Genomic DNA, 144,179 nt, shown 5'->3' with positions numbered 1-144,179 from the left:
TAACAAGTAAATGAATGAGTGAGTCCAGGTGAGTCCAATATCGCTGATGTGCGTGATGAGGGAAGGCAGGTGTGCGTAATGGATGATAGGAATGCGTGATGCAGGGCAGCCTGGCGCCCTCAAGCGCCGGGGGGGGGAGCAGACGTGACCAGGGCCCACAGGGTTGCTCCGCATTGACGCAGTGACACTTATAGTATTAACATGCATTAATATGTTATTTATACTATGGCATTGTTGAATACTTATTTCTGATTGGCTTGAAGGGTATTCTAGAGCATGCATTATTTAAATATACCACGGCTGTCAGCCAATCAGCATTCAGGGCTCGAACCACCCAGTTTATAATTCCCTATAACTCATGGTATATTTCCAAGGTAGACTTCACTGGCTATAGCTCATTATAATGTTCTATTTTTTAACTGCTTTTGAAAGCAAAAGTAGAATTGACAACATTATTGGCATTGTTCAATTGAATTTTCATAATGGCAAGTTAGTTTAGCTTACTAAACCGTCAGTCCTAAGAAGTATGTTTGTTTGGTTACCGTGGCAACCAATGTAGCTATCTAGTAAGCTTGCTAGCTACTTCAGTGGATGTTAAACACATTTATACCGGAAAATGAACACATTTCTACCGGCAAATGTGTTAAATTATAGCCATGTTATAAAAGGGATAATCAACTCTGGTGTTACGGTTTTCTTCCGTCGAAGGAGAGTCGGACCAAAATGCAGCGTGGTAAGTTAGATACATGTTTAATGATGAAGAAACACGATAATACAAAAACAACAAACGGAACGTGAAAACCTATACAGCCTATCTGGTGAACACTAACACAGAGACAGGAACAATCACCCACAAACACACAGTGAAACCCGGGCTACCTAAATATGGTTCCCAATCAGAGACAACGATAATCACCTGACTCTGATTGAGAACCGCCTCAGGCAGCCATAGACTTTCCTAGACAACCCTACTCAGCCACAATCCCAATACCTACTAAAACCCCAATACACACCACAAAATAAACCCATGTCACACCCTGGCCTGACCAAATAAATAAAGAAAACACAAAATACTAAGACCAGGGCGTGACATCTGGGCTCTATGCGTTCTCTGGAAAATAATGCAACTCCGTGGAATGTTAGTTCCACTCCGCTAGCGTGTTGCGGAACACATCTTCCACGTCGTTCATTATTTTCAATAGAACACATAACCCCTCGTTGATTATCCCTTACTTTTTCTGCATTGTGTATCTTATGTACAGTGCCTTCACAAAGTATTCATACCCCTGACTTATTCCGCACTGTGGGACCTTATAGAGGGGAACAATGAATAGAGCCAAATAGTGGCAAATCCTTGATGAGAACCTGCTTCAGAGTGAATAATCTTAGACTGGGGCAAAGATTTACAATCCAACAATACAATGACCCCAAGCATTCAGCCAAATGGAATGGCTTTAGAACAAGAATGTGAATGTCCTTGAGTGGCCCAGCCAAAGCCCAGACTCGAATCCCATTGAAAATCTGTGGAAAGACTTGAGGCTTGCTGTTCCCCGCCATCTCACATCTAACTTAACAGAGCTTGAGAAAATATGCAAGGGAGAATTAAATAAAATCCCCAAATCCGGATGTGCAAAACTGATACAGATATAACCCAAGACGACTCAAAGCTGTAATCGCCGCCAAAGGTGCTTCTACAAAGTATTGACTCAGGGATGTGAATACTTATCTAAATGAGATATTTCTGCATTTAATTTTGAATACATTTGAAAACAATTCTATAAACATGTTTTAATTGAGTCATTATGGGGGTTTGTGTGTAGATGAGAAAACAAATCTATGTAATCCATTTAGAATTCATGCTGTATCACAACAAAATGTGGAAAAAGTTAAGGGGTCTGAATACTTTCCAAATGCACTGTAAGTCAAGGGGTAGGAATACTTTCCAAATGCACTGTAAGTCAAGGGGTATGAATACTTTCTGTGATACCCTGTTAAAACCATGTATTAGAAACATTACGTTTTATGTTGTTTTACAAAGTATCAAACGTTTGTGTTGCTTTCATGTTTAATCTTCAGAGAAACGACCTGACAATCATTTAAGAGGCACTGTTGGTTTGAATTATTTTGTGTGCTGTCCACTTAATTAGTTTGACCTGGATGTGAACTCAGTAACCTGATTTGGTTTAGCGAGATTACAAATTGCATTTTGCAAAACGGTTGTTGCTTAATCTTACTTACCTGTTACTTACCTGTTACAAGTCTGAAAAACGTCTAGTTAAACATTTATCTATCAAACTTACCTGACATTGCTTGCTGCTTTGGAGAATATAGCTAGCCATCAATGCAACAAGAGCTAGACTAGGTTTCGCTGGCTCGGGGTTTGCAGAGGACGGCTTTGTTTGGACATTCCTTCTGTTGCATACAGGGCATTTTCCACCATGGATTACATTTCAAATGTCAATGACATGAATATTTAGTGCAAGCTGTTATATTTGATTATTAACAAATCTATGTTTCAATTTGCAACCTATTTCTGTCTACACTAAACTTAATTTCCCCCTTTGGTTAAACCTAATCAATAACTTAAATACAAACTAATATACTGTACCAGTCAAAAGTTTGGACACACCTACTCATGCAAGGGTTTTTCTTTATTTTTATTATTTTTTACATTGTAGAATAATAGTGGAGACATCAACACTATGAAATAACACATATGGAATCATGTAGAAATCAAACAATATTTTTTATTTTTCAAAGTAGCCACCCTTTGCCTTGATGACAGCTTTGCATACGCTTGGCATTCTCTCAACCAGCTTCACTTGGAATGCTTTTCCCACATATACTGAGCACTTGTTGGTTGCTTTACCTTCACTCTGCGGTCCACCTCATCCCAAACCATCTCAATTGGGTTGAGGTTAGGTGATTGTTGAGGCCAGGTCATCTGATGCAGCACTCTATCACTCTCCTTCTTGGTCAAATAGCCCTTACACAGCCTGGAGGTGTGTTGGGTCCAGTGGTGTAAAGTACTTAAGTAAAAAATACTTTAAAGTACTACTTAAGTAGTTTTGGGGGGTATCTGTACTTTACTGTACTTTAGATTTATGTCTGAGTGTTGGGGTGTACCCCTGGCTAACCATACATTTTAAAAACAAGAAAATGGTGCTGTCTGCTTTGCTTAATAGAAGTAATTTGAAATTATTTATACTTTTACTTTTGATACCTAAGTATATTTAGAACCAAATACTTTTAGACTATTACTCAAGTCATATTTTACTGGGTGACTTCCACTTTTACTTGAATAACTTTCTATTAAGGTATCTATACTTTTACTCAAGTATGACAATTGGATACTCTTTCCACCACTGGTTGGGTCATTGTCCTGTTGAAAAACAACGGTGTATCACTGTAGAATGCTGTGGTATCTATGCTAATGAAGTGTGCCTTGAATTTGAAATAAATCACTGACAGTGTCACCAGCAAAGCACCCCCACACCATCACACCTCCTCCATGCTTCACGGTGGGAACCACACATGCGGAGATCATCCGTTCACCTATTCTACATCTCACAAGGAACCAAAATTGTCAAACCATAGGACAGATTTCCACCGGTACAATGCCCATTGCTCGTGTTTCTTGGCCCAAGCAAGTGTCTTCTTCTTATTGGTGTCCTTTAGTAGTGGTTTCTTTGCAGCAATTTTTGCGACTTCAAGTTCTTGAAATTTTCCGGATTGACTGACCTTTATGTGTTAAAGTAATGATGGACTGTTGTTTCTCTTTGCTTATTTGAGCTGTTCTTTCCATAACATGGACTTGGTCTTTTACCAAATAGGTTTCTGTTTACCACCCTTACCTTGTCACAACACAACTGATTGGCTCAAACGCATTAAGAAGGAAAGAAATTCCACAAATTAACTTTAAACATGGCACACCTGTTAATTGAATTGCATTCCAGTTGACTACCTCATGCAGCTGGTTGAGAGAATGCCAAGAGTGTGCAAAACTGTAATCAAGGCAAAGGGTGGCTACTTTGAAGAATCTCAAATATAATATATATTTTGATTGGTTTAACACTTTTTTTGTTTACTACATGATTCCATATGTGTTATTTAATAGTGTTGATGTCTTCACTATTATTCTACAATGTAGAAAATATAAAAAATAAAGAAAAATCCTGGAATGAGTAGGTGTGTCCAAACATTTGACTGGTACTGATATGGCCAAATTATATATAGCCTGTCAAGAACCAGGTATGTTGCATGAATTCACAATGGAAATACAATTGATAAAAGTATTGAATTATTTGGCTTACTCTCAAAATGTTTAGAGCTGTGGCCAACCTGGGCTTCTGGATGCAACTGAAGAGTTCAGAGACAGAGTGGGCATCTCTAACCCCAGGCTAAGCAACTTATTGGCTGACCAAGTCAGGTAACCCTGGCAACCTGGTAATTAACACAGAGGCGTGAGGGCTCAGACTTAAGCGGGGGATGGTAGCCTACCTCACCAGGACAGGCTACAACCTTTCTGCCTCAGAAAGGGTGAGAGGGCTGAGAGAGTAATGGGGAGGGGAATTGGATAGCTCATGTATTATTTCCTAAGTTCCATCACTTATTATGGTAAATAAACCTGTGTGTCTCTGCCACTTACTGTAAATATACCACTGCAATATTATCACAAGAGCTTTGCTGACATTCATTTACATCTGACAATGACAAGGACTCCTGAGTGGCGCAGTGGTCAAAGGCATCATCCGGGTTTGGCCAGGGTAGGCAGTCATTGTAAATAAGAATTTGTTCTTAACTGACTTGGCTAGTTAAATAAAACATGTTTTTTTACAAATATAAAAAAGGAGGAGCATTCCGTTTATTTGACTATTGGTTTAATCAAATAGATCCAGTTGGGTTCCCATCAACGCACCATCTGACCTGACATTGTCTCATTGGTCATAAACAGCTCGGTTGCAATCAGTGAAAATGTCATGGCCAAATATTTGCTGCTCTTTAACCCTGTGTGGTTTGGTGCTGTGCTCTCTGTTATTGTTGTCCTGATCCCGGTCAGTGTCAGAACATTTGCACTGGTGTCCTTGATGAGCAGTCCCTTGATAAGACGCTGGCGGAAGAGAGAGAGAGGCAGCGAGGCCTTTTGGGATAATAGGAGGAACGTGGTGAAGGAGGAGGCAAACAAAGACTGACTGGTCATTTACATGCTTCTCCCACTACACACATCGCCATCCATCTCTTCTTCAGACATTATACAACTAGCTGACCAAGTGCTCTACTTCCCTTGGGATATCATACCATACTCAATACTCACATATTCTGAGGTATCATTTTTAAATGTGCTACGTTCCTTGCTTGTGAAGGCTCATGTTGGTTACATCATGGTTGGTTGGTTGAGAGTCAAGAGAATGAATTGGGAGATGTATTATTCATCGCTTTATTATCTCATCTGCAGCTGGCATATTAGGATAGCCTCCCGCAATGTTCCTCCTGGGCTTAGGCAAGCTCCCCCAAATCCCCCGTCCGCTTAATTATCCTTCATGCTAACCAGAAATCAATGCGCTTGCAAATATTTGGTGTGTGTGTGTGCTTTTGCGTGCATGTTTGAGTGTGTGTGTGTATGAGAGAGAGAGAGAGAGAGAGAGAGAGAGAGAGAGAGAGAGAGAGAGAGAAAAATACTGTATGTGTAAGAGAGAGAGAGAAGAGAGTGTGTTTGTTTTACAGAAGCACTCTTTTTAATATGCTGTAAATGGAAATATCAAATTAGCTGAGGAGGAAGAGATTGTGTGGATTATGCCAAGAGATTTTGCATAATGCGGGCCCAACTCCTGGGCTATGTGTAATTCTCTTTGGCGTCCTTGAAATTGCTACTGTGAAAAATGCAGCAGCTGCAATAGTGTACTGAGTGTCTGTAGATATGCTGGATCCAATATGCACAATGTCCCCTTTCTCTGAAACAAGATTGCATTGGGGGTCCAAGGGATGTGTGTATAATAGCTGGGGGGTGGGGTGGGGGGTGGAAACATTATTGAGCCAAAACATATTCAGATGGTGAAAGACATCAGAAGAGGATGTTTCATCCATTGCCCTTAATTCCATATGAGTGTGTTAGAGAGGGTGCTGTTGGACTCCTCCCTGCCCGTCCTATGTGTTCATTGATTTGGGCTGAATTTGTGGTCCATCTCAAGACAGTACCAATAGGAGGATGGACTGCTTCATACTGCGTCATAAAAACAACTAAAGCCCATGGGAGCTGTTTGGTTGAGTGTCAAGAGGGGTGCAATCATTAGTCCAAATGTTTTGCAATGAAAACAAGTTTCTATTGGACAGATTCAGGTAGGTCCCTCCCTGTTTCATTACATTTGCTTCTGTTTGGTTCCCAGTGAATACATCCCAGCTGCCTTGAGTAATCAGGTGTGCTTGCTATTACAGTGCATTCGGGAAAATATTCAGACCCCAATTACTTTTTCCACATTTTGTTACGTTACGGTCTTATTCTAAAAAATATTAAATCGTTTCCCCCTCATCAATCTACACACAATATCCCATAATGACAAAGCAAAAACGTTCATTTTTAGAAGTGTTAGCAAATGCATTAAAAATATAAACTGAAATCACATTTACATAAGTATTCAGACCCTTTACTCAGTACTTTGTTGAAGAACCTTTGGCAGTGATTACAGCCTTGAGTCTTCTTGAGTATGACGCTACAAGCTTGGCACACCTGTATTTGGGGAGTTTCTCCCATTCTTCTCTGCAGATCCTCTCAGCTCTGTCAGGTTGGGTGGTTAGCGTAGCTGCACGGCTGGTTTCAGGTCTCTACAGAGATGTTCGATCAGATACAAGTTTGGGCTCTGGCTGGGCTCCTCAAGGACATTCAGAGACTTGTCCCGAAGCCACTCCTGAGTTGTCTTGGCTGTGTGCTTAGGGTCATTGTCTTGTTGGAAGATTAACCTTCACCCAAGTCTGAGGTCCTGAGCGCTAGGGAGCAGGTTTTCATCAAGGATCTCTCTGTACCTTGCTCCGTTCATCTTTCCCTCAATCCTGAATAGTCTCCCAGTCCCTGCTGCTGAAAAACATCCCCACAGCATGATGTGGCCATCACCATGCTTCACAGTAGGGGTGATGCCAGGTTTCCTCAGGATGTGACGCTTGGCATTCAGTCCAAAGAGTTCAATCTTGTTTTCATCAGACCAGAGAATCTTGTTTCTCATGGTTTGAGAGTCCTTTAGGTGCCTAATCCTTCCAATGGAAGCTCTAACACCAAAACTGTAAAAGCTACTGACACCAAAACAAGTTTAAAACATGCAAACTGATCATCTACAGTGTGTTTGAGAAAATATTTTTGATACAACTTATACTTTTCACACTACCACCATATTTGCATAAATCCCAATGCATTTCAATGGCCACAGAATTGAATGGTAAAACTTTGCAATGAAACTGGCCTTTAGCCATTCAAGAAAGAAACGCCATTCAAACTTTAAAATGTGCAGACCGGTCTGGAATAGGGTGCATGTATATACAGTTGATGTCAGAAGTTTACATACACCTTAGCCAAATACATTTATAAACTCAGTTTTTCACAATTCCTGACATTTAATCAGAGTAAAAATTCCCTGTCAGTTATGATCAACGCTTTATTTTAAGAATGTGAAATGTCAGAATAATAGTAGAGAGAATCATTTATTTCAGCTTTTATTTTTTTCATCCCATTCCCAGTGGGTCAGAAGTTTACATACACTCAATTAGTATTTGGTAGCATTGCCTTAAAATTGTTTAACTTGGGTCAAACGTTTCAGGTAGCCTTCCACAACCTTCCCACAATAAATTGGGTGAATTTTGGCCCACTGTGATGCCCACTCCAATACTTTGACTTTGTTGTCCTTAAGCCATTGTGCCACAACTTTGGGAGTATGCTTGGGGTCATTGTCCATTTGGAAGACCTATTTGCAACCAAGCTTTAACTTCTTGACTGATGTCTTGAGATGTTGCTTCCATATATCTACATCATTTTAGCCCCTCATGATGCCATCTATTTTATGTGCACCAGTCCCTCCTTCAGCAAAGCACCCCCACAACATGATGCTGCCACCCCTGTGCTTCACAGTTGGTATGGTGTTCTTCGGCTTGCAAGCCTCGCCCTATTTTCCTCCAAACATAAGGATGGTGCTTACGACCAAACAGTTCTATTTTCGTTTTATCAGACCAGAGGACATTTCTTCAAAAAGTACGATCTTTGTCCCCATATGCAGTTGCAAACCATAGTCTGGCTTTTTATGGCGGTTTTGGAGCAGTGGCTTCTTCCCTGCTGAGCGGCCTTTCAGGTTTTGTTGTTATAGGACTTGTTTTACAGTGGATATAGATACTTTTGTACCTGTTTCCTCCAGCATCTTCACAAGGTCCTTTGCTGTTGTTCTGGGATTGATTTGCACCAAAGTACGTTCATCTCTAGGAGACAGAATGCATCTCCTTCCTGAGTGGTATGACGGCTGTGTGGTCCCATGGTGTAAATACTATTATACTATTGTTTGTACAGATGAACATGGTACCTTCAGGCGTTTGGAAATTGCTCCCAAGGATGAACCAGACCTGTGGAGGTCTACAATGTTTTTTCTGAGATCTTGGCTGATTTCTTTTGATTTTCCCATGATGTCAAGCAAAGAGGCACTAAGTTTGAAGGTAGGCCTTGAAATACATCCACAGGTACACATCCAATTGACTCAGATGATGTCAATTAGCCTATCAGAAGCTTCTAAAGCAATGACATAATTTTCTGGAATTTTCCAAGCTGTATAAAGGCAGAGTCAACTTCTAGTGTATGTTAACTTCTCACCCACTGGAATTGCGATACGGTGAAATAATCTGTCTGTAAACAATTGTTGGAAAAATTACTTATGTCATGCACAAAGTAGATGTTCTAACTGACTTTCCAAAACTATAGTTTCTTAACAAGTAATTTGTGGAGTGGTTGAGAAACAAGTTTTAATGACTGCACTCTAAGTGTATGTAAACTTCCGACTTCAACTGTAGCTTTTTTCATACCATTTATACTTTTTTGAACAATAACCGAATTAAATGTACATAAATGTTTCTTAGGCTTGAATGGGAAGTATTGGGATTCGCCACCTAAAATGACATAACCAAATCTAACTGCCTGTAGCACAGGACCTGAAACATGAGGGGTTCAAACTGTAGAACCCAGTTCCTACATTAAAAATGGATTATCAAACAAAACTATGCTACATTTTATCTCGGGGACCCTCAGAATGACAAATCAGAGGCCAGTTATCAAACCAGTTGCCGTGATAAAAGTGTTTTGTTGTTGTGCACTCTCCTCAAACAATAGCATGGTCTTTTTTGTATGTAAAAGCTACTTTACATTGGACAGTAAAAGTTAGATCAACAAGAATTTAAGCTTTCTGCCCAAAAAAGACATGTCTATGTCCTGGAAAGTTGGCTGTTGTTTACAATGTCATTCTAGTCACATTAGCAACAACCGTCCCAGTTTAGGGACACCGATCCCGTAAAGGTTTTAAAGATACAAAACACCAAACCAACTTTGACATGACTCAACTTAGATTGGTTTTTAAGAGATTGTTGATGGTATGTGTACTTGTTGAACTATAACCGTGTTACATTTGTATAAAAGCTCCATAGACTTCAAAAGGCAAAATTTGGATTTGCCACTGCTCTTGAAGTATTTATGCTACAAACAACAAAACGCGTTAAAATGTGCAGACTCACTCAACTTAGATAGCTTCAACACAGTTTTTAGACACCATTCATGCTACTTCATAAACTATAAAACTTATTGTATCCCTAATGGGAGATTTCTATAAACCTTGCTGTCTGTCTCTGACATTTGCAAGATTGTTTCAATATTAAAATTCGACCTCCAGCTTGTGCATAGTAATGAACGTGTCGGGAGTCGGGATGAGACAGGCAGGCAGGCAGCTTTTCTCAGCCAGTCGAAATCATGAATCAGCATCATTTTTATTGATATATACAAAAAAAATATCAATAGAAAACAGGTCAAACGAAACAAACTGCCACTAGTTTGCAGTCTTTCCAGCATCAGTTTGAAGTGTTTGAAGTCAGTTTGAAGTCTTTCCATACGAGAGAGAGCACATTTTCTATGCCAGGAGAAATTGCGCACCATTAGCTCATTGTTATGGATGTATCCAAATAAATGTCACTAGAAAACAGCTTAAGCAAATGCAAGGGCAGCTACTTTGTTGTTAAATGCCCCTGAAGCTGGCCCCTGAAGCTGGTGTTTGGAGGATATATTGGCACGGATTGTCGGCCCTTGACGAACCCGTGCCAATATATCCTCCAAACACCAGCTTCGGGGGCATTATCACTTAAATAGTACTCACTCTATCCCACTATAACCCACTATTTTAACTCCACACCAACAAGCCACCCCAAAACATCTCCCTAGAAAGGCATTTCACTGTACTTGTGCATGTGACATTAAACTTGAAACTATAACTAACCCATAGGCCAATGAAAACCCCATTACTACCGTTATTACTACCACTACCATTGCTACTGCTGTCACTACCACTATTTCACAACCAATACCACTATCTATCACAACTATTTAACACCCCCCCCCACACACACAGACACACACACACACACACACACACACACACACACACACACAGGAATGACATTGCACCGGTTATAAGACATTGCTAGCATGGTGTCTACCACTGCACTGGTTCAAGGTGATCATTAAACTCCCAGCGGTTCCCATTCATTGATACAAAGACATAAAAAAGTTCCAGGGTTACGTGCTGCTGTATAAATACAACTCTGCTGTTCTCTGCTACTGTGGTTGCCACCACTCTCTATCCATCCATCCACAGCGTGGTGATGATGGGATGGATGAGAAAGGGGTGAAGTAGGTGTGTTAGCACTACCGGGAAAGAGAGGTCATCTGACCTGGCTGGCACAGCCCACAGATACAGTAAGAGGATTAGCTCGAGCAGATCCTCTGATGTCACTGTCTAGCAACAGAGGACTTAAGGACTTACACCCCCGCTATTACCCTCTCTGGCACTAAATAGGGAAGGGAGTTAGAAACTAGATGCGGGAAACTATATCCTGGCGGTGTTATGAAGGTGATCATTTCAGGGGCACAATTTAATTCCACCCCACTGAGCCTAGTGGTGACATGCTTGTGGTGCACAAGCTCAGTTGCCCACCACATTCCCTGACTGTCCAGTCGTGGCCATAAGTTTTGAGAATGACACAAATGTGAATTTTCACAAAGTCTGCTGCCTCAGTTTGTATGATGGCAATTTGCATATACTCCAGAATGTTATGAAGAGTGATCAGATGAACTGCAATTAATTGCAAAGTCCCTCTATGCCATGCAAATTAATTGAATCCACCAAAAAACAACTCCACTGCATTTCAGCCCTGCCACAAAAGGACCAGCTGACATCAGGGATTCTCTCATTAACACAGGTGTGAGTGTTGATGAAGACAAGGCTGGTGATCACTGTGGCATGCTGAATGAGTTCAAATACCAGACTGGAAGCTTCAAAAGGAGGGTGGTGCTTGGAATCATTGTTCTTCCTCTGTCAATCATGGTTACCTGCAAGGAAACACGTGCCGTTATCATTGCTTTGCACAATAAACGCGTCACAGGCAAGGATATTGCTGCCAGTAAGATTGCACCTAAATCAACCATTTATCAGATCATCAAGAACTTCAAGGAGAGCGGTTCAATTGTCGTGAAGAAGGATTCAGGGCGCCCAAGAAAGTCCAGCAAGCGCCAGGACCGTCTCCTAAAGTTGATTCAGCTGCGGGATCAGGGCACCACCAGTACAGAGCTTGCTCAGGAATGGCAGCAGGCAGGTGTGAGTGCATCTGCACGCACAGTGAGGTGAAGACTTTTTGAGGATGGCCTGGTGTCAAGAAGGGCAGCAAAGATGCCACTTCTCTCCAGGAAAAACATCAGGGACACACTGATATTCTGCAAAAGGTACAGGGATTGGACTGCTGAGGACTAGGGTAAAGTCATTTTCTCTGATGAATCCCCTTTCCGATTGTTTGGGGCATTCGGAAAAAAGCTTGTCCACAGAAGACAAGGTGAGCGCTACCATCAGTCATGAATAAAGAATGGGACCAACACATCCTCCGAGAGCAACTTCTCCCAACCATCCAGGAACAGTTTGGTGACGAACAATGCCTTTTCCAGCGTGATGGAGCACCTTGCCATAAGGCAAAAGTGATAACTAAGTGGCTCGGGGAAGAAAACGTCGATATTTTGGGCCAAGAAAATATTTTTAGACAAGAAACTCCCCAGACCTTAATCCCATTGAGAACTTGTGGTCAATCCTCAAGAGGCGGGTGGACAAACAAAACCCCACAAATTCTGACAAGCTCCAATCATTGATTATACAAGAATGGGCTGCCACCCAGAAGTTAATTGACGGCATGCCAGGGCAGATTGCAGAGGTCTTGAAAAAGAAGGGTCAACACTGCAAATATTGACTCTTTGCATCAACTTCATGTAATTGTCAATAAAAACATTTGACACTTATGAAATGCTTGTAATTATACTTCAGTATTCCATAGTAACATCTGACAAAAATATCTAAAGACGCAGCAAAAATATTTGTGTGGAAATTAATATTTGTGTCATTCTCAATACTTTTGGCCACGACGGTACTGTACTGTATGAGAGCCAGCAGCACACCGACAAACCCATTACAGAAAAAACAGGATTTCATGTGGAAAATCCCAATTTCACATGTTTGCACATGTAAAATTGTATTTGGTTTTGGAACACTTCACATGTGATGATGTTTCACCATGATGTTTCACATGCTGGATTTTTAGATGTGCTCACAAAACATTTCAGATATGGATAACATTTTTCACATGTGAATATTTTTCACATGAGATTTCACAAACAAAAATGATCCGTTAGGATGTCCCCGGAACGTCACGAAATAGTCGCAGTGTCTTCAACTTACATATTTGACACATTTTGACCTACAGTGCCTTCAGAAATGATTCATACCCCTTGACTTATTCCATATTTTGTTGTGTTACAGCCTAACTGGGTGTCACTACAAAGTGTAATTAATAACTTTACCATTCGCAAAGGGATATTCAATGTCTACTTTTCTTATTTTTTTTACCCATCTACCAATAGGTGCCCTTCTACCCATCTACCAATACAGTATGTGCGAGACATTGCAAAACCTCCTTGGTCTTTGTGGTTGAATCTGTGTCCAAAGTGTAATTAATAACTTCATCATGCTCAAAGGGATATTCAATGTCTGCTTTTTATAACGTATGTACCAATAGGTGCCCTTCTTTGTGAGGCATTGGAAAACCTCCCTAGTCTTTGTGGTTGAATCGTTGTTTGAAATACACTGCTCGACATAGGGACCGTACAGATAATTGTATGTGTGGGGTACAGATACGAGGTAGTCATTCAAAAATCATGTTAAACACTATTATTGAACACAGAGTGAGTCCATGCAAGTTATGTGACTTGTTAAGCACATTTTTACTCCTAAACTTATTTCTGTCTTAGACCACTGAGCCACTCGAGAGGCTTTCTGAAGGCAATGTACACGATTACATTGTGTATGTTTATTCATACAGTAATTCTTATTCACTATGTCCTCACCTGGGATTTGTACTCACGACCGCTTGGTTCACAGCATTCTGTTCTTCCTGCTACACCACCATGTCTGTGCCAATGATTGATTTCACCTGTATTTCTACACTTTGGATTTCAAAGTACATCTCAGTTTTGGGGCAGTCCCGTTAGATTCCTTATATACTGCCTACAGACACGTTATATAGGCATAGCTCATAGCGTTGGTTCTGGTATGTGTCTGGCACTGTATCCTATCTTCGCTTACAGAACAGATTCTGGGCATTCTGCCAGATGGTCCTAAAGAGGGGGTCATGTCGCCCCCACTCATTGGCAGGAACCAATGGATTATTTTTGACAATAAGACAAGATTAACATTTTCAAGGCTCTCTTCGCAAGATAAAATTTTCCATCACATTACATCCTCTTATCACTTGGGTGATAATAATCATGATATTTTACGGTAAGCATTACATTTGAGCTTTTATATCAAAATACATCATCATAATAAATCGTAATAAAGGTTATACTTAATTTAACGGGAGTTAATCTAATTTCATTCATAATCATAATACTGAAGATAAAATCTACAATCAAAGTAGTAATCAACGCATAAAACCACAGACACTTTCAAACTCTTCATTCTGGGTTGTACAATCCAACTTGCAAAACTATGGTTATAACTATGGTCATACAGTTACACATATGCTTCATTAAACAATTAAATTTATGGATTCTAGCAAAGACATTTCAGCCTGCCGCTTTTGTTGCGAGTGGCATGTTAATGACAGATCGGTATCTCAATGCATTTCTAGTCTAAAGTACTATACATTTCGCAGTGTGCAGACCTCCACAATCAACCTGATACCCCGAATACACAATTTGTGATAAATCAATTACGGGCACGGTTGACAACCCCCCTTCCTCCCGGCACTCTTTCTTCTGGCGTCCCAGTGGCACATGTTCAAAGTGGATGGCTATTGATAATGTCCCGATTTCTCTCACCTGAGCCGCCACTGTCCTTTACGGTCCATTATGTCTTGCCCATTTTCCTACCAGTACACCAGCAGCATGAGAGAAGTTTGGACGGGATCTCTCTCCATGCTCACTCCACATGGACTCATGTCACACTCCTGAGAGAAAAGGAATGAGAGAAAAGGCAGTTGATAGCTTCGACTGGATGCTGTGTACAGGTTGTTGGCTCAGACGCAGGTCTCACGGTAGAAGTGGTGAAGGACCATAGTGAACACCATTGTCGCCATTACTTCAGCCGGTTAGAGGGGGTGGTTCACACTGTTCTCGGTCAAATGATCCCTTCCATGCATCTAGATACCATCTGTGGTCACCTACGCCATAACCTCGAGAGAGGACAGACCAAAACAACAGTTTGCAAATTATTACTTTCCCTGTACCTCAGACATTATTTTAAGATATTTCAAACATTTCAAAAATGTTATGTATCAGGTTTACATTGGGGTTTTCAGTACATTTCTTGTCAAGAGACTACATGTCCAAAACTACCATCTTAAGTGAGATTTCATGACTTGTAAAACCATGACCAGAGAGAGACTGTCAAGGAATACAGCAAAGAGCTGCTGTTTTTATGTGTGAGTTCATGACTAAGTTTTTACTCAACATCATCACAAAAAATAAAACACATTTCTCCCTACTTCCACTCGCGCTGCAGCTGTAATGAATGAGTAGCCAAGTCTATCAATGGCCCTGCATTTGTATTATTCTTAGCAGCTCGTCATGTCTATTTTAATATCAATGAATATTTGACTTTCTCTGGTCATAGGAGAAACATTAATTTGTACATGAGTCAGATGAGGTGCGACTCAAGTTGCCATCAGGTGGAAGACGGTGTCCCCTCTCTGGTCCGTCTCACGGGATGAAAGGAAGGAGAAAGCAGGGACCATGAGAGGCAGACCCTCTGCTGCTCTCTCCTTCCCCTGATACTAATGCTGTTCAAAACAGCTGTGAACTCTGAAGTCGGAAGTTGGAGATTTTCGTGTGTTCAAGACAACTGGGGGGGAAAAACGATATCCGACTGGGAAAAATCTTTTGGCACAGTCATTCAACTCGGAATTCCAAATCGGAAACTCTTTTCTAGAGCTCCAAATATCCGACCTGAAGTTCACTAATGTCATGATTTGACTTCATGTTCCAAGTTGACTTGAAAGTATCATGACCATCAGATGCAGGTACCATCAGTCCAAATAAAAAATATCATATATTCAATTTATGCTCAGCTGTGCCTCACTTGAGTTTTGAAATATAATATGGTCTGAGAAGAACAGTATTGCCAGGCATCTAGGCAGTACGCTGTGATGTATTAGGCCTACTGCACAAACCTCATTCCTACAGAACTGGTTTTAGTAGGTTAATGTTACATTTTTGAAGTCATGTTTGAAAAAAAATATGAATGGTAGAGCTCTGCTTGCTTTTTGACTGCGAAAGGGATCTTGCCTCAGAAAATGTTGGTGACCATTGTTGGTGACCATTGTCCAGTGTCAAAGTTAGAAAAGGGGAAACCAGATGGGACTTTCATTGGATAACCTTGCTTTGACAAAACAGCCAAGCATATGACACTAACTTCTACACTATATCTTCTACACCCTCTAATACGCTTTACCCCGTGCTGCGCACACCACACAGATGGCACTCAAAGAGTGAAGTCTGCCTAACAATTAAATAATGCTCGGACGGGGTTTGCACATTGCCATCTCAGCGTTTTCCCGCTAGTAAGGTTAAGCGAAGCCTGCTCATTGTGTATAGTGTGGTCCTCTCAGAGTCTGACTAAAAGACATTCACCTGGGATTATCCCTAGACCCATTAGTTAATAACCTTCACAATAAACCGCTCTTAAGCCCACCACTCCCACCATGGGACATGGTTGCGTCCAAAATAGCACCCTATTCCCTACATAGTACACTTCTTTTGACCAGAGTCATATGGGCCCTTGTCCCCATTTGCGACACAACCCATATTTCCCCTCCACAATCAATCAGCATTTAGTGCTCGGAGTTTGGTGGGTGGTTGATCAGTCGTATGTGCATTAAATTGGTCATGTAAGCTGTAAGATCTGCTCTGCCTAATCACACAATCATGTGGATGCAGATTGTGAGCATTTTCAGTGACTAAAATAACATACAGTATTTCTGTTTAGGTTTCAACTTTAAAGTGTTAATTGCTTAAGTCTAATTTAAAACCATTTTGTTTTTTTCCGTGTTTAGAACGTGGCTGGAATTCAATAGAACCGTCCATGGATATGTTTACTCAGTATCTTGGTTTACAAACTACATATTCTGGAAAGCGTAAACAACTACCTTTGAGGGTAATCACCTGGTAGATGCCTTACAAAACCACTGTTAAAGCACAGACAGACCTACTGGCCCATATGAAGAAAAAAAAACACATTTAAAATATATTTGTTGCAAAAAAAAAAAAAATGGGGATGCCTGTTAAATATATAAAATTGGCCAGATTTTTTTAATGCTATTTGATATAGATTTGAAATACATTCCAACATGTATTAAGGAATGTATAAAAATTGATATCACAATATATGTTAAATGAATTGGAAAATGTATTTAATGTATTTCAAAATACATTCTGAAATACATTAAAAAAACGATTTACTGATATATTTGATAAATATATTTTAAAATGTATTTGGAAATATTTTGTGAAATATACATGCATTTACAGTTTTTCCCAATTGTTTTCACACTAAGAATTGGAACTTGAAACGCAATCACCGAAACCTGAAACTCATGTTCCAAATCCCTTAACCAAGTCTGCAAAATTGCAAGCCCAATTCCTGCTTTACACTCAGTTTTCAATTCTATATCACACATTTTATGCAAAACACTACACACAGTTCTCTACATTAGTCACAACATTCAAAATTAAAATATCTTTAGACCCTTTGGAAAGCAACGCCAATCACAATGCCAAGCTCTATATACCAATTGCCAACACCCACTCCTCACAGGTGTAAATACTAGTTGCTAAATTGTTCACTTAGAAATCAGAGCATTAGCACTATAAAAGGCCACATATGAGCTCACTTGTTTTGGAGGAAAATGGAATTCAATGGTGAAGCAAGAGCTAGAGGTGGAGTGAGAAAGAGGAGGACAGGGACGAGGAAGGACAGGGACGAGGAAGGACAGGGACGAGGAAGGACAGGGACGAGGAAGGACAGTCTCAGATGAGATCAGGGCCACATTGGTTGGCCATGCTCAACCATGGATTGAGTATGAGGGAGGCTGGGCAGAGAGTTCAGGCATACCTTATCCACTACATGGTTGCATCTATCATCCGTACATTCAGTACTGTAATGTGTTTATATCAGCACTGTATAAACACATTACAGTACTTTAATCTAGTGTACTGTGCCTCACCATATTGACTGCTCTAGGTCTATGTCACATCTTGTTATCTGTTTCAGAGAGTCTTGGAGCTGGATGCCGCTGCAATTCAGCACGTTTATATTTACATTGATGAGGCTGGCTTCAACCTAGCCAAAAGAATGGGACGGGCACGGAACATTATTGGCCACCATGCCATTGTGAATGTCCCTGGACAGCGTGGAGGGAATATCACCATGTGTGCAGTAGTTAGCCAGCAAGGAGTCCTCCATCACCATGCCAACCTTGGTCCCTACAACACCGCCCTTCTCATCACATTCCTGGACACACTACATGGCATCCTCATTCCAGCCGAGCAGGGGGGTGAACCAGAGCAGCCCAGGTATGTTGTCATCTGGGACAACGTGAGTTTCCACCGTGCTGCTCTGGTCCACAACTGGTTCATCAACCACCCACAATTTATTGTGTAACACTGATGGGATATTGTGTAAAAATGAAAAAGCAAAAGGCATAAACCTACTGAAGGGATATTCATAGTTGTGTTTTGTGTTGAGCACGTCAGCATGTTGTTGGTTAGGAGACAGATCTATTCATATGACGCTGGACAAACAAAACGGGAACAACACAGGATGTTTTATTTCATGAATGGAGTTGCAGTCTGCCATGAAGTGTTCATCCATGTATGTGGGTAAGAGTCTAGCTACAGTTTAAAATATTATACATTTCTAATTTAGTCAGAAAGTTGTTTTTATTGCAAGTTAAAGCTTACTGTTAGCTAGCTAGCTGATGTTAGGTGGCTGGCTCTCTAGCTAACATTAGCGTTAAGTGTATGACCTGTGTAGTAATATTATCTCAGAAAGCTATTTGCATTGTTAGTTATAGCCTAATGTTAGCTAGCTAACTAGCTATTGAACCTGTTTGATTGACTTTAGCTTGCTGTGACAATCGGTTTGTATTGCTGGTACTCTATGGATTGGGTTTATGGTTCATTGTTTAGCTAGCTGGCTACATGTCTAAACAAAAGACCCCAAGTTAAAGTGTACTGTTAGCTAACTAGCTGATGTTAGATGGCTGGCTCGCTAGCTAACATTACGTGTATGATCTGTGCAGTAATATTATCTCAGCAAGCCGTTTGCATTGCTAGTTAATGCCCAATGTTACTAGCTAACATTTAACCTATTTTGTTAACTTTAGCTAGCTATGACAATCAGTTTGTATTGCTAGTACTCTATGGATTGGGATTATGGTTCATTGTTTAGCTAGCTATCTACATGTTTAAACAAGACTCCACTTCGCAAGATGATTATATGACCCATCAAGTTAGCCAGGTGTGTCTGACGGTCATTACGACTATCGACGGCATAAAAATGCTAAAATATTTTTGTCTGGAATTTGTCTTTAAGCATCAGTAGGACACGCCTGAATTCCCTCCACCAGTCATACAAGCAGAATGGTCTAATGCCTCCCATCAAAAAGAGAGCTGGCCCAAGCAAGAACAGTTACACCTGAAGCATGAGGATTTGCAGCAAGTTATGAACTTCATCAACAACTACGCAGAGGATAATGCAATAGTATTACCAGGACACACTTTGGTGGAAAGCTGCTGCCATCTCATGTGACAAAAGCAGCGGTGTGGAATCTCTACAAGGAATCGATGACAACACTTGGTATGTATAGCATTAAACAACACACTTTGATTATTTAATTTACTTCCAACATGATTGGCACTACTTTTATTGATATCACATTATTTGTGTATTTTCCAGAGGTACGTGTAGTCAGGCTTTTTTCCTTCAGGAATCTGTGGAGAAAATCACTGCCCCACATCTCAAGCACTAAGATCAGGACAGACCTGTGCTGGCAGTACCAGAGGAACAACTATTAGGTCTTCAGATCTGCCAGAAGCAGTTAAGTCAGCCAAGCTGAAGAAGCAAGAGCAGCATCTCCTGCTTGTTCAGAGTGAGTGGTCGGTCTACCAGAAGATGGTTGCTAACTGCAAGACCACCTGTCAAGACCTGCAGTTGTCTCTGGGGGCCCCTACCAGCAAGCAAAGATTTAAGGATGCATTACAGCTTAGATTGTTCGCAACAAGTAAGCAAAATGTTCTCCTTTATACTGATTAAGGACACACACACATATATATATATATATATATACACTGCTCAAAAAAATAAAGGGAACACTAAAATAACACATCCTAGATCTGAATTAATGAAATATTCTTGTTAAATACTTTTTTCTTTACATAGTTGAATGTGCTGACAACAAAATCACACAAATGATCAATGGAAATCAAATTGATCAACCCATGGAACCACACTACAGGCTGAACCAACTTTGATGTAATGTCCTTAAAACAAGTCAAAATGAGGCTCAGTAGTGTGTGTGGCCTCCACGTGCCTGTATGACCTCCCTACAACGCCTGGGCATGCTCCTGATGAGGTGGCGGATGGTCTCCTGAGGGATCTCCTCCCAGACCTGGACTAAAGCATCCGCCAACTCCTGGACAGTCTGTGGTGCAACGTGGCGTTGGTGGATGGAGCGAGACATGATGTCCCAGATGTGCTCAATTGGATTCAGGTCTGGGGAATGGGCGGGCAGGTCCATAGCATCAATGCCTTCCTCTTGCAGGAACTGCTGACACACTCCAGCCACAAGAGGTCTAGCATTGTCTTGCATTAGGAGGAACCCAGGGCAAACCACACCATCATATGGTCTCACAAGGGATCTGAGGATCTCATCTCGGTACCTAATGGCAGTCAGGCTACCTCTGGCGAGCACATGGAGGGCTGTGCGGCCCCCCAATGAAATGCCACCCCACACCATGACTGACCCACCGCCAAACCGGTCATGCTGGAGGATGTTGCAGGCAGCAGAACGTTCTCCACGGCGTCTCCAGACTGTCATGTCTGTCACATGTGCTCAGTGTGAACCTGCTTTCATCTGTGAAGAGCACAGGGCGCCAGTGGCGAATTTGCCAATCTTGGTGTTCTCTGGCAAATGAAAAATGTCCTGCACGGTGTTGGGCTGTAAGCACAACCCCCACCTGTGGACGTCGGGCCCTCATACCACCCTCATGGAGTTTGTTTCTGACCGTTTGAGCAGACACATGCACATTTGTGGCCTGCTGGAGGTCATTTTGCAGGGCTCTGGCAGTGCTCCTCCTGCTCCTCCTTGCACAAAGGCGGAGGTAGCGGTCCTGCTGCTGGGTTGTTGCCCTCCTACGGCCTCCTCCACATCTCCTGATGTACTGGCCTGTCTCCTGGTAGCGCCTCCATGCTCTGGACACTACGCTGACAGACACAGCAAACCTTCTTGCCAAAGCTCGCATTGATGTGCCATCCTGGATGAGCTGCACTACCTGAGCCACTTGTGTGGGTTGTAGACTCCGTCTCATGCTACCACTAGAGTGAAAGCACCGCCAGCATTCAAAAGTGACCAAAACATCAGCCAGGAAGCATAGGAACTGAGAAGTGGTCTGTGGTCCCCACCTGCAGAACCACTCCTTTATTGGGGGTGTCTTGCTAATTGCCTATAATTTCAACCTGTTGTCTATTCCATTTGCACAACAGCATGTGACATTTATTGTCAATCAGTGTTGCTTCCTAAGTGGACAGTTTGATTTCACAGAAGTGTGATTGACTTGGAGTGTGATTGACTGGGGAAAAGTATCCAGAAAAGTATCCAGATACAGTGACTTGGCTAGATATTCCCAAAGGGAAACCACTTTCACAAGTGCAAAGGGAAAGCCCCCTTTGCAACAATGTTTCCCACAAACTGCAACTGGCCGTATGTAGTAGCATTACCAGCGCTAAAATAGCGATTTGGAAGTTTGCATGTGCTTCATTCCTCCAGCAGTAGCTATCTTAAATCAGTCAAATAACGTGTTTCACAAGTGAACACATGCAGTGAACAAGACAAGTTCATGGCTAGCTTGTGGTGATTTTTCCTAGTTGGACAGCGTTTTGATTGCAAGGGTTCGCTTTCGACTACTTGCTAGCAAAGGTAACGAACACTTTTCATTAATGTTACATTTTCTGTCACATTTCTCCGTTATTTCTATATCCTAATTGTAAAAAGTGAATTAAATCTAACAAATGGTTTGTGTTGATAATCGTTGCATGAAAGCAATAATTATACTGAAACACACCCGTGGTAACTTCCTGTTTAAAAAAAAGATGAACATTGTAGAGCATTTCTCCCTTTACACTTAAAATAATATGATGGGCAAGTTCAGGTACCTTCAGACTGGTGAGCAGTTGACCCATGTGACGAAGAGGACTGGCGACCTGTTCAGATCAAAGTTAAGCATAGTTATTTGTCCTTCACATCTGAGTTCACAGCCAAACTATTTCAGCATTCCTTCAAAAAACACATTATAACATTAGTTCTTAAGCATATTATGGGATATACTTCAATACATTCAGTACATAAGAGGCACTTACCCCCAGCAGAGAGTGACAAAGAGAGTATAGAAGATACTGTTGCAAATTGTGTAAATGAAATGCAGGTTGTGAAAATTAGACATATACTTTGTATGAACAATTCATTGCCAAGAAATTAAATACTGCATATACTTTTTTGGGGTGAATTTGGGGGTCTTTGACGCTGGTGGGTGCTGGTTATGATCAGTGTCATACTCCTCAGAGTCAATCACATTTAGGATTTCGTCTGGGAATGACAGCAAGCATGATGTTTTCAGAGTAGAAGTGTTTAGATTCCTTTTATTTCAAACACTAAATCTTACTTTCTCTTTCTTTGGTGAGACTCCGGCTCTGTTTCCAGGCTTGAGCCTGTTTCTGCCCTAACCATGGGATTTCTCATATGAATCTGAAAACATCACGAAACAGGAGTTTATCAGTTAATCTGTAAAACGAGACATTTGGTATCTTAACATTCAGTTAACCTACTCACTCTGTCTTCAGTAATTGAATTGAATACACCTCCCATGTATCAATGTCCGGCCGTTTGTGCAACATCACTGCCTTCCTTAACCTCTCTTGGCTCTTGTATGGAGGCCAATAACATTTGTCCTTGGTGCACCAGGTTTTTGCATCTTCGTTCGGGAAATTAACCTCTGCAAACATGGTGCTGTGAACAAAAAAGCTAATAAGGGCACTCAATTAGATTTGTTTACTCAAACATTTTAACAATAGTAACATCTAATTGTTGGAGTTGAAGAAAATCTCTTCAAGTAAATAATACATTTTCTGTAATGTCTTTTACTGACAATTTACCTTGAAAAGAGCTAATGGGAAAACAGAACAAAATGATATTAGCGCTTTGCATTCTACAAATGGAGTAATGGCATCCCAGCAAAGCCCTCTTTGCACGGAAGTAGAGGAGATATGCGAAAAGGTCTGTCTTGTTCCTAAATGTTTTGTACACAATCAAAGTGTCTCCATGTTCCTCCACCAGCAGGTTTTGCACTAGGACAACTTCCTTGTTCCTCAACTGGACAGTTATTCCCAGTGGACATCTGTACAGAGAAGTGAGTGAACTGCATTTTTTTATACTGCTATTTCACTGTTAGATCATTTGGGACTGGGCCATTGTCATGCTGCCTTTCTAGTGTTTTCTCTGCATCTGACAGTGGGTAGTAAAGTTTTAAGTTCCTCGGCGTACACATCACGGACAAACTGAATTGGTCCACCCACACAGACAGCATTGTGAAGAAGGCGCCGCAGCGCCTCTTCAACCTCAGGAGGCTGAAGAAATTCAGCTTGTCACCAAAAGCACTCACAAACTTCTACAGATGCACAATCGAGAGCATCCTGTCAGGCTGTATCACCGCCTGGTACGGAAACTGCTCCGCCCACAACCGTAAGGCTCTCCAGAAGGTAGTGAGGTCTGCACAATGCATCACCGGGGGCAAACTACCTGCCCTCCAGGACACCTACACCACCCGATGTCACAGGAAGGCCATAAAGATCATCAAGGACAACAACCACCCGAGCCACTGCCTATTCACCCCGCTATCATCCAGAAGGCGAGGTCAGTACAGGTGCATCAAAGCAGGGACCGAGAGATTGAAAAACAGCTTCTATCTCAAGGCCATCAGACTGTTAAACAGCCACCACTAACATTGAGTAGCTGCTGCCAACATACTGACTCAACTTCAGCTCACTTTAATAATGGAAATTGATGTAAAAAATGTATCACTAGCCACTTTAAACAATGCCACTTAATATAATGTTTACATACCCTACGTTACTCATTTCATATTTATATGTATATACTGTACTCTATATCATCTACTGCATCTTGCCATCTTTATGGAATACATGTATCATTAGCCACTTTAAACTTTGACACTTATGTTTACATACCCTACATTACTCATTTCATATGTATATACTGTACTCGATACCTTCTACTGCATCTTGCCTATGCCGTACTGTACCATCACTCATTCATATATCTTTATGTACATATTCTTTATCCCTTTACACTTTTGTGTATAAGGTAGTAGTTGTGGAATTGTTAGGTTAGATTACTCGTTGATTACTCGGAGCTAGAAGCACAAGCATTTCGCTACACTCGCATTAACATCTGCTAACCATGTGTATGTGACAAATCAAATTTGATTTGATTTACTGTAGTAGTTTGTATCAATGATATCTAGAAGACAAAATTCACTTACTTTTCGAAAAGCCTCTCTGGACAAGCATGGCTTTACTGTAATTTGAAGGGGGTTCATGGAATTTTAGTGAGTGCGAAATAATCATCTGCTAACCATGTGTATGTGACAAATAAAATTGGATTTGTTGATCTCATGGCCGCTCTTTCTGACAGCCTCCATATAACCTGCTCTAAAGACTTGTTTGGTTTTCTTATCATTCTTTTTAACCTGCCAAGAAAATTATTGAAGGGGAAGCAAGAGATATTGTCAAGAATGCCAAATGCTCATGCTTCATGGCTGAGATGGGTTAGGCAATGCATGTTATGTTTTCCTTCCCATACAGGCAGCTGCAGTGGTCCACAAACATAACCAGGAGGTTTCCAGCATAGTCTGTGTGGTCTGCACACAAGGACACACTTAGGAAGATGGTTATAGCAACTGCAAGCAACATTAAGTTTTCATACATCACCCTTGGAATATTCCCTTTTAAACGGTGCATATGAGAAATGTACGGAACTCAGTTGCCTTCCAACGGTCAGACTCATTCAGTGACCTGGGTTTTCTGTTGATTTCTGATGGAGTGTGAGGTCTTAGGTCAGGTGCATCAAAGCTGAGACTGAGAGACCAATAAACAGCTTCCATCTCCAGGCCATCAGACTTAAAACAGCCGGCATCTGTCCGGTACTCTGCCCTGAACCTTATTTGTCACTAGCCGACCACCACCCGGTACTCTACCCTGCAACTTAGAGATTGCTGCCCTATATTCAAAGTCATTGAACACTTAACGCTTGAATAATGTTTACATACTGTTTTACCCACTTACATGTATATACTGTATTCAGACCCATTGACATTTTCCACATTATTTACGTTACAGCCGTATTCTAAAAAGATTTTAAAAATTGCAAATCTACAAACAATACCCCATATTGACAAAGTGAAAACAGTTTTTTAGAAATCTTTGCAAATATAAAACAGAAATCCCATATTTGCGTAAGTATTCAATCCCTTTCCTATGATATTCAAAATTGAGCTCAAGTGCATCCTGTTTCTATTGATCATCCTTGAGATGTGTCTACAATTTGATTGGAGTCCACCTGTGGTAAATTCAGTTGATTGGACATGATTTGGAAAGGCACACACCTGTCTATATAAGGTCCCACAGTTGACAGTGCATGTCAGAGCAAAAACCAAGCCATGAGGTTAAATTAAATGTCCGTAGAGCTGAGACAGGATTGTGTCGAGGCACAGACCTGAGGAAGGTTACAAAATAAATTCTGCAGCATTGAAGTTCTCCAAGAACACAGTGGCCTCCATCATTCTTAAATGGAAGAAGTTTGTAACCACCAAGACTCTTCCTAGAGCTGGCCGTCCGGCCAAACTGAGCAATCGGGGGAGAAGGTTCCTTGGTCAGAGAGGTGACCAAGAAGCCAATGGTCACTCTGACAGAGCTCTAGAGTTCCTCTGTGGAGATGGGAGAACCTTCCAGAAGGACAACCATCTCGGCAGCATCCGACCAATCAGGCATTAATGGTAGAGTGGCCAGATTGAAGCCACTCCTCCAGTAAAAGCCCACTTGGAGTTTGCCAAAAGGCACCTGAAGACTCTCAGAACATATAAAACTAATTTCTCTGGTTTGATAAAACCAAGATTGAACTCTGCCCTGAATGCCAAGCATCACGTCTGGAGGAAACCTGGCACCATCCCTACGGTGAAGCATGGTGGTAGCAGCATCATGTTGTGGGGATGTTTTTCAGCAGCAGGGACTGGGAGACTAGTCAGGATCAAGGCAAAGATAAACAGAGCAAGGTACAGAGAGATCCTTGATGAAAACCTGCTCCAGAGTGCTCAGGTCCTCAGACTGGGAGTGAAGGTTCACCTTCCAACAGGACAACGACCCTAAGCACACAGCCAAGACAACACAGGAGTGACTTTGGGAGAAGTCTCTGAATGTCCTTGAAAGGCCCAGCCAGAGCCCGGACTTGAACCTGATCTCTGAAGAGATCCACATCCAACCTGACAGAGCTTGAGTGGACCTGCAGAGAAGAATGGGGAAAACTCCCCAAATACAGGTGTGCCAAGCTTGTAGTGTCATACCCAATAAGAATCAATGCTGTAATTGCTGCCAACGGTGCTTCAACAAAGTACTGAGTAAAGTCTTTGAACACTTGTGTAAATGTATATTTCAGTTCATTTGTATAAATTAGCAAAAACAATTTTTACCTGTTTTTGCTTTGTCATTATGGTATATTGTGTGTAGATTGATGAGGGGGGAAACTATTTAATCAATTTTAGAATTAGCCTGTAAAAAAATATAGAACTATTTAAAAATACACCTTAAAATGTATATCATATGTATAAGCTAGAAGTAAAAGCCTAAGTGTTGTCCATTAGTTTATTCCAATTAGAGGAGGGGTGGTATATATGTGTGTGTGTATGTATGTACAGTGGAGAGAACAAGTATTTGATACACTGCAGATTTTGCAGGTCTTCCTACTTCTAATTTTTATCATAGGTACACTTCAACTGTGAGAGACAAAAATCCAGAAAATCACATTGTATGATTTTTAAGTAATTAATTTGCATTTTATTGCATGACATAAGTATTTGATCACCTACAAACCAGTAAGAATTCCGGCTCTCACAGACCTGTTAGTTTTTCTTTAAGAAGCCCTCCTGTTCTCCACTCATTACCTGTATTAACTGCACCTGTTTGAACTCGTTACCTGTATAAAAGACACCTGTCCAACACTCAATCAAACAGACTCCAACCTCTCCACAATGGCCAAGACCAGAGAGCTGTGTAAGGACATCAGGGATAAAATTGTAGACCTGCACAAGGCTGGGATGGGCTACAGGACAATAGGCAAGCAGCTTGGTGAGAAGGCAACAAGTGTTGGTGCAATTATTAGAAAATGGAAGAAGTTCAAGATGACGGTCAATCACCCTCAGTCTGGGGCTCCATGCAAGATCTCACCTCGTGGGGCATCAATGATCATGAGGAAGGTGAGGGATCAGCCCAGAACTACACGGCAGGACCTGGTCAATGACTTGAAGAGAGCTGGGACCACAATCTCAAAGAAAATCATTAGTAACACACTACGCCGTCATGGATTAAAATCCTGCAACGCACGCAAGGTCCCCCTGCTCAAGCCAGCGCATGTCCAGGACCGTCTGAAGTTTGCCAATGACCATCTGGATGATCCAGAGGAGGAATGGGAGAAGGCCATGTGGTCTGATGAGACAAAAATAGAGCTTTTTGGTCTAAACTCCACTCGCCGTGTTTGGAGGAAGAAGGATGAGTATAACCCCAAGAATTACCATCCCAACCGTGAAGCATAGAGGTGGAAACATCATTCTTTGGGGATGCTTTTCTGCAAAGGGGACAGGACGACTGCACCGTATTGAGGGGAGGATGGATGGGGCCATGTATCGCGAGATCTTGGCCAACAACCTCCTTCCCTCTGTAAGAGCATTGAAGATGGGTCGTGGCTGGGTCTTCCGGCATGACAACGACCCAAAACACACAGCCAGGGCAACTAAGGAGTGGCTGCGTAAGAAGCATCTCAAGGTCCTGGAGTGGCCTAGCCAGTCTGCAGACCTGAACCCAATAGAAAATCTTTGGAGGGAGCTGAAAGTCAACATTGCCCAGCGACAGCCCCGAAACCTGAAGGTCCTGGAGAAGGTCTGTATGGAGGAGTGGGCCAAAATCCCTGCTGCAGTGTGTGCAAACCTGGTCAAGAACTACAGGAAACATATGATCTCTGTAATTGCAAACAAAGTATTATTATTATCTGTATTAAGTTCTGCTTTTCTGATGTATCAAATACTTATGTCATGCAATAAAATACAAATGAATTCCTTAATCATACAATGTGATTTTCTGGATTTTTGCTTTAGATTCCGTCTCTCACAGTTGAAGTGTACCTATGATAAAAATTACAGACCTCTACATGCTTTTGTAAGTAGGAAAACCTGCAAAATCAGCAGTGTATCAAATACTTGTTCTCCCCACTGTATATGCACACACACACACACACACACACACACACATATACAGTACCAGTCAAAAGTTTGGACACACCTACTCATTTCAAGGGTTTTTCTTTATTTATTTTTTTACTATTTTCTATATTGTAGAACAATAGTGAAGACATCAAAACTATGAAATAACACGTATGGAAATCATGCGTACCCCAAAAAATGCTCAACAAATCTAAATATATTTTAGATTTTAGATTCCTCAAAGTAGCCACCCTTTGCCTTGAGAGCTTTGCACACTCTTGGCATTCTCTCAACCAGCTTCAAAAGGAATGCTTTTCCAACAGTCTTGAAGGAGCTCCCACATATGCTGAGCACTTGTTGGCTTTTTTTTCTTCACTCTGTGGTCCAACTCATCCCAGACCATCTCAATTGGGTTGAGGTCCGGTGATTGTGGAGGCCAGGTCATCTGATGCAACATTCCATCACTCTCCTTGGTCAAATAGCCCTTATACAGCCTGGAGGTGTTTTGGGGTTATTGTCCTGTTGAAAAACAAATGATAGTCCCATTAAGCACAAATCAGACGGGATGGCGTATCGCTGCAGAATTCTGTGGTAGCCATGCTGGTTAAGTGTACCTTGAATTCTAAATATATCAGTGTCCTCAGCAAAGCACCCCCACACCATCATACCTCCTCCTCCATGCTTCCCTGTGGGAACCACACATGTGGAGATCATCCGTTCACCTACTCTGCGTCTCACAAAAACACAGAGATTGGAACCTAATGTCCATTGCTCGTGTTTCTTGGCCCAAGCAAGTCTCTTCTATTTATTGGTGTCCATTAGTAGTGGTTTCTTTGCAGCAGTTTGAACATGAGTCTCCTCTGAACAGTTGATGTTGAGATGTGTCTGTTACTTGAACTCTGTGAAGCATTTATTTGGGCTGCAATTTCTGAGGCTGGTAACTCTAATGAATTTATCTTCTGCAGCAGAGGTAACTCTGGGTCCTCCTTTCCTGAGAGCCAGTTTCATCATAGCGGTTGACGGTTTTTGCGATTTCACTTGAAGAAGCTTTCAAAGTTCTTGAAGTTTTCCGGATTGACTTACCTTCATGTCTTAAATTAATGATGGACTGTCATTTCACTTTTGATTATTTGAGCTGTTCTTGACATAAAATGTACAGGTCTTTTTCGAAATATGGCTATCTTCTGTATTCCACCCCTACCATGTCATAACACAACTGATTGGCTGAAACGCATTAAGGAAAGAAATTCCACGAACTTTTAACAAGGCACACCTGTTAACCTCTCTAGGGTATGTGGGACGCTAGCGTCCCACCTGGCCAACATCCAGTGAGATTGCAGAGCGCCAAATTCAAATACAGAAATACTCATTATAACAATTCAGAAAGGATACAACTATTTTACATAGGTTTAAAGATTAGCTTCTTGTGAATCCAACCATGGTGTCAAATTTCAAAAATGCAAATTTCAAAAAAGGCTCAAACACAGTCCCAACAGGCAGACAAAAAATCCAAACTGTATCCGTAAAGTTCATAGAAACATGTCAAATGATGTTTAATTTCAATCCTCAGGTTGTTTTTAGCCTAAATAATCGATAATATTTCAACAGGACAATAACGTCGTCAATATAAAAGGTAAACAAGAAAGGCACTCTCTCGGTCGCACGCATGAAAAAGCTCTTACTCCCTCATTTTTCAGAATACAAGCCTGAAACAATTTCTAAAGACTGTTGACATCTAGTGGAAGGCATAGGAACTGCAATTTGAGTCCTAAGTCAATGGATACTGTAATGGCACAAACAAAATCCTACTTTCTGAATGGATTTTTCTCAGGTATCGCCTGCCACATCAGTTCTGTTATACTCACAGACACTATTTTAACCGTTTTGGAAACTTTAGAGTGTTTTCTAACCAATTACATGCATATCCTATCTTCTGGGCCTGAGTAGGCAGTTTAATTTGGGCATGCTTTTCATCCAAAATTCCAAATGCTGCCCCCTACCCTAGAGAAGTTAATTGAAACGCACTCCAGGTGACTTCCTCATGAAGCTGGCTGAGAGAATGCCAAGAGTGTGCAAAGCTGTCATCAAGGCAAAGTGTGGCTGTTTTGAAGAATCTCAAATATAAAATAAGTGTTGATTTGTTTAACACTTTTTTGGTTATTACATGATTCAATGTGTGTTATTTCATTGTTTTGATGTCTTCACTATTATTCTACAATGTAGAAAATAGTAAAAATAAAGAAAAACTCTTGAATGAGTAGGTGTTCTAATACTTTTGACCGGTAGTGTATATTTACAAAAATATATATATGGGGGACTGGAAATGATGCAGACAATTACATTGATTGAAGCTACAATCTATCTGCACCAAGCTGCACCATTCATAGAGTATGACATAAGCGTAGAAAGTATTTGTGAATAATTCATGTAGTGCTTATGAAGCCTTTATATATGCTATATAAAGCCTTTATAAGTTGTACTGTTTAAAGTGGGACCAGATATAAGATGATTTCAGGCAGGGCCTCACGTGTATCTGCTCCATGTGACATACCTGCTTTTGACCAGGCCTGGGTTCAAATACTATTTCAAATATTTGAATTAGTTTCACATACATTCCAAGTAAGTATTCAGATATAGTTTATTTTAAAAGACAAGTAGTTGGATATTTTTATGTATTTGGAAATACACTTGGAAAGTATTTGAAAATACTCTAATACACCAGCTCAGATACACTCCCATGTGTTTGAAAATAGTATTTGAAATAAAGTATTCGAAAATACTCTCACATATAATTTTGTTGAATATATATATATATTTTTTACCAGATAGTCAAATTTTATTAATGTATTAGTATACATCCAAAAAGGCCAGAGGAGTTCAAGGGGTTCACAGAGCTTTCTCACTGGGTAAAGTGGCTTCCTGCTGGGGGCTATAGGGGGCTGTTGGGCAGATTTACGACCTGGTACTGAGAAGTAGAAGCCTTTAGGCAGGATGTTCTGAGAAACCGGATGAATGGAGGTCTATGAGTGTGTTTCATTCACCCTTAATCTAGTGGTAGTGTGTACCCCCACAAGGACGATTGTTTTTCATAGGACATCATGTACTAGTTTAAAGGGAGGACTGGTGGGACACACAACAAATGTAATTTGAAAAGGATAAATTGCCACTTCTAAAGCTAAAACTATAGAATCTTCTCCTGACTGATAGAAGTGCTATGTACTTTGCCCAACCTCCCCAACCTCCCTCGGAATGTCTGTGAGTCAGCGACCGTACCCTGTACTGTACACTTCCCAGTCACCAGGGTGGCAGCTGTGGTGGTCCCAGGCCCAGAGCCATGGAGTTATTTCGGGGCAACCAGGGCCCAGTAATGAGATGCATACTTGTGTGTGTCGTTGGAACACAGAGAGTCCCTTCTTGTACACTGCGGCTCTGCTCTGCAGCCCTCCCCTCTCCACGGGCTAACAGAACCAGCCATTCACAGCCTTAGATCCCAGGATTCAGTGTTACACTGCAGCACATGATACATGCCCGCCTACCAACTCTCTAATCAGCCCTATTTACACATGCGGTGACAAATAAAACAGACATTTAATCTCTGAGGGCTTTTAGGAGCAAACAAAGACTATCATCTATTTATTCAATGTGGATCATATTTTAGGGTTACTGTTGTAACCCCGGTTCTCTTATAATAGGAGTGAGATGAATTACATTGAGATTTGCTCAGAATCACTAATCGGGTAAGAACCAATCACACACGTCTGTCGAAGCAAATAAGGTGAGCCCCTCTAATTATAAGGTGCCTCTCGCCCACCCACTGGTCATTCTTGAGCATGCATCTCTTCTTTGTGCTCTTGGATGCAGGGAAATGCTCTGATACATCTCACTCTTATAATCAGACAACCCTACAGTAACCCTACATTCTCTTTCAAATACAAATTTTGATATATCACATTGGGATATTGCCAACTCCCGTATTATAGACATGCTCTCCGAAGCCAGGTAGTCCCAACATATCAACCCTCAGAAGCTACGACACTGAGGACAGTATGCGCCAACAAAGGTGCAGTGTTGTCCAGTCGGTAGAACCTGATAAATGTATGAGGGGAGGCCAAACATTCCACATTATGAATCTCTTGTAAGGAGATGCCTTTGAACAGTGCCCAAATGGTAGCCATACCTCTGGTGGAGTGAGCCCTCAGGCCCTCCCGGGGCTGTAAACCCTTGCTTATTATAGGCCAATATATTAGCCTTTATTATCCAATGGGAAAGCCGTTGACGAGAGAGGGTATTTGGTATTGGTATTTTATTAGGATCCCAATTAGCTGTTGCAAAAGCATCAGCTACTCTTCCTCGGGTCCACACAAAACATGAAACATAATGACATAATACAGAACATCATTAGACAAGAACAGCTCAAGGACAGAACTACATATTTTTAAAAAGGCACACATAGCCTACATATCGATGCATACACACAAACTATCTAGGTCAAATAGGGGAGAGGCGTTGTGCCGTGAGGTGTTGCTTTATCTGTTTTTTGAAACCAGGTTTGCTGTTTATTTGAGTAATATGAGATGGAAGTTCCATGCAATAAGGGCATGATATAATACTGTAGGTTTTCTTGAATTTGTTCTGGATTTGGGGACTATGAAAAGACCCCTGGTGGCATGTCTGGTGGGATAATTGTGTGTGTCAGAGCTGTGTGTAAGTTGACTATGCAAACAATTTGGTATTTTCAACACATTAATGTTTCTTACAAAAAAGAAGTGACGCAGTCAGTCTCTCCTCAACTCTTAGCCAAGAGAGATTGGCATGCATAGTATTTATATCAGCCCTCTGATTACAATTAAGAGCTAAACGTGCCGCTCTGTTCTGGGCCAGATACAGCTTAACTAGGTCTTTCCTTGCAGCGCTGGACCACCAAATCTATATGTTTTGACCATGACAGTTTGCAATCTAAGGTAATGCCAAATAATTTAGTCTCCTCAACTTGTTCAACAGCCACACCATTCATTACCAGATTCAGCTGAGGTCTAGAGCTTAAGGAATGATTTGTACCAAATACAATGCTCTTAGTTTTAGAGATGTTCAGGACCAGTTAATTACTGGCCATCCATTCCTAAACAGACTGCAACTCTTTGTTAAGGGTTTCAGTGACTTCATTAGCTGTGGTTGCGGATGCGTATATGGTTGAATCATCAGCATACAGTACCAGACACACATGCTTTGTTTAATTCCAGTGGCAGTTCATTGGTAAAAATAGAAAATAGTAGAGGCCCTAGAGAGCTGTCCTGCGGTACACCACACTTTACATGTTTGACATTAGAAACACTTCCATTAAAGAAAACCCTTTGAGTTCTATTAGATAGATAGCTCTGAATCCACAATATGGCAGAGGTTGAAAAGCCATATCACATAAGTTTTTTCAACAACAGGTTATGGTCAATAATATCAAAGGCTGCACTGAAATCTAACAGTACAGCTCCCACAATCTTCTTATTATCAATTTCTTTCAGCCAGTCATTTGTGTCAGTGCAGTACATGTTGAGTGGCCTTCTCTATAAACAAGATGAAAGTCTGTTTACAGAGAAATAGCATTGTGTTTAATTCAAATACAATTTTTTCCAACAGTTTGCTAAGAGCTGGCAGCAAGCGTATAGATCTGCTGTTAGAACCTGTAAAGGCCGCTTACCACTCTTGGGTAGTGGAATTATTAAGGCTTCCCTCCAGGCCTCTAGGCTCAGATTAAAACTATGACAGATAGGAGTGGCTATAGAGTCAGCTACCATCCTCAGTATCTTTTCATCTATGTTGTCAATGCCAGGAGGTTTGTCATTATTGATTGTTAACAATAATATTTCCACCTCTTCCACACTAACTTTACACAATTCAAATTTGCACTCCTTTCATAATTTTTTATTTTTATGCATGACTATAATTTCTCACTGTCTTTCGTGAGCATTTCCTGCCTAAATTTTCCCACTTTGCCAATGAAAAAATAATTAAAATAATTGGCAACATCAAATGGTTTTATGATGAATAAGCCATCTGATTCAATGAAAGATGGAGTTGAATTTGTCTTTCTTAAAAATATTTTTACCATCATCCACATAAGAGTCACACTAAAATCTTTTGTATGATCTCTTATACACTATTTTAGGCCCAGCTGTTGGAATTTTGGCTTTCCAGGGTATAGCCACTATATTGTGATCACTGCATCCAATGGGTACGGTTATAGCTTTAAAACAAAGTTCTACAGCATTAGTAAAAAATGTGATCGATACATGTGGATGATCTTGATCCTGTAGTGTTTGTAAACACCCTGGTAGGCTGATTAATAATCTGAACCAGATTACAGACACTGGTTACAGTAAGAAGCTTCCTCTTGAGTGGACAGCTTGATGAAAACCAGTCAATATTCAGGTCCCCAAGAAAGTAGACCTCTCTGTTTACATCATATACACTATCAATCATTTCACACATATTATTTAGATACTGACTGTTAGCACCTGGTGGCCTATAGCCACACCCCAAAATTAGATGTGCCAAGTGAACCTGCAACCACAACACTTCAATAACACTTGACATAAGATCTTCTCTAAGCATTACAGGGATATGGCATTGAATATATACAGCAACACCTACCCCATAAGAATTTCTCTCTCTTCTATAAATGGTATATCCTTGTATTGCTACTGATGTATCATCAAATTAATTATCTAAGTGAGTCTCGGAAATGGTTAATATATGAATGTTATCTGATGTTAGCAAGTTAATGATTTCATTAACCTTATTTCTAAGGCTAGATATATTAATATGGGCTATTTTCAACCCTTTCCTGGGTAGTTTACCAGAGATAGACATAATATTGAAAAGAGCAGACATAGCAAGAGAAGAAAATATACATTCAGCAGTCCATTAATCAATTGGTGTGTGTGTGTGCTGTGGGGTTGAGGCTACGAAGCCATAGGCTTGGCTCTCTCATCCCTTCCAGGCTTCTGGAAGGTCCATCTTCCTGTGGTCCATCTTAAATTTCTCAGAGATCATTCAATGAAATCATTCACTCAATGACTTACAGATTGCTGTCATCTTGTCGTTCTCCTATTTCAACTCGTTGAGCTGACCCTGGGAGAACGGCAAACTGGAACAGTAAGGCGACCAAGAAACAAAGAGTTGGTTGCTCTAGCGTAATGCTCTAGTTGTATCCAAGTACATGAGCAAAGCGTGTACTGGACATAAACGGCGGAGACGCTCTTCTTCCATTGAAGTGAAGGGCGGTGGATGGAAAGCCACAAGCACTAAGGCTAGACAATTAAAATTGTCGCTGACCTTAGGCATATTGGCGGAGTTAGCCAGCAGGGTTACCTTGGAGAACCCTGGGGCAAACTGTAGGCACGAATGGTGGACTGACAGTGCCTGCAGCTCACTCACTTGCTTTGCGGACATGAGGGCAACCAGTAAAGGGGTTTTGAAGGAGAGATATTTCATCTCCATGCTTTCCAGCGGCTCAAAAGGCTGCTGTGAAATAGCTTAAGCACAATAGACAGGTCCCAAGACAGGGCTAATGGCTTGGAGACTGGGCGTAAGCGACGCTCTCCCTTCATGAAACAACATAAGAGGGTGTTTCCCTACTGTGTTATTGTCAAAGCCTTTATGACAGGCCAAGACAGCAGCTAAATAGACCTTAACAGCAGACAAAGCCTTCCGTCTGTCCAAAACGTTCTGCAAGAAGCATAAAACCTTAGGTACAGAGCATTGGTAAGGACTGATTGGTTTGCAGTCAGACCACTTCTCAAAAATGCACATTGAATGGGTCTAGGCACTCTGGATAGCCTCAATAACTTTGAGGGGCAAGGCTGTCACATCCAGATCCATACTTTCAGGGGCCAGCCCAGAGGATCATGGTTGAGTGTGAAAAATCTCTCTGTTCGCTTGGGTCAGAAAATCCCTGTGTAACGGCATTTGCCAGGGCTCGTCATAAAGCAGGGGAATGATCGCCACTAACAAGAGCTTCCCTGGCCACCGAGGGGCTACCAAGATGAGGGATAAGCTTTGTTCCCTTACTCTGACTAGAGTGGAGAGTACAGTGAACCCGATAAGAGAGTTAGTCAAGAGCTAGCCAAGTCTCAGTAGCTAGCCAAGTCACAGTAGCCAAGTCACAGTAGCTAGCCGACCCTAGCTACCACCGAAAACTTAGTGAGTAGAAAAAGTAAAAGAGCTAATTCTACACAAAGCTAAACCTTCCTTTTGGTCAGTTGGTCAACACAAAGGACGAGAGCTGAAAAATCCTGCATTCGGCCTGAGAACATATGCAAGAAGACAGGGATCAGGTTGTGCTGACGAGAGCTTCAAAAGAGTAGTGCTCTTCGCAAGAAAGAGAGGTGAAAATAAGCAGAGGGTGTTCCTTTCTTCACCTCTCAACCTGTCTGTCTCAGACAGACGTGTGTGACTGGTTCTAATAAATCTAATTTGGTCGACATCGACAGAATTTGAGGACCTATTTACACTTCCTTCAAGATCCAACATGATTATCCCACAATCATCCTAAAATAATTCATTCATTCACATAATGTGTGCTGTTTTCACAGTCTTCTAAACTGAAAGAATGCACCCAGTCAACCTTGTTGGTGGTATGTGTCCAATTTGTGTGAGTTCAGCTCCTCTTTGTATAAAACTATCATTTGTGGATGCACATGATTCTATGATGCTCTTCCAAAGCTAGTCATCCTGGACAAAAAGCACCATATTAGATGAGAGACAGTGCACGCCAACGCCCTGCAAATTATAAGCTTTTATCCGATTGTGGTTTCTTTGAGAAAGAAAAGAGGTTGAGGCTTCAGCTGTTCCGGGGCTAACGTCACAAGGCATGCTGTTTCTCAGATCTCTCTCTTTGACAATGACACCACAGCTATGTCAGAAACCCAGAGAGCGAGTGGGAGGTAAGACTGGCTCTGCACACACTGGTTGGCTCCACAGTGTCTCAGACTCCCAAAAATGTAATGACAACTATCCCTAAGACATCTCAATTCAGAATGAATGAGTGAATCAATCATTTTCAAATGACGCAAACCATTATTAGATCAAAAGTGCTGCATCATCTAGCTCAATTGTGGTATCATGAATCTGTCCATGTGTCAGCCCAGTCACATAAAACAAAAAGGCACTAAAATATAATGTTGCTATGTTAGTGGTTTAACAACTGCCACTCCTGCCCTCAATCTGAAATCATATCACCATTCTAAAGAGTGGTATCAAAATACTGAGTTACATTTAACTATGCATTGACATTTGTCAACATTACATTTTTATATGGTGTCCATATAAGGACAGCCTCAGTGTCAGCAGAAGGACACCGTAATAAAGGCAAGTCCAGATCGGAACAAATAATAATGTCCTTACTAAGGGTTGCATGTTAGGTACTTTAGTTCCAGGGCATCCATTTTGATCCCCCAATACTCATTCAAAAGTGAATCAGTTTGTAGTTGAGCATGCTGAGCATCGGTACTAATTGTGAAGACCAGAATTGAGGGACTTGTTTTCAAGTTCACCAACGTGCTCTCAGCCTGCCACAAAACAAACTACTTGTGAAAGCTCAACGGTTTCATGTTCAGATGTGGAGTAAGGCCACTGACGGATAAACCTTAAACAGTTTGATCATTAATAATTCCCTTTATCAACTCACTCTGCTTTCCGTTTGCAATTCAAATACCCATGTTTTAACAGAACCATGAACAGCAAGTTCACTCCTCTCCAATTCATTTCCAAAATGCTGACATCCCTCCAGAGATCTCACAACACCCAGCCACATGGTAGCCGAGGTCAGCCATAATATTGTGTAGTGTTGTTGTGTACATTTTATAGGCCTATATAGTATCTTCATCAGAAAGAGGTACTGCAGATTGTGACTGTGAAGAGGAAATAATGTAGTCAGTGTCCCCCCCACCAGGTTTATATGGACTAATTGCCAACACCAATTATAGAAGAATCTGGCAATTTTAGCTTTTGCATAGCTGTATAGCTGTACCCCTTTCCTGCAGTGGAATGACCAAAGCAAATGGTATTCATATTTTTCATAATTAATATACGTTATTTCAAAAAACCTGCTGAAAATCTGGTGTTTCTATGTCAAACTTTGTTATATTTCAGTCTTCTGTGTTGTATATAAAGTGTAATATTGGGATACAAACTCAAAATGAAATACATTTCAACTCTATATCTGACATGTTAGGTGTCTTTTAAAAAAAAAAATCCCATAACCATGTGTGTGAGGTGTATACTTTTGTTTCAAAGTTGATCTGTTTAAGACTACCAAGAAACACTGTGACCCTGATTTAGCCCACTGTAGTAAAACATAAACATCTAGCCATGTATCTGAAGTAAGACACTATGTCACCAACCAGTATGAAATCTACTCTCTAGCCTATCTATATCAATTGTTTTCACAGAATTATGCTTAAATACTGCTGGTGTTTCCATGGTTGAGCGTATTGCACTTTGAAAGGAAAGTGAAGAGGAAACTGTCACTCTATTTTAAGACCAGGTAGCCGCATTCTGTGAATATGTATGCGATGTGATGACAACCATCATTCCTAGAAATGTCAGTGTGGTGATAACACGGAAGAAGTCAAAGCATTATATATCCACAACTTCATGTCTCTCTACACATCGAGTCTGAGAGAATTTCACATGCTGGTCCTATGTAGCAAGGTTAACCACAATATAAACAGAGTTTTTGTAGTCCTCATGACATTTTCTTTCTCTGAAATGTTTGGTCTTCCACGTACTGCCACACTAGGCTATATTTTGCAATTCAAAATGTGTTGCTTTGTTGAAAACCTTGTCTTGCATGCCGTTATTATTAAAACCAGTTAAATGTAATGTCAAAATGTAGATTACTTCAAAGGTATTATTTATCATGAGAGGGTCATAAACAATTCCTAGTAACACTTATACTGCCAGAAAGAGATTAAAAACATTTCTCATTTAAAAAAAAAAGTATACATTAATGAGATGTAGCTACTTTTGAGGACACAAGATTCACACACACCTATGTTTTCTCTTCTTTAGCCACCTGATCTGCTTGTCTCTCTAACCCTTTTACCCTTTCTCCTGGCTCTAGCTAGTTAGTAGCTACCAGGGTTTTGCAACATGTTTCTTAACACTATCACCTTTAATTACAGAAACTCATCAAATGGAAACTGAGATGAAGGGGGAAATTGTCAAAAAGAATCATGTAATGAACAGAAGAAGTTCAAAGATGTTGGACTTGGGGATGATATCAGAGCTGTCAGTAGGTCTGACAGGGTATTGACCAGGGAGAAACCCCAGGGCTGTCATGGCCCTTAATACATGTACACAGAGGATGAACTTTCTCTAAAAATGTCAACCTCCACAAGATATGCAAAGTTTGAATAGAGAACCAAACATTTACAGCAAAACCCCAACCTTTCGTTTCACATTTCCATCATCCTCCCCCCTGTGTATTGTGACTAATATTGACTCTGACATTTTCTTTTAAATTAAAGAATGACTTGTTTGTATTGTTTTTTTTTTCTCACACATTTCGACGGCAACGTCTGGGGTTTTCTTTTTACGACAGATTATAACAACGGGGGTGTTCAGATCCCTTTATGAACAGGAAACAGGCAGACCAGGCAGATTTTGAAAACAGGCCTTTATGGTCACTCTCAGCTCTGTGGATAAAACCATACTGTTATCTTATCATTTGGATATTCTCACTTGAGTCCTCGTGAGTAATGGCAGTAGTTCAGCAGGCGATGCTAGTCAGTTGATGAGAAGTGACTCACTGAAGTCACTTCTCATCAAAGCACTTGAAATAAGATGCAATGAAGTGCTGGAAGTGGGGAGGTCTACAGTGGTGAATGCCTCCTGCCTGTTCAGTTGAACTTAACAGTATAGTTTGTGTGGGCAATGCTAACATTTCTAAAGCTCAGAAAGGTTTATCTTAGCCTTTTGAGCCTCTAAGCCAAGAATACCATAGGTCTTTGATTAAAGACCGCCCTTTGAATTTACATTGGAAATGAATTGCCTTTTACTATGTTTTACCATCGCGAGTTATTCTAAGAAACCATCCTAACCCAACGAAAGTGATGGATTTAAATTAAATAAAAGAGGCAGGCCAAGCATGTAGGCGAGTGAAGCATGCTTCCCAGAGAGTGCATTCCCACTTGTGGGCGGATCAGCGAGGATGGGGGAGCGAGTATCAGCCTGCATCAGGGTTTGCATCGGGAGCGGGCATACTTGGCGCACACTCTCCTGCCAAGTGGATACGCACACACGCGCACACACAGAGCATTGCATGTCAGCTACAGGACGAATGGCCAGTCTCACAGGACACCTAAAAAATGCCATGATTGCACGATTTACACACTAAATTGCAAATGAATAGGTTGCATGGCATGGCATGCACACATGGATATTAATATACACATCATGCTCACAGCAGCCAGGCCAGCCACAAACTGATCCATAAGATAAAGACATTACATGAGGGGCGGTCTGAGTGGTCATTTTGATTGAGGATTAACTAATAAGGACACATTCATGCTTAATAGGTCTGTTCTACTTATATTAACATTAAGAGCTCACAATCACTTTATTGGTCAACTGTACAGAAGGTCCAACCAAAATATGACTTCCGCTTTATAACCCAACCCTACGAAAGACACACATACACACACAGGTCCGAGAGGTGCGGTGGGATGTCATTGTGGGGGGTTAAGTGCCTTGCTCGTGCACAACGGTATCTTTGATTTGACACGACCAACCCTCCAGGTCGCTAGCAACCTCCCGGTCGCTGGCTCGCCTCTCTAACTGCTAGGCTACCTGCCGCCCATCACTGTACAGGGTCCTCACTATCCTCATTGACCTCACTGCAAGGTTAAGACTCCTCTATTTATAGGTGGTGAGGACAGTGACTTGGAGTGAGGTCAGTGGATGGGTAAGCACTAGCTATAATTTACTCACAAATAAACTTTGATGAAGCCCAAGTTCACTATACAACAGATAGCACCAACAACCAGAATGACAGGCAAAATTGACAAACAATTTTCACCAAAAGCAAATACCAATGTAGCCAAGATGCATAAGCAATAGCCTCTGATGGCGGCATATTTCACATCATCTGAAGAAATGCCACCCTGCTCAACTCAGCTCAGTCATAGACAGATATAGCATGCACAGTTACAACCAATAGTTGGCACTAGAATACCAATATATTTCAACGCAAACTCCATAATGTAATCGAACCCACAAATGCTGATGCTCCAGATACTCAACTCGTCTAAAGGCGGACAGTTTTATTGCTTCTTTAATCAGAAAAACAGTTTTCAGCTGTGCTAACATAATTGCAAAAGGGTTTTCTAAAGATCCATTTGGATTAGCTAAAACAACGTGCCATTGGAGAACAGGAGTGATGGTTGCAGATAATGGGCCTCTGTACGCCTATGTAAATATTCTATAAAAAAATTAATCTGCCATTTTCAGCTACAATAGTCATTTACAACATTAACAATGTCTAAACTGTATTTTAGATCAATTGTATGTATATATATATATATATATATATATATATGGTTTGGGGTGGCATTTCTTTGGGGGGCCGCACAGCCCTCCATGTGCTCGCCAGAGGTAGCCTGACTGCCATTAGGTACCGAGATGAGATCCTCAGACCCCTTGTGAGACCACATGCTGGTGCGGTTGGCCCTGGGTTCCTCCTAATGCAAGACAATGCTCGACCTCATGTGGCTGGAGTGTGTCTGCAGTTCCTGCAAGAGGAAGGCATTGATGCTATGGACTGGCCCGCCCGTTCCCCAGACCTGAATCCAATTGAGCACATCTGGGACATCATGTCTCGCTCCATCCACCAACGCCACTTTGCACCACAGACTGGCCAGGAGTTGGCGGATGCTTTAATCCAGGTCTGGGAGGAGATCCCTCAGGAGACCATCCGCCACCTCATCAGGAGCATGCCCAGGCGTTGTAGGTAGGTCATACAGGCACGTGGAGGCCACACACACTACTGAGCCTCATTTTGACTTGTTTTAAGGACATTACATCAAAGTTGGATCAGCCTGTAGTGTGGTTTTCCACTTTAATTTTGAGTGTGACTCCAAATCCAGACCTCCATGGGTTGATAAATTTGATTTCCATTGATAATTTTTGTGTGATTTTATTGTCAGCACATTCAACTATGTAAAGAAAAAGTATTTAATAAGAATATTTCATTCATTCAGATCTAAGATGTGTTATTTTAGTGTTCCCTTTATTTTTTTGAGCAGTGTATATATACACACAAACACATGTGTATGTATGTATGTATGTATGTATACACACACACGTACACACACTCACTAAAAGTGGCAGTAATAAAGCCTCTCTTAAAAAGCAAAACCTTGACCCAGAAAATATAAAAACTTTCGAAAAAACTATTTTAAAAAACTATATTGAATCTTCCATTCCTCTCAAAAAGTTTAGAAAAGCTGCTGCACAGCAACTCACTGCCTTCCTGAAGACAAACAATGTATACGAAATGCTTCAGCCTGGTTTTAGACCCAATCATAGCACTGAGACTGCACTTGAAGGTGAAGGTGGTAAATTACCTTTTAATGGCGTCAGACCTAGGCTCTGCATCTGTCTTCATGCTCCTAGACCTTAGTGCTGCTTTTGATACCATCGATCACCACAATCTTTTGGAGAGATTAGAAACCCAAATTGGTATACACGGACAAGTTCTGGCCTGGTTTAGATCTTATCTGTCGGAAAGATATCAGTTTGTCTCTGTGTGTAACGGGGTTCTTCCTAGGAAGGAGAGGCAGACCAAAATGCAGTGTGGTTATAATTCATGGTTCTTTAATAAAGAAACTATACATGAATAAACTACATAAACAATCACCCACAAAACCCAACACCAAACAGGCTACCTAAATATGGTTCCCAATCAGAGACAATGACTAACACCTGCCTCTGATTGAGAACCATATCAGGCCAAACACAGAAACAGACAAACTAGACACACAACATAGAATGCCCACTCAGATCACACCCTGACCAAACAAAACATAGAAACATACAAAGCAAACGTTCTGCTTTTAAACTCTGACAAAACAGAGATGCTTGTTCTAGGTCCCAAGAAACAAAGAGATCTTCTGTTGAATCTGACAATTCATCTTGATGGTTGTACAGTCGTCTCAAATAAAACTGTGAAGGACCTCGGCGTTACTCTGGACCCTGATTTCTCTTTTGACAAACATATCAAGACTGTTTCCAGGACATCTTTTTTCCATCCACGTAACATTGCAAAAATCTGAAACTTTCTGTCCAAAAACGAGGCAGAAAAATTGATCCATGCTTTTGTTACTTCTAGGTTAGACTACTGCAATGCTCTGCATTCAGGCTACCCAGATAAATCACTAAATAAACTTCAGTTAGTGCTAAATACGGCTGCTAGAATCTTGACTAGAACCAAAAACTTTGATCATATTACTCCAGTGCTAGCCTCTCTACACTGGCTTCCTGTTAAGACAAGGGCTGCTTTCAAGGTTTACTGCTAACCTACAAAGCATTACATGGACTTGCTCCTACCTATCTTTCCGATTTGGTCCTGCCGTACATACCTACACGTACGCTACGGTCACAAGACACAGGCCTCCTAATTGTCCCTAGAATTTCTAAGCAAACAGCTGGAGGCAGGGCATTCTCCTATGGAGCTCCAATTTTATGGAATGGTCTGCCTACCAATGTGAGAGACGCAGACTCGGTCTCAACCTTGAAGTCTTTACTGAAGACTCATCTCTTCAGTAGGTCATATGATTGAGTGTAGTCTGGCCCAGGAGTGTGAAAGTGAACGGAAAGGCTCTGGAGCAACACACCGCCCTTGATGCCTCTGCCTGGCTGGTACTCCCTCTCTCCACTGGGATTCTCTGCCTCTAACCCTATTACAGGGGCTGAGTCACTGGCTTACTGGTGCTCTTCCATGCCGTCCCTAGGAGGGGTGCGTCACTTGAGTGGGTTGAGTCATTGACGTGGTCCTCCTGTCTCTGTTGGAGCCCCCCCTTTAGGTTGTGCCGTGGCGGAGATCTTTGTGGGCTATACTCGGCCTTGTCTCAGGATGGCAAGTTGGGGGTTGAAGATATCCCACTTGGGGTGTGGGGCTGTGCTTTGGCAAAGTGGGTGGGGTTATATCCTGCCTGTTTGGCTCTGTCCGGGGGTATCATCGGATGGGGCCACAGTGTCTCCTGACCCCTCCTGTCTCAGCCTCCAGTATTTATGCTGCAGTAGTTTGTGTCAGGGGGCTTGGGTCAGTCTGTTATATCTGTAGTATTTCTCCTGTCTTATCTGGTGTCCTGTGTGAATTTAAGTATGCTCTCTCTAATTCTCTCTTTCTTTCTTTCTCTCTCTCGGAGGACCTGAGCCCTATGACTATGCCTCAGGACTACCTGGCATGACTCCTTGCTGTCCCCAGTCCACCTGGCTGTGCTGCTGCTCCAGTTTCAACTGTTCTACCTGTGGCTATGGAACCCTGACCTGTTCACCGGACGTACTACCTGTCCCAGACCTGCTGTTTTCAACTCTCTAGAGACGGTAGAGATACTCTCAATGATCGGCTATGAAAAGCCAACTGACATTTACTCCTGAGGTGCTGACTTGTTGCACCCTCGTCAACTAGGTGCTGACTTGTTGCACCCTCGTCAGCCAGAAGAGGACTGGTCACCCCTCATAGCCTGGTTCCTCTCTAGGTTTCTTCCTAGGTTTTGGCCCTACTAGGGAGTTTTTCCCAGCCACCGTGCTTCTACACCTGCATTGCTTGCTGTTTGGGGTTTTAGGCTGGGTTTCTGTACAGCACTTTGATATATCAGCTGATGTAAGAAGGGCTATATAAATTTTAATATTTGTATATATATATATATACACACACACACGTGTACATATATATATACACATACATATACATATACATACGTGCATATATATATACACATACATATACATATATGTATATATATATACAAACATACATATATATACATACACATATATATATATATACATATATACATTCATATATATATATATATATATATATATATATATATATATATATATATATATATATATATATATATATATATATATATATATATACAGTTGAAGTCGGAAGTTGACATACACTTAGGTTGGAGTCATTAAACCCTCTTTTTTCAACCACTCCACAAATTTCTTGTTAACAAACTATAGTTTTGGCAAGTCGGTTAGGACATCTACTTTGTGCATGACACAAGTCATTTTTACAACAATTGTTTACAGATCACAATTCCAGTGGGTCAGAAGTTTACATACACTACGTTGACTGTGCCTTTAAACAGCTTTGAATATTCCAGAAAATGATGTTATGGCTTTAGAATCTCCTGATAGGCTAATTGACATCCTTTGAGTCAATTGAAGGTGTACCTGTGGATGTATTTTAAGGCCTACCTTCAAACTCAGTGCCTCTTTGCTTGACATCATGGGAAAATCATAAGAAATCAACAAAGACATCAGAAAGAAATTGTAGACCTCCATAAGTCTGGTTCATCCTTGGGAGAAATTTCCAAATTCCTGAAGGTACCGCGTTCATCTGTACAAACAATAGTACGCAAGTATAAACACCATGGGACCACGTAGCCTTCATACCGCTTAAGGAAGGAGACGCATTTTATCTCCTAGAGATTAACGTACTTTGGTGCGAAAAGTGCAAATGAATCCCAGAACAACAGCAAAGGACCTTGTGAAGATGCTGGAGGAAACAGGTACAAAAGTATCTATATCCACAGTAAAACGAGTCCTATATCGACATAACCTGAAAGGCCGCTCAGCCACTGATGGGGTTCACCTTGGGGTCATGATAGGGGGCTGCACCAAATGATTGATATATTATTATAATTGATTATGCTTATGTTGTATTAATAGAAGGGGAAGGGCTATAAGACCCCTCCCCCACCACATTTATAGGGTCCTGGACCACAGATTAGCAATATATGCATTATAAGGTTTAATACTGGTCCACAGTTATTTTCTAGTCTCTGCCTCTTATAAGAAACGGTCTGAGTGATGTGTGAGTTATCGCAGTTAAAACAGGGTGTCAGTGAGAAAGCACCTCAAGGCTAAAAGAGATTCATAGACACAGAACCCTGCAGGGGAGTAAAAGAGAGTCAGACATACCACTGTAAGCCACACGCGAGTGGAAAATTACTGCTGAGCCCTTAGAAAACACTGGACTATTGTTCTCGCATGCAAGTTTGTATAACTGTATATGCATGGGCTTGATCTCATGAGTAGAATGTGTTGATGTAGGCAGTTACATCACTAGGGGTTGACTGCAAGCATATTAAAGCAACTTGGACATTTTTTATTTTGTAGAACTTACTCGGAAATCCATGCATGCTGTGTTTCCGTTGTTAACTTCTGTCTGCAATTGCATTAATAAAGGTTTGATTGATTTACTTGAAGATATTGTCTGATTGCTGATTTCACCAATACACCAATGATTGACAAGGAACAAGGAACCCCAACACCACTGCTCCAAAACCGCCATGGGGATGTACTTTTTGGAAAAATGTCCTCTGGTCCGATGAAACAAAAACAGAAGTGTTTGGCCATGATGACCATTCTTATGTTTGGAGGAAAAGAACACCATCCCAACTGTGAAGCACGGGGGTGGCAGCATCACGTTGTGGGGGTGCTTTGATGCAGGAGGGCAGTTAAAAAGGCAGTTAACCCACTGTTCCTATGCCATCATTGAAAACAAGAATTTGTTCTTAACTGACTTGCCTAGTTAAATAAAGGTAAAATAAATCTATATCAGCTCAAATATGACAGACCTGTCCTTTATATTTAAAAACTACCCTGTGTGGACTTATTTTCCCCCCTTTGGTACTTTTCCATGTAGCAGCGTGCAATGTGAGTGGTGTTACGAGCTCAACATTCCCCACAAACTGCTTCATAAATATCCACTATGTGTGTGAACTCAAACAAATGTGTCCCAGTTAGCAAGCTATGCTACCCAGCAACCCCTGTATTCCTGCCTTCTCCTAAATTTTAGGAAGTGGCACCCATGAACTTTCTGACATAGACATAGCACCACCACTCTCTTTTAGATACAGGTGCATGAACACTCAAAACATGTATGGACATAACTGTAGCCATTTTTATCACAATATCAAATAATTTCTGGGTAACAATTAGGTACCTTACTAGCTACTAGCTTTCTACAATCTAGAACACAGAAAAAATAAAGAAAAACCCTTGAATGAGTAGGTGTCCCAAATTTTTGACTGGTACTATACATAAGGTATAAATTATTCTTAAGACAATTCAATTATGTGAGTCCTAAGAAGGGGTTTGAACCGGTTCAGGGAACAGAACCAAAAACAAAAGTGATCTCTAGTGTTTTCCGGAACAGAACCGTTACTTTCAAAGAACCAGTTAATAATGTTATTTTTGGTTCCAAAAATATTCCTAATATCTAGTATATCATTCTGTAATTCAGTAAAGTTCTGATGCTTGTAATAGCCTAAACACATTCCAATTCACCATGTCATGCATTTAGCATTTCAAGCCAAGTCCCCTACATGTCCACCTCTCTCTCTCGCTTTCTCCACACCCTTGAAATTGACATTTCAGTTGCATCTTGTGCCTGAACTTATACAGTGCCTCCAGAAAGTATTCACACCCCTTTACTTTTTCACACTTTGTTGTGTTACAGCCTGAATTTAAAATAGATTTGTCTCTGATCTACACACAATACCCCTTCATGTCAAAGTATAATTTTGGTTGTAGAATATTTTTGAAATAACAAAAAAATAAACCCCTTTGTTATGGCAAGCCTAAATAAGTTCAGGAGAACACATTTGCTTAAAGGGAAATTTCACCCTGGCTCTGCCATGGCATATAGTAATTACTATATTAACAACATTAAATTTTTGTCATAAACGTCAAAATTATCCAAACCACAAGCTAGATCGATGAGCAAATTTTAATTTCACTGGTAGAATCAGGAAGTTTCAACTTCCTGTGTATGTCTACTGATAGTGAACCACAAAGTCTGGCATTCATAGTGAATACAGATACCAGCCCACTAGGTAGTTGGGGCGTGCCCATAAACTTGATGACATTGTTTTCTTCGAACACACAGGAATCTCAAAACTTCAAGGAACAATGTTTTGGAAAACGTTTGTTTTTCACTAACGTTTGTCATCATGCCTGTGTGGTGTTCTGTGTCTAATTACAAACAAGCATGAAAATGTTTTATCTGTCATCTTTCTATCTACCAAGATTGATGCTTACAGTGACCAAAGATTATCAGAAAGATTTACAAGCTGAACTAATGGGGAATCCATTTCGACAACAGCTGAGAAGCAATGCGATATAACAGTTTTTTCCTTCACAGCAAAGCAGAAGATTCTTGATTAGAGGTAATGTAACATTAGCTAGCTTGCTAGCATAGCTGGAATATGTAAGTTAGCTCGCTATCTAATATCCTGTATTTAACTCTGACAGCCATCAGCTAAATCATATAGCTAGCTAGTTATCATTTGGATACATACGGTCAATCAATTTTTCCTATGCCATGGTAGTCACTGCTAGACTGTTAGCTACCTTCAAAGGAGTAAACATACTTGACTAACATTAGCTAACGTAAGCTAGCTAACATTAGCAATAAAGTAACTATCTGGTAGCCATCTATTCCACCCATGTCTGGAAAACACACCGTTACTAAAAATACTGTCAATATAGCTAACTGACTCTCTGTTTGTGTTTTGGTAGCAATGATAAACGTGTATAAATCAGCTATGGTTGGTTAGTTGGTTCTCAGTTGGCTAGCAATTTTGTTAACAGCAAGCTGACAATATTGTAATCCCCATGTTAAGTGTACTATGCTAGCCAGTCTAATAGAGATCAATACAATTATTGGGGTGGTTCAATTGTGCATTGTATGTTTTGTTGTAGCTGGTACAGAATCTGATTCCACCAGCATGTGCTTCCAACCCCTAGCTCTGCACAAGGTGAAGGGAAGTTGGCAAAAATATTTACCAGCTGACGGCATACACCTGAATTGGGTAGTGTTTGTACGGGTTTGTGTTATGGGGCTACAGGTGGCTAGATGTAGCCTGAGGACAACAAAGTACCTTTGAGAACATGTAATCAATTTAGTCTACCCCTCTTCTCTTTTTACCTTTTCTCTTTGTAAAACTCAGGTTATCTGGAGTCCTTCCCCAGGCCCTGCTGAAAATACCCCAAAACAGCAGCATTTTGGGTACATGAGCATGAGGGAAGGGGCACACCTTGTGGTTATGGAGCACAAACAAGATTGTGGGACAAAAACAGTCAAGGGACACTGAAAGATATCAAATCAAGACTACAACAGTAGTGACACAACCAGCTCATTCTTCTCTCTGCAGATTCTTAAAACACAATACAAAGACATACAGTGCCTTGCGAAAGTATTCGGCCCCCTTGAACTTTGCGACCTTTTGCCACATTTCAGGCTTCAAACATAAAGATATAAAACTGTATTTTTTTGTGAAGAATCAACAACAAGTGGGATACAATCATGAAGTGGAACGACATTTACTGGATATTTCAAATTTTTTAACAAATCAAAAACTGAAAAATTGGGCGTGCAAAATTATTCAGCCCCCTTAAGTTAATACTTTGTAGCGCCACCTTTTGCTGCGATTACAGCTGTAAGTCGCTTGGGGTATGTCTCTATCAGTTTTGCACATCGAGAGACTGAAATGTTTTCCCATTCCTCCTTGCAAAACAGCTCGAGCTCAGTGAGGTTGGATGGAGAGCATTTGTGAACAGCAGTTTTCAGTTCTTTCCACAGATTCTCGATTGGATTCAGGTCTGGACTTTGACTTGGCCATTCTAACACCTGGATATGTTTATTTTTGAACCATTCCATTGTAGATTTTGCTTTATGTTTTGGATCATTGTCTTGTTGGAAGACAAATCTCCGTCCCAGTTTCAGGTCTTTTGCAGACTCCATCAGGTTTTCTTCCAGAATGGTCCTGTATTTGGCTCCATCCATCTTCCCATCAATTTTAACCATCTTCCCTGTCCCTGCTGAAGAAAAGCAGGCCCAAACCATGATGCTGCCACCACCATGTTTGACAGTGGGGATGGTGTGTTCAGGGTGATGAGCTGTGTTACTTTTACGCCAAACATAACGTTTTGCATTGTTGCCAAAAAGTTCAATTTTGGTTTGGCATCTGACCAGAGCACCTTCTTCCACATGTTTGGTGTGTCTCCCAGGTGGCTTGTGGCAAACTTTAAATTACACTTTTTATGGATATCTTTAAGAAATGGCTTTCTTCTTGCCACTCTTCCATAAAGGCCAGATTTGTGCAATATACAACTGATTGTTGTCCTATGGACAGAGTCTCCCACCTCAGCTGTAGATCTCTGCAGTTCATCCAGAGTGATCATGGGCCTCTTGGCTGCATCTCTGACCAGTCTTCTCCTTGTATGAGCTGAAAGTTTAGAGGGACGGCCAGGTCTTGGTAGATTTGCAGTGGTCTGATACTGCTTCCATTTCAATATTATCGCTTGCACAGTGCTCCTTGGGATGTTTAAAGCTTGGGAAATCTTTTTGTATCCAAATCCGGCTTTAAACTTCTTCACAACAGTATCTCGGACCTGCCTGGTGTGTTCCTTGTTCTTCATGATGCTCTCTGCGCTTTTAACGGACCTCTGAGACTATCACAGTGCAGGTGCATTTATACAGAGACTTGATTACACACAGGTGGATTGTATTTATCATCATTAGTCATTTAGGTCAACATTGGATCATTCAGAGATCCTCACTGAACTTCTGGAGAGAGTTTGCTGCACTGAAAATAAAGGGGCTGAATTATTTTGCACGCCCAATTTTTCAGTCTTTGATTTGTTAAAAAAGTCTGAAATATCCAATAAATGTCGTTCCACTTCATGATTGTGTCCCACTTGTTGTTGATTCTTCACAAAAAAAGACAGTTTTATATCTTTATGTTTGAAGCCTGAAATGTGGCAAAAGGTCGCAAAGTTCAAGGGGGCCGAATACTTTCGCAAGGCACTGTATCTACAAAAATCCGCTGCCAAGAGCTACTATTGATAAGAATGATCTGTCAAAGTCAATATGCTGGGGGAACTTTACAGATAGGTCTCTGAGATGAGGAAGGGGTTTTTAGTTGTGCAGGGTTGTGCTTAGAGACAGTAAATGTATAGTTGTGTATGAGAACGACTGAAAGGTGCCATTTCTAAATCTTCCGTGCACAACAATACTGTGTGAGAACTGCCCGCCTAGGACTTTTCACATCGTCTGCAGCCCCCTAGCCCATTCACTATGTTGCCTGTTCTTTCCTCTCAAAAGAAACTCCCGATGTCCCTCAACAATACACTAGTCTGTCTCTAAACACTTAGGTCCCAATTGGTTGACATTTTCGCCAACAAAGGCGTGTTGCCATACGTTCCTTCCACAATTTTTTAAAAATGGTAACACCACAACCATGTCTTTCCAGGAGACATGCAGCACCAGCAAATATTCTGCAAGATGTCCAAACAGTTGGTGGTTAAGGTCTTCAAGCCGTACACCACTTCCGGTAGTCTTATCCAGCTGGCCATACACCGCAGACAGGAGAAGGCCATTCACCACAAGCACAGAGTCAACTTCTAAAGTCTAAAATGCCAAATATCATTGCCACTGTACCGAAGCCAGATAAAGGACAGTGTCTCAGGATAAGTGGGCAAAAGTTTTGAGAATGACACAAATATTCATTTTCACAAAGTCTGCTGCTGTCACGGCCGTCGAAAGATGTGAACCAAAGTGCAGCGTGGTGAGCGTACGTTTTCCTTTTTATTTAAAATGTCACCAATAAACAAAGAAACAATCTTGAAGCTTACAGGGCTATAGTGGCACTAACAAATGTCAACTACCCACACTGAAGGAGGGGGAAAAAGGGCTACCTAAGTATGATATCAGAGATAACGATAGACAGCTGTCCTTGATTGAGAACCATACCCTGCCAAAACATAGAAATAAAGAAACATAGAAAACAAAGCATAGAATGCCCACCCAAATCACACCCTGACCAAACCAAAATAGAGACATAAAAGGGCTCTCTCAGGTCAGGGTGTGACAGCTGCCTCAGTTTGTATGATGGCAACAATACGCCGGAAGACATCATAGGGTGTATCCTTCAAAGCCCAGACCTGCCTTCCACCTGGGCAATTATGTGTGAAACAGTGGCGGTCAGTGCCGTTTAAGAGGGAGGATGTTTTTTTATTTTTTTTATGAGCATGGACTTTTTTCTATTACAGCATATTGGATGACTCTCATTCGTACTCCATTCACCCAGCTCAATTGATAGGTTTAGTCTACTATATGGCACTCCAATGGTCCCTGTGCCCATAATAAGGTTGCTACAACCTAGACAGTGACACATTCAATACCGCCTTGCACACTCTTGCCTGCATCTAGCTGATCTAGAGTACTAGAATACTAACCAAAATGACAGAGTGAGAAGGGAAGCCTGTACAGAATAAAACATATTCCAAAACATGCATCCTGTTTGCAACAATGCACTTAAGTAATACTGCAAAAAAAGGCAACAAAGAAATGTACATTTTGTCCTGAATAAAAAGTGTTAGGTTTGGGGCAAATCCAACACAACACAAAACTGAGTACCACTTTTCATATTTTCAAGCATGTTGGTGGCTGCATCATGTTATGGGTAAGGACTAGGGAGTTTAAGATAAACGAAACGGAATGGAGCTAAGCACAGGCACCGCTAATTGGTGGAGTAAATGAATGAGCTAAATGTAAAAACTGAGTTCATGGGTTAAAAAAATGAATGAAAAGGAACTGTATGAACCATTACTTTTTTTGGTTCCAAATGGTTCAGAACTTTATTATGCTGGTCAGAACACTGGAAAAGAAACAGAAAAAAAAGAAGGGTTCTGTTCCTAATTCAGCTATTGTTAAATCATTTTGGTTCTAACCGCTGGTCCTAAATACTGTACTTATGTTCTACTGTACTATTACACTATACGTCATCTTGGCCTGCCTCTCCCATCCAGAATTACCCCATGGATCTTACTTACATGGAAAAGAGGAAAGATGGGATGCTTGTAATGTTACTTTAACAATGTTTAGATCATAATTCTCTTCCACTAATGCAATTATACATAGTTAATTGTTGTAAAAATAAGGCCAATACTATCTCATTTTCCACAGCGTTGTAACTGCTCTGCTCTCATTGGATTAACAGCTTCTTGTTTAGATTCAAATGACTTTAAGCTGTTGGGGAAAAAAGCTGCTAGAAAGTAGAGCCACCTATAACCGATACCACAGCTTATAGTTAAACGTTTGTGAAAGTAGAAAGAGATGAGTAAATTGGTTTCACAGGCGGGTAATTGGTACAACGTGTCAACATAGACTCATTATGAAGCCATCATCCACTCAGAATGTGAATTTGCAAATAAATCATGAGCCAAATGTTGATGGAAAGAAGAAATCAGTCACCATTTTTGCATTAGTGATCAAAGAGAGCATACATTCTTTTCCCCCACTTGTTATTCTCTAGTGCAAGCCATTTTAATTGTACAGAGAAATCATGGAAATACCCCCAGCATTTGTCTAACAGTCATGCACGGCATTACAAACATTCCTTTATTATGGTTTGTTGTGAGCCCAATTAAACAAATCCCAGGCTCTTGGTAAGCACCGCAGCTCTTCTCCATGCGCTCTGTCATAGTCCCATTGAATGAAATTTGTGAATGAAACTCTCTCCCATTTATGGTGTGTAAAGTCAAGTCCTCAGGCTAAGAGGAACTGAACTCCGAGGTTTTGGTTTACACACTACACAGTACATGTTTCAGCTTAACAAATGTCTCAGATTGTAGTGAATGTACTGTGAAAGTAACTTCTTCCATCAAGAAAAATGACTGTGTAATGTTTGTTTCTCAGTTAAATTGAATGTACAGTAGGATAACATAGAATATCAACAATAATATTTTATTTTTGTCTTAAATCTGATTATTGTATCTTTGAATTACATGGTTGTAATTCAGTCTGGGATCTGTATCACTTGTAGTGATCCCTTTACCTGAGTGCTTATTGGATTGTTGTCCTAGACATGGACTCATACACTATATATACAAAAGTTTGTGGACACCCCTTCAAATTAGTGGATTTGGCTATTTCAGCCACACCCGTTGCTGATCAAATTGGGCACACAGCCATGCAATCGCCAGTGACAAACATTGGCAGTAGAATGGCCTTAATGAAGAGCTCAGTGACTTTCTACGTGGCACAGTCAGAGGATTCAAACTAGTCAGTTCATAAAATGTCTGCCCTGCTAGAGGTGCCCCGGTCAACTGTAAGTGCTGTTATTGTGAAGTGGAAACAACGACTCAGCCACGAAGTAGTAGGCTACACAAGCTCACAGAACGGGAGCGTCGATTGCTGAAGCACGTAGCACATAAAAATCACCTGTCCTCGGTTGCAACACTCACTACCGAGTTCCAAACTGCCTCTGGAGCAACTTCAGCACAATGACTGGTCGTCGGGAGCTTCATGAAATGGGTTTCCATGGCTGAGCAGCCGGACACAAGCCTAAGATCACCATGCGCAATAACAAATGTCCGCTGGAGTGGTGTAATACTCGCCCCCATTGGACTCTGGAGCAGTGGAAACATGTTCTCTGGAGTGATGAATCACGCTTCACCATCTGGCAGTCCGACGGATGAATCTGGGTTTGGCGGAGGCCAGGAGAACTCTACCTGCCCGAATACATAGTGCCAACTGTAAAGTTTGGTGGAGGAGGAATAATGGTATGGGACTGTTTTTCATGGTTTAGGGTCGGCCCCTTAGTTCCACTGAAGGGAAATCAATGCTACAGCATACAATGACATTCTAGACGATTCTGTGCTTCCAACTTTGTGTTGGGCTGTTTCATCCTGTCGGGCTATATCACCGCCTCATACGGCAACTGCACCGCCTGCAACCGCAGGGCTCTCCAGAGGGTGGTGCGGTCTGCCCAACGCATCACAGGGGCACACTGCCTGCCTTCCAAGACACCTATAGCACCCGATGTCACAGGAAGGCCAAAAAGATAATCAAGGACTTCAACCACCCCAGCCACGGCCTGATTACCCTGCTGTCATTCAGAAGGCGAGGTCAGTACAGGTGCATCAAAGCTGGGACCGAGAGACTGAAAAACAGCTTCTATCTCAAGGCCATCAGACTGTTAAATAGCCATCAATAGCCTGCCTCCACCCAGTACATTGTCCTGAACTTAGTCACTGTCACTAGCCGGCTACCACCCGTTTACTCAACCCTGCACCTTAGAGGCTGCTGCCCTATATACATAGACATGGAATCACTGGTCACTTTAAAAATGGAACACTGGTCACTTCAATAAATGTTTACATACTGTTTGACTAATTTCATATGTATGTATTGCATTCTACTGTACTCTAGCTAATGCCACTCCGACATTGCTCATCCTAATATTTATATATTTCTTAATTCCATTATTTTACTATGAGATTTGTGTATTGTTTTGAATTGTTAGATACTACTGCACTGTTGGAGCTAGGAAAAGAAGCATTTCCCTACACCCACAATAACATCTGCTGAATATGTGTATGTGACCAATAAAATGGGATTTGTTTTGATTTTAACTTTGTGGCAACAGTTTGGGGAAGGCCCTTTCCTGTTTTAGCATGACAATGTCCCCCGTGCACAAAGCGAAGTCCATACCAAAATGGTTTGTTTAGATCGGTTTGAAAGAACTTGACTGGCCTGCACAGAACTCTGACCTCAACCCCATCGAACACCTTTGGGATGAATTGGAACGCCGACTGCGAGCCAGGCCTAATTGTCCAATCATTAGTGCCCAACCTCACTAATCCTCTTGTGGCTGAATGGTCCCTGCAGTAATGTTCATCTAGTGGAAAGCCTTCCCAGAAGAGTGGAGGTTGTTATAGCAGCAAAGGGGGGACCAACTCCATAATGCCCATGATTTTGGAATGAGATGTTTGACGAGCAGGTGTCCACATACTTTTGGTCATGTAGTGTACTTATTCTCAAACTGTAGCAGTCGGGTCCCTCACAACTCTTAACTTCAATAGTAGATAAGGACAAGTTGGACTGATTAAATTATTTTGATGTTTCGGCAACATAAACACAGTTTCTCTCCATACAGCATATGAAATGCATAACTACAGTACATACTGTAACTACAGTAGTTCTATCTCTGTTTTGGGAAAATGTGCTTTTTTGAGGAAGCATTTATTGTAGCAGTTTGATAGTGAAACTAGCCACATTGTGAGTAGCTATGTTGTCAATGAAGCATTCTCATTGCAGACCAACATTTGAACCTCGATTGAAAGAAAAACTCTCTGTTCCTGGGTTGAAGTCTGACCTAAGGTGTGAAGTCACACCATCTTCTGAGTGAACTTGTCAGCAGAGCCTAAAAAAAGGACTGGTGCTGGGGAGGTGTGAATGAGACTGCATGTTTCACACCTCCCAGTGTAACAGCAAACAATGCTGCTACTACCCAGCGAGGGGAATTTTTTTTTTTCACCTTTATTTAACCAGGTAGGCTAGTTGAGAACAAGTTCTTATTTACAACTGCGACCTGGCCAAGAATAAAGCAAAGCAGTTCGACACATACAAAAACACAGAGTTACACATGGAATAAACAAACATACAGTCAATAATACAGTAGAAAAGGTCTATATACAGTGTGTTCAAATGAGGTAAGATAAGGGAGGTAAGGCAATAAATAGGCCATGGTGGCAAAGTAATTACAATATACCAATTAAACACTGGAGTGATTGATTTGCAGAAGATGAATGTGCAAGTAGAGATACTGGGGTGCAAAGAAGTAAGATAAATAAATAAATACAGTATGGGGATGAGGTAGTTGGATGGGCTATTTACAGATGAGCTATGTACAGGTGCAGTGATCTGTGAGCTGCCCTGACAGCTGGTGCTTATAGTTAGTGAGGGAGATATGAGGCACCAGCTTCAGTGATTTTTGCAGTTCGTTCCAGTCATTGGCCACAGAGAACTGGAAGGAAAGGCGGCCATAGTAGGAATTGGCTTTGGGGGTAACTAGTGAGATATATCTGCTAGAGCGCGTGCTACAGGTGGGTGCTGCTATGGTGACCAGTCAGCTGAGATAAGACGGGGCTTTACCGAGCAGAGACTTGTAGATGACCTGGAGCCAGTGGGTTTGGCGATGAGTATGAAGTGAGTGCCAGCCAACGAGAGCGTACAGGTCGCAATGGTGGGTAGTATATGGGGCTTTGGTGGAAAAACAGATGTCACTGTGATAGACTGCATCCAATTTGTTGAGTAGAGTGTTGGAGGCTATTTTGTAAATTACATCGCAGAAGTCAAGGATCGGTAGGATGGTCAGTTTTACGAGGGTATGTTTGGCAGCATGAGTGAAGGGCCTTTCCCTGGCCAAACTATAGAGCTTAAACATAACAACACCATAGCTGATAAAGAGCTGAATTGAAAACACTACATGATCATACATTGAGAGATTGATTGTTGACAGGATACTTTTCTTTCACCTTTCTTAAAGAGGCATTTACCTAACATCAAACAGTGGAGTACCACTTAGATGTATAAAACCATTTAAAAATTGATGCCTTCTTGTAAAGAGAACAGGTCCCACTGCATGACATATACTTTTTTATAAAACATAGTTTGGATCCTGGATGCTGATTAGTTGATAGTTAGTTATTCCATAATGCCATAATTACATTTCAAGTATCAATGTGCATCTACTGTCCTGCATCCCAGCCAGGTGTTCAAATACATAATATCCACAGGAAAAAAGTATCTAGACATAATTTCCCTATGCTTCTTATCTAGCATTTGGTTTGTTACAGTGGGGGTTAATATAATCTGACCTGTGCAACATGTTGCAGTTTTTGGGGGGACAATCTCCACCGTACCATGCATATAAACATATTAAGCTGATGAGACTGACAGCTTCTGTGACCCTTGGACGACTGTAACTAAGGCTGGGAATGTCAATACTAGCAAGGGCAATGATCACAAGTCAGTCATAACGTGCATAACGTGGCTAATAGGCTAGTGCACATGTCAAACATAAGGCACACAAGTGAGTATACAGTGGCTTGCGAAAGAATTCACCCCCCTTGCCATTTTTCCATTTTTTTTGCATTACAACCTGGAATTAAAATAGTTTTTTGGGGGGTTTGTGTCATTTGATTTACACAACAAGCCTACCACTTTGAAGATGCAAAATATTGTTTATTGTGAAACAAGAAATAAGACAAAAAAAAAAACAGAAAACTTGAGTGTGCATAACTATTCACCCCCCCAAAGTCAATACTCTGTAGAGCCACCTTTTGCAGCAATTACAGCTGCAAGTCTCTTGGGGTATGTCTCTATAAGCTTGGCACATATAGCCACTAGGATTTTTGCCCATTCTTCAAAGCAAAACTGCTCCAGCTCCTTCAAATTGGATGGGTTCCGCTGGTGTACAGCACAGATTCTCAATTGGATTGAGGTCTGGGCTTTGACTAGACCATTCCAAGACATTTAAATGTTTCCCCTTAAACCAATCGAGTGTTACTTTAGCAGTATGCTTAGGGTCATTGTCCTGCTGGAAGGTGAACCTCCGTCCCAGTCTCAAATCTCTCGAAGACTGAAACAGGTTTCCCTCAAGTATTTCCCTGTATTTAGCGTCATCCATCATTCTTTCAATTCTGACCAGTTTCCCAGGTCCTGCCGGTGAAAAACATCCCCACAGCATGATGGTGTTCTCTGGGTCATGAGAGGTGTTGGGTTTGCGCCAGACATAGCGTTTTCAATTTTAGTCTCATCTGACCAGACTGACTACCTTCTTCCATATGTTTGGGGAGTCTCCCAGATTCAGTCAGATTCCACTACTGATAAGTTACATATAATGTATTAATATGTATGAATACACTAAGTGTACAAAACATTAAGAACACCTTCCTAATATTGAGTTGCCCTTAGAACAGCCTCAATTCGTTGTGGGATGGACTCTACAAGGTGTCGAACACAGGGATCCTGGCCCATGTTGACTCCAATGCTTACCACAGTTGTGTCAAGTTGGCTAGATGTCCTTTGAGTGGTGGTCCATTCTTGATGCACACAGGAAACTGTTGAGTGTGAAAAACCAGCAGAGTTACAGTTCTTGACACAAACCGGCGCGCCTGGCACCTACTACCATAACCCGTTCAAAGGCACTTAAATCTTTTGTATTGCCCATTCACTCTCTGAATGGCACACATACACAATCCATGTCTCAATTGTGTCAAGGCTTAAAAATCCTTCTCTAACCTGTTTCCTCCCCTTCATCTACACTGATTGAAGGGATCATAGCTTTCACCTGGTTTCACCTGGTCATTCTATGTCATGGCAAGAGCAGGTGTCCTTAATGTTTTGTACACTGAGTGTTTCTCAAAATGCATACTACTGTGCTATGAACAAGCAAATTGGAGCACGGGCAGGTCAGCGTATGAATCCAAATTAATGTATGTGAAACGGAGAACAGAGGGCACCTCTCAAATGCGTACTCCGTTTGTACATATTTTGAAGAACGCATCGATGGAAGCTTCATAGGAAAGTATGCAAAGAAATTTCGACGCCACCACGTAGAGAATCACGCACATTATTTTACCATTATTTGACCTGAAGTGAGAGAAAATGCACTCCGACTTCAGAATTTAATGTAGCCTATTCACAGCTTATATGCTACCTGACTACAATATTTTTTAACTGGATACGTTAATAAATACATGCTGGCTTAATTTTGGTATGTTTATTTGCCTGTGTACCTTTAGATCGCAAGCCCATAATAAATCAATGGGGTTAACTGGCTAGCTACTACTAGCCAGATAGCCACAAAGTATTGTTAGCTAGCTACCCACAAAGAATGGACATCTACCTTGCATAATATTAGTTTTAGGTCATTTTCCCCTGTTCAACTACAGTGCATTCAGAAAGTAGTCAGACCCCTTGACTTTTCCCACATTTTGTTATGTTACAGTCCTATTCTAAAATGGATGAAAAGAAAAATCCTGATCAATCTACACACAATAGCCCATAATGACAAAGCGACAAACAGTTTTTTACAAATTTGCAAACATTTCTAAAAATGTGTTTTAGCTTGGTCATTATGGGTATTGTGTGTAGATTGATGAGAAGAAAAAAAACAATTCAATTTAATCAATTTCAGAATAAGGCTGTAACGTAACAAAATGTGGAAAAAGTCAAGGCGTCTGAATACTTTCCGAATGCACTGTATCTGGTTAGCTTCATTATCACAATTCAAATATAGCTAACTGATAGTTATGAAGTAAAACTTTTGCTTTGTGTATACCTTGTTTTTGTCTCTATTGCCATTGTCCTGGCTGGAGTACGGTTCAGTGAATGGGCAGGATCTCAGCGAACACTGCCTCGTTGCCTGCGTGCGTAATGGGTCTGCGGTCAAACGACTCCCCCTCATCACTGTCAAACGCTCCCTGAAACACTTCAGCGAGCAGGCCTTTCTAATCGACCTGGCCCAGTAGAGGATGCCTGGTTGCTCTTCAAAAGTATTTTCCTCTCCAACTTAAATAAGCATGTCCCATTCAAAAAATGTAGAACTAAGAACAGATATAGGCCTTTGTTCACCCCAGACTTGACTGCCCTTGACCAGCACAAAAACATCCTCGTTCTGCATTATAGCATCGAATAGCCCCTGCGATGTGCAACTTTTCAGGGGAGTCAGGAACCAATATACTCAGTCAGCTAGGAAAGCTAAGGTTAGATTTTTCAAACATAAATTTGCTTCCTGTAGCACTAATTACAAAAAGTTTTGGGACACTGTATAGTCCATGGAGAATAAGAGCACCTCCTCCCAGCTGCCCACTGCACTAAGGATAGGAAACACTGTCACCACCGATAAATCTACGATAAACGATCATTTCAACAAGCATTTTTCCACGGCTGGCCATGCTTTCCACTTGGCTACCCCTACCCCGGCCAACATCTCAGCACCCCCTGCAGCAACTTGCCCAAACCCCCCCACCCCCCTGCTTCTCCTTCAGCCAAATCCAAACAGCTGATGTTCTAGAAGAGATGCAAAATCTGGATCCCTACAAATCACCTGGGCAAGATAATCTGGACCCTCTCTTTCTAAAATTATCCTCTGAAATTGTTGCAACCCCTATTACTAGCCTATTCAACCTCACAATGGAAACAGGATGCACCTGAGCTCAATTTCTCTTAGCAAAAATGTCAAAAAACCTGTTCTCACTTTGTCATTATGGGGCATTGTGTGTAGATTGATGAGTAAAATGTTTATTTATCCATTTCAGAATAAGGTTGTAATGTAAGACAATGTAGAAAAAGTGAAGTGGTCTGAATATTTTCCGAATACACTGTATGTTCCAGGATTCATCCGATGGCATTGAGGAGTATACCACATCAGTCACCGGCTTCATCAAAAGTGCATCAATGATGTAATCTCCACAGTGACCATGCGTACATACCCCAACCAGAAACCATGGATTACAGGCAACATCCACATTAAGTTAGTCATAGGGCATGCGTTCCGCTAGCGGAACCCCTCGACAACATTCCGCAGAAAAAGGCAGCGCGCGAAATTCAAAAATATTTTTTTTAAATACGCAACTTTCACACATTAACAAGTCCAATACAGTAAATAAAAGATAAACTTCTTGTTAATCTACCCATCACTTTACAGCGAAAGCACATCATATGATTATGTTAGGTCAGAGCCAAGTCAAAAAAACACAGACATTTTTCCAGCCAAAATAGGAGTCACAAAAAGCAGAAATATAGATAAAATGAATTACTAACCTTTAGTGATCTTCTTCAGATGACACTCATAGGACATCATGTTACACAATACATGTATGTTTTGTTCGATAATGTGCATATTTATATCCAAAACTCTCAGTTTACATTGGCGCGTTACGTGCACTAATGTTTTGACTCCAAAACATCTGGTGATTTTGCAGATACAGTGCCTTGTGAAAGTATTCGGCCCCCTTGAACTTTGCGACCTTTTGCCACATTTCAGGCTTCAAACATAAAGATATAAAACTGTATTTTTTTGTTTGCCACAAGCCACCTGGGAGACACACCAAACATGTGGAAGAAGGTGCTCTGGTCAGATGAAACCAAAATTGAACTTTTTGGCAACAATGCAAAACGTTATGTTTGGCGTAAAAGCAACACAGCTCATCACCCTGAACGCAGCATCCCCACTGTCAAACATGGTGGTGGCAGCATCATGGTTTGGGCCTGCTTTTCTTCAGCAGGGACAGGGAAGATGGTTAAAATTGATGGGAAGATGGATGGAGCCAAATACAGGACCATTCTGGAAGAAAACCTGATGGAGTCTGCAAAAGACCTGAGACTGGGACGGAGATTTGTCTTCCAACAAGACAATGATCCAAAACATAAAGCAAAATCTACAATGGAATGGTTCAAAAATAAACATATCCAGGTGTTAGAATGGCCAAGTCAAAGTCCAGACCTGAATCCAATCGAGAATCTGTGGAAAGAACTGAAAACTGCTGTTCACAAATGCTCTCCATCCAACCTCACTGAGCTCGAGCTGTTTTGCAAGGAGGAATGGGAAAAAATTTCAGTCTCTCGATGTGCAAAACTGATAGAGACATACCCCAAGCGACTTACAGCTGTAATCGCAGCAAAAGGTGGCGCTACAAAGTATTAACTTAAGGGGGCTGAATAATTTTGCACTCCCAATTTTTCAGTTTTTGATTTGTTAAAAAACGTTGAAATATCCAATAAATGTCGTTCCACTTCATGATTGTGTCCCACTTGTTGTTGATTCTTCACAAAAAAATACAGTTTTATATCTTTATGTTTGAAGCCTGAAATGTGGCAAAAGGTCGCAAAGTTCAAGGGGGCCGAATACTTTCGCAAGGCACTGTATTGTCGAACTGGGATTTCCTGAGAGTGCATTCTGATGAAGATCATGAATGGTAAGTGAATATTTATAATATTATTGCTAACTTCTGTTGACTCCAACATGGCAGATATTTCTTTGGCTGGATTGGGCTCTGAGCGCTGTACTCAGATTATGCTTTTTCCGTAAAGTTGTTTTGAAATCTGACACAGCGGTTGCATTAAGGACAAGTCTATCTTTAATTCTGTGAATAACATTTGTATCTTTTATCAATGTTTATTATGAGTATTTCTGGGATTTCATGTAGCTACAGTGCCTTGCGAAAGTATTCGGCCCCCTTGAACTTTGCGACCTTTTGCCACATTTCAGGCTTCAAACATAAAGATATAAAACTGTATTTTTTGTGAAGAATCAACAACAAGTGGCACTGTATATGACTGTTTTGTTCCATAAAGTTCCATAAAGTCTATCATTTATGTCCAAATAGCCACTTGTTGTTAGCGTGTTCAGCCCAGTAATCCATCTTCATGAGGCGCAAGCACTACGTCCAGACAAAAACTCAAAAAGTTCCGTTACAGGTCGTAGAAACATGTCAAACAATGTATGGAATCAATCTTTAGGATGTTTTTAACATAAAACTTCAATAATGTTCCAACCGGAGAATTCTATTGTCTGTAGAGCGAGAGCTAACTCTGTCGGGACGGCGCGTCACGAGCCTGAGACACTCTGCCAGACCCATGACTCATTCAGCTCCCATTCCCCCCTCCTTTATAGCAGAAGCCTGAAACAAGTTTCTAAAGACGGTTGTCATCTAGTGGAAGCCTTAGGAAGTGCAACTTGACCCCATAGACACTGTGTATTCGGTAGGCCAAACTTTGAAAAACTACAAACCTCAGAATTCCTACTTCCTGGTTGGATTTTTCTCAGGTTTTTGCCTGCCATATGAGTTCTGTTGGCGTTTCCAACAAACCAACTATTTTAGAGTATTATATGTTAACCAAGCAAGATAAATAAACGTGCAATCACTACTGAGAAATTAAGAAAATAATTTTGGAACGAACGCTTCCAGACATTTAAATGGTCTGTTGAAATCAAGGTGTTAAGAACAGGATTCATAGTGCAATGGTTGGAGTTCCCGCCTGTGGATCAGAACATTGCGGGTTTTCCTCCTGGAAGCAATATTTTGATCATTATTTAATTAAATATCTTAGATGTTAAGTCCCCAAACAGTGTTGTTATTCCCTCCGTAAGGCAATCAAACAAGCAAAACTTCAGTACAGAGACAAAGTGGAGTCCCAATTCAACAGCTCAGACACGAGACGTATGTGGCAGGGTCTACAGACAATCATGGACTACAAAGGGAAAGCCAGCCACGTCACGAACACTGACGTCTTGCTCCCGGACAAGCTAAACACCTTCTTCGTCCGCTTTGAGGATAACACAGTGCCACTGATGTGGCCCACTACCAAGGACTGTCCTTCTCCGTGGACGGCGTGAGTAACACATTTAAGCGTATTAACCCTCGCAAGGCTGCAGCCCCAGATGGAAGGCTGCCTTGCAAGGCTGCCGGCCCAGACGGATCCTCAACACTGGGGCCCCACAAAAATGGGTGCTCAGCCCCCTCCTGTACTCCCTGTTCACCCATGACTGCATGGCCACGCACACCTCCAACTCAAATCATCAAGTTTGCAGATGACATAACAGTAGTAGGCCTGATTACCAACAATGACGAGATAGCCTACAGAGAGGAGGTGAGGTCCCTGTGAGTGGTGCCAGGAAAAGAACCTCTCACTCAACGTCAACAAATCAAAGGAGCTGATCAGAAACAGCAGAGGGAGCACACCCTATCCACATCGACAGGACTGCAGGGGAGAAGGTGGAAAGGTTCAAGTTCCTTGGTGTACACATCACGACGATCTGAAATGGTCCACCCACACAGACAGTGTGGTGAAGATGGAGCAGCAAAGAAATGTGGCTTGGCCCCTAAAACCCTCAAACCTTTACAGATGCACAATTGAGAGCATCCTGTCGGACTGTATCACCGCCTGGTACAGCAACTACACCGCCTGCAACCACAGGGCTCTCCAGAGGGTGGTGCGATCTGCCAAAAGCATCACCGGGGGCAAACTACCTGCACTCCAGGACACCTACAGTACCCAAGTACCCACCCGACAAGCACAAAAGGTAGGTAAAACAGATCAGGGTGTGACAAAAATAATTTAAAACAAAAAACACTTTGTCATAGACGGACAAGATTAATATGAGATGAAAGGTGAGTTCCTAATGAGTTCAGGAAGGCCTGTATCCACAAAGCGTCTCGGTCCTTGGAATGCTGTTAAAACCAGTTTTAAGACCACAACAAAAAACTCCTAGCTCAGTGTAGGTTTTAGGATGATGTTGATACTGCTCAGACAAACTTTGGGCCAGGAGTAAAACCACATCATAAAAGTTTATCTCAGCTCAGCTTACTTTCAGACATGAAGGTCAGTCAATTCGGAAAATTAAAAAGAACTTTGAAAGTTTCTTCAAGTGCAGTAGCAAAAACCATCAAACGCTATTATGTTACTGGCTTTCATGAGGACCGCCACAGGAAAGGAAGACCCAGAGTTACCTATGCTGCAGAAGATAAGTTCAATAGAGTTAACTGCACCTCAGATTGCAGCCCAAATAAATGCTTCACAGAGTTCAAGTAGCAGACACATCTCAACAACTGTTCAGAGGAGACTATGGGAATCAGGCCTTCATGGTAAAATTGCTGCAAAGAAAACACTACTAAAGGATACCAATAAGAAGAAGAGACTTACTTGAGCCAAGAAACACAAGCAATGGACATTAGACCGGTGGAAATCTGTCCATTAGTCTGATGCGTCAAAATTAGAGATTTTGGGTTCCAACCGCCGTGTCTTTGTGAGACGCGAGTAGGCAAACAGATGATCTCTGCATGTGTGGTTCCCACCGTGAAGCATGGAGGATGAGGTGTGATGGTGTGGGGGTGCTTTACTGGTGACAATGTCTGTGATTTATTTAAAATTCAAGGCACACTTAACCATCATGGCTGCCACAGAATTCTGTGCGATACGCCTTCCCATCTGGTTTGCGCTTAGTGGACTATCATTTGTTTTCAACAGGACAATGACCCAACACACCTCCAGGCTGTGTAAGGGCTATTTGACCAAGAAGGAGAGTGATGGAGTTCTGCATCAGATGACCTGCCCTCCACAATTACCCGACCTCAACCCAATTGAGATGGTTTGGGATGAGTTGGATCGCAGAGTGAAGGAAAAGCAGCCAACAAGTGCTCAGCATGTGTGGGAACTCCTTCAAATCAAAGTTTATTTGTCACGTGCGCCGAATACAGTGAAATGCTTACAAAGACTGTTGGAAAAGCATTCCAGGTGAAGCTGGTTGAGAGAATGCCAAGAGTGTGCAAAGCTGTCATCAAGGCAAAGGGTGGCTACATTGAAGAATCTAAAATAACATATTTTGATTTGATGAACACTTTTTTGGTTACTACGTGATTCCCATATGTGTTATTTCATAGTTTTAATGTCTTCACTTTCTTTAACTCATTTGACTGGTTCTGTAGGTGTAGATTATTTGTGACTCACCACCTAGATTCGGTCATGTAGCAAAATGTGAAATGGTGTTTTTTTACATTGGTAAAAGTAGGCTCATGGTTACAAAATGGTATATCATACACTGCATTTGAGGAACAATGGGAAAGTAATTCTGCTTTGAAAGTTGATCAACTTGTAAACTCACTTTTGAGAAAATCGGCTTTGAATGTTTTGGTATCTGGTGAAGAGCTCTTCTTTGTCTATAACTATTCAGCATCGTTCACACCGTCCTAAGCTTTAGCCGCACCCATCTCGTTTCACTCTCGGAGCGCACACTTGATGCTCCGGCCGATGATTTGTTTACCTTTGGACAACATGAAAACAGCCTAACCAGCTCTGCTGGCAACAATTTCATTACACTTTAATAATAACGTCCGCTAGGGAGCCAGCCAGCTAACGTTAACTAACACTTTAGCTTAAGACATATAGTTAGCTAGCTAGGTAAACAATGAACCTAGCTAGGTAAACAACAGTTAAGATCACACACATCACGTTAGCTAGTTAAACAACAATGAACAAAGTGCCAATAATGCCACAATGCTGGGAGCTAACCAGCTAGCTAGCTAACATTAGGCTCTAACTAGAAAAGAACAGCGTTTCCCATATCTCTGGGAATCGAATAATGTCAGCTAGGGAGCCAGCCAGCTAACGATACACTTTAGCTTGAAATTAAACCACTTCCTGTCAAAATTAGAAACGTGTAATATCTGAAAATGTAGCTAGCTAACACTAGAAGTTTACAATGGGTCAGAAGTTTACATACACTGAATTAGTGTTTGGTAGCATTGCCTTTAAATTGGTTAACTTGGGTCAAATGTTTCAGGTAGAATTCCACAAGCTTCCCACAATAAGTTGGGTGAATTTTGGCCCATTCCTCCTAACAGAGCTGGTGTAACTGAGACAGGTTTCTAGGCCTCCTTCCTCGCACACACTTTTTCAGTTCTGCCCACAAATTGTCTATAGGATTGAGGTCAGGGCTTTGTGATGGTCACTCCAATACCTTGACTTTGTTGTCCTTAAGCCATTTTGCCACAACTTTGTAAGTATGCTTGGAGTCATTGTCCATTTGGAAGACCCATTTGCTACCAAGCTTTAACTTTCTGACTGTCTTGAGATGTTGCTTCAATGTATCCACAATTTTCCTACCTCATGATGCCATCTATTTTGTGAAGTGCACCAGTCCCTCCTGCAGCAAAGCACCCCACAAAATGATGCTGCCACCCCGGTGCTTCACGGTTGGGATGGTGTTCTTTGGCTTGCAAGCCTCCCCCTTTTTCCTCCAAACATAACAATGGTCATTATGGCCAAACATTTCTATTTTTGTTTTATCAGACCAGAGGACATTTCTCCAAAAAATATTATATTTGTCCCCATGTGCAGTTGCAAATCGTAGTCTGGCTTTTTTTCTGGCGGTTTTGGAGCAGTGGCTTCTTCCTTGCTGAGCGGCCTTTCAGGTTATGTCGAAATATATACTTTTGTACCTGTTTCCTCCAGCATCTTCACAATGTCCTTTGCTGTTGTTCTGGGATTGATTTTCCCTTTTCGCACCAAAGTATGTTCATCTCTAGGAGACAGAACGTATCTCCTTCCTGAGCGGTATGAAGGCTGCGTGGTTCCATGGTGTTTAAACCTGCGTACTATTGTTTGTAAAGATGAACGTGGTACCTTCAGGCATCTGGAAATTGCTCCCAAGGATGAACCAGACTTGTGGAGGTCTACAATTGTTTTTCTGAGGTCTGGCTGATTTCTTTAGATTTTCCCATGATGTCAAGCAAAGAGGCACTGGGTTTGAAGGTAGACCTTGAAATACATGCACAAATACATCCACCTCCAATTGATTCAAATGATGTCAATTAGCCTATCAGAAGATTCTAAAGCCATGGCATTTTCAGGAATTTTCCAAGCTGTTTAAAGGCACAGTCAACTTAGTGTATGTAAACTTCTGACTCACTGGAATTGTGATACAGTGAATTATAAGTTAAATAATTTGTTTGTTAACATTTTTTGAAAAATTCCTTGTGTCGTGTACAAAGTAGATGTCCTAACCGACTTGCCGACTTATAGTTTGTTAACATGAAATTTGTGGAGTGGTTGAAAAACGAGTTTTGCAGTTCCACTACACAATACATTTTTTAAAAAGCAGCATTCGACAGGATTACCAACACAGACTGACGAGCTCAAATAGACAGAAGCCTTCAATATGGCAGACCAATCCAAAGTCCTCTTTCGGCATGTCCAGCCCACTCATTATCTCAGCCAATCATGGCTAGAGAGAAGGTTGCTCACTTTTTCTGTGGCTTAACCAACTATGCTTGTAATTTAACAATTGTATTCATATTTACAGATGGCATACAAGTTTGTTATTAAGGCACATGAAAGTTCACATGGTCGAGGAGACATTTCTGCCCAAAAATGCATTTTGCTACATTTCTTTTAACGTTCAAACAGCTCACCTGTGAATTTGTGACTTACGACATATGCCTAGTTTCCTGAATCGGGTCACATTTATGGGTTGATCATATAGAAATATCAAAACATTCTTTCAACTCCAAAGCATTTGCATTGTCTATGGTGCAGGAACCACTGACTTGCTGCCTTTTTTCATAATCAAGACACCTCCTAGTAACTCTTCACTGTTTAGGACTGCTCATGAGGTCTCCTAAATATCTGTTGAATATTATTTTTTACCCATAAGAGTAGGAGTAAACGGTCTCTATGCTCAGCACTTATGACCAATTGTCTTCTCTGAGATGCTTTGTGCACACCATCCCAATGGTACTGCCCAGGGACACGGTGCTTTATGGCAGTGTGGCGGGTTGTGTGCATGTGCAAACACCAGCTGGTTGACAGAGCACCTGGCCATCTCTATGCGATTGTTGCGGTCCTCTTCCCACTGGAACATCCAGCTCCTCCACTGTGTGATGTCAGAGTAGACCACCATTGTCCCTTGAACATTCAGACGAACTACCTGAAAATCAGATCACATCTGACGCGCCAGGACTGTCCTCTTTGTGTGTCCCAAGTCGTTTCCACCGAGGTGGATGACTGTGATACATTCACGGTCACACCTGGTCTTGGCGAAAGAGAATCTGCATGGAGGAATGGGCCAAAATACCAGCAACAGTGTGTGAAAACCTTGTGAAGACATACAGAAAACGTTTGACCTCTGTCATTACCAACAAAGGGTATATAACAAAGTATTGAGATAAACTGTTGTTATTGACCAAATACTTATTTTCCACCATAATTTGCAAATACATTAATTAAAAATCCTACAATGTGATATTCTGGATTTTTTTTCTCTCATTTTGTCTGTCATAGTTGACGTGTACCTATGATGAAAATTACAGGCCTCTCTCATCTTTTTAAGTGGGAGAACTTGCACAATTGGTGGCTGACTAAATACCTTTTTGCCCCACTGTATATATATATATATATATATATATATATATATAAATATATATATATATATACATATAGTGGGGCAAAAAAGTATACATATCATTCATTGCTCGTTTATTGCGAACAAACCTTTTTGGACGTGGCTCACTATATATATATATATATATATATATATATATATATATGCAATGAATTTGAAATGTTTTCAGACCCCTTCCCCTTTTCCACATTTTGTTGCATCACAGCCTTATTCTGAAATTGATTAGATTTATTATTTTCCTTATTATTTTTCATCAATATACACAATACCTACATTTTCTATATATTTTTGCAAATGTATTAAATACAAAAAACATAAATAGCTCAGGTGCAACCTGTTTCCATTGATCATCCTTGAGATTTTTCTACATTTTGGAGTCCAACTGTGGTAAATTAAATTGTGGTAAATTCAATTTAAGGTGCCACAGTTGACAGTGCATGTCAGAGCAAAAACCAATCCATGAGTTCGGAAAAAAAATTGTCCGTAGAGCTCTGAGACAGGATTGCCCGTGCCTGTTAACGAGGTAATCAGAATGTGTACTAGCTAGCTAGCTACTTGTCTAGCATTGCAGAGGTTGGGCATAAGTCATATCCTACATGTCAACATGTAGCTAATCATTGCAATTTTTATTTTATATACATTTTCCTTATCTAGCTACCAGGTTTGGACTAGTTGCCTGTTTGCTTTTTGTAGCAAATGTTATACACAGAAAATAACATTTAAAATACAATAATATTGCTTGACTATGATATCCTTCCTCTGTGAATGAGTTAACAGGCACGGGCTATCATATCATTCATTGCTCGTTTATTGCGAACAAACCTTTTTTGGACGTGGCTCACTAACCTCACATAGCCAGGTCATGGATGTAGTGGCTCACTATCACCATCTGACGTATAATTGAGATTACACAATAAAAAAGCACTTTTGGCATTTGTGTCATTAATACATTGTTGACAATGTCCCAACATGTTTTGCTTGTCAGCAATCAATTTTAAGATATGTAACTTTCAAAATGGCCTCCCGAGTGGCGCAGTGGTCTATGGCATCGCAGTGCTAGCTGTGCCACGAGAGATTCTGGGTTTGAGTCCAGGCTCTGTCACAGCCGGCCACGACCGGGAGACCCATGGGGTGGCGCACAATTGGCCCAGCATCGTCTGACTTAGGATGTTTGGATGGCAGGGATGTCCTTATCCCATCGCGCACTAGCGACTCCTGTGGCGAGCCGGGGGCAGTGCACGCTGACACGGTTGCCAGGTTTCTGCCGACACATTGGTGCAGCTGGCTTCCGGGTTAAGTGAAAATTGTGTCAAGAAGCATTGCGGCTTGGTTGGGTTATATTTCGGAAGACGCACGGCTCTCGACCTTTGCCTCTCCCGAGTCCATATGGGAGTTCCAGGAATGAGACAAGACTAACTACTAATTGGAAACCATGAAATAGGGGAGAAAAAGGGGTAAAATCAACAACAAAAAATACAAAAATACAAAATACGAAACAAATATAAATAAACTTTGAAAATACAGAAATCATCCCAGTATGATGCATTTTGCATCATATAACGCAAAACGCAGCATTATATGATGCAAAATGCATCATACAGGGATGATTTATATATTTTGAAAGTTTACATGTAAGAATTTTTTAGGATCCTTTCTTTCAAAGATAATTCGTAAAAATCCAAATAACTTCACAGATCTTCATTGTAAAGGTTTTAAGGTTTTAAACACTGTTTTCCATGCCTGTTCAATGAACCAAAAACAACTAATGAACATGCACCTGTGGAACTGTCAGCTTACAAACGGTAGGCAATTAAAGGTCACAGTTATAAAGACGTAGGACACGGACTCTGAAAAACACCAAAAGACAGATGTCCAGGGTCCCTGGTTATCTGCGTGGACGTACCTTAAAAATGCTGAGAGAAGGCATGAGGACTGCAGATGTGGCCAGGGCAATAAATTGCAATGTCCATACTGTGAGACGCCTAAGACAGCGCTACAAGGAGACAGGATGGACAGCCGATCGTCCTTGCAGTGGCAGACCACATATAACAACACCTGCCCAGGATTGGTACATCCGAACATCACACCTGCGGGACAGGTACAGGATGGCAATAACAACTGCCCGAGTTACACCAGGAACGCACAATCCCTCCATCAGTGCTCAGACTGTCCGCAATAGCCTAGAGAGGATGGACTGAGGGCTTGTAGGCCTGGTGTAAGGCAGGTCCTCACCAGACATCACCGGCAACAACGTCACTGGACCAGACAGGACTGGCAAAAAGTTGTCTTCACTGACGAGTTGCGGTTTTGTCTCACCAGGGGTGATGGTCGGATTCGCGTTTATCGTCGAAGGAATGAGCGTTACACCGAGGCCTGTACTCTTGAGCGGGATCGATTTGGAGATGGAGGGTTCATTGTGGTCTGGGTCGGTGTGTCACAGCATCATCGGACTGAGCTTGTTGTCATTGCAGGCAATCTCAACGCTGTGCATTTGTAACGGATGTGAAACGGCTAGCTTAGTTAGCGGTGGTGCGCACTAAATAGCGTTTCAATCGGTGACGTCACTTGCTCTGAGACCTTGAAGTAGTAGTTCCCCTTGCTCTGCAAGGGCCGCGGCTTTTGTGGAGCGATGGGTAACGATGCTTCTTGGGTGACTGTTGTTGATGTGTGCAGAGGGTCCCTGGTTCGCGCCCGGGTATGGGCGAGGGGACGGTCTAAAGTTATACTGTTACACATTAAAGGGAAGACATCCTCCTCCCTCACGAGGTACCCTTCCTGCAAGCTCATCCTGACATGACCCTCCAGCATGATAAAGCCACCAGCCTCCAGCCACACTGCTCCTTCTGTGCATGATTTCCTGCAAGACAGGAATGCCAGTGTTCTGCCATGGCCAGCGAAGAGCCCGGATCTGAATCCCATTGAGCATGCCTGGGACCTGTTGGATCGGAGGGTGAGGGCTAGGGCCATTTCCACCAGTAATGTCCAGGAACTTGCAGGTGCCTTGGTGGAAGAGTGGGGTAACATCTCACAGCAAGAACTGGTAAATCTGGTACAGTCCATTAGGAGGAGATGCACTGCAGTACTTGATGCAGCTGGTGGCCACACCAGATACTGACGGTTACTTTTGATTTGGACCCCCCCTTTTGACACATTCAATTTCTGTTAGTCACATCTGTGGAACTTGTTCAGTTTATGTCTCAGTTGTTATATCTTGTTATGTTCATACAAAAATTTACAGGTTAAGTTTGCTGAAAATAAATGCAGTTGACAGTGAGAGGACGTTTCTTTTTTTGCTGAGTTTATTAAAAACTTGATTGCTGACAAGCAAAATATTTTGGGGGACTTTGTCAACAATGGACTAATGAAACAAACCAAAATATAGTTTTTTGGGTGGTGTATTCCTTTAATGGTTCATGTTGGTTGAAATGTCGACTTTGCCGGCTCCATTACCATACTGTCAACTACATTATGCAATTACTGATTTGTAAATAGAGGGCAAAACCATGCATAGAACGTAACTTTCTCCACCCAGAACTAAATTAGCTCATTATTGTTATGGTGATCTCTTGTATTGAGATTGCAGTGGAAGGTTACTTCCACTCCGCTAGTGCGTCGTGGAACACACCTTCCACGCTGTTCACTATTTCCCATAGAACGCATTGCCTCTTGTTGATTCTCCAGTCATAGAGACTGAGGTCATGGGGAGGAAAAGTGAGAACTGAACCAATTGAACTCCAGATTGGCATATTTTTCCCACTACCAACTAAGTGAGCTTTACAGACAACGCAAGTCTTTGGTTTGTACCACGAACATGTAGACCCAGAAAAAATATTTTGGCAATTTCTACTGCCTTCACTTTCAGTTTGTGTAAAGTCCCTTAACTGACTTCTAGTAAGAGCTTAAATGAATCAGTACCTTAAGGGGAGGTGATTTCTCAATTACTAATCTTCAGACTCTCTTTAAGTGAGGCATAAACTCAAATATACTGTGTGGGTAGAATATAGAGAGCTATTTAGCTGCTCAAGAATACAGTAATATCTTAATTGCTAAGATTCAATGATAGGACCAAAACCAAGAGCAGCCTCTGAGGGGGTGTATGTGCATTAAGGTGTGTGAATTAGTGGTAACACAAGTCTGTGGAATTCCTTTGACATTGTCACTATTTGAGTGTTTCACAGTATAGCATGTCAGTGTATGTTTGAGTCCTGTGTGTGGCATGTGTGTGTGTGTGTGTGTGTGTGTGTGTGTGTGTGTGTGTGTGTGTGTGTGTGTGTGTGTGTGGAATGTGTGTGTGTGTGTTTTTTTCAATCATCTGTAGCCACCTCCGACTTTGTTGGGAAAGTCAGTCATCCTATCCACACTTGGTGTCAGGTTGTCTGGGAGGAAATGGATGACAGGACATTCCAGTCGTCCTGAGGAGGGAGTGAGTGGGACGACTGAGTTGACAGCGGTCTCTTTTAAGGAAATCTCTGTTTAACGCTCTTACTTTCAGATCCAATTGAGCTTGAAACCAGAGAGGGAGAGAGAGCGAGAGAACAATTAAAACAAAATGAGGCATCTAATCTAGACCTACAGTATTTTCTGTGGTTCAATGGCTTCTGGTACAAAGGCAACATATTTTGTTAGGGAATTTGCAGTGCCTTAGTGAAAGTTATATAGTGGAGATTGGGGCATGGGTGGGGTGGAATAAAATAATATGGTTAGAAACAATAACTGAATCAGTTTGAGTAATGTTTGAACAAACTAGTGTCTGCAACGCAATTTTTAAATGATGTCATTTAACTCTCATGTTTTATAAACTTGTGCACAGGTGAGGGTGTGGTTTGTATGTGTTGTGTTGTAGCGTGACAGAAGTATTTTGTGTGTAAGTGCATGTGATGTATGTATCTGTACATTCCCTCCAAGTCTAGCTAGAAGGTAGTTATGCAGAAAATCTAGGTTCAGCGTCAGTGTTTGGTTTTGTGTAATGAATGAGCTTCAGCTGCCCATGGAACAGCAAGAAAACAGTCAAATGAGCTTCTGCGAAAGTGAGAGATTTATTCAGACTCAACCATTCTGCTCCAGACTCTTTCTGATTGACAAAAGACTGATTAGTACAGATGGATGGAATGTGACAGCTACTGACAGCGACCGTCACAGGAGTACAAAGCATTCTGGACACAGGGGGGGATAAAGGCAACAGCAGCATGGCCTCAACATATTTCAGCCTACACCATGAAAATACATGACTCCACTAAAGCCCTGTCAGTCCAACACAGACACGCAGACAGAGACATGGGGGTACGCTGGCACAAACACACACACACCTGACCTCTCCATAAAACTTTACATTGCACAACTCATCATACGCTCTTTTAAATCCCTGTGTTCCGTTCCACTGAAGTGTAAAAGATTTAACTGTGAAAATGAAATACCTCATTTACATAAGTATTCACACCCCTGAGTCAATACATGTTAGAATTACCTTTGGCAGCGATTAAAGCTGTGAGTCTTTCTGGGTAAGTATAAGTGTTTTGCACACCCGGATTCGATCCAGCAACCTTCCTGTTACTAGCCCAACGCTCCTACCTGTCAAGTATTTCGCTACACTTGCATTAACATCTGCTAACTATTTGTACGTGACAAATAACATTTGATTTGATTAACCAGCCGCAAACAGGATGCATGTTCTGGAATATTTTTTATTCTGTACAGCCTTCTTTTCACTCCATCATTTAGGTTAGTTTTGTGGAGTAACTGCAATGTTGTTGATCTATCCTCAGTTTTCCCCTATCACATTTCTCCAACCATTAAACTCGAACGGTTTTAAAAAGTCACCATTGACCTTGTGATGAGATCCCTGAGTGGTTTCCTTCAGAAGGACTCCTGTATCTTTGTGGTGACTGGGTGTGTTGATACAACATCCAAAGTGTAATTAATCATTTCACCATGCTCAAAGGGATATTCAATGTCTGCTTTTTTACATTTTTACCCATCTACCAATAGGTGACTTTCTTTGCGAGACATTGGAAAACCTCCCTGATCTTTGTGGTTGAATCGGTGTTTGAAATTCCCTGCTCAACTGAGGGACCTTACAGATAATTGTTTGTGTGGGGTACAGAGATGAGGTAGTCATTCAAAAATCATATTAAACACTATTATATTACACAGAGTGAGTCCATGCAAATCATGTGACTTTTTGCTCCTGAACTTATTTAGGCTTGCCATAAAGGGGTTGAATACTTATTGACTCAAGACATAGATTTTCATTTTTTATTCATCTGTAAAAATGTAAAAAAATATTCCACTTTGACATTCCGTTACAGAAAAACAACATGAATTTCATGTGATCACATGATATTATGTGAAGTTACTGTAATGTGATAACATGTCACAACATGTAAAAGCAACCTGTGATAACATGAAACTACACATATGAAAACAATCTCATGTTAAATAAATGTGACAACATGGGGATGCCAAATTTCAATGTTTTTCAAATGTGAAAATTGTCACACCCTGGTCTTAGTATTTTGTGTTTTCTTTATTATTTTGGTCAGGCCAGGGTGTGACATGGGTTATTTATGTGGTGTGTTTTTTGTAGGTATTGGGATTGTGGTTAGTGGGGTTGTCTAGAAAAGTCTATGGTTGCCTGGAGTGGTTCTCAATCAGAGGCAGGTGTTAATCGTTGTCTCTGATTGGGAACCATATTTAGGCAGCCATATTCTTTGAGTGTTTCGTGGGTGATTGTTCCTGTCTGTGTTTGCACAAAAGAAGGCTGTTGATGTATCGAAATAACCACGCTGCATTTTGGTCCGCCTGTTATTCTCAATGTGAAAAGGTGTTAATTTTAAATGCAATATTTGAAACTGACCTGTTTTCACGTGAAAATTGTGAAACTTCACATTTCACAATTGTATATTTTGTAAAGGAAGTAATTAAGTGGTATGGGGGTTTTAGGCTAAGAGATGCACTGTTCAGCTAAAATAATGTAAACATCTTTAATCAATATAATTACATTTGACATGATCACTTAGTATTGACTTTTCAATATTACCTCACCTGGGATTTGAACTCACAACCTCTGGATTTAGCAAAATAGGGACATCTGCACAGCTATTTTAGTTACCATCTAATGTTTAAATTGACTTATTTCAGCAACTTGAGGGGTTTTCTATACAGTTGTCTAATGTTGGTGGGCCATATTATTCTATTTTAATGTTACTCCTGAATCACTTTGATCATCAAATCAAATGTATTTATATAGCCCTTCTTACATCAGCTGATATCTCAAAGTGCTGTACAGAAACCCAGCCTAAAACCCCAAACAGCAAGCAATGCAGGTGTTGAAGCACGGTAGCTAGGAAAAACTCCCTAGAAAGGCAAAAACCTAGGACGAAACCTAGAGAGGAACCAGGCTATGAGGGGTGGCCAGTCCTCTTCTGGCTGTGCCGGGTGGAGATTATAACAGAACATGGCCAAGATGTTCATAAATTACCAGCATGGTCAAATAATAATCACAGTAGTTGTCGAGGGTGCAACAAGTCAGCACCTCAGGAGTAAATGTCAGTTGGCTTTTCATAGCCGATCATTGAGAGTATTTCTACCACGCCTGCTGTCTCTAGAGAGTTGAAAACAGCAGGTCTGGGACAGGTAGCACATCCAGTGAACAGGTCAGGGTTCCATAACCACAGGCAGAACAGTTGAAACTGGAGCAGCAGCACGGCCAGTTGGACTGGGGACAGCAAGGAGCCATCATGCCGAGTAGTCCTGAGACAGGGTCCTAGGGCTCAGGTCCACCTAGAGAGAGAAAGAAAGAGAATTAGAGAGAGTTAACTTAAATTCACACAGGACACTGAATAAGACAGGAGATGTACTTCAGATATAACAGACTGATCCTAGCCCCCCGACAATCTACTGCAGCATAAATACTGGAGGCTGAGACGGGAGGGGTCAGGAGACACTGTGGGCCCATCCGATGATACCCCCGGACAGGGCCAAACAGGAAGGATATAACCCCACCCACTTTGCCAAAGCACTGCCCCCATACCACTGGAGGGATATCTTCAACCACCAACTTACTATCCTGAGACAAGGCCGAGTATAGCCCACAAAGATCTCCGCCATGGCACAACCCAAGGGGGGGCGCAACCCAGACAGGAAGATCACGTCAGTGACTCAACCCACTCAAGTGACGCACCTCTCCTAGGGAGGGCATGGAAGAGCACCAGTAAGCCAGTGGCTCAGACCCTGTAATAGGGTTAGAGGCAGAGAATCCCAGTGGAGAGAGGGGAACCAGCCAGGCAGAGACGGCAAGGGCGGTTCGTTGCTCCAGAGCCTTTCCGTTCACCTTCACACTTCTGGGCCAGACTACTCAATCATGTGACCTACTGAAGAGATGAGTCTTCAGTAAAGACTTAAAGCTTGAGACAGAGTCTGCGTCTCTCACATGGGTAGGCAAACCATTCCATAAAAATGGAGCTCTATAGAAGTAAGCCCTGCCTCCAGCTGTTTGCTTAGAAATTCTAGGGACAATTAGGAGGCCTGTGTCTTGTCACCGGAGCGTATGTGTAGGTATGTACGGCAGGACCAAATCGGAAAGATAGCATTACATGGGCTTGCCCCTACCTTTGTGGGTTAGCAGTAAAACCTTGAAATCAGCCCTTGCCTTAACAGGAAGCCAGTGTAGGCAGGCTAGCACTGGAATAATATGATCAAATTGGTTGGTTCTAGTCAGGATTCTAGCAGCCGTATTTAGCACTAACTGACGTTTATTTAGTGCTTTATCCGGATAGACGGAAAGTAGACTGCATTGTAGTAGTCTAACCGAGAAGTAACAAAAGCATGGATGCATGGACAGAAAGTTTCTGATTTTTGCAATGTTACGTAGATGGAAAAAAGCTGTCCTTGAAACAGTCTTGATATGTTCGTCAAAAGAGAGATTAGGGTCCAGAGTAATGCCGAGGTCATTCACAGTTTTATTTGAGACGACTGTACAATCATCAAGATTAAATTGTCTGATTCAACAGAATATCTCTATGTTTCTTGGGACATAGAACAAGCATCTCTGTTTTGTCCGAATTTAAAATTAGAAAGTTTGCAGCCATCCACTTCCTTATGCCTGAAACACAGGCTTCGAGCGAGGAGAATTTTGGGGCTTCACCATGTTTCATTGAAATGTACAGCTGTGTGTCATCCGCATAGCAGTGAAAGTTAACATTATGTTTTCGAATGACATCCCCAAGAGGTCAAATATATAGTGAAAACAATAGTGGTCCTAAAACGGAACCTTGAAGAACACCGAAATGTACAGTTGATTTGTCAGAGGTCAAAACATTCACAGAGACAAACTGATATCTTTCCGACAGATAAGATCCAAACCAGGCCAGAACTTGTCCGTGTATACCAATTTGGGTTTCCAATCTCTCCAAAAGAATGTGGTGATTGATGGTATCAAAAGCAACACTACGGTATAGGAGCACGAGGACAGATGCAGAGCCTCGGTCTGACGCCATTAAAAGGTAATTTACCACCTTCACAAGTGCAGTCTCAGTGCTATGATGGGGTCTAAAACCAGACTGAAGCATTTCATATACATTGGTTTGTCTTCAGGCAGGCAGCGAGTTGCTGCGCAACAGCTTCTAAAATCTTTGAGAGGAATGGAAGATTCGATATAGGCCGATAGTTTAAAAAATATTTTCTGGGTCAAGGTTTGGCTTTTTCAAGAGAGGCTTTATTACTGCCACTTTTGGTGAGTTTGGTACACATCGAGTGGATAGAGAGCCGTTTATTATGTTCAACATAGGAGCGCCAAGCATAGGAAATAGCTCTTTCAGTAGTTTAGTTGGAATAGGGTCCAGTATGCAGCCTGATTATTTTCATGTCATTAATGCCCGACCCTCATCGTGGAGAGCTATCCTCCTATTAGTTTTCACTTCATCCCTTACCTAATCTACTTGTACACATTCAGTATAGAACCATCCTCTATGTAGAACCATAGAACCATTCTAACCAAAAAGACAGCAGGTGGTCAAAGTCAATAACATGGCATCCTCTCTACGTGACAAATGTCCTCATAACAATGTCTCCACACAGCATCAAAGCAATTAGAGGAACTCAGTACCACCAATGATTACGGGGGTGATTGATAGAAGTCATGAATACCTGCAGCAAGTCCCCAGAGGGCTGTGCATAGAAGAGACCCAAGGTACTTGAAACATAATTGACTCCTGTATCTCCTATCTCTGTCAGCTAAGCAGAGAATAACTTCCCCACCACATAGTAAAAAGTGGGCCTGCATGGAGAGGTAGATGTAAGAGAGAGATGGTTAGAATCATTCTCTTTTGTTGTAACTGCACAAAAACTGCCAGAGTAAAAGTAAATCAAATCTGTGTTTCGAAATAGTCTACAACTCAAAGTACACAGTTAGGGGTTTATAATATTGGCTATTTACTTCAGAGTTTGATCTCTCTTGGCTCCACCTCCTCCGCCACTCCCTCCCAGTTATGCTGGTCTTCCAAGTCCCCCTTCCATACTATCCCCTAGTTAACTTAGCAGTATCTTTTGATTTAACCAAGAGCATTGTAGCTAACTTTTATATGCTAAGGTTTAACATTAGCTAGATAGTTGGCTTTCTTAAATATCCAGTGGTGTAAAGTACTTAAGTAGTTTTTTGTGGGTATCTGTACTTTACTATTTATATATATATATTTTTTTTTACCTTTATTTAAAAAAAGGCAAGTCAGTTAAGAACAAATTCTTATTTTCAATGATGGCCTAGGAACAGTGGGTTAACTGCCTGTTCAGGGGCAGAACGACAGATTTGTACCTTGTCAGCTCAGGGGTTTGAACTTGCAACCTTCCGGTTACTAGTCCAACGCTCTAACCACTCGGCTACCCTGCCACCCTCTTTTTGACAACTTTTACTTCACTACATTCCTAAAAAAAATGTACTCTTTACTCCATACATTTCCCCTGACACCCAAAAGTACTGGTTACATTTTGAATGTTTAGCTGGATAGGAAAATGGTCTAATTCACACACATCAAGAGAACATCCCTGGTCTGGCGGACTCACTAAACACAAGCTTCCTTTATAAATTATGCCTGAGTGTTGGAGCGTGCCCCTGGCTATCTGTAAATGAATTTAAAAAACAAGAAAATGCTGCCGTCTGGTTTGCTTAATAAGGAATTTGTAATTATTTAGACTTGTACTTTTATTTTTGATACCTAAGTATAATTTAGCAATTAGATTTACTTTGATATTTAAGTATGTTTAAAACCAACAACTTTTAGACTTTTACTCAAGGTGTATTTTACTGGGTGACTTCCACTCTTCCTTGAGTCATTTTCTACATTTTCTATTTTCTAAGGTATCTTTACTTGAGTATGACGATTGGGTACTTTTTCCACCACTGTAGATATCCTGCTTTAATGACAGAAGAACAAGTAACTAGCTAGCTAGCTACTTCAATTTCAAAATCACAGATGATTAGTTGGTTGGTTAGGTTCTCTACTGAAAAACTAAAGAGCGTACCTTTTTATCGTCGGCCATCGTCCCTACTTCACCACTACCATCACCAAAGATTTTTATAACAAACCCATCACCTTACCTTTCACTGCCCAAATCCGGTTTCCACAAGATAACACAGCCACAGTCAACATTGGCTATATCGTAAAAATTTAAGAAAACAAACATTTGCTTTTTGGTCTTAAGGTTAGGCATAAGGTTAAATATGTGGTTAGGGTTAAAATCTTATTTTAAGAAGTGAAAATGTAGAAATTGGCAGGGTTTGGGGCTCCATAATAATTATTACGTTTTTGCTGTGTTAACCGGTGTTCATTGGCTAGAATTTTCACCTGTAATAAAAAATGATAGGAAAAGATTGCAGTTGCGAGAGCAAGACTTCTTGTTGTGAGAGAAAAGATCCATGTGGGGAAGCAGTGGATTTGTGAAAGCGCATTTGACAATTTTGGAAATATATATTTTTTAAATTTGCGCGTCCCCGATGCCTGTTCGCTCTCAGGACCCATCCTTCGCTCGCTCGACCACATTCTGCACTCTCAACTTGTCGGTGCACTCGTTGCAGTAACCACCCTCTGGTTGCAGTAACCACCCTCTGGTTGCAGTAACCACCCTCTGGTTGCAGTAACCACCCTCTGGTTGCAGTAACCACCCTCTGGTTGCAGTAACCACCCTCTGGTTGCAGTAACCACCCTCTGGTTGCAGTAACCACCCTCTGGTTGCAGTAACCACCCTCTGGTTGCAGTAACCACCCTCTGGTTGCAGTAACCACCCTCTGGTTGCAGTAACCACCCTCTGGTTGCAGTAACCACCCTCTGGTTGCAGTAACCACCCTCTGGTTGCAGTAACCACCCTCTGGTTGCAGTAACCACCCTCTGGTTGCAGTAACCACCCTCTGGTTGCAGTAACCACCCTCTGGTTGCAGTAACCACCCTCTGGTTGCAGTAACCACCCTCTGCGCTCTCGACTCAGTTTTTGCTTGCTCAACGCTGTTTCATCTTGCTCGACAGCCCCATCTTGCCCAATTGACTTGAGGCTGATTTGACGCCATATACCCACATAGAACAATGAGAGATTAGAACATTGCGATACCTTTTGCATAGATGTATGTCTTTGTCAGGACAGACACACACGCATGAATGCACGCACGCACACATGCAGGCACTCACACACGTACGTACGGCAGGTGAGACTACACGAGTACTGTTGCTTTCACTAGAATAAGGCTGTGGTAAGCGGATGTGGTACTACGTGACATTAGGTACTTCCCGGCCACAGTACCTTTCACAATGTATCGTACCACTGGGGCCCCTTTCACGGTGGGTCTGTCTTCAACATCAGCATGACTCAAAGAAAAGTGGAAGTGAGAAGTGTGTAACACAAAGCTACTTCTTTCCTTCCTTTTTTATTTATATATTTAACTTCAATTCTGACCTTCATAAAGCCTCTGGGCTTGTATTCATAAAGCATCTCTGTGTGGAAGTGCGGATCTAGGATCTTTACGAATACGAGCCCCAGTTACAAAGCCAATAAGCAACTAGTTGTAAACTGAGTGGCAGGAGAGGAAGGAAAGGTGATGACCACTGTTTAAATATTCCCTAAGGACATCCCTCAATCCCTGTCTTGATCTGGAGGTGTGAAGTGAACTGACCTCATAGTGTGTCAATGAGGGGAATTGTGTTACGTGTGTGTGTGTGTGTCTATATTAGCTTCAGAACTGAGTTATTTCACTTGACTTTATTCATAGATACACTTAAAAAGGGAAGAAGTGGTCATTCTAAAACCATGTTCTATGGCTTGCTTCCTATCATACAGTAGACTCTATTGATAAAATATAAGGAACAGACATTACAACATAAAATCCCTTATTGAGCATGATCAAACTCCTTATGCTGTTTCCACCTGTTCAGTCTTTGCATCCAGGTCCATGTCTTGATTAGAGATCTGCTGATCCTGGTTGATTGACAGCTGAGTATAGCAGAAAGGGCAGGGTCGTCAACAGCCATCCTGCAAACACAGAGAAAAAGAAACTCATCAGAGAGCCATTACCAAGAGTGAAATGATTACCCTCCTTACTGATTTATGAGTGTGCATGTTAAAAGCTGCTCTCCTTTGAAGGGAAACCGTTTACCAGAAGAAGTGTCTGGGGTCTTTCACACTTGGCCCTAGTTTCATCTTAATTTATAAATCACAACTCTTAAAGCAGAACCACTCGTAGGCCAAACATGCAGGCTAAAGTGCGTACACACACCCACTTATAAAATGCATCCCAATTGGCGCCCTATTCACTTCATAGTGCACTACTTTTGATCATGGCCCACGGGGCTCTGGTCAAAAGTAGTGCACTACATATGGAATAGGGTGCCATTTGGGACACAAAGTGTTGCCTCAGCTTCGTAAAAAATATGAATAGAGGATGTTAAATCGACACAGCACAGCCTAACTGCTAAACCAATAATGATCCATGTGACGGTTCAAACATATTAGCCTTTGACAGGTCTGCTGCACAGTGAATGCTAATGATTAGCCCAGAACATTTAGCTCTACAGCTCTGGGTGTTCATATCGATGTAGCACAACTCAGAATGTGCTAATGTCATCCAATGACAAGGGTGTTCTTGCATACATGGGACTAGAAGAGTTGAGACAAAAATCAAGGCATTGAGGAGACAAGAAGACCAACTGGAATGTGCATTCTGTTCTTTTAAATAGCTCATTTTACACTCCACCTAATGTTGCCTAGCTGAAGGGAGCGTCAGCTTCGGAATGCCTATGCAGAACATGTCATATCTTGACAGTGGTGAGACCGTTCTTTCAATATTGTTTAACAGCTCTGTGAGAATGGATGCCTCAAAGCTTCTCACGTTACACCCACTGGTTGCTTGCAGCTCAGGTATGGGGAAACAAGGTTTGCTAACAAAGAAAACAAATGTTCTTGGTCATTGTTTGCCCTCTTGATGATATTTTTTCAGGAAATAGGACAACTCTTTGCAGAACGGTATCCATACCACGCATTCTCTGTGTATAAGATCCTCTCTCAGTTATTTTGCCATGCTATAAAAATGTTTGGATTATAACACACAATATCCTGGGAATAATGAACACATATGGGAATAATGAGTACATATGAACATCAAATATCAGGATTCAGTATCCACATAGTGGTTAGGGAAATGCTGCAAATGTTGAGTGCAATATAACGTCTTTGGTTTCTAGGGGTGGATGCTAATGTTACTTGAAGGTACATCCCTCCCAACAGGTACCATATACAGTAGTATACAGTAGCCATATCCAGTAGGCTCAATGAACACAGCAAGACTCCCTCCACATAAGACATTTCCACTGACATATTCAATGCCTCCATCATTGTCCTGCATGTAGAGCACTATACACTTCCCTCAGGGGTGTGATTGCTTAGGCAGCTGACTGGTCGTAAGAGTATGGCAGCTACAGCACACGTCAGTCTGACTGTATTTCAGGAGGGTGACAAAGTATTGAAAGGAATGCGTGTGAGTGAAGGGAGGGGTTGTCGCTTTGGTCCTCACTCATGTGATGGTGGCACCCTATTTTGTCAGGGTGGTATCCATGAGTGACCTGGCTAAACGACGCACATACCATGTAGAAAATATATATAGTATATAGTGTCAAATAAGGGTTCTTAAAGCGGATCCCTTTTTGGTGCTATATAGAACCATTCTACAGACCTATTTAACAGCTTTCGGAGGAGGTGCGGAAGTGAACCCTGGAATCCCAAATAACTTTTGGTGAGTTTGTAAACAACAGCTGTTCCGTCATGGCTGTAAACACCTAGCTAGCTAAATTAGAAGCCATAGTACTTGTGGTGGGATGGTCTTTAAGACCGGGGAGGAATCTATTTTTGAATATTAAAGTACTATGGCATTTTCCAAAGAAGGCAACCTCTGTATGGGGGAGTTTTGTTAAAGAGCCCCAGCACTCGGTCTGAACATTAACACACATCGCTTGCGGTACGGTTTTGGAAGCATAAGGACCTTAATCTTTAATATCAGTGAGAAATCATTTCCAAAATACAAAAGGTTAAATTGATACACACCTTTATAGGGTTAGTGTTCTCACACGGTCATATCTCCATGTTACAGGGTGTGTTTACAGAAGATAGCTAATTATCTAGTCTATCTAGCATGCTTCGAACAACTGTGTGTAACAGAAGAAGGCCACCAGAAAAGGTGTTGTCACTGAAAAAAATACTGTTGGCACGCCTCAAGCACACAACAGGGAAGAGATTATGGACCCAAAATACACATACTGTAGCAGCATACCACCCTGCATCCTACTGCTGGCTTGCATCTGAAGCTAAGCAGGGTTGGTTCTGGATGGGAGACTAGATTCTGCTGGAAGTGGTGTTAGAGGGCCAGTAGGAGACACTCTTTCCTCTGGTGTAAAAAGAATATCCCAAGACAGTAATTGGGGACATTGCCCTGTGTAGGGTGCTGTCTTTCAGATGGGATTTTCAATGTAAATAAGAATGTGTTCAGTCAACTTACCTGGTAAAATAAAAATCACCTCTACTGTACATATTGTATGCACACAGACTGGAAGTATAATAAGTTCAATTATAACTGCTTAATTAATGTTTAAAGCATCAAAGGAGGTTGCCGACAGTGTGCCTTTCCTTTACTATGCCATGTTTCAGTGGGAACGGGGAATCCCAATTTGACTTGGTGTTTATTCAAGCAGGTCACCTGTAGTGCTGAGTGAATAGTGCTTTTTGGGTTCGGTTTGATTAAAACAATCAGTTTTCAATTTTCAGTTTCGATATATTCTTTGGACATTAAATGCACTGCATTATGTGGGATGAATGCAGTAACACAGAATATAAAACAATTAATAAAAAAGTCTCATTACTCCTTTTCACTTAATCATTTATTCACATTACTTTAATAGAATATTTCCGCTGTTGTGTATATTACATTTGTTTTAGGCCTTTTTGATTAATTTATTATTCAATTCCAAGTAAATATCTCATGTCTATAGAGCTGCTGCCTAAGCTGTCTGACAAAAATCACGATTTTAGGAGTTCTTCAAAGTAAATAAAGCATATGATCACTATCAATCTTAGATCATGAATATTTTGAGATACCTCATGAAGCATTTGCCCTCTTCTCCTCTCGATTGTTTGTTCTTCTATCTCTTCTCGGTCTCAGACCGGACAAGTAGGCAGCGATGGATTATGGTCATTATAGTTAATTACCACGTTTTCTGCGATAAACTACACGGAGTGTACAAAACAATAAGAACACCTGCTCTTTCCATGACAGACCGACCAGGTGAACTCAATATTAGGAAGGTGTTCCTAATGTTTGGTTCTCTCAGTGTACTGTATGTAGAATATTGATCTGTTGGAAACTACAACTCCCTACTACATTGCACAGTTTGGGCTTAATCGGATTTATCTCTAGAGAAAATGTGCATTGCGCTCACAGATTGAACCGACGTAGGTCAATTAGTTGTTTAACCTTTTACACTCGTACCCGTATACAGGTTGAAAATGGCAGATTTGGGCACTGATAAATGCCTAAATTGGAACACAGTGGCTGTACAGTAACATGCTATACATGACGTCAGAGCTCTGGCTCTGCGCTTCACAGAGTTGTATGGTTTTTGACTGACAAACGTTCTGAATTTGAGCACCCCAATCCCCCCCACTAACTGGGCAACTTCTGCAAATGTTTTGTTGTCTGAGTGAGAGAAATGTGCGTAAATGTATTTGAAAGATGAGACGTTGAGGATTATAAGAAATACCACTGTCATACAAGCAAGCCAAACACCCGTCCAAATGTGCACTTCACATAACCATATCATAAAACTCATGTCATATACAGTGTCAACGTTTATGATCACTCACTATGTTTGATGTACAGTTCCAAAATGACACGGCATCATACCCTGGGTTGTTCTGAACAGAATTAGCCTGTTTGTCTATTGTGAAGAAAATGTTGCGGCACACGCACATGAATGCACTCCTTTCTATGAGCACCAGAATGATCTGTTCCCTTGAATGGCATTGCGAAAGTCTAACATCGTGTTTTATAACTTAGTTAGTCATGCTGGCAATAGAACAGGCCTTCAGACGATGCCCACCCGACCCAGATTGGGATTCATAATGGACCATTTTTGGCGGGGATGCAGGGTTGTGTTCCAAACAAAACAACTACAAGTGTGCTTGCTCTAGTTCCTCAATGGCACAGCTAGGAGGAAAAAAAAAAAAAAGTACTTTATACAGTAGTTGAATACTCTTAGAAATTACTTATTTAGGAACTGTGCACATTTTGGAGAGGTGTGTGGCCACTTGGAGACACCAGTTAGTCTGCTCACTCATGTTGCACCTATCCCACATTTTCCAAGAATATTATCATGTTACTGAATGTATCCAGAGTATTTTCAGATTTTGTTATCAACAAATGCGGCGAAAAGTACAGTAAATGTAAAATGCGCAACAACAAAAAATCTACAGTCTTAATGTTTGGATTCATTATTGTGTATGGTGAACTGTTGTGTCCTCACCTTTTGGTCTCATCATTTCCCAATACTCTCCAAACTGCATTGTCATGCATTTCATATTTCTTCTGTAAGAAACATTTAAATTTAGCCATATCCATATAGGCCAATTCCCACAAGTGTAAAGGGTTAAAAACTAGTCACCTGATAACAATGGTGTTAAAAGAACTGCCCCGGTTTACAGTAGGTCACAAGAGGAGGAACGTTTTGGCTGCGGCCCACACATTCTTTATGGAGAAGAACAAAGGAGCATTCCTGGCTTCACTAACAGAACACACTTATCTTTCACACCACAAATATTGGGAAATCTTCTTGCTGTAAACCCATCAGGCCTGACAGGGTAATTATGCACTGATTAACGAAAGATAACCATGACATGTATGCGTACCTACAGTCATAAAACGTTGTCAGAATTCCATACTGAGTGACAAATAGCCCTATATTGGACTAGTCATAATGCAAATAAAATATTTCCCGGTCCCACTCTAGTTGGGTTTGTCTCCTCTCAGAGGGTGGGGCAGGAAGGGATCCAACTAGTTCCCCGAAAGCCATGTCAGCCTCCTCCAAGAGATAATTTACTGAATGTGTCAAACTCCAGCCAAGTGCTTCATATCTCCACTGAAACATGATACCTATGGAATGTGCGACTGTAGAGGGGGTGTCAGAGGGGAGGAGTTCGATCTCCGGGGTGTTAATCTGCTCTACTGAGTAATGAGCTTGTTGTCGATGACTGGTGGGCACTAGATCACGGATGGTGCAGACGCTTCTGGACGGCGCAGCCTGTTGGCATGGCGACTGGTGATGTTGACATCCATGTCAACATCACCAGTCGCCATGCCAACAGGCTGCTCCGGAGCTCCGGAGTGAGGTTAGGTGAAACGTTTGACCTGTGTGATGACGGCTTAGAGTACTTCACAGACTGAGTAACCACTGTGGTCAACTCAGTCAACTATTTTTAACATGCAACGCCTAAGTACATACACAGTAAACAGAATAGACACTAAACCACATGAGGTACAATATCAGTCAACATGAGCCAAAGATTGAACAGAACATCCATGTGTTTTTGGGATCTGTCATATTGACACCCCCCCCTCAACCCTTGGAGCCCACCAGGAGTCCCCCGGAGGCAGCAGGTAAACCAATTCACTTAACGGGCTCCATGTGATGTGGCTTTTCCTCTAGAGGGTTCAGGGCCAGGTCTTCCTAAAGAGCTCAGGGTTCATTAGCAGTCTCTGTTCTAGGGATTACCCACTGAAGCGCTGGCCAACAGCTGCTCCAGTATAGCTAGAGAAGAGAGAGCTGGAAGGGTGAACGAGGTCATACGACCCCCTTATGAGGACTTCCTAAAACCATAAGATAACCAGCCAGGGCTATTTCCCTTCAGATTTCTCACCAAACGTGTCGCAAGACTTGACTGTATACGGTATGTGAATTTGCTGCCAATAATACCAGGAATAAATTGGCCCAAATTGTTTAGGTCACTCTGTGCAATGAGTTAGCGTGCCTAATGTTGTCCCTCACAGCTGCTGGCCTCGTAAAAGCATGAGTCCTTCTTCTGATGCCAAAGCCCACACAGCTACAGCACAGCTAGAGGTTGCATGGTAGTAAAAAATAAATACAAATGAAATAATGTTTAATTGTCACATACATTTCACTGCACCTATCCAGTGTGTGGTTTTACAGGGTCAGCCATAGTAGGGCACCACCCCTGGAGCACCACTCCTGGAGGTCACCTTGTCAGCTCAGGTACACTACCTTTCAAAAGTTTATGGCAACTTAGAAATGTCCTTGTTTTTTAAAAATAAGAGCACATTTTTTGTCCAATAAAATAACATCAAATTGATCAGAAATACAGTGTAGACATTGCTAATGTTGTAAATGACTAGTGTAGCTGGAAATGGCCGACTTTCTATGGACATCTACATAGGCGTACAGAGGCCCATAATCACCAACCATCACTCCTGTGTTCCAATGGCACGTTGCGTTAGTAAATCCAAGTTTATCATTTTAGAAAGGCTAATGATCATTAGAAAACCCTTTTGCAATTATGTTAGCACAGCTAAAAACTGTTGTTCTGATTAAAGCAGCAATAAAACTGGCCTTCTTTAGACTAGTTGAATATCTGGAGCATCAGTATTTCTGGGTTCGATTACAGGCTCAAAATGGCCCGAAACAAAGACATTTCTTCTGAAAGTCGTCAGTCTATTCTTGTTCTGAAAAAAATTGTCTATACTATGTGAGAAATTGCCAACAAACTGAAGATCTGGTACAACGATGTGTACTACTCTCTTCACAGAACAGCGCAAACTGGCTCTAACCAGAATAGAAAGAAGACTAGGAGGCCCCGGTGCACAACTGAGCAAGAGGACAAGTACATTAGTGTCTAGTTTGAGAAAGACACCTCACAAGTCCTCAACTGGCAGTCATTAAATAGTACCTGCAAAACACCAGTCTCACCGTAAACAGGCGACTCCGGGACGCTGGCCTTCTAGGCAGAGTTCCTCTGTCCAGGGTCTGTGTTATTTTGCCCATCTTAATCTTTTATTTTTATTGGCCTGTCTGAGATATGGGTTTTTCTTTGAAACTCTGCCTAGAAGGCCAGCATGCCAGAGTCGCCTCTTTACTGTTGACGTTGAGACTAATGTTTTGCAGGTACTATTTATGCTGTTGGAAGTGGTGTTGAAGGGCCAGTAGGGGGCACTCTTCCTTCTGGTCTTAAGATCAATGTCCCAGGGCAGTGAAGAGGACATTGCTCTGCGTAGAGTGTGTCTTTAGGCTGGGATGTTAACACGTGTCCTGACTCTTGTGGTCATTGAAAATTCCATGGCACTTATCGCAAGAGTAGGGGTGTTAACCCTGGTTAAATTCCAAACCAGCCCCCTTTTCATCATGGCCACATAATCATCCCTCTCATTCCTGATTGGCATATATCACTCCTCACCTCTCCCCCATGCTAGCTGAATTGTGGTCAGTGTTCTGGCACAAAATGGTTGCTGTGCATTACCTAGGTGGTTGTGCAACATAGTGGTGGAGTATGAGGTGAGTTTCCCCCTTACTATGTAAAGCGCTTTGAGTAGCCTACCTCAGTTGGTAGAAAGGTGCAATTTGAATCTAAACCATCAATCGCTTCTCTTCTCTCACAACCATAAGACACAAACAGTGAAATGCAACAGTCACCAATGGGTGGTAGACTAGAACTCTACAATAATGCACCCCCAAGGAAACGTACTATGACTGATATGTGGTTGTCTCCCCTAGCTATCTTAAGATGAATGCACTAATTGTAAGTCGCTCTGGATAAGAGTGTCTGATACATTTCACATTTTAGTAATTTAAAACATCAAATTAGACAGATGTCAACTTTTTTTATGGCCTGAGTTGATAATCCATATATTTTACATGGGTGTCAGCGAGGACATCCCAGGCAACGGCTGTGGCCGTCCTATAGAAGACGGAGTTTAATGTCGTTTCTACAGATGAAGGCTATAAATTCAGGATGGAAAACGCGAAGGATGGAAATCCACTCCACTCAACAGGTGTACATCTAGAATGAATGGAGAATGATTTTTCTTCTAAAGAGATTGAGTGTATAGAAACTTTTATTACGCTCAATTAGACTCGCCGTATGAATGTATGTTTCATTGGCACATTTATGGACCATGATTAATATGATTTCCATCGTATATTTTAGGGCTTTACTCTGGTGGTAGAAAAGGGGGAATATTCAAGGATCTGGCAACTCGACTGTTAAGTGGATTCATCACGAAACTAGAAAAAAAATATTTAAAAGAATAGAGATTTGGATTTTCAGTTTATTCAAATTGTATATTTTAAAATATACATTTGGATATTTTTCAATATTCATAAATGTATGTAAAAGATGTGTGATTGAAATGAAAATACTACTCACATTACGGACAAGCGGTAAAGCTTCAGATAACACCGACTTTTGCTTTGTAGCACCTACAGATGAAACATTTTGGAGTCTTAAGAGACCTGGCTAAGGACAGAATGTCACAAATACTCCAACTTCAATTAATGATTTCTCAATTATGCTTTAAGATACCAATGTCAAATATATGTCAACAACCCTTCCTCTAAAGGACCCTTCTATGATTACATTTCGTGAAGAGAAAAAAGGTATTTTTCTGTTCTATTTTGGTGAGGAATCACCCCTATACAAGACCAATTGTTCTGCAGTTCAGCCTAAAGGCTATATTCTATATTCTCGGCATCTCTCTCATCTCCACTTCCAGTTAAGTATGTGTCCCACGCAAATTAAATAAACGTACAGCCAGCCTTACATTAGCATTCTACAAGAGACTGCTTGCTTCCTGACAAATGAATAACCCTATTGTCATTCTGGAGGAAATCTTTCCGTTTCTCCTTCTAATTTGTACTTCCTCTGGAATGAGATAATGTTAGCGAGAAGCACAACTGTCACTGAGGCACAAGACATGACAAAATGATGTGCACTTCGCTGATATCATCCACTTGAACTCACGGCCATCTGCCGCGTTGACTTGAGTTGAACATCTCGGTTTCGTTTTACAACCTCACAGGCTAGGAAAATTCACCTCAGGTGGTTCCACGGTCCAAAGTCCAAGCTTTTCCAAGAACCCTTTTAGAGAATATTTCTGTGGGAACCTGCGCTGTCTTTGAAGTTAATTAGATATGCATACAGTGCCTTGCGAAAGTATTCGGCCCCCTTGAACTTTGCGACCTTTTGCCACATTTCAGGCTTCAAACATAAAGATATAAAACTGTATTTTTTTGTGAAGAATCAACAACAAGTGGGACACAATCATGAAGTGGAACGACATTTATTGGATATTTAAAACTTTTTTAACAAATCAAAAACTGAAAAATTGGGCGTGCAAAATTATTCAGCCCCCTTAAGTTAAGTTACTTTGTAGCGCCACCTTTTGCTGCGATTACAGCTGTAAGTCGCTTGGGGTATGTCTCTATCAGTTTTGCACATCGAGAGACTAACATTTTTTCCCATTCCTCCTTGCAAAACAGCTCGAGCTCAGTGAGGTTGGATGGAGAGCATTTGTGAACAGCAGTTTTCAGTTCTTTCCACAGATTCTCGATTGGATTCAGGTCTGGACTTTGACTTGGCCATTCTAACACCTGGATATGTTTATTTTTGAACCATTCCATTGTAGATTTTGCTTTATGTTTTGGATCATTGTCTTGTTGGAAGACAAATCTCCGTCCCAGTCTCAGGTCTTTTGCAGACTCCATCAGGTTTTCTTCCAGAATGGTCCTGTATTTGGCTCCATCCATCTTCCCATCAATTTTAACCATCTTCCCTGTCCCTGCTGAAGAAAAGCAGGGCCAAACCATGATGCTGCCACCACCATGTTTGACAGTGGGGATGGTGTGTTCCGGGTGATGAGCTGTGTTGCTTTTACGCCAAACATAACGTTTTGCATTGTTGCCAAAAAGTTCAATTTTGGTTTCATCTGACCAGAGCATCTTCTTCCACATGTTTGGTGTGTCTCCCAGGTGGCTTGTGGCAAACTTTAAACAACACTTTTTATGGATATCTTTAAGAAATGGCTTTCTTCTTGCCACTCTTCCATAAAGGCCAGATTTGTGCAATATACGACTGATTGTTGTCCTATGGACAGAGTCTCCCACCTCAGCTGTAGATCTCTGCAGTTCATCCAGAGTGATCATGGGCCTCTTGGCTGCATCTCTGATCAGTCTTCTCCTTGTATGAGCTGAAAGTTTAGAGGGACGGCCAGGTCTTGGTAGATTTGCAGTGGTCTGATACTCCTTCCATTTCAATATTATCGCTTGCACAGTGCTCCTTGGGATGTTTAAAGCTTGGGAAATCTTTTTGTATCCAAATCCGGCTTTAAACTTCTTCACAACAGTATCTCGGACCTGCCTGGTGTGTTCCTTGTTCTTCATGATGCTCTCTGCGCTTTTAACGGACCTCTGAGACTATCACAGTGCAGGTGCATTTATACGGAGACTTGATTACACACAGGTGGATTGTATTTATCATCATTAGTCATTTAGGTCAACATTGGATCATTCAGAGATCCTCACTGAACTTCTGGAGAGTTTGCTGCACTGAAAGTAAAGGGGCTGAATAATTTTGCACGCCCAATTTTTCAGTTTTTGATTTGTTAAAAAGTTTGAAATATCCAATAAATGTTGTTCCACTTCATGATTGTGTCCCACTTGTTGTTGATTCTTCACAAAAAATACAGTTTTATATCTTTATGTTTGAAGCCTGAAATGTGGCAAAAGGTCGCAAAGTTCAAGGGGGCCAAATACTTTCGCAAGGCACTGTAGCTGTTTCATGGTTCTTAGACAGCTGTGACATTTCCCACAGTTCATTTGTCATGATTAACGGGTGGTCGGTTAATGATCCTTCTGCTGTTGTAGATAATAAAAATGTGTTTGATTGATCTTTACTCATTTTGTGATTGTAAAGCAGGTAGTCAGGCCATGCTACTCCGGTACATCATGATATTAATTATGTTGCAGTAAATAATATTGTCTCAGGGCAGGAACTGATATTCAGTGTGCAGGCTAGGCAGTGAGACAACCCACTGGGCACACAAGAGTTGAATCAACGTTGTTGTCATTTAAATGAAATGACGTTGTGCCAACGTGGAATAGGCGTCTGTTCCCATTGGGAAGTCGCTAAATAGAAGTGGCTTAGCATAACAACTTTGATTGATCTAATACGTATGCTACTTGGATTTGCATGTGAACCTCCAGGTTGTCAAACTAAAAAAACATTTGACAAAAGATCATAATAATATTCTAAAAATGGTCCAGACAGGCTTATCCACATCAAATGATCGTGATGATTCATTAAGACATCTTAACCTTTCAACTTGGGATCAGTAGAGCTCTCGAACCCTCAACTGATTAACGTCAGGAAGTCCTAAGGGTCAACTGGGGTCATGACTTCTAATACCTGAATGTTCAGCTGGTAGTGGAAACACACCCAGCAGCATCTGAAGGCTATTACTTGTGTCTAAATGCCCACAGGAGCAGGACATCAAGGCACATAAGATGCTTCCTACGGGTGTTTGTGATTTTAGTCCTTCTCAATTTGCATATCAAAAAACCTGTTGGACCCGTGATCTGGTAGATTCTAGTTTAAATCTGGGGTTGGTCCTGTGTGTGTGCTCTATTCAACATGCAACACAAAAGACTGATTAATTACTTCCTCTGCCATAACGAAGCCATCGGCAGTTATGGAGCAAATTACTTCTCCAGTTTACAGGTCTCTGGAATTTGCTTTGTTCTCCTGTTAGCACTCAGATTCGGCCATTCATTTCAGACTCTTATCTGAGCTTAGATAAAATGCGGTGTTTACTGGGAAGCCAGAGAATGTCTTTCATTCACTTGTACAAGCCGCCTTTGAACTCGCTCAAACATGGAAGGCTAAATATTTACACGTTGGCCCCTGCTTGTTTAACGTTGCAGACACACTTGCGCCGTAGAGTAAATTAATGAAAAAGGTTTAAACAAAACACCTTCAGGCATGTGATGGCTGCCAGGACACTTTGTGGTGCTGGCCTCCCCAGGTTCAACCTCCTTTTGAGGGCATGGGGACTGGGGAACCAGGGGGCTCGCTGGAGGACCAGAACACTGCTGATGTTGCGGTCTCTCTCTAAAGAGAGATCAGAGCATTAAAGTTGTCTCAGGCTCAAAGAGATTACGCAGAGGTGTAGAGCACTAAGGCTGGGAATTTTCAGGGACCTCACGATACATAGGTGCCGAGAAGATAAAGTGGCAAGAAAAAGTATGTGAACCCTTTGGGATTTCTGCATCAACTTTGATCCGATCTTCATCTCAGTCACAACAATAGGCAAACATAGTGTGCTTTAACTAATAACACACAAATTATTGTATCTTTCTTGTTTATATTGAATACATCCTCTAAGTATGTGAACACCTAGGCTAATGACTTCTCCAAAAGTTAAATTGGAGTCAGGAGTCAGCTAACCTGGAGTCCAATCAATGAGACGAGATTGGAGATGTTGGTTATAGCCGACTTTCCCTATTAAATCTAGACTTGGTTTCCTTTATCGTGAATCGCTCCTCTTTCACCCCAGCTGCCAAACTAACCCTGATCCAGATGACCATCCTACCCATGCTAGATTACGGAGACAATTTATAGATCGGCAGGTAAGGGTGCTCTCGAGCTGCTAGATGTTCTTTACCATTCGGCCATCAGATTTAGCATCAATGCTCCTTATAGGACACATCACTACACTCTATACTCCTCTGTAAACTGGTCATCTCTGTATACCCGTCACAAGACCCACTGGTTGATGCTCATTTATAAAATCCTCTTAGGCCTCACTCCCCCCCATCTGAGATATCTACTGCAGCACTCATCCTCCACCAACAACACCCGTTCTGCCAGTCTCATTCTGTCCCCAAAGCACACACATCCCTGAGTCGCTCCTCTTTTCAGTTCGCTGAAGCTAGTGACTGGAACGAGTTACAACAAAACACTCAAACTGAACAGTTTTATCTCAATCTCTTCATGCTACCATGTTGTGTTGTCATATTTTTTATTTTTAAGCCCAGGCTCCTGTCCCCGCAGGAGGCCTTTTGCCTTTTGGTAGGCCGTCATTGTAAATAAGAATTTGTTCTTAACTGACTTGACTGGTTAAATAAAAAAGGTTAAAAAAATAAAATTAACTCACAAAATTAGAGTTTCCTATTCACAAGAAGCATGACCTGATGTGAACCATGCCTCGAACAAAAGAGACCTCAGAAGACCTAAGATTAAGAATTGTTGACTTGCATAAAGCTGGAAAGGGTTACAAAAGTATCTCTAAATGCCTTGATGTTCCTCAGTCTACAGTAATACAAATTTTCTATAAATGGAGAAAGTTCAGCACTGTTGCTCCTCTCCCTAGGAGTGGCTGTCCTGCAAAGATGACTGCAAGAGCACGGTGCAGAATGCTTAATGAGGTTAAGAAGAATCCTATAGTGTCAGCTAAAGACTTACAGAAATCTCTGGAACATACTAACATCTCTGTTGACGAGTCTATGATACATAAAACACTAAACAAGAATGGTGTTCATGGGAGGACACCATGGAAGAAGCCACTGCTGTCCAAAGAATAAAACATTGTAAAAAATAAAATAAAAAACTGAAGTTTGCAAAAGTGCACCTGGATGTTCCACAGCACTACTGGCAAAATATTCTGTGGACAGATGAAACTACAGTTGAGTTGTTTGGAAGGAACACACAACACTGTGTGGAGAAAAAAAAAGTGCACAGCACACCAACATCAAAACCTCATCTCAACTGTAAAGTATGGTGGAGGAAGCATCATGGTTGGGGGCTGCTTTGCTGCCTCAGGGCCTGGACAGCTTGCTATCACCGATGGAAAAATGAATTCCCAAGTTTATCAAGACATTTTGCAGGAGAGTGTTAGGCTATGTCCGCCAATTGAAGCGCAACAGAATTTGGGTGATGCAGCAGGACAACAACCCGATATACAGAAGTAAATCAACAACAATTCTGTTGTTGATTTACTTCTGTATATCGGGTTGTTGTCCTGCTGCATCACCCAAATTCTGTTGCGCTTCAATAAGCCATTCGGCTTCAACAGAAGAAAATGGTGCCTTCTGTAGTGGCTCAGAGTCCTGACCTCAAGAGAGCAGTTCACACCAGACATCCAAAGAATAATGCTGAACTGAAACAGTTTGGTAAAGAGCAATGGTTCAAAATTCCTCCTGACTGTTGCACAGGTCTTATCCTCAACTACAGAAAACGTTTGGTTCAGGTTATTGCTGCCAAAAGGAGGGTCAACCAGTTAAATCCAAGGGTTCACATACTTTTCCCACCCTGCACTGTGAATGTTTACACAGTGTGTTCAATAAAGACATGAAAATGTATAATTGTTTGTATTTTATTAGTTGAAGCACACCGTGTCTATTTTTGTGACCTAGATGAAGATCAGATCAAATTGTATGACCAATTCATGCAGAAATCCAGGTATTTCCAAAGGGTTCACATACCTTCTTGCCACTGTATATACTGAACAAAAATATAAATGCAACTATTTCAAAGATTTTACTGCGCAAGAGTTCGTATAAGGAAATCTCAGTTAAAATAAATAAATTACGCCTTAAATCTATGCATTTCACATGACCGGGAATACAGATAGTATCTGTTAGTCACAGATACCTTAAAAAAAAAGGTAGGGGCATGGATCAGAAATCCAGTCAGTATCTGGTGTGACCACCAATTGCCTCATGCAGTGTGACACACATCCTTCGCATTGAGTTGATCAGGCTGTTGTGGATTGTTGTCCCACTCCGCTTCAATGACTGCAAAGTTTCTGGATATTGGTGGGAATACACTGTCATATACATGTCGATCCAGAGCATCCCAAACGCGCTCAATGGGTGACATGTCTGGTGAGTATAGGCCATGGAAGAAATTGGACATATTCAATTTCCAGAAATTGCGTACAGATCCTTGCGATACGTGCCTTGCAATATCATGCTTTTAGGAATAAGGCCTGTTTTTCTTTTGAAGCCAGGAGGCTAGTATCAGCTACATTTATGCCTTTACTAGGCTATGGGGATATTTTATATATGAATGCTTCCACTCGGTGTTTGAGATCAATTGACACCCTTTGCCATGGCACTTTGAGATTTAATTTAACCTGCAAAACCCTTACGCACCACTGCACTTTGTATACCATGGTTGGCTGGCCTTCTTTAGTCACTCGTAGGGTCAGTCACTGGTATACTTTTATTTACAAAGCCATTTTGGGTTTACTACCTTTGATTTGGGCATTTTTATTGTTCAGAAATGTGGTGGGTACTCTTCGTTCACTGGACTTTATCCTGCTAACTGTTCCAAATGTCCGAACTGAATTTGGTAAAAGGGCTTTTATGTACTTTGTGCCAGCGTCTTGAAACGCCTTACAAAATACTTTTAAACTGGAAGAACTTGTCCCGATTGGTATTTTTAAATCACTGATGAATGATCTTGAGACGGATCCCCTGACCGGTCAATGTTTTAATTTTGTTAAACTCTTGTGAATTCTATGGTTTTTACTAGATTACTTGTAGTTTTTCATGTTGTTTGTCTGTAATGACTTGGTGCTGCCTATCTTGGCCAGGACGCTCTTGAAAAAAAGATTTTAAATCTCAATGAGCCCTTCCTGATTAAATAAAGGTTTAATAATAGTATAATGCTGAAACATCAGGTGATGGCAGCGGATGAATGGCACAACAATGGGCACGGTAGCTCTGTGCATTCAAATTCAGCAAACCGCTCACCCACACATGGTCTGCGGGTTGTGAGGCCGGTTGGATGCACTGCCGAATTCTCTAAAACAACGTTCGAGGCAGCTTATGGTAGAGAAATTAACATAAAATGATCTAGCAGCTCTGGAAGACATTCCTGCAGTCAGTATGACAATTGCACACTCCCTCAAAACATGGAGACATCTGTGCCATTGTGTTGTGTGGCAAAACTGGACTTTTTAGAGTGGCCTTTTATTGTCCCCAGCACAAGATGCACCATGATCATGCCGTTTAATCAGCTTCTTGATATGCCACACCTATCAGGTGGATGGATTATCTTGGCAGATGAGAAATGACCACTAAGAGGGATGTAAACACATTTCTGCAAAAGAATGAGAGAAAGAAGATTTCTGCTTATGGAACATTTCTGGGATATTTTATTTCAGCTCATGAAACATGGGACCAACACTTTAAATGTTGTGTTTATATTTTTGTTCAGTGTATGTATTGTGACTCCCATGATTCTATGTATTGCAAATCGATACTGTGATTTTATTGCGATTTGATGTTCCAAACATATTTTTCACTGTATGTCTGCTGCAGAGAGACGAGAGCCTGAGATCATTTGTTTTGATCAGTCATGTAAATAAAAGTTCTGAAAACATATTCATAGTTAGCTCACTGTGGAATGGCATCTCTTCACACATCGTATCCTTAATGGGGTGGATGATCATTGAATCATGACTTTACTGTTGCCATCTCAATGAAGTTGAGAGAGAGACAGAGTGAGAGCGCGAGAGATTGAGATTGCAGCCAGAGCCTTGTTTTGACTCTCTCTCTTAATCAGTTTACATGTGTTTGCAGATCTGGCGTTTCCTCTCCCTCCAAGCATCTGTTTGTCTCTCATTCAAATGAATACCGATAAGAGTCTGTTTGAGTAGCTTCAGTATATGAGTCAGTAACCAGGTTTCCATCCAACCATCCAAAGTGAAGGGCCCCTGAGTGGCGCAGCGGTCTAAGGCCCTAACGTCACACTTATAGTGACATAAAACACATCCCTGTTACAGCAAAGACCTGGCGAAGAGTTGCAGGGGAGAAAAAAACATGCCCATTTGCAAGCTAAATTAATATCTTGCGACATGTTTAATTCTTTAAAGCAGCTCTGAGAACCCTGCTATAGGTTGACTGATTTGTAATTGACTCGCTAGTCATGGTTCATATAATAGAAAACTTCAGTGTCAAAGCACTATTTTCTGTGGCATTTCAAATATGAACACAGAGAAACTTTCCTTTGAATATCAGAGTAATATCGGATTATGAATGTCCTCGGATGAAGTCAAGACCATGGTAGCCCCTTCTTTGTGGCCTCTGACCTCAAATCTTATCCCTTACAATGCCTATAAAAAGTTGACACCCCCTTTCAAAATGTTCACCTTTTGTCTTATAGATGAAATAAAAATACATTGAAATAGTTTCCCGCCATTGATCTACATATTTTACCCCACAACTTCCAAGTGAAAAATATATCAATTTAAACTGAAATAGCTTGGTTGGATAAGCGTCCACCCTCCTTGTAATAGTGATCATAAATTAGCTCAGGTGTAACCAATCACCTTAAAATTCACACACTAAGTTAATTGGCCTCCACTTGTGTTAAATTGTAGTGATTCACATGATTTCAGGATACATTTCAGCAGTTCCTGTAGGTTTCCTCTGCTGGGTAGTGAATTGCAAAGCTAACACAACCATGAGCAGGCGCTTTCAAAGGAATGCCCGGACAAAGTTGTGGAAAGGCACAGATCATGGGATAAGTATAAAAAGCGCTCTACAAATCTGGCATGTATGGTAGGGTGGTATGACAAAACTAAAATCAAACTTTTTGGCCTAAATGCAAAGCGTTATGTTTGGCACAAACCCAACATCACCCAAAGAACACCATCCCTACTGTAAAGAATGGTGGTGGCAGCATCATGTTATGGGGATGCTTCTCATCGTCAGGGACTATCAGGATTGAAGGGAAAATTAATGGAGCAATGTACAGAAAAGTAATTGCGGAAAACCTGCTGCCTCTGCAAAAAAGCTAAAACTGGGATGGAAGTTCACCTTTCAGCATGACAACGACCCGAAGCACACAGCCAAAGCTACAGTGGAGTGGCTAAGGAATAAAAAGGTAAATGACCTTGAGTGGCCTAGTTAGAGCCCTGCACTAAATCCAATGGAAAATTAGTGGCATAACTTGAAGATTGCTGTCCATCAACACTCCCCAAGGAACTTGACAGAGCTTTAACAGTTTTCTAAAGAAGGTCAAATATTGCCAAATCTATGTGTGCAAAGTTGGTAGACACTTATCCCAGACTCACAGCTGTAATTGCTGCCAAAGGTGCTTCCACCAAGTATTAACTCAGGGGGGTGGAGACTTCTCCAATTCTGATATTATTTTTAATTTATTTTTAAGTGTGGCGTAAAGAGTAAAGTTTTAGAAGCTTGAAGACCGTCATTTTAGGAACAATCATGTCCACATTATGTCCACATTGTGCCCTGTAGAGGGGGCTTGGAATCAGGGTATGTGGGTTCGCTACATGTTATGTGGTAGTAGAGCTATGGCAGAGCCCCTTGAATGACCTATTCAAATGCCTCACAGCAGCACATACCCATTGGGTGACACCCCTCCCAGAACTCAGGCTCACTCCCAGAGCACAATGCAGTGAGTATAATGGAGAAATACAAAGTTGTAACAATGTTTGCCAGAGAATAACAGGCCATCCATTTCAGTGTGCCTAGTAACTTGGGGCTGATAGTTAAGCCATAGAGGTGACCTATGGGACAGGCTGTTATACAGGGGAACCAGTGAGGCTGAGGAAGATTGAGGATGCTCAGCGGCCAAGAGGTGCAAACAAGCAATGGCCCCAGTGGCCCATCTGTTGTGGGAAAATAAACGGAAGCTCAGTCAGTTCGGTCAATGGTTGAAAATAAGGCCTGCTCGTGTGCTCCTCTCTCCCTCAGGAGCCATAGAAGACAGCTCCATTAATCACCTCCAGAATGAGCCTCCTGCTCTCATGGTGAAATGACAGCAGAAGCTTCACGCTTTCCTTACCTCACAATTGCAACTCCATTACAAGGCAAGCTCACTGCTGTACTAACTCCTGTTGTTTCTGGTGTTGTCACAACTGTCCCCCATCAAAACGCAAAAACCAAATGGTGAGAGGGATGATTTGATTTGTAGACTGTCATTGATTTCGCAAGGTAAAGTTAACATTTGTTTTACCTATACTGTAGGTGTCCAGGTGGGGATTGCTGCATAAAGATTTTTTTTAAATCGTCATTTGTGACCTGGGTTCGATGCCGGCCCCCTGCTTTGTGGCACACTATCGTTCTTTCCCACGGTGTCTCCTTTATGCAATAAAACATGCACAAAATACATTAGATGTATTTCAGTTAGCTGTAATATGATGGTGGAAATGTATATTTTAGCACTCTGCAAATCCTCTATAGAACCTATATTGTTATAACTTCTTCACCACTTCCAACAACAGTCTAAAAGTTCTGGGCAGATCGACACCGACATACAGTGCATTCAGAAGGTATCCAGACCCCTTCATTTTTCCACAATTTGGTAGGTTACAGCCTTTATTCCCAAAAATCTTTTTTAAAAGAATCAATCTACACACAATACCCCATAATGACAAAGCAAAAACAGGTTTTTACAAAATGTTAGCAAGGTGAAATATCACATTTACATAAGTATTCAGACTCCACTCAGTACTTTGTTGAAGCACCTTTGGCCGTGATTACAGCCTCAAGCCCTCTTGGGTACAACCCTACAAGCTTGGCACAGCTGTATTTGGAGAGTTTCTCCCATTCTTTGTTGCAGATCTTCTGCCATCTGTAAATACTAATAAAATTGTTAAAATTACGAGCCTAGTTGGTTTAGCCACAGAAAAAGACAGGAACCTTCCTCCTAGCCATGATTGGCTGAAATAATGGATGGGTTGGACATGCCAAGAGATGAGTTTGGATTAGTCTGCCATGTCTATAACATGAGTTGCTGCATGTGTAGATAATCATTGCTACCGCAGCTTTTTTTAAATAAAAAAATAACTGCGAAAGTGTTGCTCTCAACATTGCTTCCCTGGATTTAACAGGCGCTATCGACAAAAATAAATAAATTGTGGCCTACTTTCTGGAAGACGATCGCACGATGCTGACTCTGAAAAGGAATCAGACGATGATAGCTTTCTCGCTAACGTTAGCTGGCCCGCTAGCCTACATTATGTTTATGATCTGTGTAGTAATATTATTCGTACCTCTGAAATAAATTTGCATTGCTAGTTATTGACTAATGTCAGCTAGCTAACATTGAACCTAGTTGGTTAGCTTTAGCTACCTCCAGATTCATGCATGGTGACTAGCTATGACGATCAGTTTTTATTGCTAGTAGTACGGGTTGGGATTAATTTTCATTGTTTAGCTCACTCGGTTTAGCACATGGCCTCACATGTGAATCCTTAGAGATGGGTGGGGCTAAGTCTTAGGAGGGTGTGAATGATGTGGGATGGGTGTAGACAAAGAAGAGCTCTCCAGTAGGTGTACCAAAACAATTCGGCCCATTCTCTCAAAGGTGGGGTTCAAGTTAATCTACTTTCAAAGCAGAATTCCTTTCCCATTGTTCTCAACTGCAGTGTATGATACAAACTCAGTAAAAAAAAGAAACATCCTCTCACTGTCAACTGCATTTATTTTCAGCAAACTTAACATGTGTAAATATTTGTATGAACACAACAAGTTTCAACAGACAAACTCAACATGTTCCACAGACATGTGACTAACAGAAATTGAATAATGTGTCCCTGAACAAAGGGGGGTCAATGCAGCTGGTGGCCACACCAGATACTAAGTACTGCAGTGAATCTCCTCATGGACTGCACTAGATTTGCCAGTTCTTGCTGTGAGAGGTTACCTCACTCTTCCACCAAGGCACCTGCAATCCAACAGGTCCCAGACGTGCTCAATGGTACTGAGATCCGGGCTCTTCGCTGGCCATGGCAGAACACTGACATTCCTGTCTTGCAGGAAATCATGCACAGAACGAGCAGTATGGCAGGTGGCATTGTCATGCTGGAGGGTCATGTCAGGATGAGCCTGCAGGAAGGGTACCACATGAGGGCAGAGGTCTTCCCTGTAACGCACAGCGTTGAGATTGCCTGCAATGACAACAAGCTCAGGCCGATGATGCCACACCGATGACACATCGCCCTAGACCATGAAGGACCTCCACCTCCAAATCGATCCCGCTCCAGAGTACAGGCCTCGGTGTAACGCTCATTCTGTCGATGATAAACGTGAATCCGACCATCACCCCTGGTGAGACAAAACCATGACTCGTCAGTGAAGAGCACTTTTTGCCAGTCCTGTATGGTCCAGCGACGGTGGGTTTGTGCCCATAGGCGATGCTGTTGCCGGTGATGTCTGGTGAGGACCTGCCTTACAACAGGGCTACAAGCCCCCAGTCCAGCCTCTCTTAGCCCATTGCAGACAGTCTGAGCACTGATGGAGGGATTGTGTGTTCCTGGTGCAACTCGGGCAGTTGTTATTGCCATCCTGTACCTGTCCCGCAGTTGTGATGTTCGGATGTACCGATCCTGTGCAGGTGTTGTTACACGTGGTCTGAACCTGAAAGACACCTGGGCAGTGGTCACCGATAATGCCTCCTACTGACTGAAGGCATACAAGGAGGTTCTGAAAGGAGTGATGCCCAAGTGTCCATGTAACCTGTCTCTGCCATGTCATTAATCTGGTGAGTGAGACCTGGCAGTACTAAAAATACTTCTCTGAAGTTGCATCACTTGTGACATGGATGAGATCTGTTTTCTTCAAGAACCCTGCCAGAAAGAGAAGATGGGTGAGCTTCCTCATTATGAAAGGGTTTGTGCAGAACAAGGCTCCTCCTGAAGCAGTGAGCTCCAGATGGAATAGCTGGTTTGAGGCAGTGAAGTACCACGCAGAGCATGTTCATCTGTGCAGAGAGTTTTTGTTGGAAGAAAAGTCATCATCCCAGGCAGTCACAAACATCCTCAGCCAGCTGGAAACGGAGAAGGTGCAGGCCCTCACTGTTAAGATAACCTTCATCTCTGGGCTGCTCCAAACTGATGACAGCTCTGTCAATCCTGGAAGGAACCCACCGTTCCACAGCAGTGTCTGCATACAATGTCATGGAGGATCTGGGCTCTTACCTAGTGAATGGAACGGCAAAAACATGTGGGTATGGTGACGAGACAGATGAGCTATTGAGAAAGATGTCTGTGATAGATGGAAAACATACAATGGACAGACATAGGAGCTCATAGGGTAGTTCCTAGATTCTTCCATTACTTTTTTCCATTTATAATGAAACACTTATTAGAACTCTGTATTGAAGCACTTGGCTTGATAAATAGTGCAATGCTGTGTTATGTCTTATTAAATTGTTGATGTTTTATTCATTCACATGATTATATACTTTTTTCGGATAAAATTAGCGTAAATCGTAACACACAGAATTCAGAAAAATAAAAACGGAAAAAAAGAAATTTGTGAAAACAAAACTGATTTCATATGGCCATATGACAGCAAAATCAAACACTATTGTTTGAAGAACATGACTCATCACGGTTACAGAACCTGGGAAGTAGACCAAGATCACACTTCTGATGTTACCCGGTTCTCTCTCCCTGAAAGCTAAAATCATTACTTTCTCTTCATAATTCTGTGCGCGTGTGACTTTGTGCGATGTGTGTGTGTGTGTCTCCAAGGAGGGGGCATAAGGCATACGACAACTCCCCACTAACTTTCTTCTCACCCTCTCCCTCCCTCTTCTCCTGGCCCTGTCCATCCCTTTAAACTCCAGAATGTGCTCTATTGATTCACAAACCCCAGCACAAATAAGGCTGTGTGCAATATGCATCTATGGCAGAGAGGAAAAACTCAGGAGAATTAGTTCTAATCCAGCCAACACGGCATGTTAGGCATCATTAGCGCATTGACGCCAAGCACATCCGAATACAAAAAGGTTCTACAGATTCCAGCCATTCAGCAGCTTTTTATCTGCCTTCCATCTGAAAATGGATTGACCGATGGGGCCTGAAAAGTCTTAGTGTGACAAAAGGCTTTTCAGGCAGGCTTTCTATGAGATAACTATGGCCCTGTTCTGAATCCAACCACTATGTTAGCGAGGCAACAAAAAGGTTGGCTGACACCTCTAGGTTTCCATAGGCAGTATTCTGCTTCAACTATATAAATGCTAAACTATAGCATCTTAGTAAATCTAAACTGTAAGAGACATTTCACTTCCTGCCATAGTTAGGCCTATAAGTACAGTGATTTACTTTGTTGAATGCACCAACTAAGTTTATCTGGATAATAATGTCCATGTAAAATGGGATGTAGCTCACCATTCTGTGTGTAAACAAAAAAATTGGCCTATTTATCAAATCCATGTTGTATCACTTCTGCATAGAGAACCAAACAAGGGAAAGAAAATCCATGAGAGAGACGTACAGTTCAGTTTTCCAACTTGTCCCTTTTCCCGCCCCTATCCAGTTAAATATTCCTTAAAACGTGCCTGAAGCAAGACAGTGATTTCATTCAGCAGGGGGAATAACATTACATAACAGACAGACATGCATGTGTCTACCCCACAGCGGTACTCTAGGATTTCAATTATTCCAGGGAACTCTCTGGGGTACATTACTATGAAAACAAATCCAGAATTGTACCCTAAGAAAACACATGCATGTATAATGTTGTGATGATATGGCTGTAATGTTAATCACTTTAGAGATTTGTGATGTGCATCAGTTCTTTACCATTACTGGTGGAAGACCTGTGATCGCAGCCACCGTTTTTAATGAAACCTCCTCGACATGTATGTTTTTCATTTGATTTCAAACTGCAAATAGGGTTTAATTATATTGTAGATGGACTTGATCTGCCATGGTCACATCATGCTTCATGTGACCTTTATGTTAAAACATTCTCCTTAAAATAAATCAATAAATACATGAATACCATCAACAAAAGTCCTGAATTAATGTTTCAATATACAGCGGCAATATACAGCTTACCTGTGCACATAATCTCGCTCTCTCACACACACACACACACACACACACACACACACACAGGAATTCACCGTTAATTAAACAAAAAGGTTCATGATTAATCTCCTCCACCAATTACTTTTCATATTGTCTGTTGTGTTTTAATAGCGTCTATGTCTCCCTTAACTTGATTTTCGTGCAAATGTTCACATTCAGACTGGGAAAACGTCAGCCTATGAGAGATCCCATTGAAAAAAATATTAATATGAAAATTCTCTGATATCGTTTGTCCCCAACTTATTTATTTGGTTCCAGAACTGTTGAGGTTGAACACAAAACAGGGAAACTAGTGTAACCCCCCCACACACACACACTTTTTATTCCACAACTTTATATTTCTGACTGTGCCTCTCATACCCCATCTCTCACACTGAAAACATTGTGAGGGGATCCAGGCACCCACTGCCAAAGAAAACACAGACAGGCTGCCGTCTAATGGACAGAAAGAATGAGAGTGCAAGGGAGAGAATGAGAGCAAGAGAGAAACATTGAAAGACGGGGATGGGGGGGGACCTGGCTCTCAAGAAAATAGTGTCTAAGTGCGCACTGCTCCACAAAATGAGGTGGAAACTAGGCTGCACTTCCTAACCTCCTACCAAATGTATGACCCATATTAGGAGACACATATTACACAGACTCAATTTTTTTTAAATGAAATAACATTTTGATAGGAGTTTCAGTGTGCCGTCACGGCAGCAAGATGTGTGACCTGTTGCCACAAGAGCAACCAGTGAAGAAAAACCCCATTGTAAATACAACCCATATTTATGTTTATTTATTTTCCCTTTTGTACTTGAACTATTTGCACATTGTTATACTGTACATAGCTACAATATGACATTTGAAATATCTCCATTTCTTAGAACATTGAGTGTAATGTTTATTTCACTTTAGTTTATTATGCATTTCACTTTCTTTGGCAATGTAAACATTTGTTTCCGATGCCGAGTGAGTGAGTGGAGAAAACGTGTGATCTAGTAATCTTATCGGAAGTTAATTTGATAACGTGACAACATGTAAAAGCAATGTGATAACATGATCTCGTGAAATAAATGTGACACAGGTTGCAAATTTAACATGTAATACCATGAGACCCTCAAGATGGTGCCAACAGACATTGCAGCTCTGCTTCAAATTCCTAAGCAGCTTTGCAATACATAGTTTTTTGGTGGGGGGTTATTTCTTACATTATTAGCCCAGAAAGTGTGTGTTATTACATACAGCCGGAAATAACTTTTGGATATTATAGCAACGGTAACTCATCAGCATTACCCCCAAGACGCCGGCGGTGAAGAGGAGATATTTGGAGTGGACTTCTAGTCCGACTAACCAGGCGTGCACACCAGCCAACCCCTTCTGAGTGTATAACAATGGGGACGGTAACATATTCTGCTTCACGGAATCATGGCCCTCGCCGGATTTTGATTTGATATGCTGTCCCGTCCATACAGCCAGATGTGCAAACTGGAAACCACATATTCTGAGGCCGCATTTATTTTAGCTGGGGATTTTAACAAAGCAAATTTGAGGAAAACACTACCAAAGTTCTATCAACACATTGACTGTAGTACTCGCACTGCTAAAACATTCGATTACTGTTACTCCAACTTCCGGGATGCCAACAAAGCTCCTCCCTTCCTATAGGCAGAAACTCAAACAGGAAGTACCCATGCTAAGGTGTATTCAACGCTGGTCTGACCAATTGGAATCCATCATACTCCATGTGTTTCATAAAAATAGTGAAACCTTCAGATTAAATTATTTTTTTTATACGTAACCAGGCAAGTCAGTTAGGAACAAATTCTTATTTACAATGACGGCCTACCCCAGCCAAACCTGGACGACACTGGGACAATTCTGCACTGCCCTATGGGATTCCCAATCACAGCTGGATGCAACACAGCCTGGATTTGAACCAGGGACTATAGTGATGCCTCTTGCACTGAGATGCAGTGCCTTAGACCGCTGCGCCACTCGGGAGCCCAGAAACATATCCTTTTTAGATAAAACTATACTAAATGCATTCACGTCACCAAATAATTAAAACAATGTTTGGCAATGTCTACAGTATCCTCAATAGCACTCTGTAGAGTAGCACCATTGTGTAGCCGGAAGACAGCTAATTTCCATCCTCCTCTGGGTACGTTGACTTGAATTCTAAACCTAGGAGGCTCGTGGTTCGCACCACTTTCCATAGACTTACACTTTATGACAACTCCAGGAGAATGTCCTCCAACCCATCAGAACTCTTGTAGCATGAATTGACATGTCCACCCAATCAAATTAAAATAGCACTGAAAGCATAAGCTACAGCTAACTAGCACTGCATAGAATGTGGTGTGTCGTTGACTCAAAGATAAAACCTAAAGCTGTTCAGCTATTGTCTTTATTAATTTATTGCCACGGGACCCGCTGGTGTACCTGCTAGCTAACTGTACAGCATGATTGTAGCAGGTTTACTAACACATTAGTTCTAGTAGCTTTGCTGACATGACATTAGCTAATATGGGGACAACTGATATAGGCTGTGTATAGCGGTTACCGGTTATGATATGAAGGTTTGGCTTGGAAAGGTTTTTTCACCTGGTCACAGACAGCTGATGTGTTGTCTACAAGCGAAGGGACAACATGAGATGAGGAGAGAGTGTAGATGCGAGAAGGAATTAGCCAAAGAGCAAAGGGCTCATGCTGTTTGTATGTGGTTGCTATGAAAGTAGGGGTGTTTTTATTTTGCCTTTATTTAACTAGGCAAGTCAGTTAAGAACAAATTGTTATTTTCAATGACGGCCTAGGAAGTGGGTTAACTGCCTGTTCAGGGGCAGAATGACATATCATAACCGGTAACTGCTATACACAGCCTATATCAGTTGTCCCCATATTAGCTACCTTGTCAGCTCGGGGGTTTGAACTTCCAACCTAAATCAGGGGTTCTTAAACTTGTTCAGCCTGGGACCCAAATGAGAAATTCTGTGTTTTCCTGAGACCCAAGCTTATGAAAACATGCAACTACAGTATATGCAAATATCTGTACATTTTATTGCCCTTATTTCTAAAACAAATAAAATACCCATATAGAGTACAAAGCAATTCATGTTTATTTTATTTTATTTTAGTTTATTTTCCCCCATTAAAAACACTCTTACATACAGTCTAGGTTGGAAGTGTTTCTGTTAAAATACAAGAAATACTTTTCATTCTGGACTGGAATAAACTGATTGACCACATCACACAGATGTATAATAGAAGAACACACACAGTTTGATAGTGCAGCCCTAAGTAACAGTACAGATGAAAAATGATCAGGCCTATTATACATCTTACTGTATAAAGTATTGTTGAAAAAAAGTATAGGTTGGAACTGTTGCTGTTAAAATACAATAAAAACTCAACTGGAATATATCGAGTGATCACATCACACAGATACAGACCAGAAAACACACACACACACACACACACACACACCTAATAAGGCAGGTAAAGTTTTCAACCGTTTTTGACAGTGCAACCCCGAGGTCATGCTCAGTATTGAGTCGGTTTCTGTACTTGTTTTTTAAGTATGTCATAGTTAAGAACCCTGACTTGCATAGGTATGTGGGGCCAAACTGGATCAGAACATCTGCTTTCTCAGTCAGGCAGGAGACAGCTTCCTGATGCAGATGAGCAACCCAGAACTGTGTAAGTGTGTTTGCCTCAAAAAAGCATTTTGCTTCAAATCAGTTTATTCCAGTTCAGAATAAAAATGATTACTTGTATTTTAACAGACTTAGACTTGACTTGTTTTCATTCTGCCCTGTTCTGAATCATTACTCATTACTAAGTACTTCCCAGCACAAAACACATTGTGGGCGCTCCTCGTTATTTCTCAAAGTTTGTATAAAACCAAGAGAGAAACTCATCGCTGTATTTGCGTTTCATGACTATTGAGCTCAGTCAGAACTTGTGGCTAGCTTGAGGCCACTGATGTCAGAGGTGAGTGGGAATGACAAATCAGTGGGTGACAGCACATCATCTGCTGCTGAACAACAGCACTGCAGCATGTGGGTCACTGAGTGATCATAAAAGAAAACAAGAAAAAAAAAAGACCTGGTAAACCACGATGCATACGGACATCTCCCTCCCACTTGCCCGCAGGAGCCAAACTGAGCAGAGACGCTGCTAAGCAGAGAGCGCACTTATGCATTTACTCTGACACGTTGCGACCCACAATTAAGAGGAGTGCGTTGCGACCCATACTTTAGGAAAGGCTGGCCTAAATAGATGTCAAAATACCTCCCTGCACATTCTCACCACACCTCTCGCGTAACTTGTGCGAGCGTTGCTAAATAAATGTCCCAGTCTGACACCAATGTAATGAAACAGGGAGCAGGTCTCGAACCCTCGACCTTTGAGCCCGAGGTCCGGCGCGCTATCGACTGTGCCGTAAAAGCATGCTCGTGCGGTAGGGTCGATTTCCACGCTTATAAACCCAGGGTCGTTGCACTATGATTGAGAAAGATGAAGATGCTTGCTGGTACCCAAAAGAAGCAGTAACTTTTGTTCAGATTAAGATAACTACAAAAAAATGCTTGGATCAGAAATCGTATCCAGAAAACTGCACAAATCCGTTACGATACTCCTTTTGTCTGAGCACTCGGCCCACCCATATATGAAAGTGAACTCCCAGCTAGCAATGAGGAATCGGCCCAGAAGCGGCCCCCGGAACTGTTTCACAATTCCTGACATATAATCCTAGTAAAAATTCCCCGTCTTAGGTCAGTTAGGATCACCACTTTATTTTAAGAATGTGAAATGTCAGAATAGTAGTAGAGTGATTTATTTCAGCTTTTATTTTTCATCACATTCCCAGTGGGTCAGAAGTTTACATACACTGAGTGTTTGGTAGCATTGCCTTTAAATTGTTTAACTTGGGTCAAATGTTTCAGTTAGCCTTCCACAAGCTTCCCACAATAAGTTAGGTGAATTTTGGCCCATTCCTCCTGACAGAGCTGGTGTAACTGAGTCAGGATTGTAGGCCTCCTTGCTCGCACACACTTTTTTAGTTCTGCCCACAAATTGTCTATAGGATTGAGGTCAGGGCTTTGTGATGGCCACTCCAATACCTTGACTTTGTTGTCCTTATGCCATTTTGCCACAACTTTGGAAGTATGCTTGGGGTCATTGTCCATTTGGAAGACCCATTTGTGACCAAGCTTTAACTTGAGATGTTGCTTCAATATATCCACAATTTTCCTACCTCATAATGCCATCTATTTTGTGAAGTGCACCAGTCCCTCCTGCAGCAAAGCATCCCTACAACATGTTGCTGCCAGCCCCGTGCTTAACGTTGGGATGGTGTTCTTCGGCTTGCAAGCATCCCCCTTTTTCCTCCAAACATAACGATGGTCATTATGGGCAAACAGTTCTATTTTTGTTTCATCAGACCAGAGGACCAAAGTACGATCTTTGTCCCCATGTGCAGTAGCAAACCGTAGTCTGGCTCTTTTATTGCGGTTTTGGAGCAGTGGCTTCTTCCTTGTGGAGCGGGCTTTCAGGTTGTGTCGACATAGGACTTGTTTTACTGTGGATATAGATAATTTTGTAATCGTTTCCTCCAGCATCTTCACAGGGTCCATTGCTGTTGTTCTGGGATTGATTTTCACTTTTCCCACCAAAGTATGTTCATCTCTAGGAGACAGAACACATCTCCTTCCAGAGCGGTATGACGACTGCGTGGTCCCATGGTGTTTATACTTGCGTACTATTGTTTGTACAGATAAGCGTGGTACCTTCAGGCATTTGGAAATTGCTCCCAAGGATGAACCAGACTTGTGAAGGTCTAAAAAATAAAAAAAAGAATTCTGAGGTCTTGGCTGATTTCTTTTGATTTTCCCATGATGTCAAGGAAAGAGGCACTGAGTTTGAAGGTACAACCACAGGTACACCTCCAATTGACTCAAATGATGTCAATTGGCCTATCAGAAGCTTCTAAAGCCATGACATTTTCTGGAATTCTCCAAGCTGTTTAAAGGCACAGTCAACTAAACTTCTGACCCACTGGAATTGTGATAGTGAATTATAAGTGAAATAATCTGTTTCTAAACAATTGTTGGAAAAATTACTTGTGTCATGCACAAAGATGTCCTAACTTGCCAAAACTATAGTTTGTTAACAAGAAATTTGTGGAGTGGTTGAAAAATGAGTTTTAATGACCCCAACCTCAGTGTATATAAACTTCTGACTTCAACTGTACATTCAAAGTATACCCATCCACACAAAAAAACATTCTGTGTTGGAGGAAACACCATACACCTGGTGACTGTCAGCATGCATGTGCCTGGCCTGCCACAGGAGTCGCTACAGAACAATAGGACAAGGACACACCGGTCGGCCAAACACTCCCCTAACTCAGGCGACGCTGGGCCAATTGTGCATCGCCTCATGGGTCTCACAGTCGCAGCTGGCACGGGTCTCGAACCAGCATCTGTAGCAATGCAGTTTGCACAGCGATGGAGTGTCTTAGACCGCTGCGCCACTCAGGAGGCTCCATCTAAAGTTAATGCTTATCAATTGCCTTGCACAAAGTATCAAATACTACTTAAACATGAATCTTAAATTTAATTTCAATGTTATTTGTATTTTTTGATCACAGAAACAATGAGAAAATATGGAAAAATAATTATGAAATGTTACTTATATAAAGCTGCCCCAATTGGTCTGAGCCCCAGTAATACATTTGGGCCAGATAACTCACACCGGAATTGGCCCGAGATCAATCCTAGCCATACGTAATACTGCCGAAGACGGCCCAGACTTGAGCCACATGAAGTCGGCAGAGTCTGACTCTCAGCTGGAATCGACCTAGATCCACTGTGCTAGCTGGGCTGTGTTTGCGTGTGATCAGGGGTGTATTCATTCCGTCGATTCTATTGAAAAACGTTTCTTAAAAACGGAAGCAAACAGAACGGGGATAAACATACCTGAATTTGTCCAATAGTAACTCTTGTTTGCAACTGTTGGACTAATGATCAACTAGATGCAGGCAAGATTATGCAAGGCGGTAATTTAATGTGTCAGTTTCTGTCACCAACTAAAATTTCTATTGGCCTGTGCACCTACGTTGTAAACTGTCATTCATAGGCTAGGTCGTAGCAACCTCATGATGGGTTTTGGGAAAATTTGAGTATAATGTAGTAGTCTAAACCTATCGATGTTACATTGAGCTGGGTGAATGGAATATGAATGACAGTCATCCAATATGCTGTAATAGAAATGAGGCCATGCTCGTAAAAAAATATATATAATAAATCTGGCCTCCCTCATCTTAAACGGCACCAACTGATTTGAAGACATGATTTCACATATGAACAACAACCTCACGTGTCTTTCGTTTTCACAAGTGAACATTTCAGCTCAATATGTGAACAGTTATTTCGCATGTGAAACTGCAAATGTCACGGGTTTTTTTTGTAAAGGGAAGTAATGAAATTATATGGGGGTTTTAAGGTAGGTGGTACACTGATCAGCTAAAATAGTGTACAAATCTTTAATGAATGACAATATGATTACATTTGCCATGAACACACAACCTATGCTGCATTTGCACAAGTCCCCCTTGACACACTCAAACCAGTGTGCCTGGCACCTACTACTAGGGTTGCAAAGGGTCAGAAACTTTACGGTAAATTTTCAGAATTTTTCTGGAAATTTTCCATGGGAAGTTAAGCCCAGGCATTTTGGGAATTTTGCTTAAATTAATCAAAAAAAGTTAGGTTATAATAGTGAACCTTTTATGTGAGATACACAAGGCAATTCTAGGTCTTGTGGTATATGTTGGTTAAACTATCCCCAATTCAATGAAATTGCAACCCTCTGCATGCACAGTGCATTCTTCCATCACATTTTTCAGTGCACTCTTCATCACATGTAAATCAAATCAAATTGTATGTCACACACACACTTAGCAGATGTTAATGCGAGTGTAGCGAAATGCTTATGCTTCTAGTTCCGACAATGCAGTAAAAACCAACGAGTAATCTAACAATTCCACAACTACTACCTTATACACACAAGTGTAAAGGGATAAAGAATATGTACATAAAGATATGAATGAGTGATGGTACAGAACGGCATAGGCAAGATGCAGTGGATGGTATCGAGTACAGTATATACATATGAGATGAGTAATGTAGGGTATGTAAACATTATATTATATTAAGTGGCATTGTTTAAAGTGCTAGTGATACATCAATTTCCATTATTAAAGTGGCTGGAGTTGAGTCAGTATGTTGGCAGCAGCCACTCAATGTCAGTGGTGGCTGTTTGCACTTTCTAATGAACTCGCTCACCGAATCAGCGTATTTGTCAATGAGGTTGTTGGACGCAATGCGGAACATATCCCAATCCACATGATCGAAGCAGTCTTGAAGCGTGGAATCAGATTGGTCGGACCAGCGTTGAACAGACCTGAGCGCGGGAGCTTCTTGTTTTAGTCTCTGTCTGTAGGCTGGAAGCAACAAAATTGAGTCGTGGTCAGCTTTTCTGAAAGGGGGGGGCAGGAGAGGGCCTTATATGCGTCGGAAATTAGAATAACAATAATCCAGGGTTTTACCAGTCCTGGTTGCGCAATTGATATGCTGATAGATTTTAGGGAGTCTTGTTTTCAGATTAGCTTTGTTAAAAATCACCAGCTACAATGAATGCAGCCTCAGGATATGTGGTTTCCAGTTTACAGAGAGTCAAATAAAGTTTGTTCAGGGCCATCGATGTGTCTGCTTGGGGGGAATATATACGGCTGTGATTATAATCGAAGAGAATTCCCTTGGTAGATAATGCGGTTGACATTTGATTGTGAGGAATTCTAAGTCAGGTGAACAGAAGGACTTGAGTTCCTGTATGTTGTTATAATCACACCACGTCTCGTTAATCATAAGGCATACCCCCCCGCCCCTCTTCTTACCAGAAAGATGCTTGTTTCTGTCAGCGCGATGCGTGAAGAAACCAGCTGGCTCCGATATCGTCTCGAGTGAGCCATGCTTCCGTGAAGCAAAGAACGTTACCGTCTCTGATGTCTCTCTGGAATGCTACACTTGCTCGGATTTCAATCATCTTGTTGTCAAGAGACTGGACATTGGCGAGTAGTATGCTAGGGAATGGTGCCAGTCTCCGGTGCCTGACCAGAAGACCGCTTCGTTTGCCCCTTTTACGACGTCGTTGTTTTGGGTCGCCGGCTGGGATCCAATCCATTGTCCTGGGTGGAAGGTAGAACACAGGATCCTCTTCGGGAAAGTCATATTCCTGGTCGTAAGGATGGGGAGTTGACGTTGCCCTCATATTCAGTAGTTCGTCCCGACTGTATGTAATGAAACCTAAGATTACCTGGGGTACCAATGTAAGAAATAACCCGTAAAGGAAACAAAATGCTGCTTAGTTTCCTAGGAACACGAAGCGAGGTCTCTGTCGGCGCTGGAAGTGAGATTCTACAGCTGATTCTCAAATTCTTGCACACTAATGAGATGCCATTGAGCCCACACTACTACACTGTCTGAGCCAAGGACTACATGCTTTCTGGTAAGTTTTGATTACAATACTGGGTGGGGTGAATATATTTTATATGACATACATTATTTTTTGTTAACTAGTAAATAGTAGCCTACAGCAAAGTGTGTTTAAATCATTTAACTTAGTTTTTGCTACCATGTGTGTTTAAGCTTGCTTGAGCCTGCTAACGGAGGAGTGTTTAATTCACCTGTTTCATTATAACATTTAATCTAACTGCTTAACTATTTGTCTGTACTTGTTTTTTTTAACTCATTTTTTCTCATCGTTACAGGAAAATGCCACAGGCTATATTTGATGTGTGGAGACATTTCATTGCTGCTCACGTAGAAGGAAAAGCTGTGTACATTTGCAAATACTGTGCCAAATCATGTGAAGAATGCAACCAAGAAGCAGTATCATCTGGCCAAGTGCATAAAGTTCCCTCAGCGCTCACAACAAGTAACCTCTGACAAAAGTCCCTCTACTTCTATTTGAGGTGAAAATTATGAATCAGACACCTTATCGATAGCAACAGCTCATGGTCCTTTTTCTGACTCAATGGAGGAACATAGTCAGAGAAATACTGATGAGTGTCTTTCGAGCTGTGTATGCATCTGGTTCACCCCTGATGCTCACAGGCAATGTGTATTGGAAGAGATTTCTGAATGTTCTTTCACCCAGCATACACCCCTCCAACCAGACATGCTTTATCTACTAATTTGCTGGATGCAGAGTTCAAGTGAAGGTCAAGCAAATCATAGAGAAAGCAGACTATTGCAATCATCTCTGGTGGGTGGTCGAATGTTCGTAGGCAAGGAATAATTAACTACATAATCTCCATGCCTCAACCAGTATTCTATACAAGAGCACAGACACAAGGGACAACAGACACACCGGTCTTCTACATTGCAGATGAGCTGACGGCAGTCATCATTGACCTTGGACCACAGAAGGTATTTGCACTGGTGACAGACAATGCTGAGAACATGAAGGCTGCTTGGTCTAAAGTCCTACCCTCACATCACACCCATTGGCTGTGCTGCTCATGCATTGAATCTGCTCCTCAAGGACATCATGGCACTGAAAACAATGAATACACTACAAGAGAGCCAAGGAAATGCTTAGGCATGTGAAGGGTCATCAAGTTATAGCAGCAATCTACCTCACCAAGCAAAGTGAGAAGAATAAGAGCACCACATTGAAGCTGCCCAGCAACACCAGCTGGGGTGGTGTCATCATATTGATAGTCTCCTGGAGGGGAAGGGGTCTCTCCAAGAAATGCTCATATCAGTCTGCCGATATGGACAGCCCCGACAAGAGGATCCTCCTGGATGATGTATTTTGGGAGAGAGTAGTAAGCAGCCTGAAACTTATATTAGTAGCCATTGCACGGATTGAGGGAGACAATGCCATCCTGTCTTATGTTCAGACTCTGCTTTCAGATGTAAGAGAAGAAATCCGTACTGCCCTGCCCACTTCACTGTTGCTCCAAGCAGAGGAAACTGCAGTTCTGAAATACATCAAAAGCACGAAGACTTCTGCCTGAAGCCCATACATGCCGCAGCATACATGTTGGACACGAAGTATGCTGAAAAGAGCATCCTGTCTGGTGCAGAGATCAACAAGGTCTATGGTGTCATCACTACCATGTCTTGCTACCTTGGCCTGGATGAGGGCAGGGTTCTTGACAGTCTGGCGAAGTACACTTCCAAGCAAGGCTTTGGGATGGAGATGCAATATGGAGTCATGCCAACATATCTGGTAAGCCACCTGGTAGAAGGGACTTTGTGGATCTGAGGCTCTTTCCCCGGTTGCCTCCATCATCCTCCAAATACCACCAACATCAGCTGCCTCAGAGCGCAACTGGTCCTTGTTTGGGAACACAGACACACCAAAGCACGCAACAGGCTGACCAATACAAGGGTTGAAAAATTGGTGGCCATCCGGGCAAATTTTAGGCTTTTTGAGCCTGACAACGAGCCATCCTCAACAAGGTTGTAAAGTGACAGTGAAGATGAGGCCTCATAGTCTGATGTTCAAGTGGTGGCCATTGAGGAAGTCCAGGGAAAAGACATGGAGGCCTGAGAGGAAGACAGGTTTACAGATGTATGTTGAAAACATTTTTGGGAAATGCGATGGATTATTGGGGATCATTCAATATTCCCTTTCTTTTGTTGTTCAGTGAAATCATCCCATGTGAAGAGTCAACTCATTTACTTAATGTTCAATTCATAACTAAATTGTTCTCTTATTTCTATTGGAAGGATTTAATAATTTGTAATTATGTCTACTTATGATAAGGTAAAAGGTTTATGTTTCTGTCTCCATAGGATATGGTAAATGTATCCAATGCAAAAACATCTACATTTAAATGGTACTAATATTAATTTGCATATATTTCCATTCATTCAAATGGAAAGTTTCCACCTCTGAATATTCCCCAAAATGTGCAACCCTACCTACTGCCATTCAAAGGCACTTAAATATTTTGTATTGCCCATTCACCCTCTGAATGGCACACACACACACACACACATTTGTTAATTGTCTCAAGGCTTAAAAATATTTATTTAACCTGTCTTCTCCCCTGATTGGAGTGGATTTAACAAGTGACATCAATAAGGGATAATTTCACCTGGATTCACCTGGTCAGTCTGTCTTGTATAAAACAGTAGGAACACCTGTTCTTTCCACAGTGTACATACACAATGTAATCATGTATGTAAAATATGTACAGTTGAAGTCGGGAAGTTTACATACACTTCGGTTGAAATCATTAAAACTCATTTTTCAACCACTCCACAAATTTCTTGTTAATAAACTATAATCTTGGCATTTTTCCAACATTTGTTTACAGGCAGATTATATCACAATTCCAGTGGGTCAGAAGTTTACATACACTAAGTTGACTGTGCCTTTAAACAGCTTGGAAAATATGTTGTGGTTTAGACGCTTCTGATAAATGATGTCAATTAACCTAAGTCAATTAGAGGTGTACCTGTGGATGTATTTCAAGGCCTACCTTCAATCTCAGTGCCTCTATGCTTGACATCATGGGGAAAATATTTTTTTTTAAGAATCAGCAAATACCTCAGAATTATTTGAGGTCTGGTTCATCCTTGGGAGCGATTTCCAAGCGCCTGAAAGTACCACGTTCATCTGTACAAACAATAGTACGCAAGTATAAACACCATGGGACCACGCAGCCGTCATACCGCTCAGGAAGGATACGCGTTCTGTCTCCTAGAGATGAACATACTTTGGTGCAAAAAGTGCAAATCAATCCCAGAACAGCAAAAAAAGGGCCTTGTGAAGATGCTGGGGTAAACAGGTACAAAAGTATCTATATCCACAGTAAAACAAGTCCTATATCGATACAACCTGAAAGGCTGCTAAGCAAGAAAGAAGCCACTGCTCCAAAACCGCCATTAATAAGCCAGACTATGGTTTGCAACTGCACATGGGGACAAAGATTGTACTTTTTGGAGAAATGTCCTCTGGTCTGATGAAACAAAAATAGAACTGTTTGGCCAGAAAGCATACTTCCAAAGTTGTGGCAAAATGGCATAAGGACAACAAAGTCAAGGTATTGGAGTGGCCATCCCAAAGCCCTGACCTCAATCCTATAGAAAATGTGTGGGCAGAACTGAAAAAGTGTGTGCGAGCAAGGAGTCCTACAAACCTGACTCGGTTACACCAGCTCTGTCAGGAGGAATGGGCCAAAATTAATCTGACTTATTGTGGGAAGCTTGTGGAAGGCTACCCGAAATGTTTGACCCAAGTTAAACAATTTGAAGGCAATGCTACCAAATACTAATTGAGTGTATGTAAACTTCTGGCCCACTGGGAATACGATGAAAGAAATAAAGCTGAAATAAATTATTCTCTCTACTATTATTCTGACATTTCACATTCTTAAAATAAAGTGTTGATCCTAACTGACCTTAGACAGTGAATTTTTACTAGGATTATATGTCAGGAATTGTGAAAAACTGAGTTCAAATGCATTTGTCTAACGTGTATGTAAACTTCCGACTTCAACTGTAAACTGAAAACAGTGTGGCTATTTCATGACGTTCTGGGGACATCCTATTGACACATTTTTACTATTGTATAGGTTGTGAACAGGTTTAATCCCATACTATTACGTAACAACTCATCCTGTGTTGTGCACCCTTACCTACAGTACCAGTCAAAAGTTGTCACACCTACTCATTCAAGGGTTTCTTTATTTTTACTATTGTATAGACATCAAAACTATGAAATAATACATATAGAATCATGTAGTAACCAACAACAACAGTGTTGAACAAAGTAGCCACCCTTTCCCTCTGACAGCTTTGCACACTTTTGGCATTCTCTCAACCAGCTTCAAGAGGAATGCTTTTCCAACAGTCTTGACGGAGTTCCCACATATGCTGAGCACTCGTTGGCTACATTTCCTTCACTCTGCAGTCCAACACATCCCAGATCATCTCAATTGGGTTGAGGTCGAGTGATTGTGGAGGCCAGGTCATCTGATGCAGCATTCCATCACTCTCCTTGGTCAAATTGCCATTACACAGCCTGGGGGTGCGTTTGTCATTGTCCTGTTGAAAAACGCCAAGCGCAAACCAGATGGGGTGGTGTATCGCTGCAGAATGCTGTGGTAGCTATGCTGGTTAAGTGTGCCATCAATATAAAAAAATATAAAAAATTAAATATACATATTTTTTAAATCACCTACAGTGTCACCAGCAAAGTACCCCCACAACTCCTCATCCATGCTTCAACGGTGGGAACCACACATGCAGAGATCATCCAAAACCCCCAAATTTGGACTCATCAGACCAAAGGACAGATTTCCACCAGTCTAATGTCCCTTGCTAATGTTTCTTGGCCCAAGCAAGTCTCTTTTTCTTATTGATGTCCTTTAGTAGTGGTTTCTTTGCAGCAATTCAACCATGGAGGCCTGATTCACACGGTCTCAACTGAACAGTTGATGTTGAGATGTGTCTGTTACTTTAACTCTGTGAAGCATTTATTTGGGCTGCAATCTGATGTGCCGTTAACTCTAATGAACTTATCCTCTGCAGCAGAGGTAATTCTGGGTCTTCCTTTCCTGTGGCGGTCCTCATGAGAGCCAGTTTCATCGTAGCGCTTCATGTTTTTTGCAACTGCAGATTGACTGACCTTCATGTCTTAAAGTAATGATCGTTTCTCTTTGCTTATTTGAGCTGTTCATGCCATGATATGGACTTGGTCTTTTACCAAATAGGGCTATCTTCTGTATACCACCCCATACCTTGTCTCAACACAACTGATTGGGTTAAACACATTAAGAAGGAAAAAAATTCCTCAAATTAACTTTTAACAAGGCAACACCTGTTAATTGAAATGCATTCCAGGTGACTGTGACAATACAGAGGCGGATGCAAGATGCAAGCAACGATGGTTTAATGAATACAGTTTACAGCAACAACAGGACAGACAGACTGTACTCAGACGGAATCCGACCCAGGGACTAGGGCGCATCTTCCTATGATAGCGTGCTGAGAAATCCAGGGGAGTGTGTCCGGATGGGTAGGAGGAAGCACAGCAGATAATCCACACAAGGGCGGTGAGAGATGAGCACAGACACACGACACAACCTCAGAGAAGTAACAACGATCTGACAACAAGAAACACTGGTTACAGAACATATAAAGGGAAGATAAGTGATTCCAGCTGGCACGGACAATCAGGCCGAGATTGGGAACCACGCCCACACAAACACGGGAGAGAGAGAGAGAGAGAAAGAAAGAGAAGAGAGAAAGAGAGAGAGAGAAAGAGAGAGAAAGAGAAAGAGAAAGAGAGAGAGAGAGAGAGAGAGAGAGAGAGAGAAAGAGAGAGAGAGAAAGAAAGAGAGAGAGAGAAAGAGAGAGAGAGAAAGAGAGAGAGAGAAAAAGAGAGAGAAAGAGAGAGAGAGAAAAAGAGAGAGAAAGAGAGAGAGAGAAAGAGAAAGAGAGAAAGAGAAAGAGAGAAAGAGAAAGAGAGAAAGAGAAAGAGAGAAAGAGAAAGAGAGAGAGAGAAAGAGAGAGAAAGAGAGAGAAAGAGAAAGAGAGAGGGAGGCAGTGGATTCATGAACCGTGACAGTGACTACCTCAAGAAGCTGGCTGAGAGAATGCCAAGAGTGTGCAAAGCTGTCATCAAGGCAAAGGGTGGCTACTTTGAAGAATCTCAAATATAAATACATATTTTGATTTGTTTAACACTTTGTAGTTACTATATTATTCCATATTAATTATTGCATAGTTCTGATGTCTTCACTATTATTCTACAATGTAGAAAATAGTAAAATAGAGAAAAACCTTTGAATGAGTAGGTGTGTCCAAACTTTTGACTGTTACTGTACATCTTTACCTATTGTATTCTACAACTACATATAATGAACTGATAACATGCATGAGCTGTTTGATTGGCTCAGGGTTTAAAGGCAACCAAGGCTTTTTCTCCTCTCGTCCCCTCTAAGCTTGTGTATCAGGACGTGTAGGGTGAAGTTGACCCTAAATGCTGATATTGGGTCAGTTTAGAAATTTCCCCCACTAATGATTAAGGTTCTGGGAATTGGGGGAGGGAAAACTGATCCTGGAGCTGTATCTACAGATAACTATACCCAGGAGCATATCGGTAGTGAACCTGCTGAGCACGAGACAGAACTAACAGGGAAAGAGAGATAGCAACACCAAAATCCGTATGTATGCTCAGTATGCCTACTCTGGCTCATTCCCAGAGAAAGTGAACAGGCTTTTCTATCTTCAGTCATGTTACTGGGAGGCAAGGCCGTCATCAATACTTACAGTATTGTAAGTGACAGAACATCAAAGAATGAAGGCCAAATTAACATTTGTTTTCTGGCTGTTTCTGGATTGGTTTTCCAGTAGTGACTGTAATCTTGCTATGTTGCATACATGCACAAACGTACCACAAAGTGACAATAAATGTACTCATCATGTCTGCCATTGTCACGTGACTCTGCAGTTCTTTGCACCTATGAAAACCAATGACCTTGTGTTCTGTAAAAACACACACACACACACACACACACACACACACACACACACACACACACACATCCTGAAGGGCTAAGATGTGCATCGGACTCATTGAGGATCATATAGACTTTGTAAATGTGCTGATAGGGCTGGATGAACATCAGAAAATATAGTGTACAATCACATCAATTCTAGCCTAAACATTAAGCCCAAGATAACTGATACATTTGCCACCATGTTAAAAAACCCATAAAATTAAATCTGGAAGTTCACTGAATAACAAAATACGTTTTAACATGAAGAAGTTATATTCCAGATTTAATTTCATAAGCAAAATAACTGTAGTTGGATAAGGTTAGCCGAAAGGATTTTGATTGAACATAAACATTGACATAAAGTGATGTGAACCAGAGATAGATAGTATTAGAGCACTCTTACCCGTTCCCTGACTCCGTTTTGTGCATTATTAGTTCTATTCTATTTCAGATAGGTGCGTGCCTTTCAAACACAAATCTCGACCTCCTTTCCATGTGCTCGCAGCATGCGCTCCATGGAGCACTGCATACAGACACAGTGAGTAACGTCACGATAGGGAGTCCTCATGATGATGATGATGATGATGATGAGGATAATATCACCTCCACATAGGCACGTCGACGTGAAAGCACGCATGATTGATTGGCCTCGTGCTATAAATAAGGCATCGCGGAACGTCTGCTTCCAACTCACTCTCTCAAACACGTAGAACCCCTGAGAGTAAGCTCACACTTCAGATCCCAATCACCTGTTCACACACCTGTATGTCATTATCACACACTATTTAGTTCAGTTACACACTATTTAGTTCAGTTTTTTTTGCACCCCTTCATTGTGAAGTATTGTTTGTTTTGTGACGCACTTCTATTCAGAGTTCTGGGTTTCGCCGTAATTTTACTCCTCCCGTGTATGATAGTTTTTTTTTTGCCTGCCTCACTAACGAAGCCTTTTGGCTATTTAGCCAATCGGATTTCCTGTTATCAACCTAATGCCTGATCTCCTGGACGACGTTACTAGCCTTTTCCCTGCCTGTACCGTTGCCTTTTTGGACCCATGTGTATGACCTTCTGCCTGCCCCTGGACCCAGCTACCTGCCTCCTCCTGTGGTCCTTTACATTAAACACCTGCTGCGCCCAGCACTTGAAACCAGCTCTCTGTCTCCCATCGTGTTCACTACACATCTACTGTAGGTTCCTCAATAGCCACTATCCAGTAAGACAAATAAGTATTTTCAAGACATATTTTTCAACTAAACAATGATCAATTAAGCATTTACATCACAATAATTATTGGAAAGAAGAGCCAATCAGATTTGAACATGGGAGCAATAATAAATATTCTATCTGTCACCTGCACTTGTGTTCGCTTTTTCAAAAGCTTTAACACTGGCATCGATGTTCAAAATGGTCAAACCTACACAATAAACCAACAGACCACTTCAACTACAATAACTTTCTCAGTAACGGTTATGTATGTAACATATCACAGCAAGATATCTACCTTAGTTGAATGTATGGACTGTATTTTTTTTGTAGCTGTTTACATACCACCACAGTCAGAGGCTGGCACTAAGACAACATTGAATGAGCTGTATTCCACCATAAGCAAACAAGAAAGCACTCACCCAGAGGCGGCGCTCCTAGTAGCTGGGACTTTAATGCAGGGAAAATTAAATCTGTTATACCAATTCTATCAGCATGTTAAATGTGCAACCAGAGGAAAAAAACTCCAGACTACCTTTACTCCACACACAGAGACGCGTACAAAGCTCTCCCTCGCCCTCCGTTTGGCAAATCTGATCATAATTCTATCCTCCTGATTCCTGTTTACAAGCTCAAATTAAAGCAGGAAGCACCAGTGACAAGATCAATAAAATAGTGGTCAGATGAAGCAGATGCTACGCTACAGGACTGTTTTGCTAGCATAGACTGGAATATGTTCTGTAATTCCTCCGATGGCATTGAGGAGCACACCACATCAGTCATTGGCTTCATCAATAAGTGCATTGATGACATTGTCCCCACAGTGACTGTATGTATATATCCCAACCAGAAGCCATGGATTACAGACAACATCCGCACTGAGCTAAAGGCTAGAGCTGTCGCTTTCAAGGAGCAGAACTCTAACCCGGAAGTTTATAAGAAATCCCACTATGCCCTCCGATGAACCATCAAACAGGCAAAGCGTCAATACAGGACTAAGATCGAATCGAACTACACCAGGTCTGAAGCTCATCGGATGTGGCCGGGCTTGCAAACCATTACAGACTACAAAGGGAAGCACAGCCTGGAGTGGCCCAGTGACATGAGCCTACCAGACGAGCTAAACTATTTCTATGCTAGCTTTGAGGCAAATAACACTGAAACGTGCATGAGAGCACCAGCTGTTCTGGAAGACTTTGTGATCACGATCTCTGCAGCCGATGTAAGAACTTTAAACAGGTCAACATTCACAAGGCCGCAGGGCCAGACGGATTACCAGGACGTGTACTGCGAGCATACGCTGACCAACTGGCAAGTGTCTGAACTGACATTTTCAAGCACTCCCTGTCCGAGTCTGTAATACCAACATGTTTTAAGCAGACCACCATAGTGCCTGGGCCAGACGGATTACCAGGATGTGAACTGCGAGCATGCGCTGACCAACTGGCAAGTGTCTTCACTGTCATTTTCAACCTCTCCCTGTCCGAGTCTGTAATGCCTACATGTTTTTAGCAGAACCCCATAGTCCCTGTGCCCAAGAACACTAAGGTAACCTGCCTAAATGACTACCGACCCGTAGCACTCACGTCTGTAGCCATGAAGTGCTTTGAAAGGCTGGTCATGGCTCACATCAACACCATTATCCCAGAAACCCTAGACCCACTCCAATTTGCATACCACCCCAACAGATCCACAGATGATGCAGTCTCTATTGTACTCCACACTGCCCTTTCCCACCTGGACAAAAGAAACACCTATGTGAGAATGCTGTTCATTGACTACAGCTCAGCGTTCAACACCATAGTGCCATCAAAGCTCATCAATAAGCTAAGGACCCTGGGACTAAACACCTCCCTCTGCAACTGGATCCTGGACTTCCTGACGGGTCACCCACAGGTGGTAAGGGTAAATAACAATACATCTGCCACGCTGATCCTCAACACAGGGGCCCCTCAGGGGTGTGTGCTCAGTTCCCTCCTGTACTCCATGTTCACTCATGACTGCACGGCCAGGCATGACTCCAACACCGTCATTAAGTTTGCAGATGACACAACAGCCTGATCATCGACAACGGCGAGACAGCCTATAGGGAGGAGGTCAGAGACCTGGGCGTGTGGTGCCAGGACAGCTGACAGCTTAATTAAATAGTACCTTCAAAACACCCGTCTCAACGTCAACAGTGAAGAGGCGATTCCGGGATGCTGGCCTTCTAGGCAGAGTTCCTCTGTCCAGTGTCTGGGTTCTTTTGCCCATCTTAATCTGTTCTTTTTATTGGACAGTCTGAAATATGGCTTTTTCTTTGCAACTCTGCCTAGAAGTCAAGCATCCCGGAGTCGCCTCTTCACTGTTGACGTGAAATGTTGTGTAGAAATCCGAAGAGGGTGGCCAGCAGAGATAGGTGGGATGTGCTGAGGGTTGGGATGTGTAATTGGAGACAAATTGGAGTGGAGTTGCTGGGCGGGGGATAGAATGATGGTCAAAGAAAAAAAAAATGAAAAAAAAAATGAAAACGTTTGAATGAGGGATAGTGTTTTTACAGCTATTGCCCGTTTGCCTGAGGCTGATGCCGTGCGGGTGTTTGTACACATGCATATACACACACTCATTCAAATGCACACATACACGGGCACACACACGTGTAAATAAATGCACTCAACCATTTACAGTTGGCCTTGCTGTTATGATTTTAGTTGTTCTTGATGTCCTTTGTTTTTTGCATTGTTGTTTTCTGTTTTCCTTGGTCTTTTTCTTTTTTCTCGTCAGTTCATTTTCTTGGTTGTTGGTGCATTGGGGAGGTTCTTGGGGGTGGGGAATGGAATTATTTTAATTATTTGTTTTATTATTTTCTTGGGGGGGACTGTGGGAGAGGTCTCGAATGGTTGAGGGACAGCTCTTGGGGAACTGTAGGGGGATCATGGAGAGTTCGGGTCCCCTTTTTTTCGATTGTGGGAAACCTAACAACGTGCACTTGAGCAGGACGTTGACCCTGGATGCTTCCACAAATTAACTTTTAACAAGGCACACCTGTTAATTGAAATGCATTCCAGGTAACTACCTCATGAAGCTGGCTGAGAGAATGCCAGAAGTGTGCAAAGCTGTCATCAAGGCAAAGGGTGGCTACTTTGAAGAATATAAAATATATTTTGATTTGTTTAACAGTTTTTAGTTTACTAATTGATTCCATATGTGCTATTTCATAGTTCAGATTTCACTATTATTCTACTATCTACACAAAATAGTAAAAATAGAGAAAAACCCTTGATTTTTGACTGGTACTCGTATACATATACATAGTTGAATCTGACATTGCTCGTATGGATATTTCTTCATTTCTTTATTGTAGAATTTTTGGATTATGTGTGTATTGTTTTGTTTTGCTTGGTATTATTTTACTGTTGGAGCAAGAAACACAAGCATTTTGCTGCATCTGCGATTAATATCTTCAAATCTTTGTCCGCAATTAACACATTTAGATTTTATGGCTGCATTAGATGGATGTGGCTATGTAACTGCTGTTTGACTTCACATGAAACTAAACTAGAGTATTAATCCCGATGCTTAGCTGGTGCGTAGCATCTAATTCTTGTATGACGTGTTTGTTGAATGTTAAGTCCCCTGTGACTGAGGGAAATGAAGCTACAGCAAAAAAGTGATAATAACTGGAGTCACTTTTGCTTATATTTGCTGTTCTCCAAATGCCCCCCTTCTCTGATTGGGAGTGACAGGTGAGATACTCTGTTACAACCTCATGATTACAACACATTTTAATGCAACAGTCTGCACTGCAGCGTAGGGCACTCAACCCAGGGAAGGTATGGGTTATGATATAGGGTTGGAAGCATCATTATGAAATGAATCAGTCCCCTTTCAAATAGCTACTGATGCACCATGTTACTACAGACAGATAAAGGACATGTGAATGTGTTCTGTCAAGGTCTCATGTACAAATGTGTTTCCCTATGTTACACAAGGACAGTGGAATGAACATGGGAATGATAACTCACATTATGGTCATTGCAGTGACGCGAGGTGAGATCTGTGGCTGGGTAGGCACGGGCAATTATCAAAGCCAGATTTACTGACAATTAAACCTTTACGAAGGCCTAGTTCACCATACAACAGCTAGTGCCAACAACCAGAGAAACATAGGCTATTAACAGAAATGAACTAACAATTCTCACCAATTGTAAATACCAACGTAGCCAAGATACTCCAGCGATATCCTGATGGCAACTTATTTCATATCATCTGACAGTAGAATCCACAGTTACATTTCAATCCTGGCTTTCATTTCAACACTGGTATTGTCCAAAATGTTGTAAAACATTCCTCTCATCTATGATCGTCTGTCTGCTCCAGGTTGCTGTGTCTGTCAGGCCGAGTGTGGTGCATTCGATCAGATGATTTTTCTGTCCCTTCCTCTGATGAATGTCAGGAAGCGCAGGTGTTGGTCTCCCTCTGAATTATACCACGTTTTCAGAAGGGAAATCCAGTGAAATCCAGGTGCAGTGAAGGAGGCCCCATTTGTCAGGTTGTTTTTGCTAGCTAGCTTCGGTCAGTTTAAAGGATGCGGGCTCCAAATGATGTAGACACACGCAAATATGCAGAGCTTACCACACGACATGTTTAGCCAATACACGTGCAAAATATGAAATCGGCTCAATGGAACAACTTTAAGCTAGGCAAATCAGTAAGGCCTATGCTGACCCTGTCTACTAAAAGTTACTGGAGACAGGAATAGATTCATGTCAAGGATTTGAATGGAGGTTTTGATGCAGTTTCAGCAAATGTTTTGATTTTGAGCATAAAACCCACCAGTGTAAGCCCTGCATACCCAGACTTTGACGTCACTGGGTCATTGGTGATAAAAGAACCGAGGCTAGAAAAGAGCAATTCCTGCAAGAATGAAAATAATGCTGTGGATGTCTGGAATCTAATCCTGAGGCTACACTTTCAATTTCAACAGACACCTATGATGCTTCACAGTTGAATCAGTTACAGCAAATGTCTGTCATCTGCACCATACCAGGTAAATCAACTGCATCTTGTGATTAGTAGTGTACTTAAATGTTGAAAAATGAATTGTGATTCAAGTGGCTATTTCTGAAGATACAACTATGAACAGTGAGTGAGTGATTGCAAGAACAAGGGTATGTGTGGAGGATAATATTGGCAACCCAGAATCAAATCTTGCATAACATTTTAATGTTTTCATCTGTTTTGTATTGTGAATGACTTCAGACGTCAGTGGGTTCAAGGCTTTAATCAATGAAGAGGGCTCCATCCCATTTCTCCACCCTTCTTTTGAAGTGTGCACATACATACATTCTTGCATGGATTTAACAATAGTCCGGCACCATGGACATGTCATAATACCCATAAAACCTAGCGGTAAAATCCAGTAATGGTCTGTGTTTCTTGTAGGCTTACCCTGGTGTGACGTTTTGATACCTGTGTAATTCTCTCGGACAAGGTGAGTTTTTTCAATATACACTAGGTGACCCAGGAGTATGGGGACACCTGCTCGTCTAACATCTCATTCCAAAATCATGGGCATTAATATTAACTTTTATAATATTGATAAAAGGTACCTTGTCCGAGAGATTTTGTACCCAAACACAGACCTTATATGAAGTAGATGTGAAATCCCCGACACAAAAATGAATGGTGAAAAAACAATAGGAACCATTTCCTGGTTTTACCACTAGGTTTTATGGGTATGATTACTCATATTGTGGAACTCAATGGTGTAAACTCCCTCCAGCAAATGCTTCTTCTTCTTTGGGTTTTATGGCAAACTACACACAAAAGGTGGAATGTCGCCACCAACTGGACGGGGGTGAAAAGATTTGCAAAAATAAAGGAAATTCCATTTGGGAAGGGAAAATGTACATGAATCCACACAAACTGCAAAAAATGTATTAACACAAAATATATACATTTCAACTCCTTCAGTTATTGGAAAACTCAAATAACCTGCTCAGGCTCTGGGGCCTGAGAGGGTGGGACTGCACGAGACAGTAGCTCCTCAGATATCAAATATTTTAATCCCAGAAAGTTTAGCTGCAGAAACAATGATGTTGATCTTTCTCGACTTATTTTGAATTTGTGCACTTCCATTTATCACCATTGCTATAAATGACACAAAGTCCAATTGTTTCACATGAAGAATGTCTGGGTCCTGCTGGTAATACTCAGGATGTGGTGAAGGTTCCAGTGTAGACGTACTGGTCTTCATTCCCACTGGACCTTCAGAGATACTGTACCTTTTGAAAGTCTTGGCATAGGAGACTCTCAACTGCCCTGATTTTGGTAACCTCAGTCTCATTCACCCTAATCGGGCAATCCAAGGACTGCGCTTCATGTTCTCCACACACAGTTTGCTCCTTGCCTTCTAATAAACATACAAAATCTCCTTCATAGTGATGTTTCGCACACATCGGCTTCTCCCTTCTGCAGACACTTCTTACATGTCCAAACATTTTACATCAAGAACATTGTAAAGGCTGGTTTACAAAAGCTGACAGGATAGTACACATATCCCAGCTGCACTCGAGTAGACACCACATAAAAAACACTAGAACAGACAAACTCTTCTCCTTCCTGCCATTACCATATGATTAATCCTATGTACATAGACCACTCCTGGAATTTTCTTTAGAGCAATCGCAACATCCCCCCCGAGACTCAAGAAATTACTTATTTGACAGGTGCCCTGCTCCGTAGCTCAAAGCATGAGTGATATCCCCCCCAAAAAATTCTGATCCTCGGAAACAAGAAATCAGAACAAGCCCACTTCTCGTGCTCTTCACCGATTTTACTGTACCTAAAGTTTTATGCATCATTTTGGATGTTTCCAACGAGTCCCAGAAGTCTGACATACCCTCATTTTCCAAAAAAACAAAAACATACTCCTACCAGATACAATAGGGTATTATCAGAACTATACATTATTTCCCACAGTTGTACATATTTTCTCATTGGAAAAAAAAGTCCATTCATCCCCTTTGCCACCGCCATGAGATTCAAGCTCCATATACACCATACCCTTGGTAGTCTCTCTCCCAGCCAATGCTTACAACATTCCTGTGCTTTTGAATCCATAAACAGGAAGTTATTCTAAACGGGTGAAGAACAAGACATAACATTGAAAAGGACCTGGTCTTTCTGCCATCTGGACTATGTAAATTAGGACATCAAATCTCCAGTGCTTGCTAGGTTCACACATCTAAGATCGAAATAAGGTGTATGACCCAATTGCCTTCAATTATAAGTTGGTTCCCCTGAAATGTATTTGACAACTGACCCTCAACTGTCCATACCAACTTGTGTCATGGTCAACTCTGGCTAGAACGGTTTATAACTGCACCATTTCACCAGGTCAAATTCCTGAATAAAGGTGATTCTACTGGTCTTCTAATTGTTAAGACTTCAAAGAGAATACACATTAGTGCAAATCCATGTCCAGTTTAACAAGTCAGCCTACGAGTGAAATAAGTATTAAGTAATAAGTATTTCAGAACTGTTTTCTGCACCATCATTATTTGAGAGTGTATTCATGGTTTCATCAACTGTTCAAATGCAAACAGATCTTGTAAGACCTCATTCAAGTGAGACTGCAAGAGACAAAATATTTAAAAAAGACAGGCGAGTGTTAAGAAATGCATTTATATTTCAAATGAATCGAGGAACATATGTAAACCCATATACTGCCTGAACTTCCTGACAATTGAGATCCAAAAATACATTTTTAGGAAATACTCAGTAATTATATACAAAACATTCATATTTTAGGTTGGGCATGCAACACATGTACCCCATTTTCATATTTTCTTAATAAAATAAATAAAATATTTTACTGCCGATAATTGAATTAAGGCAGTTCAACATTTAAATCAAAAAGTCTCCAAAAAAATTTTTTCCCCATTTTTTTTTTTTTCCCATGCAATATCAACTATACACACCATGTCTTAACTTGCATTAATAACGATAAGGCCAAAAAGTCTATGCCGCTTTGATCTCAAACATGAGAGTTCTGCAACCGGGCCAGCTTCTGTTTCAAATGTTCACTTTTCCTCCTTAGCTGCTCTTTGAAGTTGACTAGTCTCTGCTCGTCTGTCTGCATGCTGTAAATACACTCTATAGCCTTCTTCAGGATGACCACTTTGGCTGCCTTTTCATTGTTAGCCACCTCCGGTATCTTGTCCCGTAGAGCGAAAAAGCTCAGCTTGAGCTCGTTCCTCCGCTGGCGCTCCAGTACATTATGAGTCCTTCTTTTGTCATAGTCCTCAGTGTCTGACGCCCAGGGACTTGGGCATTTGCGGTTGCTGCTGATCTGCTTGAGGACCCGGCTGCTGCTGCCACTGCTCTCTAGCCTCAGCCTCTTGACAGCTGGCTGCTCGTGCCGCGTGGAGGGGTGAGCTGCGTAGTTGTGCTGGTGGGTGGAGACATGGCACCTCTTCAGCACAAGGGGACTGTGATGTCTGGTCCCAGACATGTTGGGGTCGTACCGCTTCTCTGCGTGCCTCTTCTCCACAGTCACGACATCTATCTCCTCATATTCTGCAATGAGATTAAATAAAACAATTAAGCATTCACATTCTTTTTGAGAATCACTAGCCACAATTGAGCACCATACAACACAGCATGCCTTCATGTCAGAAAAATCTCTGCTTTACACTCCTCCCCCTTTTCCACATCAGCTGATTTTTCAACATTCCAGCCTGAAACCCTTCCCCTCAATACAGACTCCTCTGTAGACAACTACAGCACAGTCTTGACTATAGCACTTGTGGTAGAGGTTAAGTGGGGCGGCTGGTAGCCTAGTGGTTAGAGCGTTGGACTAGTATCCAAAAGGTTGCAAGATCGAATCTCCAAGCCTACAAGGTAAAAGTCTGTCATTCTGCTCCTGAACAAGACAGTTAACCCACTGTTCCTAGGTGGTCATTGAAAATAAGAATTTGTTCTTAACCGACTTGCCTTGTTAAATCAAATAAATAACGCAACTGCCCCTAGCCTGGCAAACCCATCCATGTCAAAATTCCAGTTCACACCCTTGACGTCAAGGACATGAGTGACTTCCATCCATTTACCCCAATTTATTAATAAGCAAATATTTTAATATTCAACAGCACCATAATCAGAGTTGACATATGCAATGAGGCAATTATAATGCATGTTGCCAGAAAACACTGGCATTATACAAATGGTTTAGTCAGAATAATCATAAAGAGCAATAAGTTATAACACTGCTATTCAGCTTACCCGAGTCACTACCACTGCTACTACTGCTGTTGGGTGGGGTGTCCAATGCCAAATCCGTGGGTGGTGTCACCTTGCTTGATTTGGAAGTATCAGTTATTGGGTAGGGAAAGACCACTGAGGGATCAATGCATTCGGACGCGGATGTGTTCAGATCCTGCAAGTAGTTTGCGTTCAACCGAGTAGTAGTCCACTCCGCGTTGTCGCTAAAAGCTGGTTCTTTCCTAGCAGCTTGGAGACAGGCGAGTCTTTCAGACACCACTTTTTCCAACTTGGCTGCAGCCGAGAACCCGCTCCACATACAGTCCTGGATGATGATAGACTTGAGGAAGGTTTGAGAGTAATCGGCATCGCAGATGAAACTCTGGTTTACAACGTCATCCCCGAGAAACTCAGTCACCATTTCGAGTTGGTCAGAAGTTGAAGGGAAAAGACTAGACAGTGATGGTCGCCGGCTCGGGGAGAGAGGAGGAGTGGGCAGCAACTCAAATTTCTTCCAGATGTCCTCACTTGGAGCCGGTGGCTGAAGTTGTCCTTGTTGCTGGTGATAAAAATCCTCATCTTCGTTGTCAACATAAAAATATGGCTGGATAGAATCGTAGTCGTAGTTTTTACTTGCCAAACTTGAATATAGCTGCATTGTCGCTCTTTCCTGAGTGAAAAGGGTGAATTAGTTGGTTAAAATAACTATAAAAAAATAGGCTACATCAACTTGCATGCAAACTGATAATGGTGCATTCAGCAAAAATACCACATTTCATAAAAGCCTTGTCAGACACATTAACAAGCAAAACCAATCTGCAGCTGACAGCTAGTCTGCGTGGCGCACAGGACATTTAAACCCAAGCAGACTGCAAAAACACAGCGGCCAGCCGGTTAACTATAAAAATGCATCGGACTATAGGACGTTACAGCTACAAATAAGTAACAGCTGTTTTTAAAAAACAATGCACCACAACTAACAGATAAATAGCACGCAAAACAATTTCCTTCGTGAACGGCCGTCAACACGGAACACGCAGTGTCATCTCAACACTCCCCTTACCTTGCGTTTGTAAAACAAAGTGGAGGTCAATTCACGAACTCAAAAACGTAGATTGTGAGAAGTACTCCAAACAAGCCAGTCAAGTTAATCCTTGCCAGCGTGTGTGATAAGGAGATGTTCGTTTCCTATTAAAGTGGCTGGCTGAGAAGCATGCATAACAGCTCTTTTTGCTCGTGATGTTGGATGACATTTGCTGCAGGAGAATCACAGCTGAGTATTCAGCCCGGGGTTCAATAAAAAAGGTTGTGCTCTTACATTCCACCTATCCCTCCGCCACATTTATTTTCCCGCCAAACAACCATAGCGTTTTTATGTGAATATAATGAAGATTCCCGTGTTGCCTCTATCGATGATTATTATCGTCACAGTCTTCAATGTATTTCTGAATGATCATATCATTCATTCATCGCTATTTCCTTCGGAAATTCTTATACAACTAGAACTAGTTGTTGCGGAAGGATATTTAAGTGGGAGGAGTTTTAAAAAAAACGCAGTATTCCGTGCAAAAACAGCTTTACGTCTCAGCAGCAGAGAGAAGATGCATGCCCAGTTCATGTGCACAACACTTCAAAGCCAGTCATATTCTGTATCTGAAATGAGTTAATGTATTGATAAATCAGAGGGAGGGAGCATAATCGGAAATACATATAAAATACAGTCAAAAAAATCTCAAACTGTTTTTTCTGTACATGTTTTTCCCTGAAAACTCACTAAGCGTAGGGGAGATATTTAAATACATGTTTAAATATTTAAACATAGGGGAGATATTTAAATACATATTTAAATACATGGCTCTGGGAGACTAGGGGAAATAATAGTAAAGTGTGGTTCAGCAGGGACTGTGTCATCTGACAAATCCCAGAACAACCAGATAGAAAACTTTACCTGATGGACAAGAAACATGCAGCAAGAAGACATGCTTGATTAGGTCGTCTGCTGCAGGTAAACCCAGTTGATAATGTGGTATGTAGGGCAAGAGCTTGAACTTTGACGATCTAGACCTTGGTGTGAGCTATGGCAATGGTGACGAGATACGATGATGGCTTCCAACAGGCCAGATATAACTGCACTGCTAAAGTTTCGTTTTAAAAATGAGCACCTCCACAAATTGGCAATTGAACGTGAAGAAAGACATTGGAATGTCCTCAATAAAAACAGACGATTAATCGATGTATGGTTATAAAGCACCCTCTAGCGTCTAAAAAGCGACAGTGCAGCGCTACATCAGCTCGTGGGGGGAGATGAAAGTTATTTAAAACACGATTTAAAAGGTTGTTCATGAAGAAAATCAAAAAACAATGAATGGAAGTTAGCCACTTCCCCCAGAATAACAGGTTTATAAACGCAGGTGGAGTCAGGGCCAGTTGATGCTACTGGGTTTGAATTATCTTTTACATTCAGATGTAATCAAATCAGTAATATCCATAGATAGTACAGGTGGTATACAATATAATATTTGACAGTAAAAAGCAGCTTCAATATCATAATATTATTCCATTATTCTCATTGATTCTCTTGAACATGGTCATCTGCAATTGATTCTATAATTAGCTATTTCCTAAATTATTTCAGAAATAAATCCATGAATTTTGCTGAGACAATTTTTCAAGTGTACTAAAATGTAGTGGAAAAATAGTTGCTATCTATTTTGTGGCGTAAAACCCTATCAAGCCATACCGTAATCAAGTTCATGGGTTTTTGTTTCATGGTGTAGAGTAGAATCATTGATTTTTAGATAACCTAAACTAAACTTTTCCTGGACAGGTAATATGGTCAAGAAAAACTCCTGGCCCATCACAGACTCCAGACACTGGTAGTCTTATCAGAGATAATCCATATATCCTACGACTGTATGTGGACCTATCCATATAAAATGTGAAGGACAACATGAGAACAAAATAGATATGTAAAGCTTATCCTTGCTTCCATATACAGTTGAAGTCAGAAGTTTACATACACCGTAGCCAAATACATTTAAACTCGGTTTTTCACAATTCCTGACATTTAATCAGAGTAAAAATTCCCTGTCTTAGGTCAGTTAGGATCAAAACATTATTTTAAGAATGTGAAATGTCAGAATAATAGTAGAGAGAATGATTGATTTCAGCTTTTATTTCTTTCATCACATTCCCAGTGGGTCAGAAGTTTACATGCACTCAATTAGTATTTGTTAGTATTGCCTTTAAATTGTTTAACTTGGGTGAAATGTTTCAGTTAGCCTTCCACAAGCTTCCCACAATAAGTTAGGTGAATTTTGGCCCATTCCTCCTGACAGAGCTGGAGTTACTGAGTCAGGTTTGTAGGCCTCCTTGCTCGCACATGCTTTTTGAGTTCTGCCCACAAATTTTCTATAGTATTGAGCTATGTGATGGCCACTCCAATACCTTGACTTTGTTGTCCTTAAGCCATTTTGCCACAACTTTGGAAGCATGCTTGGGGTCATTGTCCATTTGGAAGACTCATTTGCGACCAAGCTTCCTGACTGATGTCTTGAGATGTTGCTTCAATATATTCACAATTTTCCTACCTCACATTATGCCATCTATTTTGTGAAGTGCACCAGCCCCTCCTGCAGCAAATCACCCCCACAACATGATGCTGCCGCCCCCGTGCTTCACGGTTAGGATGGTGTTCTTCGGCTTGCAAGTGTAACAGTACAACTTTAGACCGTCTCCTCGCCCATACCCGCAAACCAGGGACCCTTTGCACACATCAACAACAGTCACCCACGAAGCATCGTTACCCATCGCTCCACAAAATTCACGTCCCTTGCAGAGCAAGGGGAACCATTACTTCAAGGTCTCAGAGCAAGTGACGTCACCGATTGAAACGCTATTTAGCGCGCACCACAGCTAACTAAGCTATCCGTTACACAAGCCTCCCCCTTTTTCCTCCAAAGATAATGATGGTCATTATGACAAAACAGTTCTATTTTTGTTTCATCAGACCAGAGGACATTTCTCCCAAAAATATGATCTTTGTCCCCATGTGCAGTAGCAAACCGTAGTTTGTCTTTTTTATGGTGGTTTTGGAGCAGTGGCTTCTTCCTTGCTGAGCGGCGATATAGGACTCGTTTTACTGTGGATATAGATACAGGTACCTGTTTCCTCCAACATCTTCACATGCCCTTTGTTGCTGTTTTGGGATTGATTTGCACTTTTCGCACCAAAGTACATCCATCTCTAGGAGATTGAACACGTCTCTTTCCTGAGCAGTATGAAGGCTGCGTGGCCCCATAGTGTTTATTCTTGCGTACTATTGTTTGTACAGATGAACGTGGTACCTTCAGGCGTTTGGAAATTGCTCCCAAGGATGAACCAGACTTGTGGAGGTCTACAATTATTTTCTTCTGAGGTCTTGACTGATTTCTTTTGATTTTCCCATGATGTCAAGCAAAGAGGTACTGAGTTTGAAGGTAGGCCACAGGTACACCTCCAATTGACTCAAATGACGTCAATTAGCCTATCAGAAGCTCCTAAAGCCATGACATAATTTTCTGGAATTTCCCAAGCTTTTTAAAGGCACAGCCAACTTAGTGTATGTAAACATCTGACCCACTGGAATTGTAATTGTAATCTGTCTGTAAACAATTGTTTGAAAAAATGACTTGTGTCATGCACAAAGTAGATGTCTTAACCAACTTGCCAAAACTATAGTTTGTTAACAATACATTTGTGGAGTGGTTGAAAAATTAGTTTTAATGACTCCAACCTAAGCGTATGTAAACTTCCGACTTCAACTGTATAATTAATATATCATGTTGCTTTGACATCTAGTCGTTGCAGACATAACTAGTTTAATAGGTTTAAAATTAAACAGGTCCAAAGTACCCAGGGGGCCCGGTGCCAAACTGACAAGTTAACACACTGCCACAGATTCAACAGTTTTATCAGGCCTACATTTCTCAACTTAGTGGCGTTGGTGGCTAGAGTATCACCATGGGATTGCAACGTTGTGGGTTAGATCCCTGATCGAGTCGTACAAAGTTCTTGTCATTGGGATACAATGTTGCAAGTTTACATGTATATTATTGCACCAATTTCCTATATAGGTTCCAGAATTTTTTTTTCTTCTTAAAGGCATCCATTTTACTGCAGAACCCATAAAACATTGTAGTGTAGTATCGAGGATAATGTAAAAATATTCCATGTAGGCTTGTAGTTTGTCTGTGTTTTGAAGTTTAATCAGCTGCTACCTTTATAGTTTGGACTTTTGTTTCTTCAGCAACCCTCATAGACCTCCAAACTCTGCATTCAACTGTGGTGAAGGTAGGCAACCACATCTTCACCACGCTAATCCTCAACACTAGGGCCCCACAAGGGTGCGTGCTCAGCCCCTTCCTGTACTCCCTATTCACCCATGACTGCATGGCCACGCACATCTCCAACTCAATCATCAAGTTTGCTGACGACACAACAGTGGTAGGCCTGATTACCAACAACGATGATTCAGCCTACAGGGAGGAGGTGAGGGCCCTGGCAGAGAGGTGCCAGGAAAATCACATCTCCCTCATCGTCAACAAATGAAGGAATTCAGGAGACAGCAGAGAGAGCATGCCCCCATCCACATCAACTGGGCCGCAGTGGAGAGGGTGAAAAGCTTGAAGTTCATCAAATGGTCACACCACACAGACAGTTTGGTGAAGAAGGCACAACAGCAAGTCTTCAACCTCAGGAGGCTGAAGAAATTCAGCTTGGCCCTTAAGACCCTCACAAATTTCAACAGATGCACCATTGAGAGCATCCTATTGGACTGTATCACCGTCTCGTATGGCAATTGCATAATCCGCAACCACAAGGCTCTCAAGAGGGTGGTGAAGTCAGGCCAACACATCACTGGGGGCACACTGACGGCCCTCCAGGACATCTACAGTACAGCATCCGGTGTGTCATGAGGGCCAATAAGATCATCAAAGACCTCAGCTTTACTCACCATTTCTATTCATATACTGTCCATTCACACCATTATATAATATACACTACATGGCAAAATGTGTGTGGACACCTGCTTGTCAAACATCTCATTCCAAAATCATGGGCATTAATATGAAGTTGGTCCCCCCTTTGCTGCTACAACAGCCTCCACTCTTCTGGGAAGGCTTTCCACTAGATGTTGGAACATTGCTGCAGGGACTTGCTTCCATTCAGTCATAAGAGCATTAGTGAGGCCGGGCACTGATATTGGGCGATTAGGCCTGACTCACAGTTGGTGTTCCAATTAATCCAAAAGATGTTCGATGTGGTTGAGGTCAGTCAAGGCCAATCAAGTTCTTCCACACAGATCTCGACAAAACATTTCTGTATAGACCTCTCTTTGTGGACAGGGGCATTGTCATGCTTAAACAGGAAAGGGCCTTCCCCAAACGGTTGCCACAAAATTGGAAGCACAGAATCGTCTAGAATGTCATTGTATGCTGTAGCGTTAAGATTTCCCTTCACTGGAAATAAGAGGCCTAGCCCGAACCATGAAAAACAGCCCCAGAACATTATTCCTCCCCCACCACTATGCATTGGGGCAGGTAACGTTCTCCTGGTATCTGCCAAACCCAGATTCGTCCATCAGACTGCCAGATGGTGAAGCGTGATTCATCACTCCAAAGAAAGCGTTTCCACTGCTCCAGAGTCCAATGGCGGAGAGCTTTACACCACTCCAGCCAATGCTTTGCCCACTGACTGCAAGCCAGGCCTAATTGCCCAACATCAGTGCCCGACCTCACTAATGCTTTTGTGGCTGAATGGAAGCAAGTCCCCGCAGCAACTTTACAACAACTAGTGGAAAGCCTTCCCAGAAGAGTGGAGGCTGTTATTGCAGCAAAGGGGGAACAGTAACCGTTTGATAAAATCAATAAGGCACGCGAGGCAGTGCTGTATCTTGAATACAGTCACATGTAAATGGGTAGTCCATTTTGTTAAGAACGGACGACCATATTAATGCCCATTATTTTGGAATGAGATGTTTGAGGAGCAGGTGTCCACATAATTTTGGTAATGTAGTGTATATACACTTACCGGACTGTTTATTAGGTACACCATCCCTTTCACAAAAATGGATCGCTCTTACATACAGTGAGTCATGTGGCTGTGGCTTCCTGTATAAAGCAGACAGACAGGCATTGAGGCATTCAGTTACTGTTCAATTTAACGTTAGAATGGGCAAAACTAGTGACTTAAACGACTGAGCGTGGTATGATCATCGGTGCCAGGCACGCCGGATCCAGTATCACAGAAACTACCGCACTATTGGGCTTTTCGCGCATGAAAGTGTCTAGTGTTTCCCAAGAATGGTGCGACAAAAAAAAATGCATTCAGCGACAGTCCTGTGGGCGAAACCGCTCGTTGATAAGAGGTTGAAGAATGGCACAAACCATGCAAGCTATCAGGCGGGCCACAAACAGACAAATAATGGCGTAGTACAACAATGGTGTGCAGAACAGCATCTCGGAACACACAACTCATCGATCGTTATCAAGGATTTCCAGCAGACGACCACAAAGAGTTCCACACCTATCAGCTAAAAACAAGAAAAAGCTGAAAAACATTGCCTGGTCCGACGAATCCCTGTTCCTGTCATGCTGATGGCAGAATCAGGATTTGGCTTAAGCAGCATGAGTTCATGGACCCATCCTGCATGGTGTCAACGATACAGGCTGGTTGCGGTGGTGTACCGCTGTCCAATCTGCAGAAACTGTGTGATGCCATTGCGTCAGCATGGACCAACATCCCTGTGCAACGTTTCTGACTTGTAGAAGCCATGCCCGAAGAACCCAGGCTGTTCTGGAGGCAAAGGGAGGTCGTGGTATCAAACAGTACAGGCTGGTGGCGGTGGTGTACTGCTGTCCAATCTGCAGAAACTGTGTGATGCCATCGTGTCAGCATGGACCAACATCCTTGTGCAATGTTTCTGACTTGTAGAATCCATGCCCGAAGGGAGGTCGTGCAGTATTGGCTGTCACAGGCACATTATACCCGCAAACAGTTCCATCTGAAAATAATCACTCCACCGCCATAAGAATATCATGTTCATGTCCGAATCATCTCTTGTATTTAATCTCGATTTGCGCATTATTTCCCCTTGCTTCCAGCCTAGCATTTAGTTTGGTACAGCGCCTGTCCAATCTCGGAAACAATGTTTAACTTTTTCATTTCTATCTCTGTAGTACCATACATAGAGTGTACGGTGCCCAGACGAGATGAGACAACTTTTTTTCTGAGCTCGGCGAAATCACGCATCAACGTCATTATCATGGACAAATAGATGTAAAATGCCAATAGGGGAAAAAAATGTGGTAAAACTGTCATTCCAGGTTCAATGTTTGGCGTGACAGATTTATCTGAAGTTGGTTAGCTAGCAAGTGACAAGAACATTATCCAGCCTGCATAGCAAACATTTTGTTTACAACGGACCACCATCCATCTGCATTGCAACTATGCAATGTTATGTTGGTAACAGTAACCGTTTTATAATATCAATAAGGTACGCGAGTCAGTGCTGTATCTTGAATACAGTCAAATGTAAATGGGTAGTCTATTTTGTTAAGAACGGACGACCAGACCTTCTGCATAGCAACTATGCAAAAGAATGAGCAACATGACCAAAATAACTAACCAGATTTTTGTCTAGACTAAATATTCTAGTGGAAGAATGACATTGTATGAATTGACTTACCAAAATAAAGCTTTAATGACAATTAAATATGTTGGTAAAAGTACGTTTTTATTAAAGTAATAAGGCATTGTATCGCGTCGGGGAGAACAATGTAATTTATTTACCTGTTACAGCGATACCTCTTGTGCCTTATTGTTTAATAAGGCTGTATTCTTACATTTTCTCCACTCCAGTGAGTCAGAACGCGCTCTGGGTCGTTCGTTACCTCTGAGCGTTCAGAGCGCACACAGGACGCTCCGACCGTGGAGTAGGGTTGATCCGTCAAGACACAAATAAGAGAACTCTGACCATTTTACTCGCTCTAACAGAGC

The 144,179-nt window shown here is 41.6% G+C and overlaps 1 protein-coding gene and 1 long non-coding RNA gene across 2 annotated transcripts; both read right to left on the bottom strand.

Moving 5' to 3' along the window:
- Positions 1-78,335: 78,335 nt before the first annotated feature.
- Positions 78,336-125,388, bottom strand: LOC112216571. Its single transcript, XR_002948344.2, has 3 exons — positions 125,098-125,388; positions 84,097-84,201; positions 78,336-78,471 (listed from the first exon to the last, which is right to left on the bottom strand). It is a non-coding gene; the product is annotated as an uncharacterized LOC112216571 (long non-coding RNA).
- An 8,158-nt stretch (positions 125,389-133,546) lies between these two features.
- LOC112215682 (transcriptional regulator Myc) lies at positions 133,547-136,441 on the bottom strand. Its single transcript, XM_024374922.2, has 3 exons — positions 136,204-136,441; positions 135,162-135,810; positions 133,547-134,459 (listed from the first exon to the last, which is right to left on the bottom strand). The coding sequence occupies exons 2-3, from the start codon at positions 135,796-135,798 to the stop codon at positions 133,918-133,920; spliced, it is 1,179 nt and encodes a 392-aa protein (XP_024230690.1). The 5' UTR covers positions 135,799-135,810; positions 136,204-136,441; the 3' UTR covers positions 133,547-133,917.
- Positions 136,442-144,179: the final 7,738 nt, after the last annotated feature.

The sequence above is a fragment of the Oncorhynchus tshawytscha genome, linkage group LG16 (assembly GCF_018296145.1).
Source record: "Oncorhynchus tshawytscha isolate Ot180627B linkage group LG16, Otsh_v2.0, whole genome shotgun sequence".
Lineage (NCBI taxonomy): Eukaryota > Metazoa > Chordata > Actinopteri > Salmoniformes > Salmonidae > Oncorhynchus > Oncorhynchus tshawytscha.
This window is presented reverse-complemented; position numbering and strand designations above follow the sequence as displayed.

Coding starts and splice junctions, on each gene's coding strand:
- LOC112215682 (XM_024374922.2), bottom strand. CDS start 135,798: ATGCAGCTATATTCAAGTTTGGCAAGTAAAAACTACGACTACGATTCT. Junction 134,460..135,161: donor TAGCAGTGGTAGTGACTCGG/GTAAGCTGAATA, acceptor ATCTCATTGCAG/AATATGAGGAGATAGATGTC.